This window comes from Ambystoma mexicanum, chromosome 3q (assembly GCF_040938575.1).
Source record: "Ambystoma mexicanum isolate Mex_15411 chromosome 3q, UKY_AmexF1_1, whole genome shotgun sequence".
Taxonomy (NCBI): domain Eukaryota; kingdom Metazoa; phylum Chordata; class Amphibia; order Caudata; family Ambystomatidae; genus Ambystoma; species Ambystoma mexicanum.
Window position 1 is genome coordinate 194,904,678 of NC_090926.1, and position 144,179 is coordinate 195,048,856.

At 45.6% G+C, this 144,179-nt stretch overlaps 1 protein-coding gene, 1 long non-coding RNA gene and 4 other non-coding genes across 6 annotated transcripts; all 6 read left to right on the forward strand.

The window, feature by feature from the left end:
- Positions 1-24,790: 24,790 nt before the first annotated feature.
- LOC138582316 (uncharacterized) lies at positions 24,791-66,300 on the forward strand. The gene is made up of 2 exons (XR_011305004.1): positions 24,791-24,960; positions 59,975-66,300. It is a non-coding gene; the product is annotated as an uncharacterized lncRNA (long non-coding RNA).
- Positions 66,301-128,562: 62,262 nt separating this feature from the next.
- On the forward strand, positions 128,563-138,251 carry ATP5F1B (ATP synthase F1 subunit beta). Its single transcript, XM_069653536.1, has 10 exons — positions 128,563-128,840; positions 131,689-131,871; positions 132,052-132,226; positions 133,170-133,291; positions 133,695-133,879; positions 135,064-135,222; positions 135,505-135,627; positions 135,978-136,190; positions 137,510-137,711; positions 138,004-138,251. The coding sequence occupies exons 1-10, from the start codon at positions 128,753-128,755 to the stop codon at positions 138,099-138,101; spliced, it is 1,548 nt and encodes a 515-aa protein (XP_069509637.1). The 5' UTR covers positions 128,563-128,752; the 3' UTR covers positions 138,102-138,251.
- Positions 131,909-131,981, forward strand: LOC138448227 (small nucleolar RNA SNORD59). Its single transcript, XR_011260070.1, has one exon. It is a non-coding gene; the product is annotated as a small nucleolar RNA SNORD59 (small nucleolar RNA).
- On the forward strand, positions 133,014-133,084 carry LOC138448230 (small nucleolar RNA SNORD59). The gene has a single exon (XR_011260073.1). It is a non-coding gene; the product is annotated as a small nucleolar RNA SNORD59 (small nucleolar RNA).
- Positions 133,550-133,621, forward strand: LOC138448228 (small nucleolar RNA SNORD59). Its single transcript, XR_011260071.1, has one exon. It is a non-coding gene; the product is annotated as a small nucleolar RNA SNORD59 (small nucleolar RNA).
- On the forward strand, positions 135,357-135,428 carry LOC138448229 (small nucleolar RNA SNORD59). Its single transcript, XR_011260072.1, has one exon. It is a non-coding gene; the product is annotated as a small nucleolar RNA SNORD59 (small nucleolar RNA).
- Positions 138,252-144,179: the final 5,928 nt, after the last annotated feature.

The following is a 144,179-nucleotide window of genomic DNA, read 5'->3' on the forward strand; positions in this document are numbered from 1 at the left end:
GTGAAAGGGAGGGGGAGGGAAACAATTGCACACAGTCAAGCAGTGCCCTTGGTTAAGTGCAGAGAGGTTTCCCTTCTCATGGAGCAAATTCAGGAAGTGCAGTAGTGGTGAGCAGAAGTCCGGGGGCAAGTGCAAAGACTGGCGGGGTTGCCTGCGACCTGTGAGACAGACTGTAGATTCACCAGGCGACCAGTCAGCATAAATGGGGCAGAGTTAGGGAAGAGAAGGAGGAGGGAATGGAGAGGAGGTTAGCAAGGGAGAGAGAAAGAGGAAGGTCTTAAGGAGTTTTCAGAAATTAAGGAAATCAGGCTCAGGACGGAGAGGAGCAGGGTGGTTGTTCCATAGTGAAGCACCTGCTGAGGATAATGATCTACCCCCAATTCTAAAAAAATAGTCCATATGCGCCCCTCTGCGAGAACAAAGACGGCTAAATGACCCGTTTGTTTGGAAAGTACCCACTCAAGAGTCTGCAGCCACACCTCAGCGCACTGTACCTTTCACAGAAGGGGAATATCCATTTGCATATCAGTCTCTGTCCCGCCCACATGGGCAGTCCAGCACCGAAATGCTATGGCAATTCTCTTCTGAGCAAGAGTAGCATCAGCAACCCCATACACGTGTTTCAGCCTTGTTGGGCCTCATCAGTGAGGTGGAGCTGTGCCTCTCTGAGCACAGTGAGCAAGGGGTCCACGTCTGGATGACCCTAGGAAACTTATTGTGACTAAACCTAAGTCCCTTAAACAATGAAAAAATAGTCCATAGGCGCCCCTCTGCGAGAACGAACACGGCTAAATGACCTGTTCTTTGGGAAGGTACCCACTCGAGAGTCTGCAGCCACACTAGCTCACTTTACCTTTCACAGATGAGAAATATGCATTTGCATATATCCGTCTTTGTCCCGCCCAAATGGGCAGTCCAGCACCGAAATGCTATGGCAATTCTCTTCTGAACAAGAGTACCATCAGCAACCCCATACACGTGTTTCGGCCTTGTTAGGCCTCATCAATGACGTGGAGCTGTGCCTCTCTGACCAGTGAGCAAGGGGTCCAAATCTGGATGATTTTAGGAAACTTAGGGTGACTAAACCGAAGTCCCTTAAACAATTGTGGACCCCTATAAATTAATTTGAAACACAAACAAGAAGGCAGGTCCTGTGAGAAAGATACCCACAGTGTGTACTTAGTAAAAGAAATGTGCACCATCGGCCTAGGATAGAGATGTAACATCTTGAACATTTCCAGTACAAAACCCATTCTGCTTTGCCGAGCACTACAGTCCTAGGGAACCCTATATCTTGTACAGAAATACTGAATAAAGACTTCCTGTGAAGATTCCTTCACACTCGCCTGTGCAGAACAAGGGGATTCAAGCATTTGCAAGGATGCCTTTAAAAGGGGAACTGCTGTGCTCCAGGTAAAGTGCCAAGAAAGCTCAAGAATACAGCCCTGTGAACAGTGATCAAATACTACGGGCTGCACCACTAGTGCAGTAAGGGTTCAGATGTTCTCAAGCAGAACTTGCTTCCCAATAATTCCTACATTGTCCAGTTCAATACAAAATACTGTGGGAATTGCCAGCATGATCACTGTGTGCTCACTTGCTGTGGAATCATTCACCAACCACCAATTCATGCTGAACAAGTGCAATTATAATGGCCTGAAGTCAAACTCCGACATCTCTAGTTCCCACTTCTGTCACTGAGGTTGGCACACCTGAAGAGATTCGAGAGACCCATTGCCAGCATAGCTTAAATGTCTTCAGAAGCAACAGACAAGATTTACATGTAACTTAGCCTGAATGCTAGGGTTGAGCGGTATCTCAAGCCATGTGTGCGATTTCAAGCTATGTAGTTAGCAAGCAGGCACGTACATAATGCAATTGCATTAAAATGTATTTAGGCAATGAGCAGAATTAACAATTATGAATTAATTTTGTTTGGATGTCTGGGCCGTGTGCAAACCTTATCTTTGTTTTGGAACAAAACCTCTTACTGTATTCCAAAATTGTCACGATTGTTATAGTAGGTAAAGCTAAATGTTCTTGTTAACAATAACAATGTCTGAAGAAATTACAATGAACTACAACATTTCTGGGCAAGGCCAGATATGGGAGAGATCGGGCGAATGTAGGCTAGAGGTTATTTAGCAATCAGCCTTAGCACGATAAGAATGCAGCTAGCCACTCAGTGAATGTTTTAGGCTTCTTGCGTTGGCCTTGCTTTAGTGATAACACAGCAACTCACTATGCTGATTGCTGATAAAATGGCAATTCTCTACGAGGCAGCAGCCCTCTAAGGAATGGATAAGGGAACATGTAGGCTAATGGTTTAGGCACCTTGCTTACTTCGAGGAGAGGGGGGCAGCAGATTGCTGGAGGTACTCTGCTAGGGGAGCATGAAACAGCTTAAAGTAAACAGCACTCCAATATTATAAAAGGCACACTCTGGGGAGGTGGCAGTAGGAGATGAACTGTACGCAGACCTGATGGAGCTGGACGAATCAGAAGGCAGTCGGAAGCTGGAGGACTAGCCAGGAACTGCCTGGAATCACTCCATGCAAGCCCTATGCAGGGGGGGAGGGCAGAGAGGGGAGAATTCTTCCTTTTTACTGCCTGACTTTGTGAAGCCACTAAATGGAATTTTTGGCTTTTGAGTCTCCAAAGGTCTCTTGAAGTTCGCTTTTGAGAAGAACTACTACTACTTTTAATGACTATTGCTGACACCATGGTCAATTCCAATTGACACAGATTCCTTTTAAGGCGTTTTTCCTATTTTTGCTGCTTTTTGCTTAAAGGGACCATTGTGATTTTGATAGTTTTTTGATATTTTGTTTGGTTTGTGCATACTACAGGCCTCCAGCTCTCATCTCCTTACCGTCTAAGGATAGTAGTGAGTATGAGAACCCGCTTTACCCATTTGTAATATAACATTGGAAAAGAGGAGAGGTTTTGAGAGGGCAGGTCCTTCTAGGAGATTGCATAGTGAGATATGATGAGGTAGACATTTACTTTTGAAGTGACGATTATGCTTCGGTGTTGTTTGATTGGTCTTGAGTAGACCTAAAGGCAGTGACAATGATAGCTGCATAGTCATTAAAAACGTATTGCATATTAAGTGTGTTCTCTGCAGTGACAATAATGGTAGCAATGTTGCTTTACTACTTATTTCTCATGATTAAAAGATTTACACTATATAAGAGTGTAAGAGCATTCATTGAGTATTCATTACTGAGACTCTAGTCAAAAGCATTTGAATATGAGCATTTTGTGGGGCATCCATTTGAAGGAAGCACTGTGCTTTGACATGATATATATGGTCAATTATTTTATATGAAACGGGTTGCTTGAAGATTTGAGCAGTGTACCATCAATAAAATATATGCGACATTTGCAAGCCACTCTTGTGCTGATGACTGAGAATAGCCGGCCACTACAGGGGATTATCTACTCTTTACTGATAAACAGTATACTTTTCTCTATCTCTATTCCTACCACAGCCCCTACTTGGGGGTGGGGAGGCCTCTGGGACACTATCCTTGGGCAGAATAAAGACTCTTTGAGATAGAGGTGATGCAAATCGCATCAAGATGACGTCCCTGGGTGGGTCCATAGCTCAAACAATTCTACACCCTAAAATATTCTCCCTACTTAGCTACTCAGGAGGGGCTAAGGGGGTTGCTACAGACCTGTGTGTACAAAGAATAAATATAAAGATCTTAAAACACACTCTGGTGAAGAGCAGGGTGTCCTTTTATGCAAATACTCCTAACAGCTATCTAGCCAAGAGGTATTAGAATGGCTAACCCACATGTTGTTGTCCCTATACCTGTAAATTGCTGCCAAGCAGTAACCAGCTGGGTAAATGAAAGGGGCGTTAGAGATGTTAACATCAACTTTGCAGTGGATGTGCCTGGAGGATTGCCAGGGCAAACCTTATTTACATATACGAAGACACCCTATACATTACGAGGGATCTAGACCAAATACATTATAAACCCTATAGGTATCCTGAGTTAGCTTTGCAGCAGGTAGACCCCCGGAACTGGTTTTAAGGGGGTTTGACATATCCCAGTACCAGTGCTAGACATGGCCCTTTTGCTATGGAGGGATTAACCTTACAACACACCCCACGGTTCCACCCAAATAGGTAGGCAAATTACCTCTATAGCAGGGATCAGTATGAATGTCTGGTGAGACACGTTGATACTGTCCACGCTCAAGCTGTAGAATATAGAGCTCTGGGGGCTGCTTCAGCAGCACCCAGACAGTTAATAGCAGTGGAGGAAGGAACACTTTCATTCCAGACCTTCAAAGCTGTATTATGCACCTCCTCCCACAAGGTGGTAGGAAATCCCTAGATGGTATTCCAATAAGTTGAGGCAGCCTAACCTGAAGTCACTTCTCAGCAGAGGCAGAGGGCTTTAGCAATCATAATGCCAACAGGTTGTAATCCACCCATGGAACACTGTGATAGTTGGGTTTCAGTGTATAGTTGATTATATATGCATTTAATACGGACTCCCTCCATTACAGCATTGACCTCCATCCTGGGAGAGGTATTGAACTTCCAGGGAGAAGAAGCAGCAATGTGATTAGGACTGGCAATAGTTGGAGGCAATTATCTGGTAAAGAGAGTACTCATGCCCCTCATAAAAGGTGAGTCAGTGAGACTAGAAGTCTCCAGATGCCCAGCAGGGCTGCCCAGTGAACAGGAAAAGAAACTCAAGTTTGGACAAATTGTGATAGCTACTTACAGGTCCCTAGGTAACGATCACCTGGGTAGATGCCCCGGTACAGGACAAACAAAGAATCAGGTTAGAGTATGCACCCTAAAAGGCCACCACCTGCTGGGACTACCGGTATCTGACGAGAACGAGGCAGAAACACCTTGCCAGTTAGAGGAAAGGGATGGACACATGCTTCCAGTATGCCCTCTATAGAAGAGAAAGAATGAGGAACCTCTCACAACAGAACAGAATCTGTAGAGAGGGATAGTACTGGCCCCAAGCAAGAAGCGGGTTGGGGTAAAAGATCCTACAAGGGCAGAAGTGTGAGAAAAGTACCTATCAATTAAGGGATAGGGCACAGCTTAGGCATCCACAAAGATGCAGAGATGAAGACTATCCTTCCTGTCCACCTTTGCAGAAAGAGAAGAAACTGGGTTCGGCACCCAAGGGAGAGCAGAGGCCCGCCAAGAGGGAGGAGACAAAGGGAGAAAGGAAGCAAACTGCAGCTTTGAGAGTGAACAATGGCAAAAGTACTAACCCATACTGCAAGGATCAACCAGTCACTAAACACCTCAGTGATCGGCTGATAGCCATGGTGTGATGAACCAACTTCCCGGGCACCAGTGGTCCAGGGTTGAATATCAGTTTCTAAACCATCAATCAGCCCCACACCTCTAGTACACCAGAAGGGATCCGAACAGATTGGAAACACAAGCGAATTATACACCTCCTTGTACAATTTTCGTAACATGGATGGGATGGCAGGCTTGTCTCTGCAAGGTCGTGGATCATTGGTTAGTTGCAACACAGCGAAAATACAATTATTACCCAATGATAAAAGGGACTGTCCAGCCAAGGTTGTTTAAAAATATCTACTTTATTATCATCACAACAGACCTTTATAGCACACTACAAAATACAACCCACGCTGTAAAGGAAAGTGGAGGACAGACCGTTTCAAAGAAGGAAAAGGGATGCACTCTGGATACTGACAGGGAGGGTAGTCAGTAAAGTAATTAATTAAATAGTTTAACGATACTTGATTTCAACACAAAGGGAGAAATGGGTCATAAAATGTCACTAGGGGCCTTCGGATAAGGACCAGGCGGACAGAACCACAATGTACCTTGTGCATGTAGATTTTATTGCAGCTTGACAGGGTCGAGTCAGTTTCAGGGTGCATTGTAGCTTATGCAACAGAGTACTAGACAGGAGAGAGCTGCAGGTATCAGGCGGCAGGCAGTTCGGTAAGTGAGGCTGGATGGACGGCTGCAGGCTGGCCTACTCGGGGTCAGGAATCGTCTCTGTGCTGGTCGGCGATTCTGAAGCTCTGGTCGAGGCGTCTCAGACGGCGTTGGGGACTGCAGCATAACAGTCAGCAGTGCAGTCGGTTGCAGCTTGAGGGGCTAGACTGGCTCGAAAATGTCCTTTAAGGTGGACGTCAGTAGATGCTTGTCAATGCACTCCTCCTAGCTTATTCACTGGGCTTGTGTCGCTCTTTAAGGTGGACGGCCCAAAGCTGAGGAGAGTGTTACAGGCAGCTGCCTTGTCCTTGGTTTGGTACAGAGACTCTCTGGCCGTTCCCACCTAGCAAGCCTGTTGCAGAGCCTAGCGGGGCATGCTGTGTGCTGGCTAGGTAACAGTTCTGGAGCTGCTTGGAGGGCCCTCTGGATTCAGTATCTCCCTTTGTTCCCTGGGAGAGATTTAGGGTAGGGATCTTGCTTCCCTCTTGGATGTCCTGGTGGAAGATGTAAGGCACACTGTACTTTCAGGCAGGGTCCAATGCTGAGTTCTTCTTGCAACTTCTTGCAAAGTCTTCAGATGATCTGCCCAAAAGAGGGGCTCAGCCCTCTTTTAAAGCAAAATGGCCCGCAGTGATTGGTGTCGGCTAAACCTACCTTAATGAGCCAATCCTGGGCCCCACCAACAATCTCCTGTATGCAAGAGGTCACAACCAGAATGGTTTGCAACAGAAAAGGTAAAGGGCTGAAAACATGTAACACTAAGTTCCACAAATCTTCCTGTCTGTTGTGGATCAAAGGGCCTCTATAGTTAATGAAGTTCTCTGTAGTTCCTGATTAAAGCGGCAGGTCTCCCTTGAAGTTGCGGTGAGCACAGACCTTCTGTCTCCATCAAACCACATAGTTGTACCTTCTGAATGGGGTCCCCCTTGGGGGTGACCACTGTAAACATTCAGTCCCAGACATGACCTTTCACTGTCCATTGATACTAGGGGCTGGAGCTTGCTTCAGGTTGACACAGTGCATATCAAAAGTTGTTGGAGTTTCCTGTCTCCTTTGTTACCTTCTGCAGTCAGGCCCCATGTGGGCCTGTTTGAATTATACTCTATTAGTATGCTAAGTATGTTAATTGTTGCCTCCATTCTGCAAGGCTCAACAAAAGAACTGGGCGGATCCATGGAGCCTTTGATAGCTTATTAGGCTGGGCATGGCAGGGGTAATGTTTTTCCCTCCCCCTTTTGAGAGGACGTGTAATCCTGGCTGTCGTATCTCAACTAAATATGACAGGAGGCACAGCACCTGTAGGCTGTTTCCGCCCAGAGTACACAGGTCTGTGTATGTCGTGCGGTAAGCATAGGAAAATGTGTGCAGATTAGCCTCACACATTATCCAGAGGTTGATATACCATCATTCATTTTCTTTTAAAATTTCAAAAGACCAATGCGAGTGCACACCCACTGTGCATATGGTCGAATTTCTCACACGTGGGCCATTCTCAAGTACAATGCAATCCCGCTTAGCAGGCATACAGACATGCTGGACATATGTAGATGGCATATACTGTCCAGATGATGATTTGAATTAACACTTGGAGAAGGACATAAGGACACTAGCAGCTAAAGGCTACAATTTCAAATGTAAGAAATCTAAAATAGACCATAGAGAAATCCTAGTTCTGGGGTTTTCATTATCTGATAAAGGAAGGGGACTTGCACTATAATTCCTCGATAAATGTGCACACTTGCAGAGCCCACATACACTTAAGCTTTTACAGGACATACTTGGCCTTTCAAATTTTGGGTGCTGTGATGAAGGTGTCTCCCTGACCAGTCCCCAGAGGTTTATCATCCAGGGGCCAGGAAATGGCCATTGTTATTGGATCTAGTTCCTGGGGGTGGATAGTGAGGGAGGATCACCTGGATGGGAGTTACTCGGGGAGTGGAAGTGGGACACTGACGGGTGAGACGCGGTATCCCCCTTCTTGTAGCACCTTTTTCCCAGCCTGTCACGTAGGATACTGAAACACTCTACCTCTCGCCCCTCTTTTCCGACACGAACATATTCGCACACCACGAAAGATGACGGACAAACACCAAAGCAGTTTACTTGACATGTCCCAACACCAGGATCAGGCAAAGTCAGGCAATTGACCAGGATCACACACCTGATGGCCCTTTCGCTTCCTCAGAGGGATAAAAGGTGGAGCATGAGAGCACAATACGAGCAAGGCAGACTGCACGAGGAGAAAGCTATCCAGGCACAGCAGTTCAAGAGGAGGAGAAAGGCAGTGAGAACCGAAAAGCTGACAAGGTGCCAAAGCGACCATGCCCTTTCCGCCCAGACCCGCAAGACCTCAGTGGAAGGAACCGTAAGACTGTGAACAGTAGCTCAATTCTGTTGCAGCAGATGTCAACGGTACACGGAGCATGTCTACACTGATAAGCAGGACCGAGGTAGACGCCTGCTACTGTGGTACTGGCCTTAACTCCAGATACAAGGAAAGCCAAGTGGTTCATCACAGCTGGTGAGTCGAGGGGAGAACCAATAAGAGACCGAACAGTGTTGAATGATAGTCGCAAAATGGAAAATTGAGGAAAGTTCAAAGAACTGTAAATTGTTAAGGGAAGACCAGCTGCAGAGGAGATCGGCACCACGTGGGTGCTCACTCGAGAGACTCTGGCTAATCCCGTGTTGATTGAAACTACTGATACCAGAAGGCCGTAGGAGAGCCGCCAAGAAAGGTAAAAGTGGTCATACAGGGGTCTAGCATAATCCCTGTACAGTCAAACGTCTTTTGAGTCTGAGTTTAAAGTTTGAGTTTACATTTTTTTTATAAACGCACTCCCGACGAAACTAATCATATCTGGGCGCAGGTGTATCCCCCTCTAACCAAGTCTACCGTATATAAGAATATTACCAGTTCAAAAGAGTCGCAGACAAATGATAGACATCAGTTTTCCAATTAACTGAATAGATAGGTCTTCAGGACCTTTTGGAATGCAATGAGAGTTTTTTTGTTCTCAAATAACTCTCGAGAGGCTATTCCAAAGTTTTGGACCATACACTCCAAACCTCCGATCCCCTTTAGTCAAATATCTTGATCATGGCATTTGCAACAGCATCTTATCACACGAGTGTAGCTGCCGGCCTGGAGTGTACATTTAGATTTTTTTCCAACAAATAGCTAGGTGCTATCTGGTTCACACACTTGAAGATAATGCAAATGATTTTAAAGTCAATGCGTTCCTTCATGGCTAGCCAATGTAGTGACCGGCTTAGGTTAGAAATGGGGGATGATTTTGCCACCCTAAACACCAGTCTCACTGCTGCATTTTGGACCACTTGCAGTTTCCGAATTTGGCTAGATGGAATTCCTGTCAGCAAGGCGTTACCATAGTCCAGTCGTGAGTTGATGAGAGTCCCCACGACTGATGTTTGATCTTTGTCTGCTATAAACAGCAGGATTTGTCTTAACATCCGTAGAGTGTAAAATACAGATTGTACTTTTGAACTAACCTGTGCCTTACTCCACATATCATCTTCCCAAATACAACCCTGATTTTTTATCTTGGGGGAGAAATCCAATTGTGATCCCAAAAAGCATGGTGACGGTAACCGGTTGTTATGTTGCAGTTGATGTTTAGAACCAAACAATGCTACCTCTGTCTTATTAGCATTTAACATCAACTGGTTTGCACACATCCATGTTTGCACTTCTTTTAGGCAGTGTTCCACTCGCTCGAATGTCTCCTCCGATCTCTCCACTCTCACTAATACCTGAGTGTCATCAGCATAAGAGTGGAATTTAACTTGATGTCTCCTCAAGATATCCATAAGGGGTTTTACATCTAAATTAAAAATGATAGCGGAGAGTGAAGAGCCTTGTGGAACACCACAAGTCTGCATAAGGTCGTCCAAAAGGAATCCTCCGAATGTAACCCTTTGTTCTCGGCCGGTGAAGAATGACTTGAACCACTCTAAAGCTTGTACAGAGACCTTTCCGACCACCTCAAGACGTCTCAACAGGATCTTATGATCCAATGCATCAAATGCGGTAGATAGGTCCAACATAATCAGAAGTGATATGTCCCCCTGATCTGCCGCCTCAAGGAGATCACCCCAAACTCTCAATAACGCAGTCTCTGTACCGAATACAGGTCAAAATTCTGATTGTAAAGAATCTAGTAGTTTCTCCTTTTCCATGTACTCCTATAGCTGAAGAGTTATATTTTCTCAAGTTTTTCCAGGCCATGGCAATCCTGCCACTGGCCTGTAATTCTGCAGGTTTGTGGGGTCTAGATTTGCTTTCTTCAAAAGTGGGGTAACCATTGTCTTTTTCAGGTTTGCCGGCATAATGCCTGTAGCTAGGGATTTATTTACAAAATCTGTAATGAATGGAGAGATATCCGACGCCGGACTGGTGACGGAATCACGAATAGAGTGTCATTGATGGGTTTTAAATTAGAGAGCAGAGAATGTACAGTCTCATCCGAAACTCTTGTAAATGTAAAGGGTTTTCAGATTAATAAGCCATCTGACTTGATGACAGCACTATCATCCGATTTCTCCTCGAGTTCCATAGGTAGTGATTGTGCGATCTTTTCCCTAATTAATTATATTTCTTTTATTAAAAAATCATTGAATGCGTCCGCCTGTATCTGGGAAGCTTCCAAAGCCTCTGTAGCGCAGCTTGGTTCCACAAAGTTCGAGATAACAGAATATAGTTCTCTTTATCTATTTGTGGCTTCCTCAATCTTATCAGTTATGTATTTCGATTTAGCTTAGAAAATAGCCTTTCTATATAGCCTTTTGAGCGGTCTTAACCAACTCTAGATTATTTTGGGTTTGCCTTTTCCTCCATTTTTTGTCCAGAGGTCTCAGCTGTTTGCTTTTTATAACAAGTTCTTGCGAGAACCATGAATTGAATACTTTCTTGGGTTTACCTTGTTGAAAAGGGGCCACTTGTTTGATACAAATTATTCATAATTTCTGTACCTTCATAAAATAATTCCTGAAAGGACAAGGGGTCAATTTGTGCAAACTTATGTTTTAGTTTGTTACCTGATATCTTCAGTAAAGCTTTTGATTTACGGAATTGGGTAGGTTTACAATTATTTTTCTACTCATACAGTGTTTCAATTTCTACCAGCCCAAACATTCTAGCATCGTGGTCAGACCAGGGGACTGAAAAAGTATCCAAAAAATGTATGATTTCCCTTCTATATAGCAATACATAAAGGCAGTGGCCATGACTGTGAGATGGAGAGGTTACCAAAGATTTTATTTAATGAGCATCCAGGATCTCCAATAGTTCCTTAGCCTCAGGAGATGTCACGTCCTTAACCCAGATGTTAAAATCACCTAGGCAGAGTAATTCCTTGTGTTTGCTACTGTATCTGTAAGAAACTGATCTAATGTTTCCAGAAATCTTTTTGCTGGTCCTTGTGGTCGGTACCCAAACAGAATTTTAATTGTTCTTATTGGCGAACACCATATACAAGCATGCCCAATTTTAATAGATTCATCTCAATCTAACGTTTGTAAATGGGACAGCTTTAAGGGGGCTCCAATGATAACCGCCACCCCAACACCCCTCTTTGATCTGTTTATGGTCTATAGAGTAGTCTTGGGGGACTAGTAAATGATACATAGCCTGTGAAGTATCATTAAACCAAGTTTCAGTAAGAAATATATTGTCCAAATCATAAAATTCGATATAATCCTGTATCTCCAAGGCATGCTTAACTGCTGACCTAACATTCAGCAGAGCTGCCTTTAAAGGGCTCTCCTTTCTATTAGAACAGGTGGATAGAGATTTCCCAACTTTATCTCTTCTCTCAATACTTAACTTCCTGATTTTATCTAGTGTTCGCAGAGAGAAATACCCCTTTTTCAGGTCAAGCTCATTTAGTTCGCCATTCGTAAAGACAATCATATTTCCTAGTACCTCCAAGGATCCGTATATACACAATATAAAATACCTCTAAACTCTGCCATGTTTATGTACCTGTAATGTCGTCAAGGCCAGCATTTGTCATGCAGGGTCTCCCGCCGAACTCCACAACTGGCTGCAAACATGCCAAAACAGGCTTCACATCAGCGCTTTGGCCTAGGCGACACGTCAGAGCCGGTGCGCGGGCACCGGACAGTTGGGAAATATAGTCTCTACCAGCACACTCAAAAAGAAAACATGCAGTTTGCACGTATAATACTCAATAATAATTTCCGTGCTACTTTCTAGGTTCTTGTTCGCCCATTACCTAAGCTGTAAACAATTCCATTATCATTACACTGTCATGATGCCTACACCCGGGGAACCAGACCAGGTCCAGCAGCCCCGGGAGCAGGCATCACGTTCCCGGGGCAGGGCCCAGCGACCCCTGTTAGGGGCCATCTGGACACAGTCCTGGCGCCTTTGGCACCAGGCTCATGTGAGACTTTAGTCCTGGCGCCAGAGGCGCCAGGCTCATAAGGGGAAAACTTACCTGGACTTACCTGATGCAGACCATGCTGCAAGGGATCCAAGCCCTCAAGAGGCCTAGAAGGGACTACTTTACCTAGGGACTCTTTGCCACTCGGGTGTGGCGGCGGAGGAATACTTACCTGGAACTACTTTGGGGGCTATTTAAACCACGCCCTTAGAGCAGCACACGCTTCGCGTTATTCTGCATCCAGCAGCGTAACGCTCACCGTGCCTGCAGCAGCATCCAGACTTCAGCCACGCCCGCCTCGAACCCGGAGCACCTAGAAACAAAGGAAAGAAGGAGAAAGGTTAGAACTAGGACATTTACCAGCTTCATACCTGATTCCAGAGCCATTGCATCGTCGAACCAAAGGAAAGACTTAAGGGCGTGGTTAAAAAGGAAAGACTTCATTTTTAACACCAGCAGCAACGCCGCGCTGCACTCACCGTTCCTCGCAGCATCTTCACATTTCACCGCAGCCTCCTGCATGTTCCGCTGCATTCCGGCACCTGGGGGAAGATAAAGACAATAAGGGGTGCCAAGGGAAAATATAGAGGAATTCTGGTTACCACCCTAAGACTTACCTGATTTACCACCGGGGGAACGATTCCTCACCTCGGGTCGGCGCAGTTTCCACTGCACTATCGCCGTACCCCAGCCCCTAAGGGGAAACAAAAGCACAACAGGGTGAATCAAAAGGACAATCAAGGGGAGCCACCTCCCGCCATAGACTTACCTGATTTTACCGCCGGAGGTATAACTCCTCGACGCTGGTTTTCTCTCAGCACCTGAATAAAGGAAAAGACCATAGATTACGGGATTGGATAGGAGTGATGGTCAGGTATTTGAACTCTTACGAACTGCATACTTACGGCGTCTTGCCGGGAGAGTCACTATAGCCCTGGAACTCACCAATTCCTTTGACCAGTGGAGCAACTGGTCCATCACGCGCCCCTGTGCTCGAAGCAGTATGGAGAGCTCGCCCTTTCAAAACATAAGGTGAGACTTTGGAGGGGACATCGGAGGTGGTCAGTGGGGAGAACAAGGGGGTGGGGGAAATTACGCTCAACTTCACAGGTGGTTAATTCCCCTTACTCCATTCACAGAAGAGTGAATCCTGCAGGCCAGACAAATGACACACCTCGGCCCTACGCATTACGCTGGAGGAGGCCGCACCAGCCCAGATCAGTCCGGCGCCTCTGTGGGAGTCAGGTGAGCGTAACATACACACACGCAAAGAAATATTTTCGAAAAAGAATTGAAAGCTTGAAAATTCGATCGGTCAGCAATTTCGTTTAACATAAATGAATTGTCACTTTGCCATCGGAAGCCTGAAAACTAACTTCTGAAGATACTGATATCACTAAGAACTGGTTGGGGGATCCGACCCCGTAAGTGGGTGATCCAGAGGTGAGAAGTCATCACTCAACGTGTATAGGGACAGGAACCTTTGTTTGTTGTTTTGACCACATCAGGTCCTCTGAGACAAGATACTTTCATAGAAAAGACACTTAACCCCCGAAGGTCTTGGTAGCTGAAGCTGGAACTGCTGTCTCGTGCTGAGAAAGCTCGAGCGTGTGCTGTACTTAGGAGTCCGTCCTTGTCCCGTGCTCAAAGCGTGGGGAAGGGAGACCCCCGGCTTCCACATCCTGACTTAACATTTGTGAACACTTCTTTCTTTCATGTGAATCCTATCTCACACTCTATTTGGTATTTATTTGTAAGGATTGGCAATAGTTTTCTTTTTAGTATAAGCCCTTTTATTTTGAAAAGATGCCACTAAGACTGCCTTCTTTTTTATTTGATGGCCGTACCTTTCATCCCATCTTAGCTTTAGGTTTAGATTAGGCATTTTCTAACCTTCATTTACAGTTTCATACACACCCTTGAACTGTGATCACTTGTGTCTGTCTATTCTTGATACCATGTTTTCCTTACAGTGCTCATGCATTAAAGAATATGCAGCATTAGTGAAACCACTATATAATTTGTTGAAGCACAACTTACATCTAGCAGACTAGAAGGGAGAGCACACACACACATTTTGAACCACATATTTCAGCAGATGATTCACAGTAGTCCTCTCGAGGACAAAAACATAGATGAGGACTTAGAAGTGAACAGTTTCCTGGTCCAAATGTTTTTACATATGGAGTATGTAACCATGGAGAGTCAAAACCCCATAGTATACCTCTCACATCTCTATACATTTCCAGAGAAGAAGTTTTCTCCAGAAGAACGGATTCTGGCTGCAGCTCAAATAATAGTGGAGAAGTAATGCATACTAGCTGCAAAAAGAATGATGCACATAAATACACCATTTGTGCAGTTAGAAGTGGCTACATGCTTTAGTATTATAAATGTAAAGGCACTACTCTCAGATTGGTACAATGGCCCTCGACGTATAAAGCACAAAATATACAATATTATAAACCAGAACTATTACAGATGTATGAACTGGTATGGTCTTTAAAACCAGAAGCAGATGCAGCAGTACCAGATATTAGACTTTGGATGTTTCCAAATGTAATATATTGTGATGGAAGTGCTGGTCCAGCAGTTGGGACATTCTAAATATTCTGCTGCTGTAAAAGGGCCTTTCAACTATAGAAATGAGTTTGAACACCAGGATATTTAGGGGATACATCAGCTCAGGTTGGTGAATTATAAGGCCTCCTCCTTGCAGTGCGACAAGTCAGTCCACTTAAGCCCACTTTAATTGTGTCTGATTCAGACTATGTAGTACGATGTGATAATGTTGACCTACAATGGTGGCAAGCCAACTCATTCAGAAATTCTAAAGGCCACCCGATATTGTCACAACAACTTTGATGGGAAATCAAGAAAGCTAGACCTCTCTTCTGGGTTATGCATACAAAAGCACACAGAAAAGATTCTGTGCACAGTGCAGGCAATGCACTTGCCTATCAGTCTGCAAGACAGCTGACTCTACAAATAGTGGTAGCAGCATTTAACACGCTCTGCCGCATACATAGATGAGGACATAAAAGCATGTTTAGATGCAAATAGTCCTAACCTGCCAGGGTTCCTCACCACATATACCTATACTGTAAAAGAGAATAAAGTGATAGTCACTATACCTAGGACAAAATGAGGCCCTATTGATAGTGTGCTACCAAACAAGCAGGATAGATTAAAACGAATCTCTGCAACACATGCAGTGTACCCACATCTCAGTGTGGGGTGTCTGCTACTACATGACTCTTACAAGATAGATATTGGTGGCTCGAGCTTAGTAAAGAAGTACAACAGTACATAGCGAAGTTCTCAATATGTTTGCAAACAACCGTGCACAATTCCTGAATACCACCAGTGAGCACACTAACAACGGTGACAGTGCCTTCTGAATGCATGTATACACACCACATGGGTCCACTGACACCAAGTACAAATATGTGTTGGTTGTGGTGCATTCATGCACAGGATTTTCCTGGCTGATTCACCAGAGGATAGTTGATTGTAGAGAGGTCATACAAGATTTGCTGTCCTTAGTAGCTATGACAGCGCAGATTACTCCAAGCTGAGAATAGGCCAGCCTTTTCTGGCAAAGCCTTGAGAGAGGCCCTGTCAAGCTGAGGTTGTACTCTGCACTTCTCACACCTGTTTTGGTTACAGGCAAATGGGTTGTTGAGAGAGCCAATCAGATAATCAAGCAACCCTTGATTAAATGCATTGTCTCCTCTGGAGGCAATTGGGTAAATCCTGTGCCTTTAGGGCAGTCTAACATAAATAACCTACCTTGCCTTTCTCAATGTGAGGGTAACATGCCTTATGAGTTGCTATTTGGTGCTCCCCTTTCTATGCCCGATTTACACAATCCTAGTAGTTCTCTCATCCAGGCCAGGCCAGCTGGTACTCATAAATCTCCTGAGAGACTCCATCCAGGGAGAAGACTCCTTACCACAGCAAGTTAAAGACAAGCCACAGAGCACTTTAGTGTTTAGGGACTACGTCACCTGGAGAAGATACATGACAAAGAAGCACTTGGACCATGCTGCAGTCCTCTGGTGAAGGTACTGGATCTCATTGGCTCAAGAACAGCTGTCCTACCAGTACTGCCCACTAAGAAAGGTACACACCAAGTGTATATAGACCACCACAGCCAGCTACAGATGGTTACTCCCCTGTTCCTGAGGGAGGAGAAACTCTATCTTGAAAAACCTGACAAGCAGGCAAGAATAGGAGAACACATGATGTTAACAATAACTGTGCATCCTATGAGAATGTCTATTATCCCGGGAACTGATGAGCCAGAAACAATGCTAGAAGAAAAGCCAAGCGCAAGGTCCATCTGAGGGATTAATGACTGCCCAAAGTACACCAAGAACTGCAAAATATTTGTTGGAGCAGTAATTCTGTTCTACGCTTTGATGTGGATAAGCCATCTCACTTTTTTTGTCTAATTAACCTTGGGACATTTTTACTCCCGATGGAGATCCCGATGATCAGCAGACATTTGTACATGAAACATTTAGCCGTAGAACATACACTATATAAGAGGGCGGTGCAGGCCGCTGATGAGGGCTCCACCCTCATCAGCGGCCTGCACCGCCCTCTTATATAGTCTCAACACAAATAAGCATATACCAACTAGAGTTAGGGCAATTCTGGACATGCCAGTATATACACTATCAGTGATACATGAATCCAAGATAGTGTCCCCTAAGATGCATGTCATAGACCCCTACAGGAGTGTGTTGATGGCCAATAGTGAAGATTTTGTTCAAGGAGCACTGTTAGATCCTGAGGATGATCTAGAAGAGTTCATGACATGGCAGACCATGTATGTTTTGTGAAATATTTTGACACCTTTCTGTTGAAATAAAAAAAGAATGAACTGTCAGCCCCTGCAACACACACGAGTGAGCGCAGGGGCTGGCAGGCATGCCGGGACACTGAAGCAGCCACGAGGGAGAATGGGTGTGTGTTTATGTGTCTGTTAGGTGTACATGTTTGTGTGTGTGTAATGGTGTGGGGTGGGTCTTGGGAGGGGCGGGAGGCAGCAGGGGCTGAGGGGGGTGAGTTTGGGGGGTGAAATGTCATGTTCTCTATTTTTGTAGGCCGCCTAAAATCGGCCAGAAAATAACTGTCTTTTGATTAGGCGACCTACACAAATCGAAAAAAATGACATAGAACCGGAGGGAGAGTATGTAGAGCTGAACAACTACACATTCCTACCCCTCCCCCCCACTACCTGCAAATGGCCAGTTTGTGTGGTCCACACATTCATTGGTGTATGATAACACTTTCTATGCCATTATGACAGAGAAAACATTGCAAGGGTCAGTCCTTCTTAACGTGACATGGGGGGGGAAACCTTGGCAAGCACATGGAACAGATACTCTAGATACTCTAGATTTAGCACGTAGAAATCCACATCCAATGTATTTCCACGATCACACTCATTTTGTGGCAATGTGTAGCTCAAGCCATTGTCTTTTGGTGGACAACTAAGCAGCTTAACAAAGCAATACAGGAAAACAAGTATGAACATATTACAAATGCCTCAGGCCTACCAGGACACTGGAATCCTGGTGCCTATGAATGTTTTAAAAGGCACAAAGGTATAGGCGTAATGCCTTATGCAATTCACAAACCTATGCAATTTCCATAGGCAAAAATGTCAATTAATGGCAAAGCAGGCACCTTCAAATGAGGAAATTAGCGAGATAGACACGTGGGAAGTTTAGGTAATTGGTCAGCAATCCTAGACAGGATAGGTCAAAGGGCTAGGAACAAAAGGGAGGTGAAAACTGCAGAACCCTCCTACATCTGGAAAGAAGCTGTCCTGGAAAGCCAATGGTCTTTCCAGGACAGCAGGACAGTCCATAGCGAAGAGCCTTCTTTCCGCTAATGACAAATTAATTGCATTGCAACAGGGAATCTACAAGCTGAGAGATGTTGTAGTCGATAATGGTGCAGATCATCCAAAACGACTTGAAAAACTTACAAGGTGAACAACAAGCAGTTGCTGAATTTCTGAAGATGACAGACCTCCTGGACACACACTCTCCCGGAGTCTCAGATTGGACTACCATCACAAGGCCAGAGCAACTGACAAAACTGAAGCTGTCAAGCCAGGCTCATGGGCAGGCCACTTTAGAGTCCACCTACACTCTGCTGAGCATTATCAAAAAGACTTTCTATGGAATATCGGCGTTGGACAAAAACCTTATGTCCTGGACACTTCATGGGATCGTGAACATTCCTATGACGCCAAGATTACCACTGTTGTTTGAAGAATTGCAGTCCTGGGGCACCATGCATCAAATGCAAACCGTGTATGTGGTGCCCTACGCCCATGCCTGTGCAACACATGGGGACTCTACTGTTCATCAGTATACCCTAAAAGATTGTCTGGGAACACTCCATGTAAGATGCAAGGACATTTCTAAGATTGCCCATGTGAACAGAATTTTGATTCAACCAAATGTATTTTAAGTGCAATTCGATTGGAAGGTTTTAGTAGCAGAGCTCTACTACTGCCTAATGAAACCTACATCATGCAATTCAATGTTTTATTCTGTGGTGTGTCTGTGGGAGTTGCCAGCCTGATTACGGTCTCAAAGGTGGTAAACTGTTGCAACATCATCCTTCATCCACCGGTGCAGACTGAACTAGTGCTGTTAAATTGGCCTTAAGTGAAACTAACACCTCTGAAGTTCCTGCAGTTATCATTGATACTGGCATTTCTCCTGAACATTGAGCTACACATCACTAGCACCACAGAAACCTTCATTGAAGCATCAAACAGAGGTCTGCAAATGGCCAAAGACTTGCTGGAGAAAACGCCAGACTGGCCAAAAGAGATTAACTCCAAAATATGAGAGCTCCACCCTTGGGTTCCATTACGGACTGGCTGATAAATTGTTTTTTCATTCAACGCTTTGACCAGCATATTGAACTTCTTTGGGAACATAGGCTCGGGATTACACCTGCGTGCTACATCCTTGCAGCTGGGTTCACACTAATCATCTTTATATTTAATCGTAGCAAATAACAGATGAATCATCTAGATGTGATGAGGTAGACAGTTACTGAGCAAGTTGATTGGTCTTGAGTAGAGTAGAGGCAGTGACAATGATAGCCGCATATTCATTAATAACCTTTTGCATATTAAGTGTTATGTGCAGTGACAATGATGGAAGCAATGTTTCTTTACTACCTATTTATCATAATTAAATAATGTACACTATACTTGAGTGTAAGAACATTCATTGAATGTTCATTACTGAGAATCTAGTCGAGCATTATGTGTAGGGCATCTATTTGAAGTACTGTGTATTGATATGATATGTATGATGTATGTTTTTAATATGAAATGGGTTGGTGGAAGGTTCGAGCAGTGGACCATCAATAAAATATATGTGACATTAGCAAGCTACTCTTGTGTGGATGACTGAGTGTAGCCTCCCACTGCAGGGGGTTGTTGCCTACTCTCTTTACTGATGCACAGTGACAGATATATGCTTTTCTCCATCTCTATTCCTACCACAGCTCATACGGGAGGGTCAACGACACTCCCCTGGGGGTGGAGGAAAGGGTATGTGAGATAGAGGTGATAACAATCGCATCAACGTGAGGTACCTGGCCAAATCAGTCCTGAAGGGCACTCAAACCTGGTCAAATGTCATGACCATAATCTTGAAAAGCTCTTTCCTATATGGAATCACTTCAATTTTGGTACACCCACAGACTTGGGCATACACTATATTCAATACAGGGACAGGAATCCTCAAATTCCTGCCAAGACTGGGCACTGGCATTTCACCTTTGATGTTCATGACTGCAGCTGGAGTAATCCTGGTTCTCTTCATATTTTCCATCAGACTGAAAGCAATTGAACGTGTGACTGTTGCAATCCTTATTGGTCAACAGAACTGAAAAGCAAAAAGGCAATTCTGTTAAAAGTTGGGCTATATTTTCAAAAACTCTGTAAAATTGCTTCTAGCTCTTCTCACAAGAGCAGGGTAAGGTGGGAACAGACTCCACCTCACTCCTCTCAAACTCTGATCAGACACTTGCAGTTGGTTACCAGAGTACATATAGAATCCAGCATAGACAGGGCAGCTTGTCCTATGCTCCTTCATGGCTTCACCACTTTCTCAAATCACAACTCTAGGTGATCTTACCACTAACTGCAGACCATGGGACTGAACTGCTGCAAAATAAAACCTTGCCATTATAAAACGACATGGATTTCTCATCCTTGCCGACCTGCTTTGACCTGTACCTGACTTTGTACCTGGATCTACTCCATCATTGAGAATGAGGTCTCTTGACAGTTTTGACTGTCCTTGGCATTTGAGACTGGACAGTCACATGCCTCACCTATACAAGAGACTGATATGGTGGCCATAACATGAGTTGTACCCCCAACCGTGTTGAAACCATGTACTTTGTTCATATTTAGTTGCAAGGATTCTGAAAAGAGACCCGTGCACGTTTTCCTATGTAGCTGATGGGAACCTCTCCAAGAGAAAATGTTACATGGCAGTTGTTGGTTTGTTTTCTTTGCCTCATTTCTCTTTTTACTCCCAATTTTCACAGGTTCATGAGGTGCTGTCGCCATTGTAAATCTACTGTGTTGTATGCATAAACCTTTACAAAACTGATTTACAAAACAAGGCATGCTATATAAGCCTAGAACATAAGAGAATTCATTAGTGTTGTGAATGACATATTTTAGCAAATGCAAATGACATGTGAGCATATGCGAATGTTTTGCTATTTATTTTGACACATTTTAGCTGCAGCAGACACAGGTAAATGTGAATTATCTACTATTGTGTTTGTCACTCATTTTAGTTGCAATACAACATATACATATGAAACCTTTTCAACTGCATTTGACACTGTTAAAATGCACATCAGCTGCAAAGGATATGCGGAAAGCTTCATAATAGCCCAAGCTCTGTAACATTTAAAATACCTTTTTATATATCCACAGATATATAAAAGCATTGCCAACTACTTACAAGGTTTTCATTCACAGTTTGTTCTGCCCCATTCCACATCGTAATTTGAATACACTTCTCCATGTTTTAAACTAATTTTAAATTCAGTCTGCACGCTGAACTTGTGATAGCAAACCATGCACAGAAAGAAAAACTGCAACTTTATTTTTTAAACAAAAGGTTATCTTGAAAACAATTCACTGCATAGTGAAGCTTCCAAATAATATAGTGCAAGCCAATGTTGATCCAAATTGGAGATCCAGCTCAAGAGCAAAACGCTCACCCGTCAGGTCAGCATTGGCTGACAAGGATAAGACAAAAACACTCACGAGTCTGGATTGACTTGCAAGGAAATAGGGGCGCTTTATATGAGCCTGCTTTCAGGCTACATAATTAGCTGCACAGAAGGGTGGCACACAGACCCCAGAAGAACAAAGAGGCGGGCACAGTCTACGTTCCTTATTGGAAGCCAGAAGGGGCATAACTGGGAGGCCTCGCTGAATCCCCTGGTTGCACTGCCTGGGCAAGTGCAATCAAGTGGCGATTGTAATGCATCTTGCAGAGCAAATATGCCTATTGTCCTTAAACTGGGCACTTTTTCCAAATTCTAATTTTCATGATTGCTTCAATATTTTGGAGTCAAACTGAACCGCTTTCAGAATAAGCAAACTGCGTTCAAATGCCTTCACCATACCGAGTAAATATGCGCACGGGCCTAAAAATTGACGCTTTGTAATTTTTTTCATATTCAATTCTTTTGTACTTTCAATATAAGCCATTAAAAAGAATATTTTCCATGGTTATAGAGAGAGATGGTGGTACTATGCACCTAGTCTTCCCGCCTCCTGAAGGTAGTGGTGGAGTCCCTCCGCAATTAAGAGCGATATCTCTCCAATTCCTTTCCTGGATCCTGCTGGCCTTGTATCATCTGTATGCGGCACGAACTCTGCAGTTCTACCTGGCGCGTACAAAAACCTTCAGGTCGTCTGGTTAGCCCCAAAGCGGCTGTAGTAACATTCCAAAGACCTGTACCCTTTGAAGAATGTTAGGGCTGCCAAATGTTATGCAAGCACTATTCACTGGACACCAGTGACGCCGATGCAAGGTTCTGCCAGGAGGTTCTGAGCAACAATTTTGGCAATACCTTGTATAAAGTGTTCTGAAATTGCCAGTATTGGTTTTTTTTGTTTTTTTTTTTGTTTTGTTTGATTTGTCAAACTTTTCATTTTTCCATTTTTTTGAGTCTTCATAACAAAAAAGTTTTTAAAACTGTGATTCAATTCGGCTTTTCTTTTATAATTCTTTATCGATCTCGATCTCAATCCAGAAATTGATCACTGTGATGATCAGCCACTGATGGTTTCCTTGGAGCAGTGTTGCCCATCTCTCCTCTGCTGTCATTTGTTGCTCTGAGATTTTAAAAAAATCTCTAAATAGATCTCGTTTATTTTTTAGTTCTGGGCACACCATGATTAGATGGAATAAAGTTTCTTTCCCCATTGGATCTTTACAGTATCGACAGACAGGAGAAATATTTTTGGCTCGGTCTGTTAAAGCCAAGTATTCGCGTGTGGGTAAGATGTTCAGCCGAAAGCGCAAGAATAAATCACAAATTTTCACACTTGGGAATTGGACGAGATAAGAAGGCAACTGGTTGAGTGCTCTTGCTTCCATGTAGCTGGTTAATTGGCGTTTATAAGTCGTTTGTTCTTCGATCGTTCTTATCCAATCATTCTTCTGAATTTTTTGTTTTGCATATTGAGGTCTATTTCTTAACATTTCTTCTGTGATTTCTTCTTCTTGAATTTTTTGCTTAATTTCACTTGTCCACTTTATTAAAGCTGCAACTTGGGATGCTTGTTTTTTTTTTCTTTAAGAATTTCCAGGGTGTTTTTCTCCAGGGCCACCCTCCCTTTATCATGGTGCTTTGGAAGTCTCCCGAATGTATGGAGAAAAATGAGCAAAAAACGTAGGAGTAAATGAGTTACTCAATGTAGTGACTGCAGTACTCGTAGCCCATAGTAAAAAAATATAAAATAATGATAGCCCCCTTTGCTCCATATAGCCTCCCCTACCTTCCCACCAATAATAAGTGTCCTTTGGTCGTTAATATCTGCTGTGAAAGTGACTGCTGATGAGGAGCGCGTGAAGGAAGGGGCCCTATGATCGCAATCCAGTCCCACCCCTCTAGGGACAAAAGCTATAAAGGAAAGGGGTGGAAGGGCTGTTGACTAGGAGTACCGTAGTTTTTATAGTGACTAACGCTCACTACTTCCATGCGCTGGTGAGGTCCTGGAAAGGAATGAATTAAACACGTCCTCATTATGAACCAGTAATGTTTATTCAGATATGGTAGCAGAAGATCATAGGGGGAGAGGGGATGCAAAGCATCGGACTGCCTTTTTTTCTGAGCCGCAAGGTGATCTTCAATGGCGAAAGGATATAAAAGATGTGAGGTGTTAAGAATATCGTTTCAAATTGGAACTTCTGTCACCTTTATGCAAGCGCTCGGCTGTGTGTATCGGAACCCACACTTGTCTGTGCAGCAAATATTAATGGATGAGTGAGTGAACGAGCAAGTGTTAAGCGGTGCGTCCCGTGGACGTTGCGTACTTGAGTCTCCAAGAGTCTTGCGTACTGGGGTAGCCAGATGTAGAAGTCGTAGACTGGAAGCAGGCAATGAAGTAGTAGGCTGAACGAAGGGATGTGGTGCAAAGAACCGCCCCGGCTCCGTCCTGGTAACTCAGGATTGAACAGGGAGCAGCTCCTGATGCCACGGATGACACTTCCCTTATTTTAACGTTGCGCCAGAACAGTGCAAGCACTGATAGGGAAGGTCTGGTATGTAAACCAGAAAACAGCAAACGTGAGCTCCAAGGCAGCTGTACAGGCAGGACTTCAGGTGAAGATCTTCACAACAGTAGGGCAGAAGAAGATCCACGGACCCCGGTACCCAAGTAGGCAGAAGGCAAGGAGCAGGTGGGAAATCAAGGAAGGAGGAAGGGACCGGGAAGGAACAAGCTGAAGGCAGGTCAGACAGGGCTAGTTAGAAGGCAAGAAGGGCAGAAGGAACAAGGCAAGACCCAGCAAGGAAGCAACAGGACAAGGCAAGGGCCAGCACAAGGAAGGACCAGGAAGCGGCAACCCAACCCCAAATGGCAGGCATAGGAACAAGGAACGGGAAGGAATGAGGCCGGACAAGGATACCGAAGGCAAGGAGCGAAACGGAAAGAAAAAGCCCTAACCGCGTAGAGATGCAGCGAGTCACTGGACTGGACGGCTAAAATAGCAATCTGGCACGAAAATGAGGCTTGAAGCGCAAGCCGTCCAACGCATTCGCGGAAACCGGGGCCGCCGCGAGAACGAGGCTTGGAACACAAGCTCGTCTCTCAATGACTCGCGCTAGCGGCGCCCGGATCCTGTCTTGCACAGGACAGATGGCACACCAAGGGAGAGCGTGCCTAGGAAGGCGCATCGTTTCCAGCCCCCGAGACGGGGATACAACCGCCAGGAACGAATCCGCCCCATAGGGCCCCTCTGCCGCCTTGCACAGGTAGGTGTCATAACAGCAAGTTCCAATGAATGAATTGATGGATGAGTGACTTGCGTAGCACTGCTCTGCAACCGAAGTACCTCAGCACTTCTCGCTTGCATAGAACATTCAAAAAACGTGTTCATATTTTCAGAAGGCAAGAGGGGGGTGAGCCTTGGACCTAGTTGGGGACATTCTGTTAACATCACCTTTGTCGCTTGCTGCTTCTCCATAGAGCACTGTGCGTTAACTCTGCTTTTTGCCATGTATTCTGTGTGACGGTAAGACACTCCTTTTAACTCTATTTGATTGAAGCACTGCCCTGTTGCTCGCCATTACCTTGCAGCTGTGGGGACAAATGCTATGAACTTTGTCAATGGCTGAAGCATTGTAAATCTCCTGGATTGTATCCCCTGGCAGAGATTTCTCCAGGTGAGGTTTATGGGTACATTGTACTGATAATTCCCAGCGTAAAGTAAAAGGCTTATAATACTGGTTACATAATGCCACCATTGTTAAACAAATTAGATGCAGAGAATGAGTTTTAAATGCAATAAGATTGATCTGGGATTTTCACCATAGCAGTTTACCGGATGTGCCAAACACAGATACCATACATTGGGCCTCATTATGAGTTTGGGGGTGTTTTGGTGTTAAATCTGCTGAAATACCACCAAACAGATTTACTTTTACCACCACTTGGTCTGGCGAAATTACCACCAGATTACAAGTGGGGGTAGGTGGTGTCAGTCCCCATTAATTGGAGTCCATAGGGCTCCGTGGGGATTTCGGCAGAATTACCACTAGCGGTACTTCTGCTGATTTTGCCGTTTTTTGTTGTTGAAGCAGAGGAATTACCTCCATCATTCTGCTGGAGGTTTTTACCTCCCCCTTACCTCCAAAACCTATAGTTCAGTGGTTTGGTAATGCAGCAGTAATGCACTGGTAACTATGTTACCAGTGCATTGCTGCCATTTTTGGCCGCACCGTTGAACTTGTAATGAGTCCCAGTAAATGGTAATCTGTAATTTGCACCAATGCAGTTTACTGCCAGCCAGTACAAACAGGACAAACATCAGATCTTTCTAATAGGAGAAAGCACAGTACCCAAACTGCGTTGCACTATGATTCCCACTTTTATTTGCTTTATATATTATACAGTAAATCCAGTATTTAAAGTTGCTAAAGGTGCAACAAATAACTGAACTAGATGAGCATCCCTGAAGGACTCCGGACACAATGGCTTGTATGATGGTGCAAAGGAGACGGCATAAACAGAGCGACTTGGAACGGACAGGGGGAGTGAGATGAAAGCCAGGTGCTGAGAACTAGAGATTCAAAGGGGAACATGGAGGTACAGATAGGGAGAGATGGATGCATGGGACTAGAGGGGTACAGAGGACAGAGAAATAGATGGGGCCCTGAAATTGACGGCCTGTTTATGTATGTAGACATTTGTGGGGAGCAGAAACAGGGTCTGTCTAACTTGCACAGTGTATGTATTATTGCAGCATACAGCTTTCATTTTGTAATGCAGTTTTCCATCTTTTGTCACTCCGATCTGTCTTTCTGCTTAGAAGTGTGTTCTCCCTCGCCAGAATTCTACCTTCCTCCTCTTAACGCATCATTCTCTCTGCATGAACAGCAAGGTATGGGAAGCCGTTCAGGTCAAAATTTCACCTTTATGAATACACGGAAATGGCGTGCTTCTGGTACATCCTCTGACTCTGACCCAACTCACTCTGCAGGGCACACTCTGGATGTTCTGATCTCTTCAGACCTTCCCCTTTCGATCCCTTTCACCACTCCTCTCTCCTGGAGTGATCACGTTCTCCTTTCCTCCCAGCTCAACCTCTCCAACCCTCAGGCCAAGCCAACTCCAGCACTGCCGCCTACCTTCTTGGTTATCCGACCCATGAAGCGTGTGTCAGTTGAGGCTTTTACCACCACTTTCTACCCCCTCTCCCCCCCCCCCCCCCTTGGCTGACTCACCCTGACACAGCCCTTTCCATGCTCCACTCTGCTATATCTGATACTCTCGACGTTCTTGCCCCTGTCATGAGGATCCCCTTGAAGCCCAAAGCCAAGTGCAACTCTTGGTACGACTCTGACCCAGTCACCCTTAAGAGTAAGTGCAGGGTGGCTGAGAGGAAATGGTGTGCTTCCGGAACATCCTATGATAAACTGGCCTGCTGCCTGCTCCAAAGGCAAAACCTGCTCTCTGTCCGCACAAAGAAGAGAGCCCACACTCAAGCCTGCGTCTCTGCGGCATCTAACAACTCGGCCAAACTCTTTAAAATCTGCAAGTAGCTGGCCAATCCTGCTGCAGTCTCAACCTCTCCTGTCCCCTCCCAGGCTCTCTGCACAGCCCCGGCTTCTCATTTCATCTCTAAAACTCAGGACATCCTGTCCTCCCTCTTTTCCTCTCACCCTACTCCCTGCTCTTCCTCTGGCCCTTCTTCGGCCACCTCTCCTCCCTCCTGCTCTGCCTTTCCCCTGTTCTCCCCAGACGAGGTTTCTAAACAAGTCCGATCTATGAAAGTCTCGTCAAAACAGGTTCAACCCTGTTCCTATAAAACCATCAAGGACACCCTGGCTCCTGCTCGGGCTGACTTCTGCAACCACTCCTTCAGCACAGGAGTCTTCCCTTCCCCCCTGAAGCACTCCCTCTCTTTTTTAATTTTTTAATTTGAAATTGATATAGTTGTGATTACAACTTTTTCAATACAGAATACTCAAAACAAGTTAAATTCACATATAAATGGCATTGCACTAGTATACAATTAAGATTACATTAATCGGGTTTTGCTAATTTGAAAGATTACAACCAGTACTTTACATACAGGATTACATTAGCATGTGACTCGAGAAATAGCATAGATACAGTAAGCAATCAAACCTGGCATTTAACTCTCATGATTGAGTATGTAAATAAGTCACTATTGTACACATGATTATTTTCGGATTCGTATCAACACCAGAGTAAGCACTAGCATTAGTGGTTGTTCGCATATGGTTACCTAGATGTGTGGTTTGCAATCCTGATGAATGAGCATATATAGCACTTCTATTTTGGAGTAAACTAAAATCAATTGTTCTAAAAATCAGAAGGCAGCAGTTTCATTTTTAAAATCTTAAAATTACATAAATAGATAAGATTTCTCTAAAAAGCCTTGGAGTTATCTAAAACCATAATTCCAGTTGATTCATGGGAAGGACGTATGTAAATTTAGCAGCAATCGGTACAAACAACATCAGATTAGCAGCAAATCGACATAAAAACATTAGGTTCAAGTCCTGATTTTAGAAAACAATCCTACTCCATAAAATGTTCAATCCATATAACTTTATAGCATCTCAGATCCCAATAAAATGCCATAGGTTGTGTTATATCTGCATTCAATATGTGGCTTGCTCATTATGGATACTCAACAAATTGGGTCTCGTCAGATACATTTAAAAACTTTAGAAATTGCACCGTCGCTATATTTAGTGAAACTTTGGAGGCATTAAAAATGTCCACCCATAGTTGATCTTTAGTCAGCAACTTAGTGTTGATAAAGTGTTTTACGAAAGAAATGCAGCCTGGCATCATTTAATGACGGACAGTCCGTTAATAAATGTTGGAGCGTTTCCAGAGAGGTTTAAGTTTTACAAAAAACGGCAGGCAATATCTGGATTGTTTTATTTGGAATAAGAAGCTAATTTCACCTTAGTGGGACACAGATTAAAACACATCCTGAGAATACTGTTGGCATAGGCCTGGTCAGGAAATCTTGTCAAGTAGGGAGGGAGTTGTTTCATGCCTTTTTGTATAAAATCTCCAGACTTGAAAGTTGAATAGGAACTACACTTCTCCCAGGTACTAATCCAATCCCACAGGAAGAGTTTCAATTTTGCTTTTTCTGGATTTCGTAGTAGAAGCTCAAGTTGGATATTAGCAGTTTTTCATGTTGTTATACAGGCATTTTTCCATGCATTCAGAGGGCCCGCTGAAGTTGATTCCAGTAAGAGCTTGGGTACTGGAAACAGATTATTTGTTCTGTCTGATGTTAAAATACATTTCCTACAAGCTGCCAGCATATGCCAGGCTGCCACTGCAGAGAGGGAGATGAGTCCTAGCTCAAAACATATAATCTGAATAGGCGTGTTTAGAGGAAGGGGGAGAATTGTTTTCCAATAAATTCCTTCGAGTCTGTCCCACTTGGGGATTTCACTGAGAGATTTAGATTGACTGCCATAGGTGATGATAGGGATCACTTTCTGGTTGTAAATTATTATGGATGGTTTGATCGAGAATTTCCCGTACTTTCGTTGTAAAGCTTTGCCTTGAATTGCTAAAAGCTTCATTCTACTCCTAAATTCAGCTTTCTATGGTTGCTCCGTTGGGTTTGAGTTGATGTTCACTCCGAGATATTTATATTGCAAGGTTTGTGTGAAAGGGATCTTTGAGAGCGTCCAATTAAAGCGATAGCCTGTTTTAGGTAAATGATAATGAAAAATGAGAATGTTGGATTTAGCAACGTTAATGACGAGATGGTTAGCCTACCCATTACATCCTAGTGCTGTTAATTTCCTCTGCAGTCCAATAGGCGTCCTATCCTAAAGGACTAAGTCGTCAGCATACACTAAATAAGAAATCTCGATCTTACCTAGGCACGGAGGGAACGAACGGTACTAAAAGCTTTATATATGTCACTAATGTAAAAGTTAAATAAAAATGATGCAAAAGGGCACCCTTGTTTTAAACTTACATTTGTTAATATGGGTTTCGTTAATAATCCTTCCATCGTGAGTTTAACCCAGATCGTCGCATTGGAGTAAAATTGATGTATCAGATACATAATATATAAAGGACATGTACTGGTTAAAAGTTTTGACCATTAAATCTACAGAGGCAACGAATGAAAAGCCTGTGTAAAATCAATTAGCGCTAAAAATAGAGGTTGTTTATTCAAACAGTCTGGCTTTTTAGTAGCCGACAGGATCATCAGGTTTAAAACCGTTTCAATACCTGGTAGAAAACATGACTGGTATTTGTCTAGTCATTTTTTATCTGAGGCCCATTTTATGAAATCACGCAAAATCAACGTCGCCATAATTTTACCCGCCACATCTAGCAAGGCAATTGTCCTATAGTTATTAGGATCATTCCGATCACCTTTTTTAAATATTGGTATGATTATTGCTTCTTGTCAGGATGGCAGAATGCACAGTGAAAGGATCATTTGTTTAAACATTAATTCCAGAGTGGCAGCCCAAGCCTCTGGATGCGCTTTTAAAATGGCATTAGTTAAGTTGTCGGGCCCCGGATTGGCGTTTAATCAAAGTCTTGTTTGCACTAGATGAAATATAGACACAATCTAAGATGGACGAGGTTGAGCCTCTAGTCCATATTGCCGCTGGTGAAAGGTCTTCCGTTGAAGACCATTGAGCATAGAAACATTTCTGATTTCCATCAATGTCGACCATTCAATCGCTCATGGCTTGGAATGCTTAGACGCGGTTGGCAAGCAGTTCATATTAAAATCTCCCGCAATGATGATGGTTTGTATTTGAGAATCTAAAGAGATCAGGTCAAGGATTGCTTCAATTTTAGAGAGGAACATTGATTCACTTGAAGTAACGCTATATCGACATCATGCAAGTCTTGAGTCATCTTGTTTAAAAGGTGGGAAAATGCCCCTGTATTCCAACAATCCATCGAGCATGCATGAGTCGTGGCTGGAGATTCAAGCTATTGTAAAGGTCTGTCAAGGATAGTACTGGTTTTGGAAATCCATGACTACTTCAACTTGATTTGAGATTGTATTGTTTGTTGCATGGCTGGTTGGGCTCCTCTATTGCAGTTACAACAGGTTTGGCCACTTGGATTGGTCTGCAGTTGATTGCTCATATTTAGTGGCCATTGCAGTCTATTTGGTTGTTGCATTAACTGTTCAGGCGGGACAGGGGGTTGGCTTGCTGCGAGAAGAAGGCCCTTAGCATGAAGGGCATCCCGCTCTCGCCAAATTAAGTTCTTCACCACCCTCGAGGGGATTATAACGTCCACGGTATCTTGATTAGATACTATTGGATATCTTACCAAGTCAATATGGCTTCATTGAATGTGTTGTAGAGCTGGGATAGCATGAAGTATAGTTCAAAGCGTTTCTCTGTTTGGATGCGGGTCAGCGTGTACTCTGTCAAGCATTGTTACAGATAATACTTCGGTGTCCAAAAGGCCAGGTGTGCTAGGGATCATTCTTTGCTGATCTCTGATGGGATCAGTATCTATAGGAAAGAGCTGCCCTAACGAAGGGGAGGGACATACGACATCATGGGGGCTGCTGTGCGAGGGTAAAACTAACAGCAGGATTGGGTCCACGACACTGAGAAAACTCGTGGGTCCAGCCATATGTTGACTAGCCTTCTGTGGTGACATTATCTGCCACGACTCTGTTAGTTTCTGGTCCATTGTTTCAAATGACGAGACGCCGACATTCAAATTCACACAGAAGGTTTGTTTGGGTTTATCAGAAATTAGCTGGTTACTGTGCAAACTATGGTGAATGATTTCTGGGATGGGTATTGAATGTGTGGAGTAGACCGACATGTTCATCAAGTCATCATTAGAGATATGTAAGTTATCAGTAGAGTTATTTGCTAAAACTGACTTTGCAGGTGGAACACTTGGCAAAGGAACAAATAGATCAAGCTTACCTTGAAGAGATGCCCGGTTTGATACAGTAGGGACAGGCAAGCAAGCAGGAATCACCCGATTGTAAACCGCTAAGGCGAGGGCTACCGTTGTGCATTCCGATTCGTGGGATCTCGGCACACTCGAGTTGTCAATGTTAGCTATAAAAACGTTTGTTTTGGATTTGCGAGCTGTTTTGGCTGGCATAGCCATTTGTTTTAGATTCTTTTTTTGTTTTTTGAGATATTGGGATGCCCAGTCAGCACGGAGGTGCGTTGTCTGTTTCTCTTCCTGGTTTTCCTTCTGTTTGGGCCACCAGGGCAAAAAACGTCATAGAGCGGGATTTCGGACACAATCTCATCTGCAGGAGCTGCAGAGATTGGGGTGGGGTTAAGGGACTCCTCTATCAGTTGAACTCAGGAGTTTAATGGGATAGAAGGATCCAGTGGAGGAGACACTAGCTCGATCACCTTATCCGTCCTAGTTTCTGGTATCACCAAAAGGTGTTGGCTAAGGGTATTCAGATTGAGATTAGCTCTGCTGGACTGTGAGAAAGCAGAGTCCAACATAGCGGGTGGATTCCAAACCATCCAATCTAGCTTGTTAGTGAGGGAATGGAGAAATGCGGACTGTGTCGAAGATTTTAGCTCAAGCCCCTCATACAATTTAGCTATGGTAAATATACTAGCATTTATTGCTTTAAGGGTTGTGTCTAAGCTGGCAGAGTAAATGGATGGAAACCCAAACAAAGGGCGAGGAGCCGGCTTGGAGAATGAGGCTACTAGCGAGGACTCAGACTCTGAAGGTGACTCTTGATAATTAGTTTGCTCAGTAGAGAATAGGACCGGAGAGCAAGAGAGTCTCATTGAAGAGTCTTCGGTGCAGTTCTCTATTGCAGTTTCTCCTGAGGTTTGCCAGCATTGTGGAGACTTTTGGATGTCTTGTTCACAACTCCCAAGCAAAGAAGTGGTTTGGATGTGGCCATGTTGCACAATCTGTGAGTACAGAGGCGGAATGGCCGAGGAGTTCACTGTGCAGACTGTAACAGGTATTTGGTATCCCACTAGATAGATTAGGCGCTGTGTGGGGAGGCGTGAAAGAATCTTCAATTGAATCGGCAGCCATTTGCGGGGTTGCTCAGTTTTGCATAGTGCAATCTGATAGCATGTGTGAGGATGCTTTCACTAAACTCGGGTTTACCTTGGTGGAAAAACTAATGGACATTCCATCTTTCAACGCATGCAGTTTGTGATTGACAGGGATTTGTTAGCCGACGAGTCTGGATGGGTCGCGGTAACAGTGAGACACTGTCTAATGCCTTGGTTGCGGTTCTGCACCATATCCAGCCTTGGTGCAGAGTTTTTTTGGCGTGAGGCTACTAATCCTACGTTTGGTTAAGGGGCAGCTGAGGGCGCTGTGGGAGAGGCATCCCAGACGTCAGCCTGTACGTTGCCATAGAGGTTTGACAGGCGACGCCGATATCACTGCCCGATCCAAACACTCAAGGTTTGACAAGAATCGCAACAAAGTCGTGAAAATCAATTCCTAGCCTTTCAAGTACCCGCAAGCAGAGTACAGAGCCGCGGTGCTGCGGTCTGCAGTCTGTACTCTGTGGTACTCTTGCCGGTGCGCGCACGCTAATGCGCGCACTGGGTAGCTTTTGTAGTTGTTCACTTTCAAATGGGCGTGTCGGGTAGCCGATCTAGATATTCCCGTATCTTCACATCGCACTCCGTGTGGGGTCGCTCGTAGAGGTTCTCGTAATATTCTGCGAAGCTGTTTTGTATATCCCCCCTTGTTGTATGCATCTGGCCTCTCCGGTCCCTGATCCTGTCAACCTTCCTCTCCAGCTTTGCCTTGCGAATCCTATTTGCAAGGAGTGTCCCCACACGGTTCCCTTTCTCATAGTACCTTTGTTTGACGTAGCGTAGCATCTTGACCACCTTGCCTATTAGGAGCGAGTGTAGCTCCTGCGTTTTGTCTCTCATGTCTTTCAAGAGTCCCTCCCTGTTGGTCCGTGGTTTTGTTAGTTGGGTCCACATATTTCTCAGTTCCCCCCACAAACGTTGCTCTATCAAGGCCCTTTCACTCTTCCTCCGTGCCCCTTCTGCAATCAAGAGGCCTGTGAATGTAGCCTTTGCCGACTCCCACACGTGTTTCATTGTTGTTTGTGTCAAAGAAGCAACTAATTTCTTTCCCCATAAATTCATTAAAGACGGGTCGTTGCAGCCACCTGTGCGCCCTCTATCCCTCCCAACAGACCACTCAACCGTTACCATTTCCTGGTCCGACCACGTTACCACTTCAACCTTGGGGCACATGGTCAGGTCACTCTGTTCCTGTGGTATCAGCAAGAGATCAATTCTGGTGTACATTTGGTGTGGTGGGGAAAAGAAAGTGTACCCTCCCTGGTGCGTGTGGTGCATTCGCCATACATCTGCCCAGTAATAGTCCTGTAGCAGCTGCGTAAAATCTCTGTGGGTCTTATCCTTCATTGTTCCCCTATCCCCATGGGCGGACCACCAGTCTGGGTCTATGATAGTGTTAAAATCTCCCCCAACCATTGTGGGCCCTTCTCCCCAGTCCTCCAGCACTGCACACACCTTTCTCAGGAACGTCACCTGGTTCACGTTAGGCGCGTAGACTGTGGCTAGGTGACCATTTCCCCCTCTAGTTTGCCCTTGACTGCGATAAATCTGGCCCTGAAGCCCCTCTTAATTTGGACCTCCTTTAGGTGCCTGGCCTTTGTGATCTCTATACCCACTCCCTGTTTCTTTAAGGTTGCGTATGAGACCCAGTACATTTGTGCCACCTCTGGTCCCTTTAGGGCCTTTTCCTCCCCCTTGCGATAGTGGGTCTCTTGTAGGAATAGCACCGCCAGGTTTAGTTTCCGTAATGTGTTGACTGTGAGGGATCTCTCATTTGGGGAGGTTAGCCCTTTTACATTTAGTGTCGCTACTTTCATCTTATCCATAGCCTTGTCTGGCAAATTCTGTATCTGCCACCAAGTCCCCTTTGAGTGAGCATTAGTCCGAGCCCCTACCCCTTCCAACTTTCCCTTTATGTGAACTCTTCCCGTAGACGGCCTCCCTGAGACACCTGGACATTCCGGGATACTAGGATAGTGTGGGCCCCTCTACCCCACCAAAACAAAAATAACAACAACCATAACATTCTTATTAGCCTTTTTATCCCCGTTTTTACATCCAGAACAATTTACCCATTTCAGCACGCAGTCCGCTTCATCCTTGACCCTTGAGCTGCGAGGGTTGAGGCTTCCTGGATTTCCTTGCGCTGCCCTCCCTCTTGTGACTTCTCGGCTGGGCGATTGTGCTGTTAAAGCACTACCTTAGCTTACGTAGACCCTTGTGGTCTTGTTGCTTCCCCCCCTTCTGTAACTCTTGGAGTAGCGGGCCCGCTTTGTCCCCTTGCGATAATTCGTAATGTTCTCTGTCATACTGGAAGGGCAGCGCAAAAGGGAGTCGCCAACGGCACCTGACCTCTCCCTCAAGCAGTCATCAAGTCAGGGGCCTGCATTTCCTCCGCTGCTCTAGAGTGTGAGAGGATAAGTCTTGGAAGATAGTCACAGAGGCTTCTTCCCATTCTATTTCACCCACTTCCCAGGCTTTCCTAAGGATCTCCTCTTTGTCGCTGTAGTAGTGGCACTTCACCACCACCAAGCGCAGCCCTCCTGCTGATCCGGCACCTCTGTGGACTCTATCAAAACGGATCTCCCTGTCCATCTCACTTCCCAGCAGCTGTCTCACCAGACGTGTCAGCATTAGCTCCAGGTCCCTTGAGGATTCAGTTGCTGTGCTAGGGAGCCCCCATATCCACAGATTATTTCGCCTCTCCCGGTTTTCCACATCATCAAGCTTTGCCAGCGCCTTTTTCTTCTTGCATTCCAGCTCTTTGACCCTTATTTCTAGGGCCACGTTGGATATATCGGCCGATCTGTGATTGTGTTCAAGGGTCTCCACTCGATCCTCCACCTTTGAGATCCTATCTACAATGGCCCCCAAGGAAGTCTGTACCTCTGTCCGGAATGCCTTGAGCTCCAAAAGGATGGCTTGCATGTCCTGCTTCAAGGTGTTCATATCTCCTGCCACCATTATCACCCCTGTCTTTCTTTTTATGTAACTGCAGTTCTCAGGGGTGTGTTGTTCTTGCTGGAATACCCTCCTTTATGGACGAGCATGTTTCTCGGTAAGCGCCTCCCCGTGCTGCCACCCTTCTGCTGTCACTCTCGGAGGTCTCCCTGCTTATAATCTACTGGGTTGTTGTACTGAGCTTCACTTGTCGAGCAGTTCTGGGCTGCTGTGTTTTGCCCTGCTTTTTATAGCCTCAGTCCATGGCAGCGGACCCGGTTCTCTCCTCTCAAGGTGCTTCCCTTTATGGTGTTACCCAGTCGTGGTCCCCTGGGGTCAGATTCTCCCTTCCCCTTTGCTGTGCGTACTTTGGACCCCCCTCAGGCAATTGTGTGGGCCCCCTTTCACCGTTTATAAGCACACAGGGAGGGTGGGGGGAGGGATCGTACCTCCTCACTATGTGGCTGCCAGTCTTCTCTCTGCGAAGTTTCACGTTCCACATTTCCCCGTTCCGCTACACTATGCTGGGTGTAGAGGTCCTCTGGGCCATTGTACCTCCTCACTGTGCCCACGTGTTGTGTCTTCTCACCTTTCATCAGCGATTCTCCTCCATAGGGGCGTCCGACCTCCCGGGCGTGTCGGAGGTGGTGATTGCAGGAGTGCGGGATTCCTTCAATCGACGGGTGGTCACGGCCCCCGGCGGGCTCGCTCTGCCTTCCGAGGAGGTTGTTGCCACGCTGGTGCTCCCTCCAGCTTTGTGGTACGCCCGGCAGTAGCGCCTGTTTCCACTGATGGAGTATTGTTCCTTCCCTCAGATCTCGCCAGCCAATCCGAAGCCTTTATTTCTTTTGCAATGCAGCGCCATCTGATGGGGTTTCTATGGCATTACTGGTCATTCGTGTCTGATGAGGTGAAGAGCTCCCTGCTCACGTGGCGATCTTTCTCCGCGCCCCCTAGCGGTGTCCCAAATATATTTCATTTTGTTGGGGAAGATGCATTACATTGATGAGTGAACACTTTTCAAAATGTACATGATCACACAGCCAAAAATTTTTGATGGCAAGGCGAGTACTTGGACCTTCTGGTTGCACACATATGTGCAGCTGTTGCTCAACCCCTAAACTGATCCCATACTCCTTGACATTCTATTTTATTACCATGTTGCTTTGTACCAGCTACCCCTTTGTGAGATGGCCACAAACTACAATATTCCAACTAGTTTGCCCAGCTCTCTAAGCCATCCTATCTGCTTAGGCTCTTACATAAGGAATACACAAAGCTAGCTAGATGTTTGCGCAAAGTAGTGATCAATAGTTCCACCTCTAGCACAGCTGAGGACTTATTAAAATTGAAAAAGAAGACTTTTCGCACTGAACTCCATGGGCATTTCCTGAGGGAATATTTGAAAAAAAACATTATACCGAGCGGACTCATAGTGCAAAATGAACCCAGGCTATTCTTAGAAGACAAAGAGTACACTTCCAACTTCAGCTTTATTGCTACTAAATGCAGTCGGGACCTGATGGTCCTCACTATTACCACTGCACAACATATTAGCATAGAACTACAGAGAAATCTAACATTAGAAGAAACAAAATTTAAGGATAATACGTTACTCACGGACATAGAGACACAACTCTCAAACATTAATAAACAATTTGAACAATTCAAGATTAACACCTGGACCAAGAAAACAAATAAATTAAACAAAGACCTTAAAGATTTCAAGACTGAAGTTATCTATCCATATACGGCAGACAGTTACATCGATTCTTTAAAAAAACAAGGGAATTCACCCCAATCACCATCGAGAGGCAGACGAGGTAAAGTCTCCTTCTCAGGATCAAGCAGCTCTGGGTCCTCAGGGGGAAGCCCATACCAGAACGTCCCGCCCTACCAGCCTCAACACTTTGGACAACCACATTTTCAGGGCCCCTACCCTCCATCTTTCCCTTTTTTAGGCAGAGGAGGACAGGGAGGAGGATGGGGTCCCCCATTTTGGAACACCCCCTATCAAGGACAACGACTACGCCCCAGGAGGCGCAGACGATAAATCAGACCTTGGACAACAACCAACTACCGATTTTTAACCTGGCAAAATTCCATCTCTCTCCATGCCAAATCTCTCTTCTAACTAAAGGCCTTTCCTTTGTACCCACTAGCGATACTGATTGGTATAAAACAGAAATGGAGATATGCCGTTTCCTGTGTAGTCTCAGACTCCGTGTCTTTTTCCAGGATCATAACAGTCAAGATACCACTCCAGACACAGGTTTGCATCCACAATCTTCTTTCACACCCTCAGATAACCAGGTACCTAATGACCTGCTCACCTTCGAGAGGTGTGTTTTGCGAGATATCAGACTGCTTAAGAAGCATAAAAGCAAAATTCATCAGAATCTGACCAAGGGTGAAAGAAAAGCCCTGAAGGATTTATCGAGTAATCACAATCTGGTAATTAAACCAGCGGATAAGGGAGGAGGGATTGTGCTTATGACCATTGATCAATACACTCGTATGACCATGACTCTACTACAAGATGGTGCCAGTTATCAAACCCTTAGAAAGGACCCCACCAGAGAAATGCAAATAGAAATCTCTGAAATGGTGAACTACTCCCTTGAAAGGGATTGGATTACTGACAAGGAGGCAAAGTTCCTAACCACATCTTCGGGTCGCACACCCTGTTTGTATGCCCTCCCTAAAATACACAAAAATGCTGAGGACCCACTGGGGAGACCAATCGTCACCGGCTGTGGCTCGATTTTAGAACCAATAGGCCAATTTATCGATTGCTTTCTCAAACCACTAAGCATTAGAATGAAGTCGTACCTACGGGACACAATGCATACCATTCAAGTATTCGAACAGTTGGACTTCAACTCCTCAGAGCAACTGTTAGTAACTATGGACATTAAGGCCATGTATACGTCTATCCCACAGGATGCAGCGATAGACTGTATATATGAGCATTTGACACAAGAGGCAATTCACACTGGTTCACACCGGGTGCCACCAGAATTCATTATAGAACTGGCAAGAACAACATTTTTCAGCCAAGCAAACCTATGGCTCTCGAAGATCTCCCACTGGCATCGCTACATAGATGATATCATTTTCATTTGGTCCGGAGACAAGACATCTCTCCAATTATTTTTTGATTGGCTTAACACACGGAACACTAATATTCAATTCACCATGGAATCCAGTGCCACAGAGATAATTTTTAGATCTTGAAATCTCAGGTCTTAACAATAAACTTGTTTGTAATCTTTTTCGAAAAACCACGGATCGCAACACACTTCTACATTATAAGAGCGACCATCCGCAACACATCAAAGAAAGTCTTCCGTACGGTCAACTACTCAGAATTAGAAGGAACTGCACCTCTCTCAGTGATTTTTACGACAACGCAAACTCATTGTTTGTACGCCTGCAGAGTCGTGGTTGCCCCAAAGAATTGGTTAATAATGCCACCAAAAGGGCTCAATTTACTAATCGAGATCTCCTTTTAACACCTAGAACAGACACCAATGAATCCAATGAGGAAAGACTTGCATGTGTGATTTCACATGGCCCCAACACCTTTGATTTGAAAAAGGTGATTCGGATGTATTGGCCTATTGTAAAACTACAGCTCGTGGACGAGCCCATTCCTCGGTTTGCCTTTAAAAGAGCGAGGAACATTAGGGAACATCTTGTTTACTCCTCATTTACACGAACACCACCACGTACAGGTCTTTGGAACCTGCGCAAAGTTACCGGCCACTACCCCCGCGGGGGCTGCTCGGTATGTAAGTTTACCAAGAAAATTCAAACGTTTAAGATTGGTGACAGAGAATGAACAATCAATCCAATTGCAAAAGCAGCCAAGCTGTATACTGCATTGAATGCCCATGTGGTCTGCGCTATGTTGGCCAAACCATGCGGAATGTTGGTACCCGGATATCAGAACATCGTTCTAGAATCCGGTGCAAGAACACCACTTCCCCCTTGGTTACACACTATTTATCCCATCAACATACCCCTGATGACATCTTTTGGTGGGTTCTGGATAGGATACAAACAGGTCTCAATATTCACAACAGACTCTTGGAACTAGAGAAGCGATGGATCTACAGATTGGATTAGTTGGATAATGGCCTCAACGAGCAATCTCCATTTTAACCAGGGATTGGTGTTTTTTTGACTTACCCATGACTACATACTAGTGGTCTCGGCTCCTTCCCCTTTCACCGCTGGCCCGCGTGCCCCCCTGCCCCCCTTCTTCTCTTTCATTTTTTCGTTTGATACACCCCGGGGGTTTTTACCTCGATAGTGGATGGGGGTGATGTCCGCTGTTCACACACGCGGTCTACACTCTCCTACCGTGATGTCAGTTACTTTTTACATCCAATAAGGGGCACCCAACCCGACAGCAGAGCCTTACCACCCATATGGCCTGCATTTTACACACGGGCCCCAAAGTAGTGATCAATAGTTCCATCCAGTCTGTACATCTGCAGATCTACTGCAATAAAGTACACTGTGGTTAGCCTCCAGAGCTCGCTTTGCTCTATGATGGATTATACGTTTCACTCTGCATGGTTTGACTCTAGGTGGCAGCAGTGTGCCAAGCATATATTGTGTTTGTGGTGACATGCACCATTTTACAGAAAGCACATTTAAATTTGTCATCCGTTGCCATGGGTTGAGTGCATTACCTCCACGTCCACTCTTCCTCGTCCCAGTACTTACTTCATGAGGCCCCTGCCTCCGACACAGGACCTTCTTCTATTTCTTTAAATTCCTATAACTCCTCCCCCACATCCACGTCACTCAGTTTAATTTTTCCTGCCTCCGGCAGGTTGGACTTTTTCTTCCCGGTGCGGGGCACTGGGGAGCACCGATTGCTGGCCCCCTGGGGGGGGGGGCTGTGTGGCGGGGCCCTCGGCTCCCTCAGGTGCGGCGCTGCTCCTGGGCCACCTGCGGGGCTTGGGGTCACAGTTGAGCGGGATTGCCTCGCTCGGTTCTTTGCTGGGCTCCGGACCGCAGCGTGAGCATTGTGTCCCGGGTCCTGCATGGCCTGGGGGAAGGTAAGGAGAGGGGAGGACTGGGCTTGATGTTTTTCCCCTCTCCTCCTGTTTTGGCCATCTTGATTCGACAGGCCTTTTCCTCGTGCTCTGTGTACACATCTTTATTGGAAATGATGGCAAGCACTTGGCAGTATGGGCTAGCCTTCCCTTTTGTTGTGTGGCCTCTCTGCTTCTTGTCGTGGGGTAACAGTGGCAGAGAGTCTTTGAAAGTGCGGGGGCTCTGTTCTGTCGCAGGCATGTCACATACCACCCGCTCCTCAGACACACACAGCACAGGATGCACCGGATGTTAGCTGCATTCTCTGGGGGAAGGTAAGGAGAGGGGAGGACTGTGCTTGATATTTTTCCCCTCTCCTGCTGGTATGGCCATCTTGACGCCTTCAACATGCCGTTTCCTTGTGCTTTGTGTACACATCTTTGTTGGAAATGATGGCAAGCACTTGGCAGTATGGGCTAGCCTTCCCTTTTGTTGTGTGGCCTCTCTGCTTCTTGTCGTGGGGTGACAGTGGCAGAGAGTCTTTGAAAGTACTGGGGCTCTGTTCTGTCACAGGCATGTCACATACTACCCGCTCCTCAGACACACGCAGCCCAGGATGCACCGGATGTTGGCTGCATTCTTTGCGTGCAGCCTGTGAAAACGGCGCAGATTTGGACGCGTCTGCAAGCTGCCTGAAGGGTACCGGCCTGGCATAGTCTACACTTTGGGTTCGAGTCTCTGCGGTGCTGACTCGGCATTTCATCCTTCCTAGACCGACGCATTGGAACGATTTAGAGCTTGGGGCTACCAGCTATTGGATACAGGGCTCAAGCCACCTCTCAGTAATGTGGCGAGTTAGTGGTGTGTTTGCGTCTGTGCTAGCTATGGACGCAGACTCCTTGTCCTGTCCTCTTCCTCTTCCTCTGAACTGCACGAGGGAAGGTCAAAGGAGATGATTTTCTTTTCCCTTGTCCGGCATGGAATTATAGAAAATGCATCATGGAAGTAATGGCCATTCAGAGGGTTCCCAGTGTCTCTTCTTTTAGGGCCTAGGTCCTCCGGTGCTGACGTGTTGCTTTCACGCCTCCTCTCAGACTTGTGGGAAGTGATATGGCACATGGTGGCACATGTCTGTGCTTAGAGGGGTTCTCAGAGCCCCTGGTGCCGGTGGAGGGGGATGTCACTTCAGTGGGTTTTTCCAGTGTAGAAATACCCCAGGTGGGGGGTTGCCTTTGATGTCTGCTATCCGGGATGGATTGCTTTGCCCTGCTTTGTGACAGTACTCTGCCCTTTTGACGCCAGCCTGGTGGCTCCTCTGTCGGCTTGGGGGGCCCTGGTCTGCTGGACTTCTGGGCTGTCCTGTATCTTCCTTTTGATAAGTCGGATCTTTTTGTGGGCTGACAATCATGCTGTTATATTGTGGCGCAGGCATGCTTCAACGTCCTGTGAGTTTCCTCTGGTGCAAGTGCAGTGACTGGCGGTTTTCCCTGGCTCCTCGTCTCTATCTTCTCTGAGGTGTATGGGACCGGTGGGGTTCGGCTTCCTGGGTAATGGGCTCCTTCCGGAGGGGGGTATCGGTTGCAGTTCCTGTCTCCTCCTGTCCAGGTTTGCATGGTTAGGACTTTGGTACCCAGCTCACGGTCCAAGTAGTTGGCCATGGGATCCGTTCTCTAGGAAGGATTGTTGTGGGTTACCGTCTTGCCCGTTCCTCTCCCTGTTCAGGGTCAAGTTTTCTACTCGCGGGTGTTCCTGGTCCCTATGCCTTCTAGGATGTGTCAACTGCTTATGGGTCCCAAGACCCTGCACTGCTTGTCCGGACGTCTGGGGAGAGTGTACTCTGGATGATGTGCAGGGGGGGCGCTTGCTGGCTGGTCTGGGCTGGGTTCTCAGAAGGCAGTGTGTCTCGGCTCGCCTGTTGCTGAAGTTACGTGGCGTCTTGCGTTTTTTCGGTTCCTTGAGCCCGTCTTCGGTTATGTCCCCTGGTGTCTTATACTCTCTCCCACTGGTTTCCGACGTCTCGGCTTTCGTAGTTGTGTTTTCGGTGTCCCCAGCGCTGCGAGTCTCCCCGCTGTGGTGGCGGGGGGTTTCAGGTCTACAGGCTGAGGTGTGCATGGTCCATCCTCCTGTGGCCTCTCTTACTACCGACGCCAGCAGAAAGGGTCTACATTGGGGGTCCTCTCAGCTCAAGGGTTATGAGATCTGGGGAGAGCCGGCGATCATCCAATTGGCAAGAGTTGTGCCATTGTCCAAGCTCTGGTGTACTACAAGGAGTTGCTGGACGGTCGGCGGTTTTGATCTGATCGGACAATACGACGGCCTTGGCATATGTCAACTGCAAAAGGGGTTCCAGCTGTTCCTTGAATGCTCTGGCAGCGCTGATAGGCACCTGGGAGAAATCTCATCTGGTGTCTCTGGTGGCCTCACGTATCAGAAGGGTGGACAATGTTCAAGCGGATCTTCTCAGATGCCGGTTTTCACTCCTCGGCGGAACTGGTTCTGTTGGCCCAGGTCTTTGCAGTGACCTGTGTCAGATTAGGGTTCCCGGTTCTAGACCTGTTTGCATCCCCATCCTCAGCAGAAGTTCCCCTCTTCTGCTCTCGGTTTCAGGCTGGGGGGATTGGGGAATGGACGCCCTCTCTGTACAGTGTCCTTGGGGTTTTCCTTTATGCCTTTCCGCCTATTCCCCTTCTGCCCCGGGTGGTTTGGCGCATCAGAGTGTCCAGGGTGACTGTGTTGTTGTTAGCTCAGTTCTGGTCCCGCCGGAGTTGGCTTCCCTCTCTGTTGGAGCTTCGGTCCTAGGGACCTTGGCTGATTCCGAGGTGGCCGTGTCCCCTTCAAGGGGATCTGCGGTTGGAATTCCACTGGATGCAATGGGCAGTGTGGCTATTGCTCAGTCTAGGTTGATATCTCGGGGGTTCTCAGATCCTGTAGTTGAGTACATAATGGATGCTCTTAGACCCTCCACTCTGAAGGTGTTCTGATAAAGGGCTTCCCCCTTGGGATCTCCCTCTTGTATTACGGTTCCTTCAAGGGCCTCCTTTTGAGCCCCTTTCCGAGATTGATATCAAACATCTTACACTGAAATCTGCTTTTCTTATTGCCTTCGCTTCTGCCCGTAGGCTTGGGGAGATTGGGGCTCTCTTATGTCACCCTCCTTTCCTGAGGTTGCTGCCAGACTCGGTGCTGCTGAGGTGTGGTCCGAAGTTCCTCCCTTAAATTGTATCTCGGTTTTCATACCTCTCAGGATCTGGTTCTCCCTGACTTCTTTTATGATCCGAGAATGCATGAGGAGGTGGCTTGGCTTAACATTATGTCCGGCGGGACGTGTTGGAGTATTTGACTAGGTTTGCTTTTTCCCACCAATCTGATAGTCTTCTGATTGCTTGTGGTCCGGCTGGGGCTGGGCAAAACGCATCTGTGGTTTTCATTTTCCGATGGTTCCGGGTTGTGATCCCAGTGCCTATATGGCTTTTGGCCTGCCTGTGCCTGCGCACAATCAGGGGCGGTCCGCCAGGGGTTTGGCGGCTTCCTGGGCCGATGTAAGGAGGGTTTTTCTCTGCAAGAGATTTGTATGGCTGCCACCTTGGCTGGTCTAGGGATTTCCATCAACCGCTATGGGTTGAGTTTCTCCCACTCGGGGGGGTTGGTTCCTTTGTGGTTGGAGTTTTATCTGTGGGGATGTGAATTAAGAGTTATTGTGGGTGTGTTTGCTGCACTGTTTTTAGCTCTGTTTCTCATTGGGACCTTTTCCCCGTTGCTGCTTTGGTATACCTCATGAAGTAAGTACTGGGACGAGGAAGAGTGGACGTGGAGGTAATGCTCTGATTACTTACCGGTAATCTTCATTACTCCTAGTCCTACTCTTCCTTGTCACAGTACTGACGACCCTCCTCACCCTCCCTGCGGGGAAGGTCCCATGCTCTGGCTTGGTAATATGAAACTGAGTGACGTGGATGTGGGGGAGGAGTTATAGGAATTTAAAGAAATAGAAGAAGGTCCTGTGTCGGAGGCAGGGGCCTCATGAAGTAAGTACTGTGACGAGGAAGAGTAGGACTAGGAGTGATGAAGATTACTGGTAAGTAATCAGAGCATTTCTCTCATGTCAAGTAGGTAAACTGAGTTACTCGGCCTGCAGGTCTAGTGGACTTTTAAAGATTTTGCAGGGCCTGACTCATCTCACTAATGTCTTCAGTGGTACACACAAATACTGCATTGATGCTCATTTTATGTCTTGAGTATAAATAACTCCTGTTGACGTTAAACATATTAGTAAAACATCAGTAATTAAATGGGCTTGTTTGCTAATCAAGAAAGGTTTAATTAGCAAACTCAATTTTTGAAAACAAATTAATGCCTTGTGAAGAGTGGTGCTATTGGAAAGCAATACATTAACTTATGACATTTGTGAGACGAATTGTAGACTCAGACCAAACTAATTGTGGTTGTCAAACCTGAAGCAGGCCATTCTGACCGAATTATCTGTTGTTGCCAAAGATGTGGAAATGCTCTTATTCCAGGAGGATTGAGAGCTGATGACTTTGTTGCCAAGACACTTTGGAGAACTTGTGACTTTGTTGTTAAGACATTTTGGGAAGTTCTTATTCCAGGAGGAGTGACAATTTATGACTTTATCAAGATACCTTATTGAAACAACTGAACTTTGTGGTACATCGGATCTCCTTGTGTTTCTTTTGAACTGTGGAGAAAACTTTTGTTTGGACCTGCGGAAGGGAAGTTCACCCAGTCCACAACAAGAGACATTGATCATATTGTCAAGCAGGTTGTATATTGTATATATGTGTTGAATCAAGTTGACATATTACATCTTTTGTTTTGAGTACTGTCATGAACCACCGAATTCGACCTTTTTGGACTTTGTGGTCCATGGTGCACCGCAGCGTAAGCTCAGTGTTCCCTCCAAGATGGCCGACGGCCCAGAAACGCTGTGCTCTAGCCTTGACGCGCAACACCCTGCCTTCTAAAAAACAGGCACGCCCCTGCGGCTCAGCGCGTCTCAACGCTTCTGCTTGGAGTTGCTAGACATGTGCTTGAGTCTACTGTCCATGTTTCCAACACTCCTACCCTTCTTATCTCCTCCCTGGAACCCTCTTTCAGTTTCCTACAGTCCCTTAGCTAATTACCTTCTTCCCGAATTCCGCCCTACCTTCAGTACCGTGTACCTACTCCTACGAGCTTTGCTCGTGCTCCTCCTTCCTGGATCCGTGACTCCTTTCCTGGATACTGAACGCCGTCCAGCTTAGACGGCCGGTCACCCACGCTGGAACCCGAAGAGCCGCATTCCACCCTGTACAAGTCTCGAACTGCGAGAAAGAAGGAACTTGCATCCAAGAAGTACTCTAGCAAGGAAAAACAGGTGAGAAAAAGAGAAAGTTTTGACAGATTGAGATGCCAAAAGCCTGACATTGAAACTGACATGGAAGCTGCAGTCCAAGACCTCATGAGAGGTATGCAGGAATTAACTACAGAGGTACAGAACCTCAAGGCAGAAAACGCAGCATTAAAACAACTGGTACTGTCCCGAGATTCCGCAGTCAAGGAAAGCATCCTGGTAGGAGGAGTAGTGGATAAATATGATGGATCTTCAAAGTCCCTGCGTTCCTTCCTTGATTCTTGTCTACTGCACTTCACCTTCAAGCCTTACTATTTTTCCACACCACGAGCGAAGGTCGGATTTATGATATCTCACCTCACGGGCAATGCCTTAACATGGGCGACTCCCTTAGTCAATTCAGAAGACCCACTCCTGGATAATTACGATGGGTTTGTGGATGCCCTTAAGGCCATGTTTGATCGACCAGAACGTGTCTACAGTACACAAGAAAGACTTCTTGAATTTCAACAAGGCAGTCAAGATATGCTCACTTATGTGACACGCTTCAAGCAATTAGCTAAGGTAAAGGACGAGTTCATTCCAGGCCCTTATGGACCTTTCCTTACAGATAACTTCAGGATCCAGGAAAGAAAGGCAGAGAAAAGGAAGATTAAGACAACATCCCCTAGGGCAACAGCGGAATACTGTAGTCCTAAAGAAAGCTCTACTCCACGTGCCCCAGAACCTGAACCTAATCAATTGGGTGCCTTTCGTGGCCCCATTTCTCCTCAAGAAAGGCTCTGTAGGATCAATACCGGCCTTTGCATGTACTGTGCCTCTGATAAACACCTTGTGAGAGAGTGCCCAATTGCGCCACCCCGACATTCGGGAAACGCCAGCTCCCGATCCTAAGCGCAGCACAGCTTCGGGAGAAAGATGCCTGCTCCGCATCCATTCCTTCCTTGAACTCTCCAGGACTGAATACCTTAGTGATTCTCCAGACATTCTTGACAACTACTGAAAAAGAATCTTTCCCCATCCTTGCTTTAGTGGACTGCGGTGCCATGGGTATTTTCATAGATCACGACTGGGCTGTCGCTCACAACATTCCTCGAGAACCCAAGGCAGTAGTTCAACCCGTAGAAGGAATCAATGGCAGACCACTATCTTCTGGATCCATTACTCACCAAACCAAGGAACTGCAACTCTCTATAAACAACCATCAAGAAAGGTCAAATTTGACATAACAAAGGCCGCTCATTATCCCATGGTTCTAGGAATGCCCTGGCTTCAGAGGCACAATCCTTACATCAACTGGGCCGCTGGATCCCTATTTCTGTGTTCTGAATTTTGTATGAATCACTGTTTGTCTCAAGACACAATGCAAACCCTTTCAGTATGCTCGCAGAACCACAAGCAATCATCCTTAAGTGTGTCCAAAATTGTCCAAGTCCCAGAGACCTATCAAATCATATTCAGATGTGTTTACAACAGCCATTGTTCAAGCTCTTCCACCCCATAGACATGAGGATTGTGCCATTGATACAGATGCCTCAGCCGTAATTCCATTCAGAAGAATGTTCATATTGTCAGAACCCGAGAAGAAGGCGCTACAAGAATACCTGGATACCAATTTGGCAAATGGAACCATCCGACCTTCAAATTCTCCAGCTGGTGCTTCTCTGTTCTTCGTTCCAAAGAAAGACACTAAGGAACTTCGACCTTGTTTGGACTACCATGGTCTCAATCAGTGTACCCTAAAAGACCACTATCCGCTACCCCTTATTTCTGACATCCTGGAGGCAGTACGTGGAGCTGTTATCTTCACTAAACTCGACCGTAGGGGTGCTTACCATCTCATTCGAATAAAGGAAGGTGATGAATGGAAGACAGCCATCGGAACTCCCTTTGGCCATTTTGAATATCTGGTTATGCCCCTCGGTCTCGCCAACGCTCCTGCGGTCTTTCAACGATTCATGGATAGAGTTTTTTCTGACATGCTTTTCCTCTTTGTCATCGTATATTTGGATGATATCCTGATTTACTCCAAGGACCCCTGGATCCATAAAGATCATGGAAAGGCAGTCTTACAACGTTTATGTGAAAACAAACTCCTGGCCAAACCAGAAAAATGTCTCTTTCATGCTCAGACTGTTCGTTATCTTGGATTTGTTCTAAGTTCCAAAGGAATTGGAATGGATCCGGCCAAGGTCGATTCCATACTCTCCTGGCTGACACCCACATCCGTCAAACAAATTCAATCATTTTTGGGACTTGCAAACTTCTACAGAAAATTAATTCCCACATTTTCTGACATAGTACATTCCATAGTGACACTTCTAAAGAAGGATACACCATTCAGTTGGTCCACAGCTCAAGAAAAGGCCTTTGGACAATTGAAACTAAAATTCACCCAAGCTCCTATTTTGGCTCAACCCGACATCGATCTGACCTTCTGGGTGGATACAGACGCCTCTGACTATGCCATCGCATCGGTCTTAAAGCAAGAATTCGAAGACAAGATGGAACACCGTATAGCCTACCTATTTTGGACCTTGACTCCCAGTGAAAGTCATTACTCCGTCCTGGAGAAGGAGTTATTGGCCATCTGACAAGCCTTCACGACTGGCGTCATCTACTTTTGGGTGCTAAACATCCAGTGCAAGTACGAACGGACCATCGTAACTCACAAATTCTACAATCCCTGGAATGCAGGAATAGTCGACAAGCCCGTTGGGCCTTTTTTGTTGCCCAATACCAATTCCAAATACATCACTTTCCTGGAACTAGCAACTTAGTTGCTGATGCCTTATCTAGGCGTCCTGACTACGAGAACATAGAAGCCCGGTCTTTTCCGAAGATGTTCCCTAAAACAGTGTTTGTGGCACAAGCAAATTCTCTCCTGGAAGATATCCGTGCAAGAACACCTTCTTCCGACCTCTGGAAGGATTATTCCATGAATAATAAATGGAATTTAGCAGCAAAGGATGGTTATCTTTTCAAAGACAAAAGGCTGGCCATACCCACACAAACACTGAGAGACAAGATGCTGAACCACTGTCATGACACCTTCCATTCGGGAAATCGAGGCATCACTACCACCCTCTGCCTCATACAGAGACAATTCTGGTGGCCAAGAATGATTACTGGCGTAAGAACCTACATCCAAACTTGTGCGGTATGCAATCAGTACAAACATGACAACAGGAAACCTGCAGGTCTTCTACATCAACCGGCGTTACCAACTCGCCCCTGGGAAATCATTGCCACTGACTTCATCATGGAATTACCCCCATCCAGAGGATCTACAGCCATAATGGTCACTATCGACCTGTTTTCTCACATGGCTCACTTTACACCCTTGTTCAAATAGTCATCGCTTGAACTGGCTGGAATATTCATAAAACACATATTTAGACTCCATGGGTTACCTTCCAATATAATATCTGACAGAGGACCCCAGTACATATCTCAATTTTGGAAACAACTATGCCAAATATTAGCCATCCAGCGTGCATTGTCTTCGGGATACCATCCTCAGACCAATGGGATAACAGAACGAGTAAATCAGACCCTGGAACAGTATCTTCGCTGTTTTGCAACCAAGGTCCAGGATGACTGGTCACTTTTGATACCTGTAGCTGAATTCGTCTACAACAATTCTGATCATTCAGCCATCAAAACAAGTCCATTCTTTTGCAGTCAAGGATTTCATCCTTCGGTTCTACCTTCTGCCCTTCCACATCTTACCCCAGTCCCTGCGGTTGATTCCTGGATAGAAACATTGGTGAACCTACATAAAGAGGCAAAGCAAAACCTGGAAAAGGCCAGGATGAACGTCAAACGCTATGCTGATACCAAGCGGAGACTGAGCCCTTCCTATCCAATCGGAGATAAGGTTTGGCTATCCTCAAAACTTCTGCCTCGACATCTGCGGCCAAATAAACTGGCTCCCAAGTATCATGGTTGTAACAAGGGGGTTGTCCTCCGCTTTGTGAGTTTAAGGGGTGTACGAAACTAGTTAGGAGTACACCGATTTATGTTGACCCTAATGGGAGCACATGTCATTCTGGGCAACCATTAAGCAAACTAACATGCTAGCTGGTGCTAAACACATAACTCAAATGGTATATAGAACAAATTTTTAATTTTTCATTTAGCTTTATATTGTGAGCTGTTTATTTACTTTTTTTGTGCAGTGGTTCAAGGGATACTTTGCATAACAAACCATAATGTCATAAAATCACATACATAGACATTCACTAAAGAGTAATATTTGTGACATGGGATGTGGGTTAGTAATTTGTGCACGTGAGCACCATCTTGAAAATACAATGTCCCATGTCATTGGAAAAGAAGAGCACACTATGAAAGTGTGAGTGAAAGAGACAATACGTCTTGGTCTCTTCTGCCCGGCTGAAGTCTGACCTTATATTCGGTCAATACCTTGTTCCCGAATTCCACCCTACCTTCAGTACCGTGTACCTACTCCTACGAGCGTTGCTCGTGCTCCTCCTTCCTGGATCCGTGACTCCTTTCCTGGATACTGAACGCCGTCCAACTTAGACGGCCGGTCACCCACGCTGGAACCCGAAGAGCCGCATTCCAACCTGTACAAGTCTCGAACTGCGAGAAAGAAGGAACTCGCATCCAAGAAGTCCTCTAGCAAGGAAAAACAGGTGAGAAAAAGAGAACGTTTTGACAGTGTTGTATTAGTGTGAGGGTTAGTGATCCTTTGGGTGGGATATTCCTGTTAGTTACTTTAGGCAGGGAAGTCCTCATTAGGGAAGGGATAGTGAGGCGTTCATTTAACCTGTTATATTTAATAAAATGGCAGAAGTTAAAAATACTTTACAAAGTTGTCTGCCTCACATTTCTAACCGCTCACATATGACACAAATTGATACAAACTAGGAATCCATTTGAGATCATAGGATTTCCTTATGAAATTAATAATACGACCTACAGAGGCCAAAGAATTTGTTCTACATGTCAAACCACAAAACACCATCCTCCAAATAAAACAAAGAATAATTACCAAACACACTTTTGTCATTGACCATCAAAAACGTGTCCTTCACCAGAGGCCATTAGCTAATAGTAAAAAGGTGTCAGTTTATAAATTAAAATCTTATAGTAAGCTTATCCTACCCTCATACCCAAATCTGACATTTCCTTCTTTGCCTCACCACAATCTTTAGGTGACAATGAGACAGGGATGATAAAGGTAGAAGTTGGAACGCCCATAGAAATAGAAACCAGATCAGAGCCAGATACCAGTCAGGAATATCGAGAAGGGAATTTTATTTGACAGGGGGTAACACAATCCAGAGGAGCTTCTATGGCCACCCTAAACACACTCTTAAATAAGTTAATAGAACATCAGATAAAGGCTAAAGCTAGGTTTCAAAAAGGACTTGATAGAATAGCTGCCACTTCTCAGAGACCAGTGATTGCACAAGGAATATTACAACCGTATAGGGAATGGGAAACCTAGGCAATTGTTTCCTAAATTTGGAAAGATTAGCCCACCAATTGAGTTGGAGCTCAGAGTTAAATACCTGTTACTTTGTAACTCTTTTAAAAGGAGAACTCCAGAATGCATATCATCTATTGAATCCAGAAGGTACGACTCCCTTTGCAGCGATCCAAGAGGGGTAATTAAAGAAGGTAGGCCAAATGGAGAATTTTTATAAACATAAGCTTAGAAGTATTGAGTTGAATCCAGATGAAACTCCCATAGAACTGGCTGCTAGCATCCAAAATATGTTATCCTTATGGTTGGGGAAGAAGCCATTAGAAGATGTGATAGAAATGTGACCATAGAACCGTTTATTAATTCAGTTCCTCCTTTTCTACAAAAACTAAATAAACCTAATTTAGCCTTGGTCGTTGAAACTGCCCAACATTTTTGAGAAGCTAATAAACATGTAAGAAGTCTACATAAAAACTACAGAGTCAAGAAAGAACCAACATTTTTCAATTTTTCTCAGACAGTAAGGAAACCCAAAAATCAGGGACATTTTTCTAGACTAACAGGTAAAGAAATCCTGGGTGGACAGAAAAGGATTCATTTGATGTAAGGAAAAGGGGAACCTAAATCAGAGGAGATAAGGCTTGTAAAATCCCCCCAAGTCTTATGTTTCTCATGTGGTCAAGCTGGACATATGGCAGGACATTGTCCCTCTAATAGGAAAGAACCAATGGAAATCGGATATATGAGAGAAGATTAGGGAGCGGAAGAAGAGCAGGAAGGGTGTGAGGGTTAGAGATCCATTGGGTCGAGTATTCACTTTGTATACTTTAGGCAGCAAAATCCTTCTTAGGGTAGGGATAGTGAGATGTTCATTTAACCTGTTTTATTTAATAAAATGGCAGAAGTTAAAAACACTTTACAAAGTTGTCTGCCTTACATTTCTGACCCCTCCGAGTATTCCCGCAGCACTCCTGGAGGCACAGGGCAGGCGGGCTGAGACCTGTTCGAAGTGTACTAACAAGGAGAACCTGCAGGTCCCGAGAGCCATTTGTGCTCAAGGAAAAATGCAGGCTGTGGGGGAAGACTCTGAGAGGACCCGAGGATCTCTACTTCACAGTTATTGATTTGAAGAATGTGTTCTTTTGCATACAATTGCATCCAGATTCACAGTATCTTACTGCGTTCATGTATCACAGCGCCAGCTTCCAGCACACTTGATTACCACAAGGGAATTGTGAGTCACCCAGTGTGTTCAACAGGGTGATCCAGATGGAACTAAGCAACTTTTAAATTTTCAGCACTGCCATCTGGTATGCAGGACCAGTGCAGGAAAGATTCAGTTACACTTCTGACATTATTAGCAGAGATGGGGTACAAGGTGGACAAGGAGAAATTACAGTACTGCCAAAAAGAAGTAATGTACGTAGGGCAGAAAATATCAGAAGATGCAGGAGAATTACTCCAGAGAGGGCAGAAACAATGCACAGCATAATACAGCCATGCACGGTTAATCAGATGCAGCAGTTCTTAGGCCTGTGCAATTATTGCAGGGCCTGGGTCTTCGACTATTCCACATTTACGAAGCCCCTCCGTCAGGGACTGAAAGAAGCACAGAAGGAAAAAGGCCCCATGAAATGGGCATTTGAAATGAATGACTCATTTGCCGAATGTAAGGAAGTGTTAGTACATGCACCAGCATTAGCGACCCCAAACTATGAAGAAATGTTCTTTTTGTTTTCACATTCTGATGGCATAGTGATGACGACTGACCTCACTCAAAAGAAGCCACAAGGGCACAAGCACCTAGCCTATTACAATGGACTCTTAGACCCAGCAATGCAAGGCTACTTTCCATGCGAACAGGTGCTTGCAGCAGCAGCATTTTCCATTGAGAAATCAGCAACAACAATTATGGGCTGCGCTGTAACGCTCTAGGTGGATCATTCACTTTTTGCAATACTAGAAAAATCAAAATCCACATCAACAACCTAGAGAGCATCAGGGTATGAGGTGATACTATCCAATCCAACAATTGAGTTAGTGAGTTCATAGCACAGCCGGCGGAGGTAGGTGAGTATGTGCAAGATTGTGCCTCGTAGATGGACAAGTTGGGGGGGGGGGGGCAAACCTACGGTACATGAAGAGCCCATTGAAGGAGGAGAGATGGTCTTCATTGATGGATCATCAACGACAGATTTGAGCATGGGTTGTTGACATACAGGTGTGGCGGTTGTTTGTTATCATGAAGGAGAATTTAAGGTGTGGGCTCAGATGAGGCTACCACTACATTATTCAGCACAGGCGGCTGGGTTCACAGCCATAAAAATGTCAGAAGGGCATGCTGTCAACATATTTTCAGATTCCGCCTACGTCACCTCCACCACAGTACTCTGGATCGGCCAGATTGAATAGGAGGGGGTTCGCCTGTACAACATGCAGAGTTACTGTCCTGATTAATAGATGTACTGCACCTCCCAGCAGAATTTGCAACCATAAAATGTTCCGTCCATACCAACGGCACAGATTTAATTTCACGAGGGAATGACAGGGCTGAATCAGCAGCAATAAAGGAAGCATATTTGCCACTACACACCACACTATTGATGCCCGCGAAAAAAGATCAGGTGCCTTTGATGACTTTGTTGCAAAAGCAGCACCCTACACTTGCAGAGCCATTTAACATACCCAACCAGAACAGGAATTATGTAAAAAGTGGGGTTGCTCACTGTCACTCAGATCTGGTGTGGAGACAGAACTGTACAGGGAAACTGGTAATGCTCCAGGGGTTGGTTAAAACAGCCCTGGACCAGCTGCATTACCCATGTAGCTCTTATAAATACATGCTTGTTGTACCATGTCCTTTTTCACGTTTGCATGTGCTCATAATGATGCAAAATATGCAGAAAAGTTTTTGGTATGTGAAGTATTCCCAATGTGGGGGTATGTGATGTGTTGAGGTCTGACAACGGACAACACTTAGCCAACAGTCTTTTTAAGGAAGTAACATCCTTACTTGACATTAAGCACATATTGTGCTCTGCATACCATCTGCAAGCCAACCGGCTTGTTGAGCGCCTCAATGGCTTGCTTATGATATGATAGTTTATTTATATAGCGCCTATACACAATGTGTTTCAAAGCGCTTAGAGTGCACTGCCAAGCTGTCAGACACTTGGCAAAACTTGCCTCTGTTGCCTGCCTCTCGCTTTGTTTGCACTATGCAATTTTCCTGGCGCAGATCATTATTTGACTCCACACAAAATTCTCACTGGTAGTACAATGCATGCGGCTCTCACTCCGGCATGTACAATTTTGGATGTTAACAGCACTGCCAAACGACTTGGAGATTAATTCAAAGTGTATTTGAGTAAGCTCACACAGTCTCACACCTACATTTTGCACCAGATTCAACCACATCAAGGTAGGCCTGACAATCAGACCTCAAGCACAGACACTCCCTCAGCACAAGACATAGTTTTACAGCACAACTCCCCTTTACCCAGGGCAATAATGTGTTCGTCCACAACTTCACATGGACATGGAAAGAGCTGCAATTTACCGGATCCTTCACTGCGACGTACTGCACCCCACCCGCACTAAAGGTGGCTGAGGGGTTTCATAGATCCAACTTACAGATGTCCATCGGGGCAAGGCCGGCACTCCCCTCCCAGGAGAATAGAGGGGGGCCGACTGATGGGAAGTATACACCAGATGACATTGACATTCTTCTCTTCTTTTCCATAGTCAGCAAGAGATGGAAAGAGACTGTATAAGCTAGGTTGTTATAGTGTAGTGTATTTGTTTTTTGGTTATTTGTTTTTTGTAGAAAGGGGTCAGTTTGGCCCCCGGTAGGAGCAATAATGAAGGATTATGCAGTAAACGAGATGTGTTCAATTCTGAGTTGTTTAAAGATGGCATTATGGGCAGTCATGCCACTGTGTCTGGTAACGTATGGTATTACTATATGAAATAGGTGGGGTGATAGAGGGCCAATGACACAAGTTACGTATGCACTCTCATTCGTCATGTTACAGGGATGCCCAAGCTCTTTCTCCATGGAAACGTTAGTTAAAGAGGGGTGGTGTTTGATGCATTTGGTGTTATGTAAAACAAGGGGTTTGTTTCATGGACACTCTGTTACTGTCCAATGGAAAGATGAGGGGGAGGAAGTATATGCCGACTATTATATGCAACTCACGAAAATGGCGATCAAAGAGGCCACAAAACACATCATATTAGAATATGTGACAGAAGGGGTGGAGTGGGGGGGAACAACTGTTCACAACCCACAGTGCTTCAATGCCACAGGGCACATATTGAATGATGCCATATGTAAGGAAGACACAAGTGACCACAGTTCAAGGGTGTTTATTGAACTTCAAAAAAGGATATGATAAACGCCTATCTAATCCTAAATCTACAGATGGGAGCAAGCTACGACCACCAAACAATAATAACGCAGTCCTAGTAGTCTCTTGTCAAAATAAAAGGGCCTATACGAAAAAAAAACTATTGCCAATCCTTTAAATACAAATAGTGTGGGGGAATAATGTTTATGACAAAGAAAGAAGTGTTCAAAATAATATGTCAGGTGTTCAAGCCTGTCTTAGATTTTCACAAGTATTCACATTGGGTGATTCACTATTCACATTCACCCCGGATCCCACTCAGCCAGGCTCAGATCCTTTTAGCACAAAGTTCTGCACAGGCTACCCTCTGCCGGACTCGAGCCTGTCTTTCACCTTTCACTTTATCAAACAAAGTTTGTAGGTTATTCTTTTTCGGGTGACTCATGGTTCACCCCGGATCCCACTCAGCCAGGCTCAAATCCATTCAACACAATTAGTCTCCCAAAGCCGGGCTCGGACCAATGTCAATTTTACATCAAGTATCGAAGACTTTCAAATGTGCACAGGGTTTGGCCTGACCCATTACAGGACCACTTCGATTTCAAAATTCTCTTTCTTTTCACTTCGCACCCTTTCGGTTGGATACCTAACAGAGACTTTTTGAATGAGAACCCACATGATGTCAGACCACTCTGTCTAGGGTTTCGTATCTTAGCTCCAAAGTTCAATCACTCATCCGCTGTTTTAATAATCTTCTTCATTCAATGTTGCTGCTTGCAACCTTGGTTTCCACACAGCCCGGTCTGGTATCAGTCTCCCCAACTCACCAGCTGTGCTGACTTCGCTGGTGCTGCTTTGTTGTAGGAGCCAAGGACAGTACTGTGATGCTGGAAATGCATCAGAGGGACAGGGCCTCTGAATCCTTGTCCTTTATTGCTTTTTATCATATGTTCTGACTTGTTTTCCGCACAGGAGTTCATGTGGGACTCCTGGCGGTGTGGCTCTTCCAGTATTTGGTTTGGTGAACAGACCCTTGGGATACCCTTATGGCACCCATGGGTGGGTGTACGACCCTGTACTCCTAGTGTATGTTTTTGGGCACCCATATGTGGCCCACAGAGCAGGGTACGGGCTGGTGCAGCTCCGTGCTGAATTGACAGGTGCCCTGAGCATCCTCCATTTTGGGATGCCCAGGCCCAGACATTGGAATCAGTGGATTCCTGATAGGAAACAAGATGGCCCCTGTGGCCTCTTGCTTTCTATCACCTTCTTTTCCCAAAGTCCCGGGAAGCCCTGACGCTGTCCCTTCCCCTTGACTGGCTGTTGGGTGGAAGTTCCATACATGGTAGTGTGGGGGGAAGTGCGGACCAGACTGCCTGGAGCCTTCCCAACGACCGTATGTTGTGGATACGTCCTTGGTGTGGGACCTGGGTGAATGGAGTGTGTGACGAATACGCATTCTGTGTTATGGGTGTCTAGTATCTGGTGTTGACACAATGACTGCCCAAAACTTGTATGAATGCAGTGGGTAGTGCTGAATGACAGAGTTCTTGTCCGAATCCACATTCTGTGTTGTGAGTGTCTGGATGGAGAAGAATGGCCTGAATATACTGTGCGCCTGATTGGCTGACTGACTGCCTGAATGCCCTTTTAAGTGATTGGTTGCCTGAGTGTGACCCAGAAGATCGAATAGGAGATTAACTAGTTTATCTGGGGGCCTCTCACTGCTAGAAATCATTCAGAAGCTGAAGTTGATACTTGATGCTTACTCTCGAAGCTGAGCCGGAAGAAGAAGGGGAACCGTTGGTCCCTTCCGTGTAATCTGAAAGCTGCTGTGACTTTAGAACTGATCCAAGAGAGGACCTGGTAAGGAAACCTCTTCCCGAGCTATGAGGGACCATCGTGCAGCAGCTGATCTTGCCAAAGCTCCCTGGTAGACAGACCTACGAAAGGCTGCCGACCGGAGAAGGGGACCGCCGATGAGAACGAAGAAAAGCACCGGACAGCTGTCCACCGTCAACGACCGCCATCGCCGACAGGAGCAGCTGTGCTCCTGTTTGCCCAAGAACATTTGATCCAAGGACTTCCTTGTTTATCATCGTCAACCGCTTTCGTCCTGCCGTAGAAAGTCAAGGCCGTCGACGACCGAGGAGAATCCGCTGGTGGGTTTCCTGCCGCCCGAAGGCCTCAGAGATGCCGACGAATCTACTGAAGCCAGCCGTGGTCATGTCCCGTTCGCCGATGCCAGACTCCGACGACTCGACGATGTTGCTGGGCCAAAGTTCTTCACTGACTTTTTGCGTGCACGAACCATCGTCGTTGAGGTGCACCGCGTGCCTCCCCTGTTGCAGGACGTTTTCAATCCCTCATCTATGAGCACCGCAAGGACCGAAGCTGCTGCCTTAACGACAACGTTCACCCTTTCTTCATCTCGGAAGTTCGCCGACCTGTGGCTCCCGCTTGAAAGGGAGTGCACTCAAGAAGGGCCCGTCGATTCCCCGACGAAGAACTCTACAGTGCAAGGTACATTAGGGTTGCAGAACTATAGACGAAGATAACACTCTGATAGACAATACATGGACTGGGCTTGTACAATATCTCTTTATTTACAGGTTGCCCAGGTTGGGGGGGGGATCCTCACACGCAACTGTGTCTAGGTAACATGGCCAGTATTCTGCCAATTGTCTAACTAACCTGTCTTCCTCCTAAATCTATGGTTGATATTGTTTTGCTGTGTTGATTCGTATGCTATTTGAACTGATTACAGTTGATGCATTTTAATGGAATCAGAGTAATCGTGGTACCACCTAGAACTGTATATATTTACCATTGTAGAATTGTCGGAGCACAAAATGTATTATCGTGATAGAGTATAAAACATGAACTTTATTTATATAAAGACTGTGTTTTAACTAATACAGTGTGTGGACATTCCTTTGTCGGTACTTGGGGGACTACACTGTACTTAAGAATCAGCCCGCATCACCTCCTGAGAAGCTAGGCCTTGATTGCTCTTCCATTGCTATCAACAATAGAGAATCTTGGCTGGGGTCCTCTGTGCCTCTCTTCTGCCATATAGAGAGCAGGAGTACAAACACCCCCTCCAGTGCATTTCTTTACAAGTACCACGGCGGCAGACGCTTCTCCCCGTCTTGACTATCGATGCAGGAGAGCCCCGGGTACCTCCGACACACAAAGCAGGATTCTTCAGCTTTAATTCCAGGTCTTACATTTCCTATTCTCGAAGGCTCATGAAAGATGTGTTTTTTCAGTGAAAAGGTCAAGGGAACTTCCCTCCTTTCAATCCTCCTCTGTCTTGCCATCTTCTGGCTTGCATTAAACTGCCATCTTGGAACTGCTGCTTCCTGGTGTGCTTTGCCTCGCTCAGAGTGTGCTTTCGTCTCCACATTTTATCTGTGTGGGGGGGGGGGGGTGATCGAAGTCAGGTGTGTAATGATCAGTAATTGTCTGACTCTGCCTGACCATTGTATTGGGACAGGTCAGGTATACGGCTTGGGTGTTAGTCCGTTTTCGCTCCCAGGGAGTTGTCTGTGTAAAAGTGTTTGTGTCAGAAAAAGGGGGGGGGGGGTGAATCCCTAAGTATCCTACCTGGTAGCATGGGGGTAAAGGAGTTAGAGGGAAGGTGATACCACGTCTCGTCATCCAGTGTCCCACTTCCACTCCCCGAAGACGCCTCATCCAGGTGACCCTCCCGCAATGGTCCACCCCCAGGAACTGGATCCAAAAGCAATGGCCGTATTCTGGCCACTTGGATGACAGATCCCCGCGGACTAGCCGGTGAGACACCTTCAGGTTTCTCACACATACCAGACCATTGATGCATATTGTGGGGTCGGTTTTCTATGATGGGGAATGGGAAATTAATATGCTGCAATGTAGAGTGGAGGGATTGGTAGGATTTGAAGAAGATGTAGTGAGAAAAATGAACGACAACTGTCGCATAATTTGGAATAAGAATGTTCACGCTCTAATGTCGATGGATGAGAAAAAGCAACCTTTACACATAAGGGAACTCACATGCTTTTCTTTGTGTTTTAGATCGAACAGCTTCATATATTTGGAGACCAATACCGACTCCATCAAGGTGATGAGATTGCTGTTGGTGAGGAGCGGGACTGCAGTTATTATGGATACGTGGTGGGCATGCAGGACCAGGCATATGTCCAGCTTCCTCCAGACTGGGGAGGCCTTTGCTTCCTAGTGACTATGCACAGCCCGGCCCTTATAGTGCCCCACTCGTAACGTATCCCGTCTTCTGATAATGCTGCACTATTGAATAAAGATGTACACACTAATAAAGCATTGAGCGGTGGGGTGCACACAAGGCCAGCCCGATCTTTGAACTTGAAGAGAATTTGCAGGGAGAGTAATTACGTGTCCCAGAAATCATCAGACAGACTGGCTGCTATTCCACCGGAATATCGTCTGTTCAGCAAGGCGTCTACTTTTTTTGCATCATTATTACTTCCAAGTGTCCAGGCAGTGGGGAATTCCAAATGGGTGCAGATTACCCGCTACAAAGTATTATGACTGGCGAATTCAACGGAAAAGGGCTTGAACATTGTGAGGGAGGAGCTAAGGGTGGTGAGATTAGTTGCCCTCCAAAACAGGTACATTTTGGATTTATTAACAGCAATGGGGGGCAGAGTGTGCAAAAAGATCGGATGCAGCTGCTGCACATTTGGGCCTGCAAACAATGCAGCTAATGGAAATTGTCTGAGGCTATCGGCGAGCTGCACACACTCCATGAGACCATGAAAAAAGAAACGAGCACAGCAACATCTGACAACTGGTTTGACTGTCTTTTCACTTGGGTCCCCACGTGGTTGGCTAACATTTTCAAGATAGCAGTCCCAACCCTCGTTCTGGTACTCGTCACCTGTGCATGCCAATTAGGATTAAAAATGTATAAGGGGAGTAGGGGAGGGGGAAATATGTGAGTCCCCTGAATGTTGACAGGCCAGGGAAATGGCACCCTGTGTATGACACACACAAATGCAAACAGAAATGGCTGAATATGGTCCATCGGGAATGTTCACAATACCACCCCTGGAAATTTACAAGTATGACATCTTTTGGGTAGACTGTTCAGCTGGTGTAGAAGCCTGTCTAATAATAGGGTGCTTGCTGGAGGAGTATGAGGCTCAAGGGGAGAGTTTGCATAGGGAGACAAAAATATGGATACCAAAGGAAAAGAGCACGGAGCTGCTGGCCCAAAATGTGTCGATTGATAGATCGATCGAAGGAGGGAATGTTGTAATAGTCCAAGTTCAACACTGCCAAGGGGGGGGGGGGTTGCATGTATGAATTGCGCAAGTAAGGTGATGACATCAAGAGTGACGTAGGCAGTGACATTGGGAATGGGAACGTCCTTGAACATGTCTCAGCGTGCATAGGGGAACACAGAAGCAGGCGCAGCACGAGAAGTCCCATGGTGGAACGCAAGGAAGGGTGGGTGAAAAGGTATAGCAGTATTAAGGAACATGGAGCGAGGTAACTATGAACACACAGGAAATCTCCACACAATCCCCAAATATCCAACCTCCAAATATACTTTACTTTAATTATTTGTAATGCACAGCCATGGACCCTGGTGCATAAGGGCACGGACAAAGGTGAACAAAAACATAAAACAGAGAAGTATATGTCACCTGCTGGGCAAGCTAAGAGACATTGGGCCTCATTATGAGACACCCGGTATGGAAATAACGGTGGCGGTAAATCCACCGCCACTGTTGTTTCCATACCGGGTGATCTCGAGTTCTGCAGGCGGAGGTGTCATTCCCACCAGGTATGACCTGGCGGGTTTAACACCACCCGCCTGCAGGCGGACGTGGAAACACCGGCACCATCACGAGATGGTGCCGGTGTTTCCACTTCCCCATTCAGTCCGATTGGACTCAATGGGAATGGGGATTTACTGAATTCCGCCTCCGGAATTCCCGGGTCACAGGGGTCGTAATGCCCCGGTAATTCTGGGACTCACGGAGGCGGAATGGTAATACGAGTCAGGCGGTAACCTGCCGGAATTTCAGGCACGGTTACCGCCGGACTCGTAATGAGGCCCATTATCTGTGTCCATGAGAATAATTCAGTAGAACAGCCAAGTCTTCAGAACTTTCTTGAAGGACGTCAGTGAGGTCTGACCTTCTGATCTCTTAGTGCCGGTGGTAGTAAATTCCACGACTTGGGAGCAGCAATGAAGAAGGCTCCGTTCTCAACCTTCTTCGTTCTACATCGTGGGAGGAACAGGTCATTTTGATTACTGGACCTTAGAGACCTGACATTAACCTTCTCGATAATGTGGTCTTGCACGTAGGATGGCATTAGGCCAAGTCTACATTTGAAGGTGATAACCAGTAATCTGAACCTGGCTCGTGCCTCCACTGGGAGCCAGTGCAAGGAGTATCTGGTGTCCGAGACATGATTGTGGCGGGATAAGCCGATGACCACTCTAACTGCTCCTTTCTGTACAACTTGTAGCCTGTTGGAGTCGGCCTTACAAAGACCGACCAGAAAGCTGCTGCAGTAGTCGATCTTTGCCCCGATAATAGCCCTGGCTACGGATTCTGCATTTTCCTGGGAAATAAATGGTCTAAGATGCGACAATAATTTCACATAATAGACAGCCACTGAGACCGTGTTGCCCACATGAGCCTTCATGATCAACACCTGGTCCAAAACCACACCCAGGATGTTTTATTTCGATTGAGGGATAATTTTCACCTCCCCTAACATGAAGGAATTGTAGGCAAGAACCAACTTGGCTAAGGTCACAGAATTTCCCACAATTATCAGCTCAGTTTTCCCTCTGTTCAAGGCAAGGTTATTGCACATCATCCAGTTCTCAATCAGGGTAAAAATTCTGTTGAGCTCCTGTTCGTCCTGTGAGTGCACGCCTGTTAATGGGATGACACACTGGGTGTCGTCTGCATAATTTGAGAACATGACCCCTTCCTGCTTCAGCAAGGTGAAGAATGGGGCCAAGAAGATGTTATAGAGGCAGGGGGAAGTGCTTGTCCCCTGCGGCACCCCGATAAGCACAGAGATGGGTACAACCTCCGCCTTCTCAAGACAAACCCTGCTTTGCCTATTTTCCAAGAAAGAGCTAATCCATAGCACCGCGGAAGAGGAGAAGTTAGCCACCTCTGCCATTCTGGCCACCAGGATGGAATGGTCGACCAAGTCAAACGCGGCCAACAGGTCCAGGGAAACTAGAAGGGAAGTTATCCCTTTGTCCATACATCCAAGAAGTCTGGACTTCAGCTCCAATAGGGAGGTCTCAATACCGAACCCATGTATGAACCCTGACTGGTAGCAGTTCAATATAGGGAGCTGGTTCAGATGCTGCGAGATCTGGCTATAGGCGACCCGATCTAAATCCTTTAGCAAAAAAAGAGTATTTGTTATGGGTCTGTAATTCAGCAGGCTATCCACTGCCAACCCTGTTTTTTCCAGGATGGGTGTAAACCAGGCGTGTTTTAGGTCATGGCATTCACGATTTTACAAATTGACTTTACTCACTGTTTCACCCCAAAGAGCTGAAAGCAGGGTAAAAGGTGTCTGATTATGGTGTTCTGCGCCTGTATGCCCCAGGCCAATTTGGTTGCGCATTATAAATAATATTATAATTATTATTATTATCATTATTGGCTACCTTCTGGACAGCCCTGTTTTTGGACAGCAAATGCATGATTAAAGTGACAGTCATTTGTTTGTGAACACTCAGGCCTCCTTAGAGAATATGTGCATGCCACCAGCTCCACCTTAGAACTACATTCTGTGGCAGGAATCTGATCTAGATAAAGCAATGGAGAGAGGTGGTTAATAGCTGTAGAGTATTACCAAACAGGCTTAGTCTTCCCTGTATGACATAGCAAAGAAAATCAGCCAGTGGTCAAAAACTAAACGACCACTTACAATTGTATATGGCCATGTCATAGAGGGGCCCCTAATGTGTGGGGCCCATTTCAATTGTAAGAGTTGAAGGCTGAAATACAGAGACGCATCATCACCACTTCCCTTTCAGGCTTGCAGTCTACACAGCTCATGCTCACATGTGACAACTCGCTTATTGTGTCATGTGCATGATGCTGGGGTGCCAGGGAGTGTCTGTGCTCACACTGTCGATGAATTATTCAAGCTCAGTAACAATTGTTTTTCTTCTGGTTTAGTACAGAATTTTACCAACACCAGTGGTGTAAAGCATGGTAAACAGCAGTATAGAAAACAAACTATATCATTTATATTTGTATCCATAGCCTATGCACAAAACCTTTGTATGCTGCTTCAGAGATAAGTATTGGAAAGAAAACATTAATGTATTGCCTAGTGACAAAGCAATGTTGACGGTGGGTATTGTAAAGGAAGGCATGGCATCAAAGTAAGACAGACAAAAGTGATCACAGTTCACATGTGTTTATTAAACTGTAAAGTGAGTGAGATAAATGCCTAATCTAAACCTAAATCTGAGATCAGAGCAAGCTAAGACCATCAAATAATAATAATACAGTCCTAGTGAAGTATAGTCAAATAAAAAGGGCCTATACTAAAAAAAAAACTATTGCCAAACTTTATCGCTATATTACAAAAGAGTGTGAGATAATGTTCACAAGAAAATAAGGAAGTGTTCACAAAATGATAAGTCTGGATGGTATAGCCGGGGTCTCCCTTCCCCATGTTTTTAGCACAGGACAAGCTGGGACTCTCGAGCACAGCACACTCCTGGGCTTCTCTGGCACAAGGTTACAGTTTCTTTTCTCAGTATCAGGGCCTTCTGTGCTTCAGAGGGCCTGATATGCCAAAACAACAAAACAAAGGTTCATTCAAGTAATCTTTAAGTGAGATGACTACCTGTCACCTTTGGATCCCACTCAGTAGGGCTCCGATACTTCGCTCTTGTAAGCCTCCCTCAGTCGGGTTCACACTTGTCATCACAATGTTAATAGGTGCTTTAACACTCTGCAGGATTCACTTCCCTTGGTTTTCCAGCCCCCAGTCAGGCTTTCTATTAAGCCCTCAGTCAGGCTTTCTATTAGCCCCCCAGTCAGGATTCACACATTCACAGTTCGCACAGCGTTTCCCTGAGTCGGGTGCAAATGCCTGTTTCACAATGTCAAAACTTTGGTAATGGGTTAAGGACTTTCGATTGTACAAGGGATTTGGCTCGACCCTTGTATGACCACCTTAACTCTCTATACCGGCCTTCCCTATGGCCTCTTGGTACTTGTAGTTTTCTTTCTTCCCAATATTCAATACAGTCTCTTTGTTCAAAGAGGGGTACCAGTCAGAGACCTTCGACTGGGTGCCCACTTGGCGCCGGACCCCTCTATCCCTGGTACCAATATGTTCACAAAAGACCTTGTATAATTATCTTCTTACTGTTGCCACTGCAACCTTGAGCTCAACACATTTCGGGTGACTATTGGCTTCCTCCGACTCACCGGCTGTGCTGAACTCGTTGGCGGTTCCTTTGCTTCGGGAGTCAAGGACGGTACCACGATGCGTTTGGCCTTGTTCAGAGTGTGGTCTTATGCTCTGCCATTTATCCCCATGGGGAAGGGAGAGGGTAGTCAGGTGTGTGTAGTTGTCAGTAATTGCCTGACCCTTGTGTTGGGAGATGTCAGGTAAACGGTTTGTGTTTTAGGGCGTTGTTGTTCACTGCTGTGAGAAAGTGTTTGTGTACAAAAAGGGGTCGGGGTTAGAGTTTCTACGTATCCTACTAGGCCGGATTGGGAAAAGGTGTCACAAGGAAGGGTATACCACATCTCAACCTTCAGTGTCCCACTTTCACTCCCCGAGCACCCCCATCCATGTGATACTCCTGCACTGGTCCGCCCCCAGGAACTGGATCCAATAGCGATGGCCTTGTCGTGGCCACCTGCATGACAGATCCCCGGGAACTAGCGTGTGAGATACCTTCAGGTTTCTCATAGTATTGAAGTCTTTTGTGGCAGTCCTTCTGAACGCAGAGGTGTTTTGTGGTGGCCTGGGGGCTATGTGAATGATGGTGTCCTATGCTGCCAGTGGGCTCCCAGTCTGCCCAAACTGCAATTTTGAAAAGTTCAATGGCTTGGAAGCTGCATTCTCTTCTAAGATCCAGAGGCAACATTTCCTCATATAGTCATGAATGTGGGCAGATCACTTGTCAGCCACATCTGCACAGCTCTTTTTCACCTGCAGGACAGCTCTGTTAGGTTGTTGCTGCCGAGGGTACGGGGATGATTTTGTTCTCACACTATGGATAACATGTTCAAGCCCAGGGCCAAATGAAGTTTTTTTTCTTCTGGCTTGGTAATAATGTGCACTAACACCAGCGCTGTGAAGAAAGTTAATAAACACTAGAAAAACTGTTTTGGTTAATATATGTGATACAGAATTGAAAACACAAATACCAATAAAGACAAGAAGTACATCTCAAAATACCTGTTTGTTACCCCACATGCTCACTAAAAATGTCTGGGGGTGTTGTAAATTCACCACATGCACCTCCTTGTTGCGCTGTCCCACAAAAATTATCATTCTTGTGCCCTGTTTGGTGAGCTTGGCCGCTACTGGCTTCAGAAGCTTCGTCAAGCACCCTGGGGCTGAATACAGACCGAAGGGCATACTGGAAGCTCCCAAGTATGTCCTGCGCAGACAAACCTCAGCAACCGCCTGTGAGGGGTGGGGGGATCTAAACCATCTTGCATCTTTTTTTTGTTGAAATATTTTTATTAATTTTCACAACAAATAACATACAATGCACTCAAACGCAGTGCTCAAAAACAAACAATTACTAACTATCCCCCTCACTTAACTCCCCCCCCCCTTCAGAGTCACGCAGTCCACATCTCATTTAACTCGTGTTTGTTACATCTCCTTCACTTTCCGAGGAGTTATCTGTTCCAGGTTCCTCAAGTCCTGCGCCCGATATCGACGCGACTAGGTGTAGCCATGCTTAGCCTTGCACGGTCTTGCGAATCCCCCCACCATGCACGCCCACAACTAGTCTACTTCCAATTTAATCCCCTTGTCAGCTAGGAGATGCGCTATTTTTGCCCAATACCGTGTTATTTCTGGGCATGCCTAGAACATGTGTACCATCCCAGCATCTTCCTCCCCGCTTTTTGGGCATTTCTGCGTAGTGACATTTGTAAACCTAGCAATTTTCTTGGGGGTCATATATGCCCTGTCGATGATATATAGCTGTATCTGTTGTAATCTGACATTCCTTGATACTTTCTTGTGATATCTTTGCATCCTCACCCATAACCCATCGCTCATCTTTTCCCCCTTCCTCTTCCCAGTCCTGTCGTATCTGTACCACTTCCTTCCCAACCTTAGACATCATTATTTCATAAATGCGAGAGATCTCATCGCCTCCTTCTGACACCATCTGAAATGATTCTATGGCCACATCTGGCTGCTGGACTAGTTCTATCTCAGACCACGTCTTCTTAATCAGTGTCATCAGCCTAACATATGTGATATACTGCCCACTATGTAAGCCTGTGTCTTCTCTTACTATATTAAATTTCATCCTTTCCCCCTCTTGCCATACATCTACCACGGTTGTTACCCCCACCGGATTCCAGTGTTCTCTGATGATCTTCCGCAGTTGTCCATCCACACCTTTCAGTGTTGCTAAGGGCACCTGTGGGGAGCAAGGTTGTGGGCTCCCCTTCATCCTACAGGCTCTATGCCAAATCTTCCATCCTAAATCCAGCAGTGTAGATCTCTTCCCCTTCGGAGGGTAGGTCACCCATATCCACTCGTTCAGAAAATAAGATACACACTCTGCTCTCAACAATCTGGACACCGGTGTGGTGTCCTCGGAGAGCCACCTTGCCACATACTGGAGCTGGCCAGACAAGTAATATACCTCGAAATTGGCCAGTCTGATCTATGCCTAATCATATGGATTCTGTAATTTCCACAGGGCTACCCTATTCCTGGAGTTGTGCCATATGAATCCTCTACATATGCTCTGCACCCTGGTGAAGAACCGTTTTGGTATCATTTATGGAACATTTGTGAAATTGTGCAGCAGTCTGCGTAATGCTATCATCTTAAGCAGTGCCACTCTTCCCATCATGGTCAGAGGCAACCGCGCACAGAATACTATACTACGCACAATCTTCTTGACTGCTTTCATCGTATTATTCTTTTTTAAAATTTCTTTTTTAATAAACAAATATAACACAAACACACAACATGACTGGCATATTGGCATTTCCACGGATTTCCGCTTTGGGTTCATTGTCCTGGAGCTATCTAACGACCTTGCCATCTCCATCTGTAACTGCTTATGTGGGCAGTTTCGGCATCCCCTCTTATACTGTCTTTTGCTTAGTTACTCGTGCACAGCTGTCTTGAATCCATCATTATTCCCGTGCCTCCTCGGGGCCTTCTCCTTCTTCTTCCTCCCCCCTCTTGTCCAAATAAGTCCTGTACCAGGGAGTTCCATGCAGTTATTTTCTGTGCTGTTTCTCCCTCCCCCTTTGCACTGCTCTTATCCACACTGCGGTTTCCGCTAGTGCCCACTTCCGGAGGTCCGACCACCATGATTCTATGGTCGGGCCTTCTCTTGATTTCCAAGACATCGCTAATACACATATCAAGTCCTTCCTCTTTGCTAGGTGCGCCTTATGTCTATCTCCTCTCGGGAAGAGGCCCAGCAGGTACCTCTCTGGGTGCTCCGCCTGTAATTGGAGTCCACTCTCTGTTATTTTGACTCTGATTCCTTCCCAGAAGATCTGTATAACTGGGCAGGTCCAGAACATGTGCACCATGTCTGCTTCGTCAGCTGAGCATCGGGGGCACTTATTAAGGTCTCCCTCGTACATCGTGTTCATCCTCTTGGGTGTTAGGTACGCTCTGTGTGTTACGTACAACTGTGCTTGTCTGAACCTTGCGTTCCTGGACACTTTCTTCAGATATTTTAGCGCCCTGCTCCATTCTTGGTCATTAAAGGGCTGTGGAGTTCTTCTTCCCAGCGATGTCTTATGTGTAGCTCTTGCGCATTGTTGGCTCTTAGCATCTGTTCGCATAACCTGGAGGTTGTGTGTGTTCCCTCGGATATATCGTACCATGTGTAATGCCCCTGTTGCATCCTCTTGGTCTTCTCATTCTGGCCAACACTTCTTGATTTTGAGGATTATTCTATTATAGAGGATGAATTGGCCTTCGTGTATATCATGTTCCTCCACCATCTCTTGGAAGTCTGCCCACCTCTCCTCTCTCCTCAGGTCCCCAATTTGTGCTACGGCTTTGGCTTCCCACTGGGCTCGGTATATTGCTAGCGTGTTTGTGTCCATGCCCACAAGGCCTCCAAGAGGGTTTTGTGCTGAACGGGGGTCTTGTGTCCCTTGTAGTTTCCACGCTCTGTTCCATAGCCCCATTGCGAGGTTAAGCAAGTACGGTAGGGTCCTGAGCAGGGGTTTGTCCAGCCATGGTATTGCTCTTCGGTAGTATGTTTTTAGTGCTGGCTGAAAAATGGTTGTGTCGATTGTCTCTTCCTCACCCAGCCACTTGACTGCGAATTGCAGCTGCCCCGCTAAGTAGTACTTTTCAAAGTCCGGCAGCCTAATGCCTCCTTCTTCATAGTCTCTCTGTAGAGTCTTCATTGCAATCCTGCTTCTCCCCCCCTGCCCATAGGAAATTCCTTGCTATTGTGTTTAGTTTGGTAAAGAAGGCCCTGAGAATACTGTGTGGGATATTTGTGAAATAGTATAGCAGGCGTGGGAGTACCACCATTTTCAAGAGGGCCGCCCTACCCATCATCCCCAGTGGTAGTGTTCCCCAGAAGATCAGGGACTTCTCTTTGTTGATTGCTATACCGGAAAGTCTGGTGTATGCCCCAATTGCTTCCAGGAGGCAGGGCAGACTAGTGCGCGGGTTTCCCACAAAAAGCAGCATGTCGTCTGCGTATAACGAGATTTAGTGCAGCACTCCATCTATTTCTATCCCTGTGTCTCTGTATTCTGCTCTAGGAAAAACCACCAGCGGTTTGAGAGCCAAAATATATAACATTGGTGACAGTGGGCACCCCTGTTTAGTTCCCCTGTGTATTCTCCAGTCTTTCGAGATATATCGTCCTGTCTTCACCCTGGCTCTGGGGTCCCTATACAATAACCTAATCCATCTAAGGAACCCTTCCCCAATGCCGAAATGGGCGAGGACCCCCAGCAGCCACGCCCAGTTTACAGAGTCAAATGCTGTGACAGCATGCAGGGACACTATCGCGCATTCTCCCTGTCCCTGGTTTGTCCTGTCTATCACGTGGTGTAGTCTACAGAGATTCCATGATGTATTCCGTCCCGGAACATAGCCTGTTTGGTCAGAGTGTATCAATGTGGGAATTATTTGAATGATTGTGGGCGCTGGCTGGATTCAATTGTCCAAAATCTGGCATTTTGCCTTTTGTTTTAAGTCATGGTCCTGACTGAAGACGAACGGCACACTCCGCCGATCCTGGCATCAGACCAGGCTACTCAGCCCACTGGCACCCGGACTTGGGAGGACCAGTTACCAACCCTAATTGGAGTTTACCACCCTACTCACATCTGCCTTGAAAAAGACTTAGGTTGAAACGCGCGTCGGCTGTTTGCACTCACCAATGTTGACCAACTGGCCTTAATTGCCACACTGATGATTTTTGGTTATGGTATAACAACATAAATAAAAAACCACATGCACCAATAATTCTTGACTGGACTATGACTTAAAACAAATGGCAAGCTGCCAGATTTTGGACAATCGAATCCAGCCAGCGCCCACAATCATTCAAAGGTTTGTCATCCCAACAAGCATTCAACTAATTGGGAACCCTGGAGTTGGTCTCCAGACGAATCATGATCCAGGCTGCAGGCTGAACCTGAAACCACTAATAGGAGGTGCGCAGCAGACAGAGAGTCCCGACCCTGACAACTCCAACCAATTGAAACCTCAATGTGGGAATTACTTGTTTCAGGCGGTTGGCTAAAACCGCCGTGAGTATTTTGGCGTCCTGGTTAATGAGAGAAATCGTCCTGTATGCGTTGCACTTCGTGGGTGGTTTTCCTGATTTGAGGATCGGTACAAATATTGATTCTGACATGCTAGTCGGTAATTGTGCGCTTTCATATGCGTCTTGGTATGTCTCGAATAGTTTCAGGGTGATGGTACTTTTAAATGTGTTATAGAAATCTCCCAGGAGTCCATCCGGACCCGGGGATTTGCCAGTAGGGAGCTCAGCGATTACGCTCTCTATTTCCTCTACCGTGAGTGGGGCTTCGAGTATTTGGGCTTGCTCTTCTACTAATTTTGGCAGACTTATGTCTGCTAACACATCTGTTATGTCCTCTGGGTCAACTTCCGGATTAGGGGCATACAGTCGCTCATAGAAACGGGTAAATAACTGGTTGATATGTTCTTGAGTCCTAATCTCCATCCCTGTTTCGTCTTCTAGGACTGTTATGGGGTCTTTTTTATTTTCTTGCTTAGTGAGCCATGGCAGGAGCCTATTAGGTTTATCCCCTTCCACGTGCAATCGTTGTAGATACCTCCCGTAGTTCAACCTGCCCAGTTTTTCCCAGAGCTCTATACATCTTGTTCTCAACTCCATCAATTCCCTAGGTTCTTCCCCCACCGCCTTCGCTCCTCTATTTCAATCTGCTTTTCCAGTTTGTTAAGTTCTTCTATGGCTGCTCCTTTCAGTCCCCCCATTCTGCCGATTGCCGCCCCTCTTATCACAACTTTAAATGCGTCCCAGAGTGTGGCGTTACTTTCTACGCTTCCCTCATCATGTTCGAAGTAATCTTCTATCACCTCTTGAAGGTGTTCCTCAAACTCTCCCTCTCCCAAAGCCTCCTCACCGTAAAGTCCTGCAGTGACTCGGTGCCCGTGAATATGTAGTCCATTTGTGTAAATGTTCTGTGGTGTGCGCTATAGTGTGTGTACCCTCTCCTCCCTCCATGTACCTGTCTCCAGACGTCCACCAGCTGTAGACGGTCAAGTACTTTATGCAGTTCCTTGGCAGGGGGTGCTGGTTTCTTGTGCTTGTCGCCTGACCTATCCAGGAGTGGGTCCAAGGTGCAATTAAAGGCATGGTCCAGTAAAAAATGTTATTGTCCCTACGGGTCGGCCATGTTTTTTTAAGCCTAAGTGGCTCGATTTTAGAAAACTTTCCTATGGACCTTACCCGAGTTTTCGTCCATTAAACGCACGCGAAAACAGGCACCAGGGAGCTGCCATTTTGTGATAATCCTATCACTTGCCACATCGCCCTGGCTGACCTGCTTCTGCGGCACTAAATCAAATCCCCCGAGCCTGACATTATCAAAACATTCATATTCCCAGCCGCTCTCCGTGACGTTACTGTGCTGCATAGGCAAACGCGCCCAGTCGTCTTCTACGCGACTCCACACAGAACCCGGAAACCAACACAGACCATCTCACAACACAGCGCGCCACAATTCGGAATATGAAACTGTACTTTAAAATCAAACAGCAACACGGTACATTTGGTAAAGTACATTTATTTGACATTAAATGTTTAGAGAATATTCAGCAATTGCCATATGAACTCCGAAAGCCATTTATTTTCTTTTATCTGTATTCGCAAATCCGTATAGGTTTATATTGAGTCACGCGCTGTTCCTTTATGGTACACAGGGTGTTGGTTTTCGTTAAAAGAAGCACTTTGGAAGCACAGTGACCCGCAAGGCTGTTCCATCAACTAGGCACTAGTCCATCGTAAAGGTTGATATGTTGCTTCTAGCCACTAGTACAGCGTAAGGGCATGTGGGCCCTTGGCGATCGTCCCATAAAATTGTTAGTGTGCTCCAGTTGTTCACACGAAGCTGCAGGTGTCTGTTGAAAAAACCATCTGCCGGTGTCTCAAACCGATGACAGTAGCAGAACGGGATCAAATACCTGTTCTGAAAACAAAAAAATTATTTTATTTATTACGGCCGATCAGAAACTATTTGCTTGCAAGGATAGTTCAATGGAGTATGTTCGGCTCTAAAATCAATGCGAAAAGTAACGAAATAAATCGAGGCCAACACACAATGAGAAACGACAGTTTGTCTACATGCGTGTGGAATGATATGGCATTTGTAACGCGCCTATACACAAGTGTTACAAAGGCGCGACGAGGCAGGGGGGAAACAAGGGCAGACAGACAACGATCCTACTAGGCCAGGTGTCTTTCAGATCGCGTAAGGGAAAGGGGAGAGGGGGTAAAAGTGCTGTACATGGTTGGTAGAATACAAGATAAATAATAGGGCCAGCTGGTGGCAAGTGCAAGGTAAATGCCGGGAGAAGGGGCTGAAGGATACAGAGACAGTCCCATAGTGCAGGTAGGCAGTGCAGGGAAAAGTGGCTGGGCCAAGGACCGAGATCGGTGAGACCTGTGGACCTGCATGCCCATGTGCCCACTACGAACACGTTTTCCTTGCTTTTCCTAGCTCTTCATTCATTCATTTATTCATGCATCCATTCATTAATTGTTCATTCCGGTATAAAAGCGTCTAAAGATTTACTAACATTATATTTGAAATTTCCATTGTGTCTCTACGTAATGCAGTCTGTAAATCTGACCGTGCTCTTGACAACGATTTTTCGTATACTGAACTAAAATGAAACTCGGTCTCTTACGTTATTGCGCACCCCCTTCAAATGAAGTTCTTTGGGCATGGTCCCTATCTCAAGGTCAAAAAACAATAGACCCTTATACTTCCAGTGCGACTTGTGGGCCTCTTCTGGGCACGAGCTGAAAATCAAAGCCGCTGTCCTTCGCATTCTTTATTTGCAACATCCCGTAGTAAAGGCATCTGTGAGAACTTGAAGTTTAGAATCCCTCTATGTAGTGCGCCACAATGTGCAAATGCGAATTGGCTTCTCTCCCAAATTCCACGGCCCGCTTGGCGCGTTCTAAGGGCCCCAATTTTGCCCACGTTGTCTGCGAGCTTTGCAGCCCCAAAGAATCATAACTATGGAAACATTTAATTTTTGGCGGAAGGTCAGGGAAATTATAAAGTACCACAGGAGTTGAGTTAAAAGTGAGATTTATTGTTTGTTTGTTTTATTATTTGCAATACGCAAGCCTCCCCTCAGTTAACAGTGCGCAACAGTGCGCAGCATTTACATGAGATGAGACATGAGAAAAATATATACATACACATATATGAGGTGAATAGAGAGAATTCAAAGATGACACCCAGCTTGTTCGCCACCCATGATGGTGAAGGTAGGGGTTAGGGTTACAGGTACACTGTACAATAACATTTATTTACAAAAAGACAATCGTATTGCAATTATTTAAACCGGGATTTGTACTTCACAACCAGCTGTGCTTCGGGTCGACATGTCACAGTTGCAATGTTCGGTGGCAATGAATCACTGCTCTGCACAGAAACGTCCAAAATTCCATATCTGTGCTTCTCTAACACAGCAACAATAAGGCCTTTCACAAAGTCGAACTGCATTTCATCATAGACTGGTTTGATCACCCATTGCTTACTTCATTTTGAAAACACCTTAGTGTAGCGAGGCATCCTTACTTTACCCCTAGTCCTAGATTGTTCACGTCCGACATTGCTGTTATGGGCCAAGACCGCTAGTAGAGTGCGATGTTTCATGCCCCAAAAGCTAAAATGCAAGCGCTTTGGCCTGTGCTTTAGGCACATATTGTGGAACACCTCCAAAACTCCTGTGTGACAGAATTCCATCAGTCCTCTCAAATCTCTTGATAGAGTTTTGTCGAAACAATCTTCTCAATGGCTTTGTGTGTCGGTGAAGATGGAATCAACCACTTCTTCTTCCTTGCCTCCTCTGGAGACAAAGGGTCATGTTCACATTGGTGGAAATGTAGGTTTTCTGACCAGCGGTGAACGTTGGTACAGTGGTGCATCAGTGACCGCCATTTTTCAAGTAGTATTTCCACTGACCCTTCACAAGTTTTTGAGCTCCACCAAAGATGGTTGGTGATAGACTGGGACCACTGCAAAATACTTTCAAAACCTTTTTTTTTTTTCCTGCAGCCGAGATTTTCTTACTGAATGATTTAGCAAGATGCCATACATCAAATTGATGATTAATAAGCGGGAACTGCTCTCTCATTGTCTTGGCAATTGAAACGTGTCTGTCCGTGGCTATGAGGTCGATGTGCATTCCCCTTGATTGTAGATATTCCACTGATTTTGTAAATCCTAGTTTCTCCATGGCCACTGAGGATGTACATTGTGTTACCTGCACGACCACCAAACTCACAATTTTCTTACTATCCATGTCCTGAAAGTGGTAGGTGCAGTACTTGACAGAAAATCCAGGGCTGTCGCACTGTCCATCGCCGGCTAGCCTGAAACGTTTCCTTTGAATGTACTTGCTAGAGACAATTGTTCAATTTTCCAAGCATCACTAATGGCCGGAAACAGATAATCACGTTGGTATATGTAGTACAGTGATTTAGAAATGAAATGGAGTCCCACAAACTGAAAGAAAGCCTCCAACTTTCTAAAACTGGAGCCACTAAAAAGTGATGCAGCTGCACACAGTAGTTGCCTGCTGGCATTTTCCCCAGCAACGTTTGTGCAGACCATGAGAACCTTTGATTTAATCGACGGGCGGCATTAATTTTGACGTTACTGCCTTTTATTTGACGAGTCACATTAATCAATGGCTTCCCACATACTTTCCCTCTAACTGAATGCCCACATTTCACCATACTTATAATATCCATCAAACAACTGTTGAATACAATGTATTTGCTCTCTTTCATTAGACTGTCATCCTGCGTCAACGTTGTTTCGGCCTGTGACGTTGCAGAGATTTCAACACATTGGAAAGTAATATCGCTGCTATCAAGTTCTGATGCTTCTATGGATGCTGCAGCTGGTTCATTCTCTGTCATTTCGACATCTGCTACTTCAACATTGATGGGAGAACACAACAATGTCGACATGTTTTTGGGTGGCAATTCTTTGGCGGGTGTAGATTGTGTGAGTTTATCTGCAACTACTTCTGAGCTATCTTCAATACATTCAATATCATCTTCTTGTGGTGGTGCGGTCGCACTGTAGCAATGGTCCAATGCAACTTTGCTGTATTCTCCAAACACAGTTAATTCATGTTCTGGCCATTGGACATGAGCATCTCGAGCCTGAACACGCCTCGCCTCAATTAATAGTTCCTCCATAGTGTACATGGTCTGGCAAGTAACATCTCTCATTCGCTTCACTGTCTGTGTATGTATAGTTCTGACACCCACGGGTAACTAGAGGAGAGATTGGAAAAGGGATGTTCAGTTTAAACACAAGATAAAGTGTAGTCCAATTGACTGGAAAAAAACATAAAATAGTCCCCAGCACAAACTTTTTTTAAAGTTATGAACTGTTTGTAACTAACCTTTTTTTGTTTTTTTTTCTTTGCAACTTTTTTGACTCGACCTTCATCATCTGCACGCTGTAGCTCCGATTCGTTTCCGCATGTCCTCCCTTCCTCTTGCGCTGCAACGACTATATTTTCTGTATCCGCATAGACAGCACGGAATGAGGCTCCATCGTCTCCCTGAAACATAGTACTTTCATTACTATGTATCAAAATATTGTTAGCATAAAACACACGGGAGGACGAACACACAGGTACATCTCAATAGCCAAACACAATTTAAACATTGTGTGCAACAATCAAACGACAAGTATTCGACCTGTGATGATCTATTTCGATGGAACTGTCAGTATCCATACCTCTGGCTCTGCATGGACTGCCATGAATGGTTGTATTGGAGAGGAGGCATCAGCATCTCCCTGAAACACAGTACTTGCATTAGTATGGTTTTCAATATTGGAAACATAACACACACTTGGGGTCGACGGCACAGGTACATATAAAGAGATAACCACAAATGATGCATTGTCTAAAACAATCAAGGAAAATATAAATATGCAGATTTCATCGACTTATTTCTCCGATTCCTTTACATCTGCATCATCAAAATGGGGTGTTGTGATTGTAGTGGAAGCTCCGTCGTCTCCCTGAAACACAGTACTTGCATTAGTATGGTTTTCAATATTGGAAACATAACACACACTTGGGGTCGAACGACAGGTACATATAAAGAGATAACCACAAATGATGCATTGTGTAAAAGAATCAAGGAAAATCTAAATATGATCACATTTCATCGACTTATTTCTCCGATTTATTTACATCTGCATCATCTAAATGGGATGTTGTGATTGTAGTGGAAGCTCCGTCATCTCCCTGAAACACAGCACTTGCGTTAATAGGGAAGAAAGTATAGCAAACGGAATCACGTTATATGATCACGCATGATGGAGCTGTCAGTATCCATACCTCGTGCTGCTAAAGAATATCTATGGATGTTGCAAATGTAGTGCGCACTTCCGAAAGCTGTTGCGCCGATTCGTATACGCATGGTCCCGCTTCCACTTCCCCTGGAATTACTTGAATGTCAGGCTCCGCATCAAGTGCAGGGGTTGACGCTCCATCAACTGCCTGAAACATAGTACTTGCATTAGTGAGGATTACAATAGTGAAAACATAACACACACCTGGGGTCGACAGCACAGGTACAGATCAACGGCTAACCACGAATTAAACATTGTGTAGAACAATCAAACAACAAGAATTCCAGCTCTGATGATGACGCTCGATGGAGCTGTCAGTATCCATACCTCCTGCTGGTGAAGAACATCTAGAAATGTTGTAGATGTGGCGGACGCTTCAGCATCTCCCTGAAAGACAGTACTTGCATTAGTATGAATAACACTAATTACAACTGAAAACAAACACCAGTGGACGATAACTAAGGTGTATATCAATTGGAAAGCACTAACCAAACATTCGGTAAAATAATTACACGATAGAATAAAACTATTACTTGACATGCATAAAATAAGTCTGTAGCGGATTATCCTAGTAAGATTACCTGATACGCGCTAGAAGTGGTTGATAACTGCGACCACGTCAAGGATGTAGAATGTTCTTGCTTCAGATTCAAGGGATAGTCAAGAAGTTGTAAAGGTAAATTAATGATTGATAATGAAATGCCAATATTAAAAACAGCCATGTAAGGCGACAGAATACTTGAAAAATGCTCAATACAGCACAGTTCCCTGTTCCCATATATATACATTTCGTTTGTGGGTTATGAAATCGAAAAAGAATATATTGATAAATGTCATTATTCATAAAGCTATACACTCATATCAATATCGAAATTATTACAAGGGATAGAACACCTACAATATCAATTAATTCATTCGGCTACCTACACACTACCGCAAGGCCTAAAACTAAATCCGGACACTTGACTCACCGGTGGCGGAATGTGGACGAATAGAGTGGGAATCGCATTTTCGAGCAATTTCCGTGTCGTTCGCTGTTTATTCTTCTTTGTTACCCAAGATGTTGTGTACATGTCAAAGGAAAAGTGCCGGCTGCAGATGCGGTATCAATCACCCCTCTTGTCCTGTAAGACTTGTTGGACTCTACTTTCCAGCTCATCCAGTGGATATCCGCAATGTCTGACCCATTCTCTTATTCGATCAACAGTTTTCGGGAATACATGCATTGTAGTGCCTTCAGATTTCGCATGGGTCTTCGAAGGGCAACTGCTAATCGAACAGGCAGGCATTGTTGATAAATCTGAAAAGTAAACCGACATTATTATACAATCTTCATGAATAAAGATTTGATACAAAAGTAAATGAATCATACAATGATCAATGCAAGGTTTGTTTTGGTCGCAGGAACGATACCAGTTCATTATGTGCGGCTTAGTATTTGCATAAGTTGCAGAAATGTATAAATGATGTGACTAAAATCTGAACATGTGACTCGTCCCTTGGATGTTCTGTCTTGCACGAGAAGGAAACATGCTTACATTATAGACTGGACCCCCGAAGGATGCAATTCGATGACCATAGACAAAGATGAAAATAAATAGATCTATTGATAGCATAGCAATGGAAACTCAAGTCAATAGCAATGAGACCAATAAACATAGCACTATTGTGTACTCTACTCGCAAATAGATAGAAATTTAAAAATCTGCGAAATATGACTAGGATACATGGCCTTACCTTGACCAACAAACAGTTGGATTCAGCAAGCAGAGCAGTATGTTGCAGGAGAATAGGTGGGTGGCCACAGGTAGCACACTGATGGGTTTGCTCTAAGCAGTCACAGAAGTTCACGGATAGCACGACGACGAGTAGATTAGCGTAGATCTCAGTGGTTGCCAGGTAGCACGTTCAGGAGTTGACTTGCAAAGCACAAAGATGTTCTCATGAGACATATCAAGTGGTTTATAAAGTATTAGAAACAGGGGTGTGTTTGTGAATGAATGACGTATGTATGTCGTGGTCTTAGGGGGGCGGCCTGCTTGAAGTGGAGGCCTGGCTGGAGACACGGGGTCTGAGGAGGCCATGTGAGCGATGGCACCTGGGCGCGGGATACCTTTTGAAGTGTACTTGCTGTTTGGCACCTTGGCCGTTTGCGCCCGTGACAGCCCCCCATACCAGCGCTCATCCCCGGGTGCGAACCGCCCTTTATAGAGGGGGTGGGATGGATGGGCCTGGGGCACAGGAAGACTGCTGAATGGAGACACACTTATGTGGATTGCAGGGGGTGGCCTGCTTCGAGGGGAGGCCTGGCTGGAGACACGGGGTCTGAGGAGGCCATGTGACCGATGGCCTCTTGGCGTGGGATACCTTTTGAAGTGTACATGTAGTTTGGCACCTTGGCCTTTCGTGCCCCTGACAGCGTGCATTCACTGGCGCGAACCGCCTTTGATAGAGGGTGGGTGGGATGGAGGGGCCTGGGACGTGCAGATAAGGCACAGGAAGACTGCTGAATGGAGACACACTTATGTGGATTGCAGGGGGGCGGCCTGCTTCGAGGGGAGGCTTGGCTGGAGACACGGGGTCTGAGGAGGCCATGTGACCGATGGCCCCTTGGCGTGGGATACCTTTTGAAGTGTACATGTAGTTTGGCACCTTGGCCTTTCGCGCCCCTGACAGCGCGCATCCACTGACGCGAACCGCCTTTGATAGAGGGTGGGTGGGATGGAGGGGCCTGAGGCGTGCAGATAAGGCACAGGAAGACTGCTGAATGGAGACACACTTATGTGGATTGCAGAGGGGCGGCCTGCTTCAAGAGGAGGCCTGGCTGGAGACACGGGGTCTGAGGAGGCCATGTGACCGATGGCCCCTTGGCGTGGGATACCTTTTGAAGTGTACATGTTGTTTGGCACCTTGGCCGTTCGCGCCCCAGACAGCCCCACATGCCAGCGCTCATCCACGGGTGCGAACTGCCTTTGATAGTATATCGTTGCTTATCAATAACAAATGCCACATACCGGAGATTCTTGTGAGCACAGACCCACACTTCAACCGGTGTATTATAGTGGTCAAGACCCTTAACCTAAGGCCTGTATAATCCAATGGTAATTGTTTGTATAGATATATGTGTGACTTTTGTAGAGACATAACCTACTGAAAGACTTTGAACAAGTGTTATTTAGTGCATGCATTATCGAGAATATTTTATGTTAGCTTAGATAGATAGTGACCACCCTGCTTCACAGCGACCAGACCTTCACCCATTCAGAGCACAGATGTCTGACGTCCATCCTTGAATGGAGACACACTTGATTCATTTAAAAAATCGAAACAACCGTTGTTAAAATATATGTGGTGTTTTAATTTGTATCTTATTTTCATGACACAAAAATACAAGACTTTAAAGATTATACAGGTCAGGTTGCAGCACAGCGAGAGAAAATCCCCTGTACTGACCGCTGTCACTCGGGAACGTTTCTCTTATGGCACGAAAGGCACAGGCGGGTATCACTCTTCGAACGCGGTGTCCAAGCCTCCCATGGAGCCACCATGTAAAGGAACGATAGGCCACCAGCCTGTACCACCTGTGAAAAGGAATGAAACAAACTGTTTTTAAATGACCAAGATAAGTTTAATAAATGTTTGTTGTCAATGACAATTCTTGTAACTAATGGCATTCTGCTCAGACAAATGCTATCTAGACAATGCACACTATTGAACGACTTTCATGCGTTACTATGATATGAATATATAATTTTGGATATAGTAGAAGAACATGAAATAGGAGTGGCATGACAAGCAGAGTATACTTACTCGTTACTCGGATTACGAGGACGAACAGTTGCGCGAAGTTCGTGCATAAGCACCATCATTATTCTCAACACGGCCCGTGTGAGGCAGGCTGCCCTGAAGTCTGGCAGCTCGGTGATTCATTGCGGTCGTGGCTCGCCTTCCGAAATGTAGGCCAGGCATCCCGAGTTTTCTCGGCAGCAGCAGTTCTCGTCCTCGGTTGGCATTAGCTTTCACCAATTGCATGTGCACCAGGTGGAGAAGCCGTCCATGCGACTAGGCCTAGGCTCTTCATCTGTTGAATCGTCCTCCCAACTGCTGTCCGAATCCCCATTTTTTTCACGTGCTTCCCTTTCCAGTAGTTCCTCCTCGGTATACTCGGGCTCGTACATGTAGGGCATTATTGTAGCCATTGTGTGGTAAACAAAGTAAAATAATTTACAGAGATGGTACAGGTGTTCACACGGGCTACAAGCGGTGAAGGTAGCTGACCAGAGCACAGAAACGAGTCACAGAATACTCAAAGTAACACAGAGAGAGGAATGGAATCAAAAATCTGCTGCTGTGTGTTGGGAAACGGTCTGTTTATACTTATTGAGGAAAGAGGCGTCCTGCCATTTCCATGGCGACACGTCAATAGCTGAGGCGCAGCGATTATTGACAAGAGATGTGCTTTGGCGTTGGGAAATGGGCGGTACGAGTCTGCTGATGACAGGCGCAGGGGCGGGGGATTTGATTTAGTGCCGCAGAAGCAGGTCAGCCAGGGCGATGCGGCAAGTGATAGGATTATCACAAAATGGCAACTCCCTGGTGCCTGTTTTCGCGTGCGTTTAATGGACGAAAACTCGGGTAAGGTCCATAGGAAAGTTTTCTAAAATCGAGCCACTTAGGCTTAAAAAAACATGGCCGACCCGTAGGGACAATAGAAAATGTTACTGGACCATGCCTTTAAAGTCTCCGTCCCAGATAAACGTTGCCTCTCTGTAATGGGCCAGTTTAGGTGCCAATTTCTTGAAAAATTCTGTCGCGTTGTGATTCGGAGCGTAGGTGTTCATTAGGCACACCTCTTTGTTCTTCAGCATGCCATGCACTAGCACTAGTCTCCCCTCTGAGTCAGTTTCCTGTTTTATGAGCTGGAATGGCACACCTGGGGCGATCCATATTAGTACTCCTCGTGCATAGTTTGAGTATGTGGCACCGTATACCTGCCCTCCCCATTTCTGGTCTACTTTGGCCTATTTTGCTGGTGTCAGATGCGTCTCATGGAGCAGATGTGTCTCATGGAGCATTGCTTCATCTTGTTCAGCCAGGCGTAGACTCGTAACCTCTTGACATATGCATTGAGTCCTCTCACATTCCAGGTTGCTATTATTAACTCATCCAGGCCCATGTGCGCTTATTTGTTCCGGTTCCATCCTCCCATAGCCTTGTGCTTGTAAACTGTCTCTTACATTTACTCTTTTTGGTGCTGCTTGAAGTCGTCCCTACAGGGCTCCCTTTCCCTGTACCTCGGCGGTCGTTTTTTGCTCTAGGCTGCTCTATGCTGTACCAGTCACTTCGTGCTGGGATTTCCCCATTATATTTTTTGTTGTTTGCTCTGCTGCCATTGCCTTTTACCAACCATTCACTCAAGTCAATAACCCAAACCACAACTAAAAAACTAACGCCCAGCCACCCTACCCCAGCTCGGGCCACGCCGCTTCTCTTGCCGTGCTCCTCTAGGTGGAGCAGACTCGCTGCAGCGTGATGCCTTAAAACTGGCATCCGAACTAGCATTACGCTCTTTCCTGGGGCTTGGTTCTTCTCGGCTGACGCGGCTGGTCGCTCCTTCATATTTTCTTTTCTTTTCCTGACTCATTTGTTTGTTAGATGCTTGGTGTTGTTGTTCCTGGCCATCTGCGGGTCCCTTCACCGGGGCTGATCCCCACCGTTATTGGCGTTTCTCTGCCCTAGCTGGGGGATTCCTTGTGCCTCCATCCATGTGTGGGCCTCTTACGTGGATTCAAAGATGCATGTTTTCTCTTTGTGTAACACCTTCAGTTTGGCCGGGAAGAGGAGCATATATTGTACCCCCGCTCTTCTGAGATGTTCTTTTGTGGGACCAAACTGTGCTCTTTGTTTTTGGATCGTGGCTGTGTAGTCCGGGTATATGGTGATCTTGGAGGAGTTCCTAGTGATCACTCCCCCTCCCCTTGAGAATGCCAGTATCCTTTCTCTATCTTTAAAGTTCATAATCTTGGTGATCATCACCCTCGGGGGGAGGGGGGGCACCCGGCTGAGGTCTCCTAGTTAGGGCTCTGTGCGCCCGTTCCACCACAAAGCTCTGGGACAGTGTCCCGGCTCCAATCTCCTGGAGAAGCATGTTTTTAACATATTCTGTGGGGTCATTTCGTTCCTCGCCTTCCGGAACTCCGATTATGCAGACATTGTTCCTCCTCGCCCTACCCTCCGAATCTTCTACTCTTCGTTCTAGGATCTTGACTTTCTGCAGCACTTCTGACATTTGCGTCCACGTGACGGCAAAGTCTGCAGTGTTTTGTTGTACCTGCTGCTCCGTTGTCGTTACTCTGTCCCTCAGGTTCCTTGCGTCCAGGCGAAGGGGGCCCACGTCCACCATGACTGTATCTAGTTTATGTTCTAAATATGCTTTCAGGGCACCTATGGCAGTGTCCATCTTGTTTTCGAGGGATGTCTTTAGGGAGGCAATCGCTTCCAGGATCTGTCCGTCCTTTCCGCTTGCTAATTGGTGCGGGGTGTTAGTTTCCGCCATTGCTGTGTCCGATGGATTCGGCTGCTTGTTCCCCGATGTCTTGGCAAAAGTGTCATACTGACTTGTTTAGTTTTCCCTTCGATTTTCTTGTTGGACATTGTTACTGTGCAGGCGTGAGGTACAGTTCTGCTCTTGCGCCTTTCACGTGTGGCCTGTCGCCAGGATCTATGTGGGGTCGAGTCCTGCTGGAATATGGGCTGTTGATGCCTGGTCTCTCTATGTCCGGCTTATTGTGGCCCTCCGGTTTCCCTCTTATTGCTCTCTCGTGGCGTGGTTCTTCGGTGGGTGATTGGAGTCTGTGATTCGTGCTGTGCACCTTCTCTCTGGGCTTGTATGTCGGGAGCCCGCTTCTTCTGCAGTGTCTGCGGAGGGTCTCGGCCTAGTTTGCAGTGTTGTTATGGTAGTTCCCCCTCTCTGTTCGCCCCACTCCTCCAATCAACAGTGCTCCCCTGGGGGTTCCCTTTGTCTCTGGGTGTTTCTGTGTGTCTCAGGGTGGGGTGGGCACTTCCCAGCAATCTCCTCACCTCCTGTGCTGCTGGGCTATGAGTTTATCTCCAGAGCGGGACCCGCTCTGCCTCAGCTGCCTTCCTCTCTGTCCCGCCTTCCGTGCCCTTATGGGACCGCTCCTCCTGCCAGTTCTCAGCTGCTTCAAGTTAGGGAAGGAGCGGAGGGGCACCCTAACTCCTCCCTGCCGGCTCTTGCCTGTGGCACGGGTCAGGGGCGTCCTGCCCTGTGTGTGGGCCTGCGGAGCAGCTGCTTCCTCCGGGGCAGGGAGGGGGCCAGGAGGGATGCCTCGGGTCCTCCCCGCCGGCTCACAGTCCACGATGCGGATCGGGGGTGCCCTGCTTTGAGCGTCTCTTCGTGCGTGTGGGCTCAGCGCCGGTGAGTGGGTGCCGGCTCTCTGGACTCTTTGGGTTTCCTCTGCGCCGCGGCTCGCACAGCGGTCATCCAGGTCCCGGTCTCACTGTCACGCTCCTTCTCCCGTGTCTGCTCGCCTGCCGCAGGTGTCCTCCTCCTCCTTCTCTGTAGCTGGATTCGTGGCTCCTTCCAGCATCTCCCTTCGTTTCAGATTGCCGCACGGCAGAGGTCCTCTCAGCGGGCCGACATCTTGCTTCCCACGGTCGGTAACTTCTTTGGTCATTTCGCCTTGATCCACGGTCTGATTTTCTTCCAGAATCGGACCGAGTGATCAGTAGGTGTTCCGACGCCTTCGAGTAAAGTTTGGGGTGAATGAAGTCAGTTTGAAAGGATCGTACACAGGATCATGTAGGAGCTTCCCAGTAACGCGTCCTAACTCATGGCCACTTAGCCACGCCCCCTTCTCCGTATTATTCTTATGTTCATCTTCTACTTTGTGATATATATCCACACCCAGGTATCTAAATGTGTCAATCGCCCACTCAATCTGTAGTACTGTCAGCTCGCTTTGTGGCACCCCGACATATCTGCCTAGGGGTAACATAATAGATTTTCGTGGGTTGATCGTTATGCCTGATAGTATTGCATATCGCTCCAACACCTTCAGGATATACTGCAGGTTTTCTTTGGGGTATTTCAGGTACAGTAACATGTCGTCAGCATACAGCGATATCAAATGCTGTCCTCCTTTCGTGCTAATGCCTACTTCGCTCTAGTGGTGTCTTAAGTATATTGCCAGAGGTTCCAGCGCTAGGATAAATAGCATCAGTGACCAGGGGCATCCCTGTCTGGTGCCTCTGCTCAGAGTCCATTGTTCCGAAATAATCGGACCTGTCTGGACCCGAGCCACCAGTTCGCTATATAGTAATTCGGCCCATCTCAAATATGCGAGTCCATCCCGCATTCCCGCAGAACCGCCATCAACCATGGCCATTTCACCGAGTAGAAGGCCTTGACCGCGTCTAGTGAGTCTATTGCTACTTCTTCGGAGCTCCCCTCCGTTTGGTCAATAACATGATGTAGCCTCCTAAGATTATCAGAAATGCACCGCTGGGGGACATATCCCGTTTGGTCATGATGCACCAGGGTGTTTATCATATCATTGGCTTCAGTCTATTTGCCATCACTGCCATGAGGATCTTATTGTCCTGATTCAGCATCTACAGCGGCCTGTACAATCTGCAATCGGTGCTTGGTTTGTCCCGCTTGAGAAGCGGGATGATGATCGCTTCTCTGAGGGTTTCTGGCAGTCTGCCTTTGTCGAACGCCTCGTTCAGCATAGCAAGCATCAGTGGGAGTAGGTCAGACATATACGTTTTGTAAAACTCGCTGGGGAGGCCATCGGCTTCCGGAGCTTTATCAGTGGGCTGGGTTTGGATAACACTCTCTAGTTCCTCCAGTGTAAGTGGCACGTCTAGTCTCTCTCTGTCTGCGTCCCCAAGTTTAGGCAGATCAATCTCCTCCAGTGTCTCTAATATATCGATTTATTCTTCCTCGCTCTTGTGTGCGTAGAGCTCTTGGTAATATCTGTAGAAGCATTTGTTCACCCCTTCCTGAGTATCCTCTACTGAGCCATCTCTTCTGTGCATTTCTCGGATCGCCTGTTTCAGGATTTCGCTCTTACACAACCAAGCGAGCAGCCTGCCTGGTTTATCACCTTCTGCATGCTGTCTTTCTACGTATCTTCTATAATTTAAGTTACTTAACCTTTCCCAGTGGGCTCTGCATTTCTCTTGCAGTTGCTGCATAGCCTTGATCTCCTCCGGGGAATCCATTCGCTCCCGCATTTTGTCTTCCATCTCCCTTTCCGTATTTTGCAACTCTTCCATTATACCGCCTTGCAGCCCTTTGGACTTTGAGATCGCTACTCCTCTCACTACCACCTTAAACGCTTCCCACAGTGTGCCAGGCGACCACACACTTCCTGTATTTAGTTCAAAATATTATTTCATGGCCTCCCTCAAATCTTCTCTGAATATAGTATCTTTTAGCGCTTCAGCTCTGAGCTTCCACATCGGAATCCTTGGCCTAGGCGGAGAGATCTGCCAACGTACGACCAACGGTGCGTGGTCCGACAGGACCGCTGCCTTGTACTCTGCACTTTTCATGTCCTACCATTGTTTTGGACACAAATATGTAATCTAGTCTGGTGTGCAAATTATGTGGGGCTGAGTAATGCGAGTACTCTCTATGTAGTGAATGAAGCCTTCTCCATATTTCAACCATATGAAAATCTTGTGCAAGTGTATCTAGGGCCTTTGCTGCTGGATTCGGCCTGGTTACCTTTGTATCAGATCTGTCGAGCCTGGGGTCCAGTGTGCAGTTAAAATCTCCCACCATTATAACTTCCCCATCTATATATGGGCTAATCTTAGCATACAAGTTTCTGAAGTACATCGCAGCGTCATTATCACACGGGTCGGAAATATCCTCTTCCTCCGAAGAAAACTCTGTCTCCCCTCCTTCCCCTTCCTCCTCACCTTTAGCTTTAGACTTGGGGTCTGTCTTCCTCGTTCCTTTCAGGCCAGGTTTCTCCTTTATTTGTGAAGATAAGGGCGGCCACGGAAGGACGCCACAGTGCTACTGATTAGTGGGCGGTGGTCCATCCCCCGTGACTGCCGGGAATGGGGAAAAAGCCAGAGGCACAAAAAAACCCAAATAAGATGTGAGATGGCAGAAGACTCAAACTGCACCCACCGGAAGGTAAGCTGGAAGAAGGATGAATGATGGTGAGAATGTTCACTGATAGGCCAATAAAGGCACCAGGCAAATAACTCTGAAGACACAGAAGTGAATAAGGAGGGAGAGCGGTAAGCAAAGGAAGTGGAATTAACTAAAGCAGAGCAGAAGGAAGAAAGCAGGCATCAAGCAAGAAAGCTGGAGGACGGAAGGAGAGGGAGGAGCCACACGGCGGCGAAGGAGAGAGGAGCAGAAGAAAAGTAGCAAGAAGACAATAAGGCAGAGGAAAAAACAGGTAAGCTGGCGGAATACGCAAGGAGAAATGATCCAGAGTGGTGCAACACAGGAGGAAACCTAGAAAGTTGCAACGCGTCCATCACCCGGACGTAGCTTGTAATAAACTACCGGTGACGGACGCGATACAAGAACTAGACCGGTAAATGGACGTATGTGAAAACGTGATGGAACAATCAATGGCGGCCCCCTTTCCAGCAATCCCAAACGCGCCATTTGCTCCAGGGCATGACAGTATGCCCCCTCCGAAGGCACACCCCCTCTGGTTTGCCTGGATGGTACCGATGGAATCTACGCACCAGCAGCGGGGCGTGTATGTGAGTCTTGGGTTCCGAGGAGTTTTCTGACCATGTATAGCCCCTCCAGTGTACTAGGTACTCTAATCTTCCCCGATGGTATCTGGAATCGCACATTTGAGCGACCTTGTATTCTTCTCCAGCGGAACCAGAAGGTAGAGAAACCTTCTTAGGGGTCTGTGTCCATTCATCTGCCTGGAATGGCTGTGGTTGGGAGGAGTGAAATACGGGATGGACCCATCGTAAACCCTCTGGAAGCTTAAGGCGAAAGGCCACGGGGTTAATCTTATGTGTAATCTCATAGGGCCCGATGTATCTGGGGGGTAACTTGGAGGGGCGTACCCATCTGGGTAGATATTTGGTGGAGAGCATGACCTTTGAACCAACTTCCCAACCCGGGACTGGTCTGCTGTGTTTGTCGGCCTGGATCTTGTTACGGTTGGCAGCCTCCTGGAGACTTGCCTTGGCCTCGTCTTGTGCCTCCTGAATGTGAGCTAATGAAGAATCGATAGCAGGGATACCGGATGATAAAGGTGCAGTAGAATGGACTTATCCCTAGGGCTGAGTGAATAGTGTTATTGTAAGAAAATTCGGCAGTGGGTAAAAGTGCCACCCAGTTGTCTTGTTGTGTGTTGATAAAGCAACGGAGATATTGTTCAAGGGTGCCATTAAGGCGTTCGGTTTGCCCATTGGATTGGGGATGGAAGCCGGATGACAGAGCTCTCTTTATCCCCAATCTTTCGCAGAAAGCCTTACAAAAGCGAGAAGTATATTGAGAGCCCCGGTTGGAAATAATCATCGTAGGGATACCGTGGAGACGGAACACATCTTTCAAGAATACTTCTGCCATCTCGGTTGCGGTAGGTACTCCCGGCAAGGGAGAGAAGTGAGCTATCTTAGACAAGAGGTCTACCACCACCATTATGCAAGTGCAGCCTTGCAATTTCGGTAAGTCAACAATGAAATCAGTGGAGATAGTATTCCAGGGACCGGACGGTACAGAACTAGGCTCTAACAGTCCGAAAGGTTTTTGGGTGAGGTTCTTACTTCGTAGACAAATGGTACAAGACTGAATGTATTGGGTGGTATCTTTTTTCATGTTTGGCAAGTAGAAATACCGTTGAAGGAAATCAAGTGTACCTTTATACCCTCTATGTCCGGCGATCTTAGAGTCGTGACACCAAAAATCTGCGATCTTCCTCAAAGGTCGCGTGGGTAGGTACAATTTCCCATCTACCGTGTAGAGTCCATCATTAATGTCGTAATGCGTGTTCTTAGGGTGGCTTTCTACTTCAAACGATCCACATGAGGCTTCTCTGACTTGCTGTAAGAAGGTGGAGAGTAAACCGATCTTCTTTGTTTGGGGAAACATAAGTTCCTTTGTCGGTTCCATGTCTGAGATGTAGTCGCAACGTCGAGAGAGGGTGTCGGCCAGAAGGTTTTGAGCACCAGGTATGTAAGGGATGTTAAAATCAAACTGTGTGAAAAAGTGAGCCCATCTCGCCTGGCGAGTATTATAACACTCGAACTGTCTCAGGACCTGTAGGTTTTTATGATCCGTACAGATGGTGAAAGGATATTCTCCTCCCTGGAGTAGATGATGCCATTCCAGACAAGCCAGCTTCATGGCCAAAAGTTCCTGTTCAATAACGGAATAATTCTTTTGACTAAAGTTGAGTGCCTTAGAAAAATAGGAAATGGGGTGTTCCTTGTCTTGATGTTTCTGTAATAACACTGCCCCTACTGCTGCAGAGGATGCGTCGGTTTCCAAACTGAAGGGAAGGCTTTGATCAGGCTGACGTAATATCGGTGCTGAACAAAAGGACTGCTTGAGGTGACAAAAACTGTTTTCGGCATCCTGGTACCAACAAAAAGGAGTTGATGACTTCTTGAGGAGAGTCGTGATGGGCAAAACCATTTGAGAGAAATTTGGAATGAATTTCCGGTAGAAGTTCGCAAGTCCAAGAAACTTTTGAACTTCTTTGACCGTCTTCGGAGAAGGCCATTCAAGAATGGAGGAGACTTTCTGGGGGTCCATTGAGACGCCAACCTCGGACAAGATAAAACCCAAGTAAGGGATGGAAAAAGCGGAAAAAACACACTTGTTGAGTTTGACGGACAGATGATTCTCTTGTAACCTCCGGAAGACTTCCCTGACATGTCCTTCATGTTCCTTTTGGGTTTGAGAGAAGACCAAGATGTCATCCAAGTAGATGATGTTCGTTTGACACAGTAAGTCAGAGAAGAGACGATCCATAAATCGTTGAAAAATAGATGGGGCATTGACTAATCCAAAGGGCATTACTTGGTATTCATAGAGCCCAAAGGGGGTACGGAAGGCTGTCTTCCATTCGTCACCCCTCTTGACTCGGAGCAGGTGGAAGGCATTCCGTAAGTCTAGTTTAGTAAACACCGTGGAAACTTGGACTTCTTGGATTATTTTGAGAAGAGCGGCATAGGATACCGATCCTTGATGGTCACTTTATTTAAGCCCCTGTAATCAATACAGGGTCATAATTCCTGGGACCCCCTTTTGGGGATGAAAAATAACGATGCTCCCGCCAGAGATTTGGATGGTTGAATCAACTTGTTGGAGAGGTTATTATCCAGGTACTCTCTAAGGTATTTCTTCTCTTCCAATGACAGGGGATACATGCGACCAAAGGGCACTAAAGCTCCAGGAGTTAGTTCAATACAGCAATCTTCTGCCCGATGCAGTGGTAACTCTAGGGGAATCTTTTCCGTGACCACTTCCGCATAGTCCTTTAAATAGTTTGGCAGACAATGTATGGCACTCAACACTGTTTTGATAGTCTCAAAATGAGGTTCAGGAAGACATTTTGTCTTACAATAAGAGAAATGAAAGCTCAGGATATTCTTGGTCCAATCAATAGTAGGATTATGCTTCCGTAACCAACCAATGCAGAGAATTAGGGGAAAATGAGCGGCACAGGTGATGTCAAAAATGATCTTTTCCGAGTGTTGTTGGATGCTCATTGTGAGTTCCTCTGTAGTATGGGTTATGAGGCCAGAACTTAATGGTTCGCCATCCACACCTTCTACTTTCTGGTCTTCCTTCTTGGCGATGCAAGGTAGTCTCATCTTCTCTGCCCACTGTGTATCAATGACATTTCCGGCAGCTCCGCAATCCAGTAAGGCTTGTGGCTGGATGTCGGAATCTCCTAACTTCAATGTCACAAGAATCACCCTGAGACGGGAGTCATCCGTTATCATAGAGGATGTCACAGAAAGGGTAGTATAAGGATTTGAAGGAGCCCCTTGGAAGTTAGTCCTTACACTTACTGAGGGCAATCGTTTCCTGAACGTCTAGGAGGTACATCAGGGCAGTCTCTCAACAAATGGGTGGAGGCCCCACAATACATGCATAAGCTTCCTTCTCTTCCCCTCTTCAGGGGTAAGCGGGGCTCGGGTGGTGCCTATTTGCATTGGCTACTCTTTGGGCTGTCGGGATGTAGATGAGGAAGTCAGGGAAGGGGCTTCTGGGAGAGACCCAAAGTTCCTGTTCTTCCTTCTTTCAGAGTGGTGTTCCGTCTGACGGAAATCTATGTGAAGTACTGCAGTCAGAAGATCTGCAAACATCGAAGGTCAGGCTATACGAGCAAGCTCGTCTTTAAGATCTTCTCTTAGACCTCTGCGAAAAATGGCATATTGTGCTTGCTCTTGCCACCCGGCCTCGGATGCGACGTGCTTGAAGGATGTAATATAAGATAACAGATCGGAGTTCCCTTGTCGTATATCCAGAAGATCTTCTGAAGCTATGTAAGTGCTTTCGGTTCTCAGGAATGTCTGCTGAAGGAGTGTCTTGAAGGCGCTGTAATCCTGAAGTACTGGGTCAGTTTGATTCACCAAAGGGGTAGCCCATCCCAGGGCATTGCCAATCATGTGGGTGATCATAAACCCCACCTTGGCATGATCAGAGGAAAAAGTATGTGCTCGAAAAGCAAACTGCAGATTAGAGGCGTCCAAAAACTCCTTAACCCTTTTGGGTGAGCCGTCAAATTTCCCCGAAACTAATGGTAGAGGGGGGAGATCGGTTGAGGGTTGTTCCCTCTCACTTATTCTTTGTTGCAGGGTAGCATTGGTGCTCTTTAAGTTCTGAACCTCCAAATTCAGATTTTGGACAGCAGCAACTAATTCTTGGATTTGTTGCGGAGTGGCCATGTTTGATTCTGGGCATTGCAAACTATCACACCGGTTGGAAATATCCTCTTCCTCCGAAGAAAACTCGGTCTCCCCTCGTTCCCCTTCCTCCTCACCTTTAGCTTTAGACTTGGGGTCTGTCTTCCTCCTTCCTTTCAGGCCAGGTTTCTCCTTTTTTTTGGTGAAGATAATGGCCGGCCATGGAAGGATGCCACAGTGCCACTGATTAGTGGGCGTTGGTCGATCCCCCGTGACTGCCGGGAATGGGGAAAAAGCCAGAGGCACAAAAAAAAACAAATAAGATATGAGATGGCAGAAGACTCAAACTGCACCCACCGGAAGGTAAGCTGGAACGAGGATGAATGATGGCGAGAATGTTCACTGATGGGCCAATAAAGGCACCGGGCAAATAACTCTGTAGAAACAGAAGTGAATAAGGAGGGAGAGCGGTAAGCAAAGGAAGCAGAATTAACTAAAGCAGAGCAGAAGGAAGAAAGCAGGCATCAAGCAAGAAAGCTGGAGGACGGAAGGAGAGGGAGGAGCCACACGGCGGCAAAGAAGAGAGTAGCAGAAGAAAAGTAGCAAGAAGACAATAAGGCAGAGGAAAAAACAGGTAAACTGGCGGAATACGCAAGGAGAAATGATCCGGAGTGGTGCAACACAGGAGGAAACCTAGAAAGTTGCAACGCGTCCGTCACCCGGAAGTAGCTGGTAATAAACTACCGGTGATGGACGCAATACAAAAACTAGACTGGTAAATGGACGTATGTGAAAACGTGATGGAACAATCAATGGTGGCCCCCCTTTCCAGCGATCCCAAATGCACCATTTGCTCCAGGGCATGACAGTCATTGTTTGGAGCGTAAATATTAATAATGTTCACCTTCTTGTTCCCCACTAGTCCTTCTAGCATTACCATCATACCACCTGCCTTTGCCTTCTGTCGTAATAATTTGAAGGGGACGTGAGGTGCTACCCATGTTAAGACCCCTCTAGCATACGCCGAATATGTGGCATCCACGTGGTCCCCTTCCATTTCTTCTTTATCGTTTCTAGTTTATCTTTGGTTAAGTGGGTTTCTTGTATAAATGCTATATCAATTTTCTGTCTTCTCAGGTATATCATAATCTTGTTCCGTTTAAGGTAACTGTTTAATCCCCGCACATTCCAGGTCACTATCTTCAGGTCCCCCATATTACCGTATCCTACTCCACCCGCCTTAGCTCTCGCCTTCCTCTTGCAAAAATTAAGTTGTGGATGCCGACTTCCCCTAATAAACCCCCTACCAAACACTCCAACTCCCCCCCACTTCCCCAATCCCTCCCCACTCCACTCCCCCAACTGATGCCCAGCTCAATCCCTGGATCTCAAGCCGCCCTGCATCTAGCCTCTACGCCTACGGCTCTGCAGGGGGATACCCCCCTACTAGTATCCTACTACCTAAGCTACTGGGGGTGACAACACGCTTCTACTGTTGTTCCTGCTTAAATTTCCATACACCGCTATGTTCCTCTCATAGAGGATCAGTCCATTACGGACCATATTACAACTAACATGTGGCCTCAAAGTGTTGATCCTCAATGGTCAACCATGTCAAAGAATGGCATATCCATCCAAACCCAATGTACAGTGTATCGCAGCGACCTCTAGTGTTCACTCATCTGTTTTGTTCTGTGCCTGGTCATCTGCATCTGCTGGGCAGTTCTGTGCATCCATCCATGCTGCCGCCTCCTCGGGGGTGTCGAAGAAATGCACCTTGCTGTTGTGAATTACTTTCAGCTTTGCCGGTACAATAGCATGCACTTTTACCCAGCATCGCGCAGTCTCCTTTTCACTGACACGTAATTCAGCCCTTGTCTTTGTTTCAAAAAAGTATAGTCCGGGTTGGCCGTGACAGTCGCGGACCCTCTACTGATCGACCCACCTTTCCGAAAGTGGTCCAGTATTCTCTCTCGATATTTATAGTTCAGGATCTTGGCAATGAGCGGTCTGGGGGGAGCCCCTGGTCTTGGCCGTCTGGTCTGGGCTCTGTGTGCTCTCTCTACTTCGAATCCCTGAGAGAGTGCGCCACACCAAATCTCATGCAGCCGCATGGTTTCCACATAGTCTGTCGGGCCTGAGCCCTCCATTCCCGCAGGTAGGCCAACAATGCGGACATTATTTCTTCGTGCCCTCCCTTCCGTCTCATCCGCCCTATTCTCCAGGTTATGCACCTGCTGTCGGAGCGTCGACACTTCTCTAGCGTTGTCAGCGCTAGTATTCGTATTAATGGCCATATCCTTTTCCAGCGCCCCAGTACGTTCTGACAGCTTCCTGATGTCTTGCCGCAGGAGATTCACATCCACGCAGACAGCGTCTATTTTTTGTTCCAATGAGGACCTCAGTTCGGCTATGGATGCGTCCATCCTGCTCTCCCAGGATCTCTTCAGCTCAGCTATGGCCTCTAGAATCCAGTGGTCATCTCGTGGCAGGTTCGCCCCTGCCTGTGCTTCTTGTTTCTTGTTTCTTTGCTTTAGCTCCCTCCAGCGTGGGGGAGGCCTTGTTAAATTCCTCCATCGTGGACTGTTTGCCCTTAACTTTACTTGCCTTAGCCACCATGCTTTCTTTCGTCCCGTTCCGACCTCGTCCAGGGATGCTCGTGCGGTATATCTGGTTGTTGCAGCTAGCTCGTGAGTGAGCCAGCCCCTGCTGTGGCCCGTGCACTGCAGTGTGTGTGCTCCCGCGCTTCGCTCTCTGTCGTGCGCCCGCGCTTCGCTCTCTGTCGTGTCCGCGATCCCCAGATCATTCACTGTACTCTTTTAAGCAGGTTGCAGGGCCTCTTGTATAGTCACCACTTCTGTGGCTCGTGCGATTCGGGACCACCTCCCCTCTGTGAGCGATGCAGTCTGTGAGAGCAGTCTTATCCTGGCCCCTGGGCACCACTAGTACTCAACCACTTTCGTGGGGTAGTAGGCTGAGTCAGGGGCGCTGCAGCTTAGGTCTGACCTTGTTAGTAGCAAGGTTGCAGTGCACACCCTCAATCAAGTGGGGTACTTATCCTCATTTGCTATTGTGGACTGCCACTCTCTGTCGGGGGGTCTCACAATAACCAAAGCGCCTGCGACTGCTAAATCAGGTACCTCAAGCAGCGCGGAGTACAACTGTCCACATCTCAGCTCGGGCAGCCTCCATGCACTGGGTTTTCCCGTGCCTCCACGTGTCTCATTATGTGCAGGCACTGTATTATTTCGTTATGCTGGACGCCCGCACTGGGCTGTGACCCTCCTCTAGCCAGCGCACACTAATTAAATGTTCCCTTCAATACTGCGGGCCCTGCGCATCCTTTGTGGCAAGCCATCCATTTGCTTCATGCGTTCATTGTCATTACTTCAATATGAGGACCAGCCCTATCCGTCGTGTGCCGCTGCTACTCCTTTGTTGCAGCTCTACGTAGGGTAAGGATACATATGTATCCTTGCCGGTGTAATCCTTATGTTTGTTCCGAGGTTCCGTTTTGTTGCCTGCCTGCTTGCGCCAACTTGCGAAATGAGGGCCACTCTGTATCCACTTTCGGGCTCTGTCTCCACTTCAATCTGTTCTGAAGACCGTTCTGGCGCTTGTGCTACAGCTTTTGTAGCCGGCCTCCCACACAGGCTGAACGTCTCTCGTGCACCGATCAAAGTGACAGATAGAATTCCATATCTGCAGCGCACTCGGCCAACGCCGTAGTTCGGTCTGGGCACCTCCGATGAAGGATTTGTTGAAGTAGTGTGGTCAGGCACTCGATCCACCCCTGCTCCTTGTTTTTTCCTTTGTCTACGAGGCGGCGGCCATCTTAGTCTTTGCAGCATTCGAAACTCTGAAATCTTCTGTGGCTTCTGGCATTACAGCCGCTCCTCGTTCCAATGCCACAATGTATCTTCATGTGCCCTGAGGCATCCTACACACAATCCTCTAATTATAGAGCGATTGTATCAGTTATCACGTGGTTTTCAGCAGGATGATATACGGATCTGCAGGAGCCCCAGAGAATACACGTCCTTCTACATGGCTCCTTAGCCACGCCCCCTGCATACTTGAGGTGCAGACGAGCTAGCCAGCCTCCTGTCTGCAATAGATCACAGATCAGGTGAATGCCCTCCATCTTGAAGTGCATGTAGATCAGATGCACATTAAACGCTTTCAAATGTATTACTGGCCTGACCTTTTCTTTCCTCCGAACCAGGAAGATGTTGCTGATAAAGCCGTCTTCCCAAGAAGCTACTGCCCTTATGGCATTCTTTGCATCCAGTTCTTTCACCTCTAGATCCATTAACTTTGTTTCTTGCACTGCAAATCTGATCGAAGGAGGAGGACGCGCTTGATAAGGCTCTGTCAGAAATTCTAGACGTAAACCTTGCACGGTCTGCACTACCCACGCATCTGTTGTGAGTTTGCTCCACTTTTCTACTCATACCACTAGCCTACCCCTGAATGGCCCTTGCACCAAACTCTTCCTCACCTTTAGGAGCTGGCAGTTGCTTCTGAGCTCTCCAGGCTCCGCTCATTCTGCCTCTTCCGCGGGAAGGAAAGAAAGATTTGTGTTCCAATCTCCACCTCTGTTTCCTCCACACCTTCATTGGAAACTTTGATGTGGAAAGTTGCTGGTTGAGCGGCCCGACCTCGACCAACCTGCTGTTGAACACTCTCTTCATAGATAGCTGCACTTTATCTAGCGCTGTATATGTATTTACCATTCTATACCCAAAGGGAGCCCTTCTGCTTTTTGCCTGGTTCTGACGTTGCTAAGTCAGCCAACTTTGAATCCATCTTGATTAGTAGGCTCCTGCGCCTCTCCACCAAGATTGCGCCGTTTGCGTATTCTAGCATGCATATGGCCCTCTGAGTCCACCCCATTAGGACGTTTGGGTCTATGGAGATGCCCTGCTCTTTGGCATTCTGGGCCATCTGCATTATTTTGGCTAGAGGACCCACCCGCAAGGTCTAATAACTTTTCTTGACATCCTTGCCAGGATCGGTCTAGACCTTGCTTAGGATCCCTTCCATACTTGGTGAGGAATGTTACCATCTTGGGGTCTAATATTGTGTTGTCGCTGTTTCTTTAGCCAGATGCGGTCTCGGACATTCTGCTTTGAGCTTGTTCCCAGCTTCTTTTCCTAGAGGCATCCTCAAGCGCTTGCCCGAGTATTTCACTATCTTTGCCGATGGCTCCCAATCAGACGATTTGGGATGTATCAGTGCTTCTGGGTTCAATTCTCCATCCAACTCGTCCGTGACCTGGCTGCCATTGTCGCAGTCTTCTATCGCTATGCTCAGCGCAGGACCCCCTGCTTCCTTTCTTTGATGAGGATAAGGAGGTTACTTTTGCTCCTTTTTCTTTCTTAAGATAGTTGGGCTCCTCCCAGAGAAAGATCTTTCTTAGCTTCTTGAGAGCTTCTTGCTCTGTCTCTCTCGGCTTGTCAGCCGATTTTCGTTTCTTTGTTTTTGCTGCATTTGTTGAGGCTTTGCCAATACTTTTTTTCTCTGCATGCTCCATTGTTCTTCTTTTTGCTGATGCCTTCAGCTGGAGTAGGCAGCCATGCCTCCACCTGCGCTCGCATCTCTTTCATGGGCTTAAGCCCTGCGCTGATCGCTCAGCGGACAAACGTATCCATAGAGTTTCCCAACTGTTTTGAAACTCATGGCCATTTGCATGTCTTGGGGATTCATCTCCTGGCTTGACGCCTCAGATTCAGACATGGCTAATACTTAGCGCAGTATGGGGCCACAGGACTTGAGCTTGGGCCCCTAATCACCTGCCTTGTCACAGAAACACAGTGGGGAACTGCATGGCTTTGCCTTCGATCCCTACTGACCTGTCTTATGCTGCAGGAAACCTGCTGTGTTCGATAGGACCTTAGCCCTTTATCTGCACAATAATCTCCCCCCCCCTTTTTAAAACTTTTAATCTAAATATTAGAGGATAATGTGCTCTTACGTCGTTGGAGCTTTTTCTGAGCTGGAATTGGTCACAAGTGCCCTCTTGTGGCTTAACTTGGCACCGCACTTCTTTGACATGTTGGACAGGGCGGACTGATATGGGAGAGGAATCCTTGCTGCCACTAATTTGCTGCTTGTTTCGTTACTCTGTGCAGGATAACCAATTATTGCAGCTGGCTGCTATCCCAGCTCTAGCTGCTCTGAGGAAACCCTAAGAGTCTGCGCGTCAGCTTCCTCTTCTCTGCGGTCGCTTCCTACTGGGGAGGTTGCTTGCGTTGGGAAGAGCTAGCGCACAGCAGTCAATAACGGATGTGCGCCCCGTTAAACTCGTGGCCCCTTAATCACACAAACCTCAATCCATCATCACTACGGACAAATATTAAATTAAGTACTCATCTCTGAGCAACAAAGAAAGAAGAAATGGTTTCCGGTGTAACTAACGTTATAAGATCGAGTGGACGTGAATGGGGAAGTGGTCATGTGTTTTTCTTGTTAAACGACTAATTTCTATGAGGGTTCCTGGGAAATGCAGTCAGGTTTAAAGTTTACAAGGATGCCGTTCTCTGACATTAAAGAGAGAGAGCAGTACCATACACAGCTCTCAACCATTTGTCTCGCAAAGGCGGGTGAAATCACCCGATTTTGTTTCTGGCGGGTGAGACGCCCATTGAAATGAATGGGCGTGCAGGAGACTTGGCGGGTGAGTCAGCCCTTTGCAAGGCGGGTGACACCCGCCAAAAGCGGGTGAGTTGAGAGCTATGACCATATGAGCATCCTTGCTCACCATAGAATCATGGTAGAGAAACCAACTTAAACAGTCTGGTAAACTGTTGGACTTGCTTATTTTGTGACCCTGTACTTTACCTCAAAGTGAGAAATATTTTCACAGTGATCTATGGTTTTAAGTCTAGACGTGTCTTTTCTACCACAGCCATTATGACAGAGGATACTGTGTGCGTAGCAGGCGACTAAAGCTATCAACAGTTAGGTTTATGTTATCATCCCGACACGTTGCTGTTTTTGCTGACATATTTACTTATTCATTACCTACTTGAAAAATCACTAAAAATATTCAACAAAAAAATAACCATATAAGAAATAATTATCTTTTTATTGAAAACTGAAAACACATTTACAAATATGAACGATCTCCTTCGAACGGCTGATATAAACATGGACACACTTCTGGCCCAGCCGCAAATTGCAAAAAGGAAATTGAAACAATGGTCTTGGATCCAAAATTTGCAGAAGTATAACACCTTAGCCACAGCCCTTGAACTAGGTCCAACTATGAATGCATTGGAAAGAATGGCAAGATATTTACAACAATATCCTTCAAGATATCATCGCGACAGGTTTCTGAGATTGAGGTTAAACGCGTACAAAACAAAATAAATCACGTTCATGAAACAAGATCGTGATACCAAGGACAACATATGCAGATACTGTTGTGCAAAGATAGAATCCACAAAGCATATGGTAACGACTGTCAGGAATTAAATGATCAAAAGGACATTATATCTCGGGAAATTTGCACCTGCCAATGACAACATAGACGAATGTCGGTTTCGAATTCTAAGCGGCACTACGGTGCAACTTACATGTGCAATCATAAACTATCTCGATAAAATAATAGGCCGAGCAGAAAGAGCTGAGAAGCGACTCAATGATGAATGGTCGCATGAAAAGAGACAAACGCTCATATAAAATGTACAGGATCGACAGTTAAAATGGAATCCATGGAACTGAATGACTGTTAAGTTAAGAAGAAAGAAAATCATTCTCTTGTTAGACATTGAGCACAAACTGTGCAAAAAAAAAATTTGATAAAGAAATCGTAATAAAAGTTTGTAATAAACTAAATGTTACAATAAAAAAAGAACAAATATACAATAAAGGCATTAATATAAAAGTGTAAATTATACTTAATGCGGTGCATCTGTAGATACACTTTGAATGGGTAGTCTCCCCTTTACTTATGTGGGCGGTTTGACCTTGTTGTCTGTCTTCTATGTCTCTTAAGGGGCACCTTTCAGTTGATAGGTTTTTCCCATTCTAAAACTGGTACGAAACATCACCGAATGTCCGGTGCTTGAAGATTCTATGTCAAGCACGGAAGCTCGTATTATGCATCTCTCTCTTTAGTTCTCAGAGAACAGCATCATTAAAATTAACTAGATCTCAACAAGAGTACATTTCCCAAAGACTTCTGCTGGAATGAGTCCTTTAATCAAACAAAATAAACACATGACTGTCTCCTTCAAACACAGTCCATCTTCCCCTATGATGTCCATCCAACCGGAACTGCTTCCTCTTTCTTTGATACCCGTAGAGCAGATCAGATGAGTATTAGCTCATTGGCATTTTGTTAATTGGGTGGATGTTGTTGCGTGAAAGATTATTACTTAATGTTGGATTAACACAAGGCACGGGCAGCAGCGGAGGAGCAAGCGCTCTGACACCGTTGCTATAGCCTGACTAGGTAGTTAGAGGGAAAAGGGACCGACCCAGCGCCGACGCGCAAGCTCTCATGGTCCTGCTGGAAACCTTTGAAAGCTTTGCGCCAAGTGCGTGTTGTGTGCCCTCCCCTCCTAGAAGTAATTGCCTAATTGCTGACTGAAGAAAGGAAAGAGCTAGTGAGCTCTTGACCGTGACACCCTGGTAACGGCTTGAGCATTAATTCATCAGCCAGTACTTCAGAAAGTGCAGTGCCTCGTGTAACCACAACAGGCAGACAGATAAACGACTCAATGGAGCCTCAGCGCAGTGATAATGCACTTCAAACAACTGAGCCATGATACATAAAAAAAATAATAATTGGTAAGAAACCCCAAGCAATGGCTGGATAGATCTTGGTGGGGCCTCTGGCTCAAATCATGGACATGGCCCGGGAGGCCAAAGAGCGCAACACCCACATAGACCCAGAGGTGCTCATTGGATGGACCCAGAGGACCATATGCATGCTGGGGAACACAAACTGCACCATCTCGGCAGAGAGGCGCAGGAGCATCCAGATAAAAATTGACTCTGAACTCACTGACCTGGCTACTTCGGAGCCAGGGGAGAAAGCAGAGGGACTGCTATTTGGCGATGCGTTTGTCAAGGAAATGAGCAGGTTCATCAGTACATACACTGCTCTTGATAAAGCACAACTATCCATGAAAAAGTCTTTGGCAATAAGATTTTCGACAGGGCGGGGTGAGGCCAGGCCGCTCGTCGAGCAGCTTTCCCCATCAAGGGTTCCGCGAAGGCCACAGAGGAACAGAATGGAATGCCTACCCCATGCTCCCTTAACGCAGGAGAGGGGGAGGATGAAGAGGACAGAAACAGCTACCAACACCTGCAGGTGAGCAAACGTATGGGCCTAGGGCCGGTTGGAGGCAAGCTAGCGCTTTGCATAGGAAAGTGACATGAATTAAAGTCAGATGCATGGGTGCTCCAAGCAGTGCAAGGGTTTCCAATTATAATTTCTAGCGCAACCCTATCAAGCGACCCTCCTACCCCGATCAGGCTTGCGGCGCAGGAGATGCAGGTGATGGATGCAGAAGTAAAGGCACTAGTGGCAAAGAATGCTATACAAGCAGTAGCTCTGTGAGAAGACGCTTTATCAGCCACGTCTTCTTAGTACGGAGAAAGGAGAAGGTCAGGCCAGTGATCAATTTGAAGGCTCTTAATGTGTACCTGATCTACAGACATTTCAAGATGGAGGAAATTCACCTTCTCAGGGATCTATTGCAGACAGGGGACTTGATAGCTTGGCTGGATTTGAAGGACGCATACTAAGCGGTTCCGATCTTTCAGCGGCACAGGAAGTTCCTACGGGTCCGGTGGGCAGAACAGACCTGGAGTTTACCAGCATGCCCTTCGGTCTGTCTTCAGCACCATCGTGCTTCACGAAGCTCCTAAAGCCTGTTACAGCCAAGCTCTGCAAAGAAGGAACGAGGGTGATAATTTATCTGGACGACATGATTTTAATGTCTCAAGACAGGGAGCTTTGGTCACACAGGTTCATAGCGCAGAGCCCCTTCTCCAGGAGCTGGGATTCATGATGAACTGGAAAAAATCAGAGCTGACACCAGTTCACAGAATGGAATTTTTGGGGTTCCAACTGAAAACGGTAGAGGCGTCACTCAGCTTACCAGCACAAAAAATGCATACTATCTGCAAAGAGATCAAAGTGATGCTAGCGAAGGAGGACACGTCCCTCTGACAACTGGCATGGCTGGTGGGCTTATTGGCCTCTTCAATCCAGGCCATATTCCTGGGTCTGCTGCATTATCGGGCTCTACAGAGGCTCAAGATACATCACTTGCACAAAGGTCTGGGATATGACCAGCTAGTGTTGATATCTGAGGAGACGAGGACTGAGAAGCTTGGAATGGTAGAGCAATCTTCAGGAGAAGTGATAGAGCCAGATCCCAGCAGGTCAGGCTGGGCAGCCAGGTGTGGTTCAGTGACCACCGGAGGAAAGTGGACACCTGACGAACTCCAGATGCACATCAATTATCTGAAGCTGCTCGCGGGTTTGTTTGCAATCAAAGCACTGACTCTGCAGACATTGAAGTACTGCGTCCTTCTCCGGATGGACAATGTCTCAGCGGTGAGGTATATAAATAATCTAGGGGGGACGTGGACGAGAATCCTAGCAGAGCTAGCCAAGGGTTTTTGGCACCTCTGTTTGGAAAGAAACATTTCTTTGACAGCGGAATATCTGCCAGGGCTAGCCAATACTGTGGTAGATTGGAACTTGAGGGTCCTAACGGACGCAATCGATTGGAAGCTTCACAGAGAAGTCTTTCTTAGGTTGATGAGAATGTGAGGCCCATGCGACACAGATCTTTTTGCCACGTGGATCAACCATAGGCTGGCAAGGTTCTTTAGTTGGAGACGTGACCCAGAGGCGGCCACGACCGATGCCTTCTCATGCAGCCATGGGGCCCCGATAAAGGAGTACATCTTCCCTCCTTTCACCATGATCAAACGTACCCTCGCATTTGTGTGCAGGAACAAAGTCAGGGTAGTGATTGTTACCCGCTTGTGGCAGACACAACCATGGTTGCCTGATCTTCTGGATCTCTCTACGGAAATGCCAATTCGACTGCATGAAAAGCAGCAGATCTTGCAAGATCCGACCGGTATCCTGCACAACATGGTGCTAGACGAGTCGTTGAGCCTGATAGCGTGGATGATTTCTGGGATGCCTGGAGAAAGCCAGGACTTTCGGAAGAGGCTAGAAGATTAATTTCGGGTTCCTGGGCTCCAGGGACGGCTAAGTCATATAAAGCAGCCTGACATCATTGGAATCGTTTGTGCATGGCAAGGAGTGTGAATTCCATTACGACAGATGTGGCTGCTTTAGCAAATTTCCTGGCAGGTCTGAAAACAAGGGGCATGGCTTATAGGACAGTCAACGTCTACAGGTCAATGGTCTCAGCGGGACACGCTATGACCGAAGGGACTCCAGTGGGGGAGCATCCCTTCATAAAGAGAGTAATAAAGGGTATTCGACTCATGAAGCCTCCAGCCCCAAAGTATTCCCAGCTTTTGGATGTAAATGTAGTGTTGAGATTATTCCGGGATTCACCAGACAACAAGGAACTGTCCAGAAAATCTCTGGCCGCAAAGTTGATGATGCTCCTTTGTCTGATCCCATGTAAGAGCGTTTTGGATGTGAAAGCTTTGGAGATAATGAATAGGAGTTTTTCTCCAGACAGGGTTACATTTTCATTACGAGAACCAAGACGAATATCTCAACTGTAACATGTTCAGCTTTTCCAGTTCAGCCCAAGCTGTGCATAGTTAAGTGCCTCAAATTGTATAAGGAAGTAACGAGGCAACTCAGGCCGAACAGGGAGTTGAAATTGCTATTAGGTCTGACTAAACCGCATAAGGCAGTTTCATGTGGTACCCTAGTGAGATTGGTCAAGTGGGCTATGAAGCAAGCATGCGTAGATACCGAAGGTTTCGGCATGCACTCGACTCGAGGGGCGTTTGCCTCTAAAGCCTTTGTAGCGGTGTCTTGATATTGGGCAAAATCTTCCTCGGGGCCAGCCCTTTGAGAGCAAAAATACCCAATTCAGCCCAAAATACAGGTTCTATTGTGCTGAGCAGTGATCTCATGCTAGTGACAAATGACACCCTCAAAGTGTTAGCATATTTATTCTAAGCAGTGAATTTCATATACATTTGGGATTCAAGTTAGAGAATATTACAAAGCATAAAACAAAGAGCAATGCAAAATATAGTGAAACATGGAACTTAGATAAACATAGAGAAACATAGAGAAATATAGAGAAACATAGAGAAACACAGTCTTACGTCCCTTAATCAGCCCTGGGAGACCTGGGTTTTTCATAAGCTAGCTGTAAAACAAGCCCCGCTCATAGAAAAACAAGGCTGGAGGACACCGTGAGAGCCAATGCCGGGCACCTGACTGTACACGAATCAAGTCCACAGGACGATCTCCCCCTGATCCATGTGTGCATGGATATTTTATAATCTCTTGCTGTCAGTCACCATGACGCACAGTTCCAGAACTTTCCCTGTGCAACTGGCTCATGGAAAAAAACCCAGCTCTCTCTGAGATGCTCCCTGCTCGCTCCTACCCCCTCCCTTGTTCCCATCTGCGCTGGCTGAGGAATGTCTTATCAGTACCTTCCCAGAGAAAAGGAAGATTAGCTTGGAGCCAGGGCTACCGTTAGTGAGGCTGAATATTCTAAGGGAAGCAGCGATGTATTAACCCCATCTGCAAGCTCTAAAAGGCATGCACTCATAGCTTAGTGTTTATAGCGCTTAAGACTGGCTATCTAAGCGCTATATAGGTGCCATGATGTTCCAAACACTCCAAAAACCTATTAGCTACATAGCTAGGGGCCCTCCCTGCCTGTCTATCAACCATGCTTAATTTGACCTATTTCATACTAGGCCTGCATATTCCTTGTAGCTCACTACTGCATAATGGAAGTGCTACAACAGACTACTGTCAGCATTTTTAGCACATACTTTGAATACACTATTGGCTTTCAGCGGCTAATGCTGTCATCTAAAGCCCTGATTGGCAAGGTTGCAATTTCGTGTATCACTACATTCCACCCCTATTCAACGTGTGTGCGACAAAATGCTGACTAATACCTATCAATATAGTATTTAGTGCAGTGATAAAGACCTTGGGGCTTTGCAAGAGGTTTAAGCAAACTATCTTCTAGCGGTTAGTTAGCGTGGCATGCAAGGTAAAACACTACCTAAACAAAAATGTACACAAAGTGAACAGTGACATATACCCTTGCCAAAACCTGGCCTACACAAAAAATACCTACACCAAGTGAACATGGACATTTACTCTAGCCAAAACATGGCCTACACAAAAATACCTAAATCAATTTTGTATAACTGATTGTCAGTTAAAAAGCAGCATGCAGTTAAAATGTCAAGGCAATCCAGTGTAGTCTAATCTACAATGCACTATTGCATTTATGTATGGTTACCAATTCTAAAACCTGGCAGCCTTTCACCCTAAGGGCCTACCCTCCCCCTGATCCCAGGGCATTCAAGCGTGACTATGGGCTGTGTGACTAGACACTTCCCCCAGGTAGGTGGAACCCAACCAGAAACCATCTAATTTCGTGAACAAGGTGAACCCATGGGCACCAGGTTGTCTAAATAAAAACAATTCTACTAATTTACATCAAAGCATGGCATGTGTTATTCATGCAATCAAAAAGCAAGCAATTCAATCCATATGTATGCTGGTAACTGTAGCTCTGCGTGCCAGTGTGTGGAGGATGGTTGCCCCCACCCAGTAAAAAGCCAACACCTGCTGATTTAACAATGTTTGCCATACAATGCATTGTGTGTATTTAGCAGTCTTGTTGACCTGCCCTATGGCAGACAAAAATGTCTTCATGTCTAAAATTCTGTCATCTTCAATTGGCTGTCAATACTTGTAGCAGTGCTGGGCATATCAATGGGCCCCACTAGGCCAGAAGTTCTATAGCAGAGCTGGCATCAGAACCCATAGTGGCTAGCTTATTGTGCACAGTTTCTATGTCACAAGCATATAAAGCTCCTGCAATTAATGAATCTAGCTCCCTAGCTACGCGCACTCTAGTGATGGGCCATAGAAATGGACTCCATTTGTAGCAGCTTGGTAGTACTAAGGAAACATTGCCTCATGATAAATCTATGTCTAAGTGTAGCACTGTAATAATGAAGGTGTGCATTACCAGTCTACAATTTACATGTTGTCTTACCACTGGAAAATCTAACAGGTTCACAGTGTCTACCTTCTGTGACTTGGAGAATACCCTTCTTCAAGTGGGATATCTACCATATACAATATTAACTTTAGCCACAAACACCATACTACTATCCGGCAGTGGCTGTTTCATCACACCATGGAAAAAATTCATTTAGTCAAGTTATAGTTCATTAAATCTTGGCGAGAACACTCGCTGCAGTTCTTGGTCAGAAAAACATCACATTAGACAAATTAAACAAATGGTATCCATTCAGTGACAAAAGATGCCTGACAATGTGCCAGGCCAGTACACTAGCAATTCCATGTGGATACTCATTTGTAGCGCTTTTCCAAAGAATTATTCCAAATGTTTACAATCAAAAGGTGACTCTTTGCATTAGTGTGCTGGAGACAGCTGTCCCCACAAAAACATGAAACTGGTTGGTTTAACAAAAAACCGTGTCACACTCTGTGTCATAAAATCAAACATCAAGTCAGTCATGGTTTCATTTACCTGCCTTAAGCTGGCTGTAAAAGTATCCAGTGTTTCAAAGATTACCATTTCAAATTATAGCTCATACACTTGGCAGCATTACTTCAATTAAGAATCTTAACCTACGCACAGGTGACTTTGATGTGCGCACTCATCTTATCTCAAAATTAATTACACTCCTGCTTGCATAATTCTGCTGCCCCAACAGTTCATAAATCATTCTCCTGCCTACGTGCAATGTAGAATATTTTTTTTTTTTCAAAAAACAAAACATCTCTGGTTAAAGCCATTCAGTTGGAAGAGTAAAACCATTTGGTTTTTTCAGATTCATCTCAACAGTGCATTTAAAAACCATTTTTCAATGTGTTAGCATTCAATTGCTGTGTCACACAGCTGTATGTGGTGCCTGATGTTACAGTCCACAATTCATTGTCCATAGTCCTTTAAACAAGAAAGGGCAAAACATGTCATTTAAATGTGTAGCATCAAATACTTGATAATTAGCCAAGTCTGCATCGTGCCAGTTCAGCAAAAGTTATTACTCTGTTGGACACCTTTCGCAGGTTACAGCATTGAATGCGGTGCAGGGCACGTTAAAGTTGAAATAGCATGTCGCAGTGGCTCGCTTTCTCTGAGAATGCGTCTGACCCTTCTTTGATCAGTGTCACCCACAAACTGCATATTCACTTTCTGATATTGTAAAATGTCTTGTTGTGCTTTGCCTAGGCAAAATACAAACAGAAATGTTAGGATGTCATCAAAACTTCAATATCAGCGTTATCCACCCCTTCCCATGATACCACCCCCATCTTCAAAAAGTCTCATCAGGTAACTACACACTTTGTCATTGCTACTGCAATTATTTATCACCTTTCTGCATGTTTCTGGGGGCTTATTTACACTCAACCATACGGGGTGTAACTGCCTAATCACAAACTCATTTGTGCAATGCAATCATAGCTGGTCAATGATACCTCAGACTGATCTGTGCTTTTACAAAGCCATATAGTAAGTACCCAGGTCGCACAATGCTTTTCTTTTTCACCAAAGCGATCACCAATGCCAGGCGCCAACTTGCTTCCAGTGTCTCATGATCTTGATTCAGTTTGCCCTGCTGGCATCACTCCATTTTTCAAAGGTAAAGTCTTTCAGTCCAATACCGCTTACAGTTGTACAAGCAGCTTTGTTTATTTATCTTTCTTTTCTTAGCAGTGTCTTTTCAAGCCTCTGGTTTTTTCACTTGTCATTTTTTCAAAGGGCGTTTGCTGTTTTTGAACCACCCCTTTGAGTGCGATAGTCTAAGCCAGTTTCTTTTGTTGCTTCAACAAATCATTCATTCTTGCACTAAGCCGTGTGGCTTCTGGATCATGGCTAATGTGCAGTGTTCATGTTGTACTTCAAAGCCCCGCTCTGCATGTTGTCTCTTGCAAACCGGCTAAGCACTTTTGTCAGTTTTGCTTCCATCTGGAATGCCATAATGTCTTTGTCAGTTACTCCATCCCCTGGCAATGTAGCTTGCAGTTTGCCAGATGTGTATTTTCTCTTCTCAAAGCGCCTAGAGGTTTCTTCTCCAGTGCACAGCGCTTTACTTCAGTTCACATCACATGGAGCATTGGAATGCAGCTTGCACAGCAATAGCGTTTTACTTCACTTCACATCACATCACATGGGAATGCGGTTTGCACAGTAATGTCTGTTGGAATGGGCAGCTGTCTTTTCTTGGCCCATTCACAGATGCATAGGTAAATGTTCAGATGTGATGTGCCCGTCTGCCATCCTGCATGAAGCCTTTGCTCCGTACCACAGTTTACTGGGCAAATTCTTTACTTTTTGAACAGCTCTCTGTTTTTGCTCCCCCTTCCTCAGGAATGCAGGCATGTTTATCTTTCGTGTGCACCTGGCAGCGCCATGAGCACGCAGCTTATCTCTTTTGCCTATAACTCTTATACTGTGGCGGCTTCACTCGTTTCAGACAATTCATCCAGATTAACTCTTTCTTGTACTGTTTCTGCTTTTGTTTGCCTTCACGCACCTCGCCCAAGACAGCTTCAAGGCACAAGCTCTGCACACACAGCAAGACTCTTGTTTTTCAAAAGCGGCACTTTTCTTGTCATTTTTCTACTCCATGTAATTTTGCAAAATGTCAAAGCGTCTTTTTTTTCTTGTAATGTGCGATCTTTCAAGAGAACTCACAACCCATTAAATCTTTGTGCTATCTTATCACACACAGATGTTTCATTCTGTTGTACCATTGCCAAACTATAACCACTCAGTTCAGTGCATTTAAAAATAAAAATGCCAATGTTTAGTGCAGCTCCCTGCACGTTTTTTTTTCTGCAAGAACAACCCACACTCTATTGCTTGTGGGCTGTTTAATGTGTCAACAACATTTTTCCCCATGTATCACAGTCAACAGGACACTATTTCCAAATCATACATCACTTATAAGGCAACAGCACAAATCCATGGCATAGCATGGGGACAGTCAAAAATACTCCAAGGGCAATTTAGAAAAATATAAATTGTTTTTCCCCCCAACCATTGCAAACTGATTCTGCAATTTCAAATCAGTACACAAAAATCGAAAATCCAAATAACATTCACTCACTTTCCTTTTAAGTGAGTCTCTCACCCAATATAAGCATGGCACAGCCTAAAATGCAATATAACCATTTTAGTGTGTTTCCTTTAAACAGAATTTGCCACCATTAGCACATGGAATTTTACAGTTGCCAAAAGAAAGAAAAAACTCTTTAGGCTCTCAGCACAGATGTTACTCATTCTCCTAAGCATGGCTCATTCCCCTTCCTCATTATTCAGGAATGCCAACCCTTCAAAAGCATATATCAAAAAAGCGAACCTTCGCCTCCGAACATTACAGCCCCCACTCGCTAGCACACTGGGGCTGAGTCATTGGTTAAATCACTATTCACAATTTGCATGTCAAATCCCTGCAATTATTTTTTTTTTCCTGCCCTCATGACAGAATAGAGATGAGAGCTCCGTCTCACTATGCATTCCAAATTACAACTTTAAACTTGGGAAACCACATGATAAAATTCTTTTCTAATTGAGCATACATCTTTCTTAACCATTCATCGGAGTGCTTTAAACAAAGCCATTTCCCGCTCGTTTATTGCCTTGTACTCCCTGGCACCAATCCCATGCAATAAGTCAGTCACGACTGATTTACTGAAGGGAGTCTTAACCACACAAGCTATCGGCCACGGCAAGCCGACACAACATTGCTGCCTTTTGAAGTCTCAGAGCTGCAGTGAGACCATCAAGGAAATGCGACAGCCTGCTCCCCACTCTACACTGTGTTCTCTCACACCATTTGTCATGTCAGCATGGCACTGCTCTTCACAAATCCCACAAAGCTGCCACCAAATGTCTTGATATTGGGCAAAATCTTCCTCGGGGCCAGCCCTTTGAGAGCAAAAATACCCAATTCAGCCCAAAATACAGGTTCTATTGTGCTGAGCAGTGATCTCATGCTAGTGACAAATGACACCCTCAAAGTGTTAGCATATTTATTCTAAGCAGTGAATTTCATATACATTTGGGATTCAAGTTAGAGAATATTACAAAGCATAAAACAAAGAGCAATGCAAAATATAGTGAAACATGGAACTTAGATAAACATAGAGAAACATAGAGAAATATAGAGAAACATAGAGAAACACAGTCTTACGTCCCTTAATCAGCCCTGGGAGACCTGGGTTTTTCATAAGCTAGCTGTAAAACAAGCCCCGCTCATAGAAAAACAAGGCTGGAGGACACCGTGAGAGCCAATGCCGGGCACCTGACTGTACACGAATCAAGTCCACAGGACGATCTCCCCCTGATCCATGTGTGCATGGATATTTTATAATCTCTTGCTGTCAGTCACCATGACGCACAGTTCCAGAACTTTCCCTGTGCAACTGGCTCATGGAAAAAAACCCAGCTCTCTCTGAGATGCTCCCTGCTCGCTCCTACCCCCTCCCTTGTTCCCATCTGCGCTGGCTGAGGAATGTCTTATCAGTACCTTCCCAGAGAAAAGGAAGATTAGCTTGGAGCCAGGGCTACCGTTAGTGAGGCTGAATATTCTAAGGGAAGCAGCGATGTATTAACCCCATCTGCAAGCTCTAAAAGGCATGCACTCATAGCTTAGTGTTTATAGCGCTTAAGACTGGCTATCTAAGCGCTATATAGGTGCCATGATGTTCCAAACACTCCAAAAACCTATTAGCTACATAGCTAGGGGCCCTCCCTGCCTGTCTATCAACCATGCTTAATTTGACCTATTTCATACTAGGCCTGCATATTCCTTGTAGCTCACTACTGCATAATGGAAGTGCTACAACAGACTACTGTCAGCATTTTTAGCACATACTTTGAATACACTATTGGCTTTCAGCGGCTAATGCTGTCATCTAAAGCCCTGATTGGCAAGGTTGCAATTTCGTGTATCACTACAAGCGGGTGTCAGATTGGAAGGCATTATGAAGGCTGCAGACTGGTCAGGAGATTCAGTGTTTAAAAGGTTTTACTTTAAGATGACAGAAGGAGTGGCTTTGTTGGTGGTGAGTAAGCTTTGAACGAGCATAATACGAGCCTCCGTGCTTGACATAGAATACAGATTTTCCATACTAACATTCAGGAAAGTCATGATTCTATTAAAAGGCACAGAGGCAGCGTATTATCCCACCTTGATTGCAAGTTGAATGTATAAAATTGTATTTGCACATCATTGTACATGTTGATTGATTGTCATGAAAAGGTAATGAGATTATAAAGATGTTGAAGACAGTTCTGAAACGTATCATCAATAGTTAAGTTTATATGACATTGAAGAGCCCACCCATTTTCAATTATGAGTTATTGGCTTCATTGTAGGAACAGAGATGAAGAGAACATAGCAGGGCTTAACACCGGGAGACAGGAGCAGTATTACGGCGCTGACCTTTGAGGAGCAAGAGTTTTTCAAGTTCTGGTGACAAGAATTCAACTTCTGAAATTAGTTGAAAGGGTGTAGAGGAAGTTGCCTCAAAGAAAGAGGAAGGAGTTCCGGTTGGATGGAGATTATAGGGGAAGATGCTCTTTCTCTCTCTAGAAGTGTCAGTTGAAGAGGGGTGGTGTTTGATGCATTTGGCGTTATGTAAAACAAGGTTTTTGTTTCATGGACACTCTTTTACTGTCCAATGCATAGATGAGGGGGAGGAAGTATATGCCGACAATTATATGAAACTCACGAAAATGGCAATTAAAAAGGTCACACAACACATCATATTAGAATATGTGCCAGAAGGGGTCAGAAGGGGGGAACAACTGTTCACAACCCACAGTGCTTCAATGCCACAGGGTACAGTATTGCATGGTGCCATACCAGACCATTGATGGGCATTGAGGGGTCGGGTTTCCATGATGGGAAATGGGAAAGGGATATGCTGCAATGTAGAGTGGAGGGAGTAGTAGGATTTGAAGAAGACGTAGTGAGAAAAATGAACAACAGCTGTCGCATAATTTGGAATAAGAAGGAGCACGCTCTAACATGGATAGACAAGAGCAAGCAAACTTTATGCATAAGGGAACTCACTCGCTTTTCTTTGTCTTTTAGTTCGAACGTCTCGATATATTTGGGGACCAATACCAGCTTCAGCAAAGTGATGAGGTTGCCGTAGGTGAGGAGTGGGACTGCAGTTATTATGGATATGTGGTGGATACGTGGTGGGCATGCACCGGGGAGGCATTTGCTCCCTAGTTACTCTACACAGCCAGCTCTCGTAGTGCCCCACTCCAACCTTATCCCGTCTTCTGATAATGCTGTACTATTGAATAAAGTTTTGTACTCTAATTAAGCATTGAGCGGTGGGGTGCACACACAACCAGCCCGATCCTTGAACTTGAAAAGAACTTGCAGATTCCCAGAAATCATCTGACATACTGGCTGCTATTCCACTGAAATATCGTTTTTTTCAGCAAGGTGTCTACTTTTTGTGCATCATTATTACTTCCAGTTGTCCGGGCAGTGGTGAATGCCAAATGGGTGCAGATCACCCGCTATGTAGTATTACGATTGGTGAATTCATCGGAAAAGGGATTGAACGCTGTGAGGGAGTAGCTAAGGGTGGTGAGATTAGGTCCCCTCCAAAACATGTACATTTTGGATTTATTAACAGCAATGGAGGGAAGAGTTTGCAAGAAGAACGGAAGCAGCTGCTGCACATTTGGGCCTGCAAACAATGCATCTAATGGAAATTTGTTCAAGACTATTAGCAAGCTGCACACACTCCATGAGACCATGACAAAATAAACAAGCAGAATAACATCTGACAAGTGTCTCAAATGTCTTTTCGCTTGGGTCCCATGTGGCTGGCTAACATTTTCAAAATAGCAGTCCCGATCCTCGTTCTGGTGCTTATCACCTTTTGTGTATGCCAGTTAGGAATAAGAATGTGTAAGGGGAGCAGGGGAGAGGGAAATATGTGATGCCTCTGAATGTTGACGGGCCAGGGAAATGGCACCCCGTGTACAACACACACACAAAGGCAAACAGAAATGCCTGAATATGGTCCACCGGGAATGCTCACAATACCACCCCTGTAAATAGACAAGTATGAGGTTTTTTGGGTAGACTGTTCAGCAGATGGGGGAAGCATGCCTGATAATGGGTTGCTCGCAGGAGGACTATGAGGCTCAAGGGGAGAGTTTGCATAGGGTGATAAGAATATGAGTAGCAAAGGAAAAGAGCACAGAGCTGCTGGCCCAAAATGTGTCGATCGATAGAAGGGGGTATGTTGTAGCAGTCCAGGTTCAACACTGCGAAGGGGGGTCGCATGTATCAATTGCGCAAGTAATGTGATGACATCAAGGGTAACATCGGCGTTGACATCGGGAATGGGGACATTATTGAACATGGTTTAGCGTTCATAGGGGAACACAGAAGCAGGCACAGTGCGAAAAGTCCCATGGTGGAGCGCAAGGAAGGGTGGGTGATTAGGTGTAGCAGTCTCAAGGAACATGAAACATGGAGCCAGGTAACTACACACACACACACAGGCAAATCTCCTCACAATCCCCAAATCTCCAATCTCCAACTATACCCGCTGTTTCACCCCAAAGAGCTGAAAGCAGGGTTAAAGGTGTCTGATTATTGGATACCTCCTGGAGAGCCGTGTCTTTGGACAGCAAATGCATGTTTAAAGTGGCAGTCATTTGTTTGTGAACACTCATGCCTCCTCTGAGAATATGTGCATTCCACAAGCCCCACCTTAGAACTTAGAACTTCATTCTGCTGCACAAATCTGATCTAGATAAAGCAACGGAGAGAAGTGTTTAATAGCTGCAGAGTATCGGCAAACAGATTTAGTCTTCCCTGTACGACAGAGCAAAGAAAACCAGCCAGTGGTCAAAAACTAAATGACCACTCAAAAATGTATTTGGCCATGTCATACAGGGGCCGCCAATGTGTGGGGTCCATTTCAATTGTAAGAGTTGAAAGGCCCAAATACAGAGCCTCATCATCACCCCTTCCCTTTCAGGCTTACGGTCTACACAGCTCGTGTTCATATGTGACATCTGGCTTGCTGTGTCATGTGCATGATGCTGGGGTACCAGGGAATGTCTGTGCTCACACTGGGGATGAAATGTTCAAGCTCAGTAACAACTCAGTTTTTCTTCTGGGTTTAGTACACAGTTTTACCAACACCAGTGCTGTTAAGCATGGTAATAAGCAGTATAGAAAACAAACTATATCAGTTATATTTTTTATCCATGACCTGTGCACGCCACCTTTGTATGCTGCTTCAGAGAAAAGTATTGGAAATTGGAAAGAGAATATTAATGTATTGCCTGGTGACAAAGCAATGTTGACAGTGGGTATTGAAGTCTTTTGTGGCAGTACTTCTGAATTCAGAGGTGTTTTGTGGTGGCGTGTGGAGGATGTGAATTTAAAGGTTTTTTGATTTGTTTTGTTTTTTAGAATGTGTGTCCTATGCTGCCGGTGAGCTCCCAGTCTGCCCAAACTGCAGTTTTGTAAAGTTCAAAGGGTTGGAGGCTGCATTCTCTTCTAAGGTCTAGAGGCAATGCTTTCTCATATCATTAATGTGGGCAGATCACTTGTCAGCCATATCTGCACAGCCCTTTTTCACCTGCAGGACAGGTGCCTCTCTGTTAGGTTGTTGCTGCTATTTACAGGGATGCTTTTGTTCTCACACTATGGATAACGTGTTCAAGCTTAGGGCCAAATCAGTTTTTCTTCTGGCAGTCGGGAAGAGCTACCGCACTGCACTCATTAACGGGTGTGCGTTCCGTTAATCTTGCGGCCCCCGAGTCATACAAACCTTGATCCATCATTGCTATGGACAAATATTAAATTAAGTACTCATCTCTGTTCTCCTAGCATCAAAGAAAGAGGAAATGGTCTCCAGAACGTTGCATGATCGAGTGGACCGTGATTGGGGGAAATGGTCATGTGTTTTTCTTGTTAAACGACTCATTTCTACGAGGGTTCCTGGGAAATGTAGTTAGCTTTAATGTTTTAAGTGTTTTTTCAAGGATTCTGTTCTCTGACATTAAAGCGAGCGCAGTACAATATGAGCCTCCGTGCTTGCCATAGAATCATGGTAGAGCAACCAACTTAAACTGCCTGGTAAACTGTTGGACTTGCTTATTTTGTGACCCTGTACTTTACCTCAAAGTGAGAAATATTTCACAGTGATCTACGCGTTTAAGTCTAGACGTGTCTTTTCTACCACAGCCATTATGACAGAGGATACTGTGTACATAGCAGGCGACTAAAGCCATCAACTGTTTGTCTTGCTAGGAGATTTCAATTATTGGTTTGGTCACAAAGAGGATGCCCTAGTGGCAGAATTAGAGCTGGTTCTCGCCAACCTTGTGTTCAGAGAAAACGTTTATGTCACTACCCACCAATTGGGTCACACATTAGATTGGGTTTCTACAATCAATGCTAATAACCAGGACTTTCTGGTCTCTCCCTGTCCATGGTCCGACCATGCCTTTGTGCACTTCTCCATTATGGCAACTTTTCCTAAAAAATGTAAGAATAGGATGATTCGCACTATATTGGCTAGGAACTTGAAGCTCCTTACCTGTGAGAAAATTGAACCCCTACTTGACCCTGACATCACTTTTGATGACTCTAATCCTGTTGCTGCTCTGTCCAAAACTCTTATAGCCAACTTCGATGCATCACCAACTCCCTTGTCCCTTTGAAACTGAGAAAATAAATAAAAGGGAAGAAAAGTAAACCTTGGTTCTCATCAGATCTGCAAAAACTGAAATCGTCCTCCATAAAGTTTTTTCACTTATGGAAAATTAATCAAAGTTCTCAATCTCTGGCAGACTATAAAGCAGCTACTAAATTTTACAAATCGGAGATTGTGGAAGCTAAGAAAAACTTCCACAATTCAAGAAGTCATAACGCCAAGTCTGATGCTAGAGAACTTTTTAAAATATTGAAGGAACAAGAGAATATCTCTCCGCTGCAAGCTACCTCTCTTATAAAGGATGCATCTTGGTGCCAGAAAATTCAAGATGCAATGCAAAATAAGCTGAGATGCATTAGGTCTGATATAGTCTTAAAAAATAATAAAGACCCTCAACCATCAGCATCTAACACCAGTGGGCGAGAGTCATTTGTCAGATGCCCCTCGATCCCCCAATTTAACTTAGGGATTGAGGATCTGGCAGCGGTGGTTGAGCAGCTGAAAGCAACCAGATGCAAGGGAGATCTGTGATCCTCCATGATCATCAAATCTTGTCCCCCTGTACTTCTGGATGCTATATGCAAATTTATAAGCTCCTCTCTACAAGAGGGATTGGTTCCAGTTGATATAAAAAAAAGCCTGGGTCACCCCTATTTTTAAAAAAAACCTGGCCTGGGTCCAGAGGATCTGCTTAATTATAGGCCCATAATCAATGTGCCATTTTTTATTAAAAATTCTCGATCGTATTGCATACAATCAGATCTCGCAACACCTGGATAAATTCCCCATTCTGTATTGCTATCAATCAGGTTTCAGAAGGGGTTTTGGAACCGGGATCCCCCTAGTCGAGCTGGAATCGAGACTCATGTGGCGTATTGATAAGGGCCTACCGTCTTTGTTAATATCACTGGACCTGTCAGATGCATTTAATTTGGTTAATCATGCCATTTTGGTTTCCAGAGTGGCAGAGGTGGCCAATCTTTCGCCATCTGCAGCTCAGTGGATCAGTTCCTTCTTGGACAATAGGGAAAGTCGGGTCTACTCTGAGGAGGCTGAGGCCTTGCCGGTCCCAGTCAACTTTGGGGTCCCGCAGGGGGCTTGCATCTCTCCATGTCTTTATAACATCTTCATGGCCCCCTTCTTCCACGTCGGCATATCCAATATGGCCACCGCCATAAATAACACTTTATTCATGACGACCAGACTCCTTGCATTCAGTAACCGACCTGAGGCTATGCGGCGCTGGGGTTCTGGGTTACTACCACGTCCCCTGGTCCCATTAGCTAAGAAGACCACACCGCCCATTTATGGGGGGGATCGCATGTTTCTTTGCAGCATGTTTTTTTGCAGCAACCATCCGTTCCACTGAGAGATTTTTACAGGGTGCTGGGGTTTGGACGAATACTATGTCCCTGGGCTCATTAGATATTCCATCTAGTCAATTCGGGGGATTTATCCGATAATGCACCTTGGTGTAGCATGTCACACTGCTCCCACTCCTCTCCTGCATTATTCACCAGAGGGGTTTACTATCTGAGGACACCATTATCTCTGTCACAGAGCCAGGGTTGTGCTTTTAGTTACACTGCCCCTTGACCGCAGTTATCAATTGTTTTCAAATGTACACTTACCTGTATCACCTACCTTAGGGGTACCTCCAAACCAACATTGTTGCTTTTCCTTTTTTTCCACACAGCGACGATCCCACGTGGACCTAGCGCCCATCCATTTCTGGATTAATCAGCACTCCGTTGCTGTAATACACTGATTTATCCAGCTGACCTGGAATGGCGGGTAAGTTCCACCACCTGACACTTTCCATGCAATTACCCAAATACAGCCTACACTTGGCTTGATTAGGTATTCATACCTTTGGTCCTTACTGACAGAATGGACCAAGACTGGATCATTGAATCCTGCACCCCCCAGTCCGGACGAGATGGACGTCTAGACCTTACTCTTCTCCACACCGTTAATATGGTAAGATCCGCAGGATCAGTCTCTATTGAGGGACACATAATTATTATTAAGCATATATTGCCATCTATGAATTAGTAATTACTTTTGCTGAGAACCCCACACACTCCTGATTTGCTTCTCTGTCTATTTTCCGACAGAGCCCACAGGATACTCCTACTATAAAGTTACTCCGTCCTGATGAAAGCTGACGCAACAGCAGCTATACTAACCCAGCTCTTTCAGGCCAAAACACAGTCATTTTTACGATATGACTTTAAGTCCCAGTGTCTCATTCACGCACTGTTTATGTTAAGTGCATATAAGCACTGTGTACTGTTATTATACATTTGTCTCTGGAATCTTAACAAGATTCCAGAGAATGTATTTGTTTTAAATCACAACTCCGAACTATTTGTTCTGGGTGAGTACTAAATGTATCATGTATAGATATTGTATGTAATTTGTTGAGTTTCCTGTGACAGCCCGTGAATTGAAAATCTATGCTTTTTGTGTATTAAATTTGCCTAAGAGCAATCATTGTCACCATCTGGTAATTGACAACAGGAGTGAGTGTTTTTTGGGTTCATTGTCCTTGCTCATTTGCGTTTTGAATGTTCACCCTTTCTTTGCCCTTTTAGAGCAGGGGAGGGTCATGTTCTCCAATTATGCAGATGACACTCAATGTGTTGTCCCGTTGGTTGGCATACATTCTAAAGATGAAGATGAACGCAATAGAGTCTATTCTCTGATTGAGAAATGGATGGTTTGTAAGAACCTTGCCTTAAAAAGAAAAAAATCTGAGCTGATGATAGTGGGCTCGGTCAGCCGTGACCTCGTTTCAGTGCCCAGACACTCCCTGCATTGGCGTCGTTATATTCAAATGTAGGCTGGGCCTTATGGCTGGATATTTGCAAGACCTTATCATTAGTAAGGTTACTAGCAGAACCCTTAGGTCTAATAGTCAAAAATGTTTGGTCTCTCCTAGATGTAGAACCAACAAGGTTGAAAATTGAACTTTTTTCTCCGCTGCTCAGAAGGCCTGGAACTTGCTCCCCCGGGAGTTGCGTGGTTTGGTTTCTCGGAACTTTAAAAAAAAAAAAAAAACTAAACGGAAAACCTGGCTGTTCTCTTAATTTTCATCTGTCGTCACTTTGACCTTCAATCCATAACCAGGTCTGCTTGCCTGACATGTATTTTTTATCTTTGTTATTTTTTTGTGTGTCCTTGTCTGCGCCCTAACGCCTCAGGGTCCAACGTTGAGCTATATAAATATAGTAACGTAAAAAGTAAAGTTAGGTTTACGTTATCATCCAGACATGTTGCTGTTTTTTGTGTTGCTGTTTTTTGTGTTGCTGTTTTTTGTGTTTTTTTCTGACATATTTCTGACCTAGTCCCGCTGCGAGCCGCCTCTGCGCGCCACTTTTGCTCCCGGCTGCGCACAGGTGAGGCCCCCCATCTAGCCCCTCGCTCTTGGTGTTTCCCCCCATTTACTGGTATAGTAAAGCGCTCCGGCGCTCTTCCCGGGTGCCCGAGTCCCTTCCTTGCTTCTCCCTGCCTCCGTCCCACCCATAGCCCCTGATTGGCTGCCTGACATCCACACTCCAGCTGGGACCTAGTCCCGCTGCGAACCGCCTCTGCGCGCCACTTTTGCAACGGCTGCGCACAGGTGAGGCCCCCCATCTAGCCCCTCGCCCTTGGTGTTTCCCCCCCATTTTCTGGTATAAGTAAAGCGCTCTGGCGCTCTTCCCTGGCGCCCGAGTCCCTTCCTTGTTTCTCCCCGCCTCCGTCCCACCATAGCCCCTGATTGGCTACCCGACATCCGCACTCCAGCTGGGACCTAGTCCCGCTGCGAGCCGCCTCTGCGTGCCACTTTTGCTCCCGGCTGCGCACAGGTGAGGTCCCCATCTAGCCCCTCGCTCTTGGTGTTTCCCCATATACATATACCTCCCAACTCGCCTTCCTCCCGTGTTTCCCTCTCCTAAGCCCGCCTTTCAGCCTGTCCCGCTCCCTGATTGGTACCCCATCTAGGTCATAACTGACTCTCCCAGGGCAGCCCTCCTGCCCGTGCAGCCCTGCGGCTAAGGGCCCTAAGGCCAAGGGCGGCTCCAACAAGAGGCGGCTCCAAGAAGTGTCAGCCAGTGTCTGCAGGGGAAGCAGTGGCCGGCCATCAACCATCCTCTACAAGGACCAGTAAGGTAGGAGTGGCCTGGGTCAGGAGTAGAGCAACTACTCTACCCCAGACTCCGAGCCACTTACCAAACCAAAAGTATAGAAGATGATTGCATTGTATGATGTTTATATTGCACCGATAGGCCTCGCTCCCACTATACAGGTCTCTCAAATTCAGCTGGGGTTCTGCCTCCAAATTGCAGTGTATGATGTTCAGATTGCACTGATAGGCCTCTCCCCCACTATAGAGGTCTCTCAAATTTAGCTGGGGTTCTGCCTCCAAATTGTATTGTATGATGTCTAGATTGCATTGATAGGCCTCTCCCCCACTAAACAGGTCTCTCAAATTCAGCAGGGGTTCTGCCTCCAAATTGCATTGTATGATGTTCAGATTGCACTGATAGGCCTCTCCCCCACTATACAGGTCTCTCAAATTCAGCTGGGGTTCTGCCTCCAAATTGCATTGTATGATTTTCAGATTGCACTGATGGGCCTCTCCCCCACTATACAGGTCTCTCAAATTTAGCTCGGGTTCCGTCTCCAAATTGCTTTGTATGATGTTCAGATTGCACTGATAGGCCTCACCCCCACTATACAGGTCTCTCAAATTTAGCTGGGGTTCTGCCTCCAAATTGCATTGTATGATGTTCAGATTGCACTGATAGGCCTCTCCCCCACTATACAGGTCTCTCAAATTTAGCTGGGGTTCTGCCTCCAAATTGCATTGTATGATGTCTAGATTGCATTGATAGGCCTCTCTCCCACTATACAGGTCTCTCAAGTTTAGCTGGGGTTCTGTCTCCAAATTGCATTGTATGATGTTCTAGATTGCACTGATAGGCCTCTCCCCCACTATACAGCTCTCTCAAATTTAGCTGGGGTTCCGCCTCCAAATTGCATTGTATGATGTTTAGATTGCACTGATAAGCCTCTCTCCCGCTATACAGGTCTCTCAAATTTAGCTGGGGTTCCGTCTCCAAATTGCATTGTATGATGTTCTAGATTGCACTGATAGGCCTCTCCCCCACTATACAGGTCTCTCAAATGTAGCTGGGGTTCCGCCTCCAAATTGCATTGTATGATGTTTAGATTGCACTGATAGGCCTCTCTCCCACTATACAGGTCTCTCAAATTTAGCTAGGGTTCTGTCTCCAAATTGCATTGTGTGATGTTCTAGATTGCACTGATAGGCCTCTCCCCCACTATACAGGTCTCTCAAATTTAGCTGGGGTTCCGCCGCCAAATTGCATGGTATGATGTTTAGATCGCACTGATAAGCCTCTCTCCCACTATACAGGTCTCTCAAATTTAGCTGGGGTTCTGCCTCTAAATTTCATTGTATGATGATTAGATTGCTTTGATAGGCTTCTCCCCCACTATACAGGTATCTCAAATTTAGCTGGGGTTCTGCCTCCAAATTGCATTGTGTGATGTTCTAGATTGCTTTGATAGGCTTCTCCCCCACTATACAGGTCTCTCAAATTTAGCTGGGGTTCTGCCTCCAAATTGCATTGTATGATGTTTAGATTGCATGGTTAGGCCTCTCAAATTTAGCAGGGGTTCTGCCTCCAAATTGCATTGTATGATGTTTAGATTGCACTGATAGGCCTCTCTCCCACTATACAGGTCTCTCAAATGTAGCTAGGGTTCTGTCTCCAAATTGCATTGTATGATGTTCTAGATTGCACTGATAGGCCTCTCCCCACTATACAGGTCTCTCAAATTTAGCTCGGGTTCCGCGTCCAAATTGCATGGTATGATGTTTAGACTGCACTGATAAGCCTCTCTCCCACTATACAGGTCTCTCAAATTTAGCTGGGGTTCTGCCTCTAAATTTCATTGTATGATGATTAGATTGCTTTGATAGGCCTCTCCCCCACTATACAGGTCTCTCAAATTTAGCTAGGGTTCTGTCTCCAAATTGCATTGTGTGATGTTCTAGATTGCACTGATAGGCCTCTCCCCCACTATACAGGTCTCCCAAATTTAGCTGGGGTTCCGCCGCCAAATTGCATGGTATGATGTTTAGATTGCACTGATAAGCCTCTCTCCCACTATACAGGTCTCTGAAATTTAACTGGGGTTCTGCCTCTAAATTTCATTGTATGATGATTAGATTGCTTTGATAGGCTTCTCCCCCACTATACAGGTCTCTCAAATTTAGCTGGGGTTCTGCCTCCAAATTGCATTGTATGATGTTTAGATTGCACTGATAGGCCTCTCTCCCACTATACAGGTCTCTCAAATGTAGCTAGGGTTCTGTCTCCAAATTGCATTGTATGATGTTCTAGATTGCACTGATAGGCCTCTCCCCCACTATACAGGTCTCTCAAATTTAGCTGGGGTTCCGCGTCCAAATTGCATGGGATGATGTTTAGATTGCACTGATAAGCCTCTCTCCCACTATACAGGTCTCTCAAATTTAGCTGGGGTTCTGCCTCTAAATTTCATTGTATGATGATTAGATTGCTTTGATAGGCCTCTCCCCCACTATACAGGTCTCTCAAATTTAGCTGGGGTTCTGCCTCCAAATTGCATTGTATGATGTTTAGATTGCACTGATAGGCCTCTCCCCCACTATACAAGTCTCTCAAATCTAGCAGGGGTTCTGTCTCCAAACTGCATTGTGTGACATTTAGATTGCACTAATAGGACTCCCTCCCACTATACAAGTCTCTCAAATAATCTAACTGCACTTAGTCCAGTACTCTACCAATCCCGGAAACCCACCACAACCTAACTCAATTAAGTCCCATTCCAGCAGACCGTTAACACCCTAACCCCCCCCGACAATGCACCCTTAGGAAACACACCCTACCCACCGACAGGAAAGCAACACTGAGCCAGAGAACACACCAGTGTAATCCAGAGAAGGAAAAACCGAGGGCACTGCGACTGCACAACATAGCATAGACGACCAACTACCTTACTACGCCTACACCTAAACTGGAAAATGGCCCGACCCAGAAAGGGACGCCGAGAAAGAGAACAAGACCGTGCAACAAGAGACGCGAACACACAACACCGACAGAACCCACAAGAAGCAGCCCCACTGGAAGGAAACACGCCCAACACTGCCATAACCGGTACAAAATCTACAAGAGAAAAATCCTTATACCCCACACCTTACCTCGCAACAACCACGGTACACCAAAACCCCAACACGGAAACCTCAAAACATGCAACAAATTTCCTGAAACACCTGGAAAAAGGATGGGAGCACTCAACAAGAGAGTGGGAGGGCTCCGACCCCATCACACCTTAGATCACAAGAACAGAGGGGCAACATCGATTTCCATTACATCCCGCACAATACGGCGAAGCACCAACAACCAGCAATGCTACCTCCCACCCAACAATCAGACTCAATGAAGAAACCAGCGCTGATCTTCATCCGAACACCATCACATCAGAAACACCAAGACTAATCAGCCCTGTTACCAACTTATTGGACCGCTTCAATGAAGAAGCAGCCGTCGCCGTTCTTCATCCTACCGACATCAACGCGGAAACACCACGAACGGACAATTACAAACTTGAACAACAAATAACCTCAAAACAAAATCTCACCCAGAGAATCCATTGTAACCTAATAAACGCAAGGTCAATGTCCAAACAATCAACTGAAATATACGACCTCCTTTCAGAAGGAGGCATAGACATCCTATTTGTAACCGAAACATGGCTAGACCACAACTACAAGATCACCCTCAACAACCGCCTGGCTGAAGACTTCAAATGCATCCAAACAAACAGAAAATCCAAAAGGGGGGGGACTAGCGATCATCCACAAGGAACAACTGGCCATCAAAATGGAAGATCCTCTAAACATCGAGAAATGCAAATCCTTAATACTATGACTTTCAGTAAACCCCAAAACAAACCTGAAATTCATACTGATATACAGACCACCAACCTACGATGCGACTTTCATAGACGCTTTCATGGAAGCAATCACCACCCTAGCCATCGAGTAGAATCATCTGATCATCCTCGGAGATTTCAACATCTGGCTCGACTAAGAAACCACAACCACACAAAAATCCCTAACCGCCCAACTAGCAGCCATGAACCTACAACAACTAGTCAAGGGAGCAACCGACTCAGCAGGGCACACACTTGACGCAATCTTCGCCAACAAGGATCTCATCACCACGGCACCCCCAATTCAAATACTTTGGAGCGACCATCTCATCATTCCATTCATAATCACAACGGCCGCTCCAACAAAAAAGCAACAAGAAAAATGACCCTTCATGATGAAATGAAATTGGAGAACAATAAAAAACTCCAACCTAACCGAACTGCTAGAACTCAGCAAACCACAAGCATCAACCATGGAAGAAGCAGATCTAGACAAAAAAGTTGCCCTACTTCATACCTGGATCGCAACAACCCTAGACGACATCGCCAAAGAAAAGCCCTTCACCCCATCACGTAAGAAAACCACAGCAAAGTGGTTCACCCCACTACTCAACACCATGAAAAGAAAAAAACGAAAACTAGAATCTGAATGGAGGCCCAACAACACCTCTGCAAACAAATTGAAATTCCTACAACAGATCCACTCATATAAAAAGAAAATACAAAAAGCGAGGAGGAAACATTACGACAACCGAATCTTCAGAGCACCAAACGCTCAAATAGAACTATTCAAAATCATAAACGAAATAAAAAACCCACCGGGCTGCAACAACACGCCAATTCCATCGATGAAACTCTGCGAGGACCTCGGAGACCACTTCAAAAACAAAATAACCTCCATCCAACACACCATACAAAACAGACCAAGGGATCACAGCTCAAACCCCACCGACACCGATGAGGAACACGCAAACAAGCTACGAAACTTCCCAGAAATATCAGTTGAGGCTTTCGTCAAACTGGTAAACCAAAGCAACAAATCAGGCTCTCCTGAAGACCCCAGCCCCCCGGACATATACAAAACAATTCTCAAACAAGGAACCCCCATGGAATACCACAGGAACCTCCTCAACCTCTCAATCTCAACAGGTGAAGTACCACAGGCCTTCAAATCAGCCTACATCAAGCCGCTACTCAAAGACAGAACAGGAAACGTAGAGGACTTATCTAACTATAGACCCATCTCCAACATACCCTACATAGCCAAAATGCTAGAAACGTACGTCTACCAAATAACCCAAGAATTCATAGAAGAACATTGCCTATTAGACCAGGTACAAGATGGTTTCAGACCTATGAGAGGAACAGAATCAGCTCTCCTCTAAATATGGGACGACCTAAAAACAAATGCAGACTCGGACAACAGTACCGCCCTGATTCTCCTTGATCTGTCTGCAGCTTTCGACCATGTCAACCACGCCATCCTCATAAAGAGATTAGAAGGAGTAGGGATAACAGACACTGCCCTACTATGGATCAAATTCTTCCTAACAAACAGAACAGAAACAGTATGGATGAAACCTTTTAAATCCAAACCCAGAGACTCCACGTGCGGAGTACCACAAGGTTCATCCTTCTCCCCGCTTCTATTCAACATCTACATGTACCTATTAATCAAACTCATCAAAAAACACAGCCTCACATGCTACAACTACGCCGACGATACTCAAATAATCTTCAACATACAAGATACCCAAGAAGAAAACACCACACTAGAGAATTGCCTTTGTGACATATTCAACTGGATGAACCTCAACCATCTCAAAATCAACCCAGGCAAAACAGAGATAATGATTGTTTACAAAAGGGAACAGACATCAACTACATCCCCTGACCAAGAGAACTTGGCACCAAACCAGAACCATCATCAACTGTAAAAAACCTAGGGGTCCTGATAGATAACAAACTCACTCTAGACTAGGGCCACAAGTAAACTCGGTAATCAGGAAATGTTTCTTCCTCCTGCGAGCAGCAAAAAAGGATCCTACCGTTCCTGTCGTTCGCCAACAAAACACTGACCATCATCGCTCTGATCATGTCCAGAGTAGACTATGCCAATAGCCTATACCTGGGCATGCCCGAACGACTTCTAAAAAAAACTACAACGCATACAAAACGCAGCAGCCAGACTCCTCCTCAAGCTACCCCGAAGAGAACACATCACACCCGTGCTAAAAATACTACACTGGCTACCACTAAAACAGCGAATAAACTTCAAGTCCATGCGCATCACGCAGAGAGCAATACACAAACAAGGCGCAGAACTCCTAAGCGACAAACTACGCCTACATCAACCGACAAGAACACTAAGATCAAGCACCGACATACGCCTGGAACCAAAACCCTACAACAGAAAAAAACTCGGAGGATCCTCTTTCTCCCACCAGGCAACCAAAACCTGGAATGACCAACCTAAGAATATACGGAACACAACAAACCACCTAGCATTCGGGAAACTCCTCAAATCATGGCTCTTCACAGGATAACCACAACGGAGACGCACTAGAATGCGCAGACATTAAAACAACCATGAAAATAACTCCAATTAAGGCCACTCTCAATTTGGACATACACTCAAACCAAAGAACTAACCACTCGACTGAGCATAAGATATCATGGAAAATAGCCACAAAAGGAAGGCTCCAGAGACTGATCACATACTTAGACCCAGATGAAAGCCCTCAAGTGACTCACCCACTCGTATGTACCGGACAGACCATATCCAGACCGGCAGACGCATTTTGATAGAATTGTGAATATTAGGATGGCCACACTTGGATGGAATTGAGGACATTGACCTGCATGGCATCCAGAGGGGACTTTGAAGGCTAGCATGCCCGCCCTTAGAAAGAATTGTGAATATTAGCATGTCTACACTTAGAATTGAGAATATTAGCCTGCATCGCATCTAGATAGGACCATGAATATTAGCATGCCCGCACCTAGGTGAAACCTGAATGCCAACATGCCCACACCTGGATAGATTTGTGAATATTAGCCTGGTCGCACCTAGATAGGACTTTGAATGTTAGCATGCCTGCACCTATGCGAAACCTGAAGACTACAGGCCACACTTATAATTGTAGATATTGGCCTGCGTCGCATCTAGATGGGATTGATTGAAGGATACCAAGCCCGCGCCTAGATGAAACTTGAATGATGGCGTGTGCCACACTTGGAATTGTGAACACCAGCCTGCGTAGCATCCAGATAGGGTTGTGAATGATAGCATGCCCACACGTGGACAGATTTCTAGACGCTAGCCTGCGCCGCATCTGGATGGGACTGTGCATGTTGGCTTGCCCACACCCGGATGGAGTGCTGGACATTGGCCTGCGCGGCATCCAGATAGAGTTGTGGGGGTCGACGGGTGCCACACTTGGACAGAACTGTGAATGTTAGCATGCTAAAGGTCAGGTAACCCAATAACCAATATAAGCTCAAACTCTGTATACGTATCTCACTCAAAAACTCACACAACCATCTCTCGCACAACAAGCCGCACGCACTTCACAACACTGCAACAACACATAAGCCAGACCAACACATACATGCCAACCCTCCCGATTTAGGCGGGAGACTCCCGATTTTTCAGTGAAAAATCGGGCTATTTTTCACTGTCTCCCGCCTGAAATAGCTGTAGCCCCAATGCATTCCTATGGGGAAATGTTGGTCTCCCGATTTCCCTTTGGAAATCTCCCTCCCAGCTGTGTCTGAATGTTGGCATGTATGCCAACAGCACACGCGGCCCGACAACGATCCAATGCCCGCACCAAAGCTCAGCATCTGGTGTATACAGAGTTGAAGCTGCCAACAGAACACCACTCCTCTCAGTATCCTACTCCCTCTTCACCTTACTAACCCATGCCACCTTATCATTTACAGATCCGCCAGAGCGCCTGGGGACCAATTCCGTTGGTGACGGTGCGCGGTAAAAATACCTTTAACATATTTACTCGTTCACTACCTACTAGAAAATCACTAAAAATATTAAACAAAAAAAATAACCATATAAGAAATGATTCTCTTTTTTATTGAACAATGAAAATGAAAACACATTAACAAATATACGATAAAGGCATTAATGTAAACGTGTAAATTATACTAAATGCGGTGCATCTGTGGATACACTTTGAACGGGTGGTCTCCCCTCTACTTACGTGGGCTGTTTGACCTTGTTGTCTGTCTTCTATGTCTGTTAAGGGGCACCTTGCAGTGAATAGGATTTTCCCATTCTAAGACGGGCACAAAACATTACGAAGGCCGGTGCTTGAAGATTCCTCCGATATGAACTGTTAGACTTCAACAACCAATCCTGCTTCACGAATGATCAGATTGACATACATAACACCCAATCATATTTTGCTGTGATAAAAATTGACTTCGTACTGCGCAGAACGTTTTACGTTACCAATAGAGGCAGGAGTTCCTATAGGCAAGCCAATAGGGGACTTCCAGAGCCAACTGACCAATCTACGTATTGTATGACGTTCAAACTACCAATGAGAATGCTGCTTTTCCTGGTGACTGTAGGCACGCCCCGTCCCAGACTTCCTCTAGAGCCCGCCCTGCTCTCTTTCCTTCTGCAGTCCCCCTCGCCGCTCTCTCCTCTCAACTGTCGCCATGTTGGGGTCTGTAGGTCGCTGTTCTGCAGGGGCCCTGCGAGGCCTTACCCCGCTGCTGAGAGGTGGCCCTGCTGCTGCCTGCTCCCGTGAGTATGTGGAAAAAGGACCGGTAGAGGTAGTAGTCAGTAGGCAGAAATAGAGCACCGCCGCACCCACCGTGACCTACAACTGTCATTGATTACCGGGTAGGCCTCGGCCGATTTCTTAAGAGATCTCTGCCGGGGCACCGCACTTGAATCGTTTTTTAGTGAAACGCCGGGCGCAACGCTCTGTAGCCCCACCTATCGGATCGTAAGGAATTAATTAGCCATTATTTTGGATTGATCAAAGACGTAAGAACCCGGAAACGCGCCCGTTTTAGCAAATCATGAGCAGTAGGTGATGGTGGTTTTTCTCACAGCGTGTTCGGACTATGTATTGATAATACAGTTGCCGTATTACCTGGAAGAATTGGTCCATACTGCGAGCTGTAAACGGGTGGACGCTTAAAAGTGAGCCGGTACCCCTATACTCCGCTCTTAAGATCGGTAATCCCGGAAAGGGGGCGCAATGTCGGAGAACAGGTAATTTACGTGGCCAAAAATATAAACATTTATTGTTAGGGGGGTTGTTGACAGGATGCCCACAAGTCTTGGTGGTGCTCGATTTAGGAAGCATGTTAGGTTGGTTAAAGAACAAATACCCTTCCCTGCTTTCAAGGAGATCTATCTTTGCTACAAGGCGACGCGTTGTCGCGCTGTCTTCGTACCAAGTATGTAATGTTTGTATTTGTAGTTAATGATAGTTAGATTCAAACGCGTCTTTTTGTTCCGATGCTCAAGATAGTGCTACGTTTTCCAAGTGTGTGTAATGCCCATTATTCCAATTATCTGCATATCGGAGGTTAATCTCCGCCTCGTCCCAGTGCCAAGACGACTGAAGACAATTTAAGATGCCTGACGCCTTCCGGACGTACCAACAATGTTGCAGCCTCCGCCACCTCAACCCTCTTCATCCCTGCTATGGGTTATGAGTTATGCTGCAGCTGTATTCATATACAAGCCGTGATATATGTGCAGGCGTGTCATCTTTAATAAGGGAATTGTATTTCACGTATAATTTCAGATGGAGTGTTTTGAAAGGATTAAGTGGACACTATGGTGTTTATTGTTCCTAGTTTAATTTTACTAGGAAGGGATCTTGTTCATGGGTATTTTATTTTGCCCTAGTATGTGCCATCCTTTTTAGTTTGGGCTGCTAGGTGTCGCTTGCGACTTCTATAAGCTGAAACTATTGCATTGGAGTACAGATGGGGAGGAATGGCATGAGGGACAAAAGAATTACATGAGGTGGGACTCAGTCTCTAGATGTTGGTTATTTGCCCACTCATTGCTGCTCTAATCACTGACCTTTCTCACCTATTCCTGCCTCTACCCTCCACCACCTCCTCATGGGAACTCTTTGAGCTCGCTTTAATCGAACCTTACCAAAATGCTTTGCATTCAAATTGCCTGCCAGTGTGTTCAAAGCAGTCTTAGAGTTAATGACTTAATTGGAGTTGAAAATACGCTACTGGTGTAGTCTTACCAGCCCTTCCTTCAGCCACTCAATTTATGAATACTCTCCATGTCCTTCACTGAAGTCCTGTTTATCAAAACTGTTGGCATTGCCAATGCTTGTTTACAGCTGAGGCATCATAGTATAGCAGATTTATTTAAGGTTGACCTTTTCGTAAGTAGCATCTTTCTGATCTTTTAAAAATCCATGGTATTTGTTAATGGGTCCTCACCAGATAATGCCTTTTTTGATGAGATTGATGGTCAATTTATATAATTATTTCTAATTCTTAAAACTTTATACAATGGGATACTTTAATCTTAAACAATGTTATTCAGGGAGCAGAATGATCTGCGGAACCTGATGAAAATTAACCACCACGCCCAAGGACCTGTTAATACACTTGCGTTTTTTTTTTTTTTTTTTCGCCATTAACTGGTCGGGGTGTTCCATGTCGGAATGACACCCACAAGGTCACGTTTGAACTTGTGTAGTGCTCAATGTCAAACACTCCACAGAATTAACTTTTGGTTATTTATATTCAATTCACTCTGAATGTCACATCTGACAGTATGGCAGGGTTCAAAATTGCCTGGAATTTATTTAGCTCCTACAAGACCCCGGTTAGCTTGACACCAGGAGCTACCATTTTTTTTTTCCCCAAGCCAACTCGAACACAAATAGAACTAGCTAATATTAACTAATTGCATCCGATGTGGAAGTTGGATTTTTATTTTTGGTGTACAATCTATTGGCACCTCATTATACAAAGAGTGAGCAAGTTTGCAACACAAGCGGTGGCAGCAGAGCAACCGATTAATGCAGTAACGAATGTAAAGGCAAAGATAGGTAGACTAAACGAAAGGTAGCAGTAACATGGAAGAACTGATGGAAAATCTAAAAGGAAAGCAATTTAAAGACGTAAAGTAACAGTTCAAGGCGTGTGCATTTTTGGGGTGCATGCAATAGTTTGGATACAAAGAGCAAGCTGTGCCGTTCAGGCACTCCGTTTAATAAACTCGACTAAAATTGCTCCCTGGTCATGAGTACCTGCTGCTAAGGGGAAAGTCTTGTTCCCCTACCGGCTACTTGCAGCTCCTGCTCTATGAAATCCAATTTCGATCCTCATGGCTTCACCGTACCATTTACTGTTCCAATATATTAAAGTGCATATAGTTCACACGTATTTTTTTGGTACCAAGCGTGATAGTTTACAATAGATCAATGTCGTCAAAGTAATCACTAAAACTGACCTAAAACGTGTTTGGAAAATATGTAAGTCAATGAATGTATCAGACTTGTGGTTTGCAAGCAATTCAAGTTGCATTTTCAGCTTTTTTTGTGTGCCATACTGTGATTTTGCACTGTTTTGTTAGCAAGACTTTCTCTGCTTTTTAGGAAGAGATTATGCGGCACAGACCACCCCTGCTCCCAAGGCTGGAGTTGCAACTGGTCGCATTGTAGCAGTAATTGGTGCTGTTGTGGATGTTCAGTTTGATGAAGGGCTCCCTCCCATTCTGAATGCCCTTGAGGTCCAGGGCAGGGACACACGGCTGGTTCTGGAAGTTGCCCAGCATTTAGGTGAGTGACTAAGTGGACCTTTGATAGGCTGCATTGTCCTTCCATGATGATTTATCAATTGACTTTCGTTCTTCTGAGTTTGCTGAAGCCATCATATTGATCTGAGAAGGACTTTTGTGGCGGGCTTTCCTGTTGGGAGCCTTATCTGGTTTTTGATGATTTGTGTGTACTCCTGACTAGGTGAGAGCACCGTTCGGACCATTGCCATGGATGGCACGGAAGGTCTGGTGAGGGGCCAGAAGGTACTGGATGCTGGCACACCTATCCGAATCCCGGTTGGTCCAGAAACCCTGGGAAGGATTATGAATGTAATTGGCGAGCCCATTGATGAGAGAGGACCAATTACCACCAAGCAGTAAGTAGTGTTTTTGCCTGTAACACTTTGGTGAAGGTGTAATGGTAAAACGCATGCAAGCATTATGAACAGAGCCCTGTTTTGTTGGTCGCTTATAAAATAACAATTAAGGATTAACTTCGTAGCTGAAGGCCGACTATTGGGGCAGATTTTCTTTAGCTTCTGACGGCTTTTGTTGAAGTAGATTTTTGTGCTGTTTGTTCGACGGTGCATTTCCCATAGTTAAGGGGAAAATCGCCTTAAACTGAGAAAATCCCCAGTCTAGGGAGCTGGCCCAATTGGGCAACAAGGGTGTAATTGCCAATTAGTTGCTTTATTTTTTATATGGACTCATTTTTCTCATGCTCCAAAACCCTACCACTTTTGACATGCGCAATTACAGCGCTAATTGTATTTGATGTGGAACTTGGCACCCTCGTGGATAAACTGCAAACATTGGCATTTGTGGCACTGGCCTTAATGTAGTTAACTAGCCCTCTTTGCTACACTGCCTTCCAATTGAGATGCATAAAAATACTGTTTTATTAACCGAGCACTTTGTCAAGGCACCACAATTAAAGTCTTACTGAAACTGGATTTTGTCTCCAACGTGGTATGGCTTGGGCAGCAAGCGCCCTAAAACAATTTGAATTAAAAAAAAAACTTGAACCCTTAATGAAACCCCTCCTATTTACAGCAGGTGGTATTTTCAAGTCTCGGGTACGACTGGCTTGAAATGGAATGCTGGCGTATGTTTAAAATTAATTCCACTGCACTAGTGGAAGCGTGGTTTCTGTTTTCAACACTTCTTCAGTGATGATTGCATCTGACTTTCGTTCTTCTGAGTTTTTCTGAAGATGATAATGTAATCTGAGAATGGAAGGTTGACTTGATATTGGTTGGGTTTCTGTAGCCTGTGGCATCAATGCAGACTTGGTAATCTTTTTTTTGTCCCTTTTTGCAGGCATGCAGCAATCCATGCTGAGGCCCCAGAGTTTGTAGAAATGAGTGTCGAGCAGGAGATCCTGGTTACTGGCATTAAGGTGGTTGATTTGCTGGCACCCTATGCCAAAGGTGGAAAGATCGGTATGTTTGATGAATTTTTAAGCCTGCTTTTGGAACGTGTTTTTATTGTCGTATGAAACCTTTGTTTGTGCATGCGCAAATGTGTTGGGCAATGTGTATTCGACGGCATGCCACACAATTTGCAGTATTCAATTAGCTAGTGAGAATTGTATCTAACAAGACATGGTGTCCTTTTTTTTATGTGGGCAAGTGAAGGGGGTGGGGTGACTTTATGCCTGGTTGGCAACTTGAATGTTTACCCCTCTATACCGCTTCATTCCTTCTGTGATGATTATTATTTGACTTTCGTTCTTCTGAGTTTTATGAAGCCAAATGTTAAATCTGAGAAGGCATCTGAGCAGAACTTGGATGCATATCAGTTTTCCCACACCTCCACCTTAAGTGTCTTGCATTTCTGCCCCAGGGTTGTTCGGTGGTGCTGGTGTCGGAAAAACTGTCTTGATCATGGAGCTCATCAACAATGTGGCCAAAGCACATGGTGGTTACTCAGTTTTTGCTGGTGTTGGTGAGCGAACCAGAGAGGGCAATGACTTGTACCATGAAATGATTGAGTCAGGCGTCATCAACCTGAAGGACGACACCTCCAAGGTGAGACCATTGTATAGTCTTGTGTGGTTCTGGGTCTTAAGTGTCATTTGAAGGATCGTATGCTTGTATCTAGAGGGAATATTCTTCTATGCACCGTTCAGCATTAAAGTCCAAATGGTCTTCTTAAGCAATTGGCACAGAGCACTGGGGGTCATTACCACTTCAGATAATGCCCCCTGGCCCATAGTTACAGACCTGAGCGAAGCCAATGGCTGCCAAGGAAGGGGGAAACTAAGTCTGTTCTCCCTTTCCATGGCGGCAGTTTTAAATAGTAAAGTAAACCCAATGACCGCCATGGAACTGGAGAAGGGATTACATGTAGTCCTTTCTCCCTTTTGATGGCGGCGTGACTCGGACAGAAGTGTAACCGGTAACACATGGTTATTCACATACAGTGCTCACCCAATGAGTTCAACTTCACCATAGTTAAGTCTAAACATCAAATCATCATTTGCAGTTAGATTCAATATACGGACCATATAGATTTGAAGGTATCGCGGGATTGGCGGCTCACAACAGTGAGGCTTTTAGAGATCCTTGGCTACGTATCAACTATGCATTAGAAGCTGAGCTCCATAATGTCATAGCATACTGGTGAATATTCAGGAGGCAACAAACACTAAAGTACCTCTAATACCGACTGCCTCCATCCCTGAGGAGGCGCAGGGCGTCAGGATTACTGTCTGGTAACGCCCCCGTTCTGTGCCTTTGCATTGACTGGAAGGCAACCATTCGCCCTGCCCAACCCACCCAGGTACTAAAAGGTTGTTCCTATTGTAAACCAGGTGTACGCAATTCTAGGTCAATTAGCATTCACCCAACCAAAGTTGGTCCTTTTATCGGCTTCGGAAGGGTAAACGGCTGATTGGCCTTGCCGGGACTTGGACCTGCGAGCGCTCAATCCGCTGAGCTGGTTTACCAGCTGTAGCACACGAGTTCCCACAAATATGCTGCATGTGTTGTAACCAGGATCTATGTGCATGTTTGTTCCAATGGACCTGTTGAGGGGTGGGGGGGGGGAGATACTAAACATGATGAAGGATCTTTCAACTTAAAGGATGAAACTGAAAAGTTACTGGTGCAAAACTATGATTCCCATCTGTACTGTGGTAATATTTCTGGGGATTTCCCTTCTAGTTAAATTATCCATCTGGATTTACTTTTTTTGCCTTTCTTTCTGGCAGGTGGCTTTAGTGTACGGACAAATGAATGAACCACCAGGTGCGCGTGCTCGTGTTGCCTTGACTGGTTTGACCGTTGCAGAGTACTTCAGAGATCAGGAGGGACAGGATGTGCTGCTATTCATTGACAACATCTTTAGATTTACACAAGCTGGCTCTGAGGTAAGGCGCTCGTTTTGGTCTAGCTGGGCATGCAAAAAACGTAATTCTCAAGTTATCAAATAACTGAATCATGTGACTTGTAAAGTAATGTTACATCTTTTACTCCATTTTCTCCAATGGCTTGTTTGCTCAAGATTCTTATGATGATTAGTTTTGGACTTTCGTTCTTCTGAATTTTCTGAAGCCAAATATTGAACCTGAGAATGAATCTGAGCAGAGCAGCTCAGTGACATATTTCCATGCAAATCCAAAATGAATCCTAAAGGGTATCCCTCTGTACAGGTGTCTGCTTTGCTGGGAAGAATCCCCTCTGCTGTCGGCTACCAGCCAACCCTGGCCACTGACATGGGCACCATGCAGGAGAGGATCACCACCACCAAGAAGGGATCCATCACCTCTGTGCAGGTAACCAAGCAAGGCATTTTTAAAAACGGCCATTGTGCATACATGTTGAGGAGGGGGGGCAACTTTTGACACGTGAGTAGCTTTTACAGTAGATGGGATTGATCAAGCAGTCATTTTCTGTTCTCAAAAAAATGGACTCTGGAGGAGTGGATTTTGATTTTTCCGGCTCGATGCATTTTGCACGTTCTTCTGAGTGGGTATGTTGGGCTTCTGTCTGGCCATTAAGTGGCCTGGGCTCGTTGCTAAAGGAACTGTTGTGGCTCTGTTAATTCAATATAGTTAATGTAGGTGTTCAACTGCAGGGTACCTCTACACCTTGATTTTCTGCTGACTTTTTGTTTTCTTTCTAGGCCATCTATGTACCTGCTGATGATTTGACTGACCCTGCCCCTGCCACCACCTTTGCTCATTTGGATGCCACAACTGTACTGTCGCGTGCTATCTCAGAGTTGGGAATCTACCCTGCTGTGGATCCTTTAGATTCCACCTCTCGTATTATGGACCCAAATATTGTGGGAGCTGAGCACTATGAGGTAGCTCGTGGGGTGCAGAAAATTCTTCAGGTAAAAATAGCAGTATTTTTATGTTGGCCCTTTTAAGGTGTTTGTCATGTTGCAACGGCTTTTGCTAGACTTAAGTTCCAGCTGTTAACAATGTAAAATCACGTATAGACACGTGCTTATATATTTTTGTTAAAGACTGCACACGCTAGTATTGGCAATTTTCAGGAACCAGCATTTGAGCGGAGCGCGGCTGCCAATAGTGGCACGGGCTCTATATAAAACCACTTGTTACTTGGCAAAAGTCCCATCACTCTACAAATTAAACGTAAATCTCCTTGCAGTACGTTTAAGCCTGTGTTGTCAATGGATGTTATGGTTTAATTTGTGGTGCCTTGTCAGTAGGGAATACTTTTACAAATGTCTTCAAATTGTGCTCCCGACATGCGTAGAATTAAAACAAAAAGTTACTTGGTAACTTTCTCCTCCCACGAGTTTCCATCTCATGTGAGTCTGTCCTCTTCATGCCTTATTTTCTATACTTTCTCCATTCCCCCCCGTATTGCTCCTCTTGGTCTGCTGCCCCATTTTTTTTTTTACCACTCCTCCCTTCCAAATGTTCACTCTCCCTGCTACCCTGCCACCCTGCCATCATTTGCTTCCTGTCCCTATCCTACATTGCTAAGACCTGTGACTCCTGGTCCCATAACGCCCACACTAGTTGGGTCAGGTGAGTAGTAGGTGCCCTCTTCATGACACCAAATCGCAGACAGGGAAGCAGATTGCTAACTATAGGATGGGCATCCAAGTTTTGCCAGTGTGTAGTCATTAAATATTCCAGTCTATCTGGTTACTTTAAGCCTACAGGCCTAATCAGTAAGACATGCCTTGACAATTTCCCCAAATGATGGACGATTTTTGTGTCTTGCTGGATTCCCGCTTCGTATAGGTTTGCCACATGGGCTTCACAACAAAGACTCCTGAGCAGAAGTCGTCCACAAACAAACATGAGGCAGGAGAGTGTTTGGAAAGCCAATGTGAATGCTGTTGCCTTCATTGTAATTGTCACAAATGTATACATTTGTACTCTGGATCGGTTTTGTGATGTGTAAAGACATTGCATGCGTGTTGCTATAATTTTTCAATCTCCTCGTTCCACAAGGCACTCAAAACACAACTTTCAATAACCCGGATGATGTATGGCCTAACCTGCAACAGGCCCGCTAGCATCAAATAAGCCTGCTATATTTCGCCCTTTGAACTGTTATGTACCATGCCTTATGCTGTAATGTATAAGCAAGTATCCTTGTAACAGCGCCACGATGCCTTTGCGCCACTGGCGCTTTATAAATCCAAATAAATAAATGAAATGTTCTTTGCAGGACTACAAATCTCTTCAGGATATCATTGCCATCCTGGGTATGGATGAGTTATCTGAGGAAGACAAGCTGACAGTTGCACGTGCCCGTAAAATACAGCGGTTCTTGTCCCAGCCCTTCCAGGTAGCTGAGGTGTTCACTGGTCACTTGGGTAAACTAGTCCCTCTGAAGGAAACCATCAAGGGGTTCAAGGATATTCTTTCAGGTAAACAAAATTACAGCACTGTTCCATAATCTGTATTCGGATAAGTGATGTTATAGGGGCCCTTTACCATTAACCACTATCGGTAAAGGTGCTTTAATGGGTGTACATTGTGGGCCTGTTCGGTCTGTATACGACTATTGCCTCTGAAGCTAGTTATCTTTTCCTAGCTCCTGAAGTTTCCAAATGGGTCTGGGGGACAGATCTTTTTGGGCACCAACTCCCCAAGTTGTAGTATGTGAAATATAGTTGGAGCTCGGTCTGTTCATTTAATGTGTTTGCTCTTCTCTTGCAGGGCACTATGATCATCTCCCAGAACAGTCTTTTTACATGGTTGGTCCAATTGAAGAAGCTGTTGCCAAGGCTGAGAAAATGGCAGAGGAACATGCTTAAGACTTTACTATTATCCATAAGCACTCACAACCTCCCTTTATCCTACAGTGAAGTTTCAAGTCTGTGCGGCTCTGGGGGGACTGCCTAGTTCCAATGTCCTTTGTCTGGCTACAGAGTATTTACATTTCGAATAAAACTGTTCTGTCCGAAGAGTCCCACGTTTTTCCTATCGGAGACCTGAGAGCACTTGCTTTCTTGTTGGGCGGGTGATTGCAGAAGTTGCTTCATAATTTGAATGCCATTAATACTCCAGCACCTGCAGGATTTTACTGAGGAGGTTGTTGCTTGCCCTCTCATGCTTTCGGTTTAGGAAATGTAGTTGGGCTGCTGGCAGTGTCTGAAAGGACCATGCAGCCTGTTTGAAGCAGAAAATGCATGATCCACCTGTTGGACATTGCTTCCGAACGTGTGTTTCCCTAATCTGCACTCTGGTAGGTTTTCTCCAACCAAGGCACATTGAGCAACCTAGCGTTTAGTGTAGAGTCCCAGCAAGCTACCAGGGTGTTAGAATGACGACACATCTCTAACCAGAGTTTATTGAAGAAACTGCTGCCTTGAAAGACTGAAATGGTCTATACATGTGTCAGCTAATACAGACCCCCCCCCCCTCCACCAACAAATCGTATTTTCAATTACAGCTTGTCAGACATGTTCCACTTCGACTCAACATTACCCCCCCCCCCCCTTCCTCGTGAATCAAATCAAAAAACTCCCAATAAATTGTCTAAGGCTGTACTCGGCACAGCTAGTCTCTGCTGCTGACGATTGCTAACCTCCATATTTGTGAAAAGAAAGGAGAGCCATGCTCCTTAAATGTTAGACCTGGACTCCTCCAACAGATGTGGTAAATATTCAATGTTACAGATGTCTCACCTCGGCCTTCGAGACCCATTATTACAGTGGGTGATTTTTCTGTTCTCTTCCAGAACTGCACAACACCGCTTCTGGCAGTCACTGTGTGGATGCACACAATGTGTTCCCCCTCTTAATCCTCTTCTACCCATACAATAGCATCCATAATGAGTGCCATGTGAACCCCTTTAATCCACAGGAGGACTTCAATACATTAGACTACATGAACACCCCTACAACATATGGCATTGGCACCCCTCCCTGGTTGGTGGCATTTCCAGCAATGAGAATCTGTATCTGGTTTTGCTAAGCTGGCACTAGGCACCTGTGGAGAAGCTTTATTGCCTTCGTCCTGTAGTGCAGAGAAACCGTGGAAAGTGATACCGGGTACCACAATACATCGTCTATTACCCTATCCAGGGCTTTCGTCCATTTGTCTCAACGGCAGTGGGTCTGCGGGCTCTGCTAGCAAAGCCTCTTGTATGTTTTGAACTATGAGGCCCTTGGATCCCCTAGTTTCCAGCTGCCTATTAACCCGTCAGTTGATATCTGGAATCAATGACAATTGCAGAAAGGGAGGATGTAGCCGTTTGAAAACCATAACAGAGATGTCTTAGTAGCCGATCTTTAGTTTTAATACAGGGCTGAATTAATGGGTAAAATGATAATTATGAACACAGATGTGAAACAATAGTAACATGGAACACAGCGTATGTAATTACAATTTGCTTCAGAGGTTAGTGCTATGGAGTAAGTTCTGCTTATAATGGGATGCGGAAGCTGATGCTACAATTCGAAGAACACAGACAGCATTTTAATTAATATTAGTGTAGAATTTGGCCTTTGGGGGGGGGGGGGACCCAGTTGTGGACTACATGCATCTTGGATACTGGACTGCCAATGTGCTCGGGACAAAGGCAAGTACACACCCGGGTTGTCTTTGTGTATCGTTGCAATAGGCCACAAAGAACAACCCAGTACAATGTAAGCCAGCAATAACAGTTGGCTAATGAGAAGTTGACTCATTGGTCTATAAAATGTCTAATATTTGGCATTTCCATTCTCTTGGTGTAACGCAGAGACTCCGTTCAGATCAACACATTTTCATAGGAAATTACATGGTGGTTTGTCCAGTTTTGGAATGGTGATGGTATTACTCCTCCCTTTCTTTCAAGGTAAAAAAACCAATTGAACCTTATACTGTGTATGATGCGTGGGTTTGCTCAGCTCGCAAGCAAAAATTCAAAGCCGCTGACCTTCACTCAGAATGGGAGCGAATAGCCCTTCAGACCAGTGGCATTATAAATATTGTTGAAAAACATGAATTGTTTGCTGCCATCCACCAACCGCGTGCAACATTTCTAGTGATTTACTTTGTTTTTAAGAAAACAGTTGGTTTACTTCCGAATGCCTTATTTATTTTAAAGGCATGGTTCAGTAAAATTTTTATTGTCCCTACGGGTTGGCCATGTTTTTTTAAGCCTAAGTGGCTCGATTTTAGTAAACTTTCCTATGGACCTTATCTGAGTTTTGGTCCATTAAACGCAAGCGAAAACGGGCGCCAGGGAGCCGCCATTTTGTGATAATCCTATCACTTGCCTTATTGCCCTGACTGACCTGCTTCTGCGGCACTAAATCAAATCCCCCCTCGCCCCCCCCCCCCCGAGCCTGACATTATCAAGATTCATATTCCCTGCCCCTCTCCGTGACGTTTCTGTGCTGCGTAGGCAAACACGCCCAGTCTTCTACGCGACTCCACACAGAACCCGGAAACCAACACAGACCATCTCACAACACAGCGCGCCACAATTCAGACTATGAAACTGTACTTTAAAATCAAACCGCAACACAGTACATTTGGTAAAGTACATTTATTTGACATTAAATGTTTAGAGAATATTCAGCAATTGCCATATGAACTCCGAAAGCCATTTATTTTCTTTTATATCTGTATTCGCAAATCCGTCTTCACGCGCTGTTCCTTTATGGTACACAGGGTTAAAAGAAGCACTTTGGAAGCACGGTGAACCGCAAGGCTGTTCCATCAATTAGGCACTAGTCCACCGTAAAGGTTGATATGTTGCTTCTAGCCACTAGTACAGCGTAAGGGCATGTGGGCCCTTGGCGATAGTCCCATAATATGGTTAACATGCTCCAGTTGTTCACACGAAGCTGCATGTGTCTATTGAAGAATCTGTCTGTCTGCCGGTGTCTCAAACAGATGACAGTAGCAGAAGGGGAGCAAATACCTTTTATGAAAACAAATTATAATTGGTCTCGCCAGCCGATCTTCATTAATATTACTCAGTTTATTTATTACGGCCGATCAGAAACTATTTGCTTGCGAGGATAGTTCAATGGAGTATGTTCGGCTCTAAAATCAATGCGAAAAGTAACGAAATAAATCGAGGCCAACACACAATGAGAAACGACAGTCTACATGCGTGTGGAATGATGAGATATATATATATATATATCATTTGTAACGCGCCTATACACAAGTGTTTCAAGGCGCGACGAGGCAGGTGGGGAACAAGGGCAGAAAGACAACAATCCTACTAGGCCAGGTGTCTTTCAGATCGCGCATGGGGAAGGGGAGAGGGGGGTAAAAGTGCTGTACATGGTTAGTAGAATACAAGATAAATAATAGGGCCAGCTGGTGGCAAGTGCAAGGTAAATGCCGGGAGAAGGGGCTGAAGGATACAGAGACAGTCCCGTAGGCAGTGCAGGGTAAAGTGGCTGGGCCAAGGACCGAGATTGGTGAGACAGTGGACCTGCATGCCCATGTGCCCACTACAAACACGTTTTCCTTGCTTTTCCTAGCTCTTCATTCATTTATTCATGCATCCATTCATTAATTCTTCATTCTGGTATAGAAGCGTCTAAAGATTTACTCACATATTTGAAATTTCCATTGTGTCTGCGTAATGCAGTCTGTAAATCGGACCGTGCTCTTGACAACGATTTTTCGTATACTGAACTAAAATGAAACTCGGTCTAGTTTCTGAATTTTCTGCCTTATCGTCTCTTACGTTATTGCGCACCCCCTTCAAATGAAGTTCTTTCGGCATGGTCCCTGTCTCAAGGTCAAAAAACAATAGACCCTTATACTTCCAGTGCGACTTGTGGGCCTCTTCTGGGCGCGAGCTGAAAATCAAAGCCGCTGTCCTTCGCATTCTTTATTTGCAACATCCCGTAGTAAAGGCATCTGTGAGAACTTGAAGTTTAGAATCCCTCTATGTAGCGCGCCACAATGTGCAAATGCGAACTGGCTTCTCTCCTCAATACGCAAGCCTCTCCTCCGTTAACAGTGCGCAGCATTTACATGAGAAGAGACGTGAGAAAAATATATACATACACATATATGAGGTGAATAGAGAATTCAAAGATGACACCCAACTTGTTCGCCACCCATGATGGTGAATGTAGGGGTTAGGGTTACAGGTACACTGTACAATAACATTTATTTACAAAAAGACAATTGTATTGCAATTATTTAAACCGGGATTTGTACTTCACAACCAGCTGTGCTTCTGGTGGACATGGCACAGTTGCAATGTTCGGTGGCAATGGATCACTTCTCTGCACAGAAACGTCCAAAATTCCATATGTGCTTCTCTAACACAGCAACAATAAGGCCTTTCACAAAGTCGAACTGCATTTCATCCTAGACTGGTTTGATCACCCATTGCTTACTTCATTTTGAAAACGCCTTAGTGTAGCGAGGCATCCTTACTTTACCCCTAGTCCTAGATTGTTCATGTCCGACATTGCTGTTATGGGCCAAGACCGCTAGTAGAGTGCGATTTTTCATGCCCCGAGCTAAAATGCAAGCGCTTTGGGCTGTACTTTAGGCACATATTGTGGAACACCTCCAAATCTCATGTGTGACAGAATTCTGTCAGTCCTCTCAAATCGCTTGATAGAGTTTTGTCAAACAATCTTCTCAATGGCTTTGTGTCTCGGTGAAGATGGAATCAACCACTTCTTCTTCCTTGCCTCCTCTGGGGACAAAGGGTCATGTTCACATTGGTGTAAATGTAGGTTTTCTGACCAGCGGTGAACGTTGGTACAGTGGTGCATCAGTGACCAGCATTTTTCAAGTAGTATTTCCACTGACCCTTCACAAGTTTTTAGCTCCACCAAAGATGGTTGGTGATAGACTGGGACCACTGCAAAATACTTTCAAAACTTTTTTGCCTGCAGCCGAGATTTTCTTACTGATTGATTTAGCAAGATGCCATACGTCAAATTGATGTTTAATAAGCGGGAACTGCTCATTGTCTTGGCATTTGAAACGTCTGTTGATGTGCATGCCCCTTGATTGTAGATATTCCACTGATTTTATAAATCCTAGTTTCTCCGTGGCCACTGAGGATGTACATTGTTACCTGCACGACCACCGAACTCACAATTTTCTTACTATCCATGTCCTGAAAGTGGTAGGTGCAGTACTTGGCAGAAAATCCAGGGCTGTCGCACTGTCCATCGCCGGCTAGCCTGAAACATTTCCCTTCGAATGTACTTGCTAGAGACAGTTGTTCAATTTTCCAAGCATAACTAATGGCCGGAAACATATAATCCCGTTGGTGTATATGTAGTACAGCGATTTAGAAATGAAATGGAGTCCCACAAACTGAAAGAAAGCTTCTAACTTTCTAAAACTGGAGCCACTAAAAAGTGATGCAGCTGCACACAGTAGATTGCCTGCTGGCATTTTCCCCAGCATCGTTTGTGCAGACCATGAGAACCTATGATTTAATCGACAGGCGGCATTTATTTTGACGTTACTGCCTTTTATTTGACGAGTTACATTAATCAATGGCTTCCCACATACTTTCCCTCTAACTGAATGCCCACATTTCAGCATACTTATAATTTCCATCAAACAACTGTCGAATACAATGTATTTGCTCTCTTTCATTAGACTGTCATCCTGCTTCAACGTTGTTTCGGCCTGTGACGTTGCAGAGATTTCAACACATTGGAAAGTAATATCGCTGCTATCAAGTTCTGATGCGTCTATGGATGCTGCGGCTGGTTCATTCTGTCATTTCGACATCTGCTACTTCAACATTGATGGGAGAACACAACAATGTTGACATGTTTTTGGGTGGCAATTTTTTGGCGGGTGTAGATTGTGTGAATTGATCTGCAACTACTTCAGAGCTATCTTCAATACATTCAATATCATCTTCTTGTGGTGGTGCGGTCGCACTGTAGCAA

Excerpts from the sequence above, each read along its gene's own strand:
- ATP5F1B (XM_069653536.1), top strand. The coding sequence starts at position 128,753 with ATGTTGGGGTCTGTAGGTCGCTGTTCTGCAGGGGCCCTGCGAGGCCTT. Across the intron at positions 133,292-133,694 it reads TGCCAAAGGTGGAAAGATCG|GGTTGTTCGGTGGTGCTGGT; the intron begins GTATGTTTGATG and ends TTTCTGCCCCAG. Across the intron at positions 137,712-138,003 it reads GTTCAAGGATATTCTTTCAG|GGCACTATGATCATCTCCCA; the intron begins GTAAACAAAATT and ends CTTCTCTTGCAG.